The 121,896-nt window shown below is 41.3% G+C and overlaps 1 protein-coding gene across 1 annotated transcript; it reads left to right on the top strand.

Annotated features, from left to right (window-relative positions):
- Positions 1-8,232: 8,232 nt before the first annotated feature.
- LOC141000663 (uncharacterized) lies at positions 8,233-56,194 on the top strand. Its single transcript, XM_073471434.1, has 7 exons — positions 8,233-8,249; positions 9,302-9,509; positions 9,781-9,873; positions 19,111-19,201; positions 19,300-19,404; positions 36,589-36,712; positions 56,152-56,194. The coding sequence occupies exons 1-7, from the start codon at positions 8,240-8,242 to the stop codon at positions 56,154-56,156; spliced, it is 636 nt and encodes a 211-aa protein (XP_073327535.1). The 5' UTR covers positions 8,233-8,239; the 3' UTR covers positions 56,157-56,194.
- Positions 56,195-121,896: the final 65,702 nt, after the last annotated feature.

Genomic DNA, 121,896 nt, shown 5'->3' with positions numbered 1-121,896 from the left:
ATTGAGCTGCACAGTGCTGGAGTGTGACCACAGGTCCTACTAGAGCACATCGGGCCCTCATGCCACCTTCACGAAGTCTGTTTCTGACAGTGTGGTCAGAAACATGCACACCAGTAGCTTGCTGGAGGTCGTTTTGTAGGGCTCTGGCAGTGCTCCCCCTGTTCCTCCTCACACAAATGAGCAGATACCAGTCTTGCTGCTGGGTTGATGCTGTTCTACAGCCCTGTCCAGCGCTCCTTGTGTAATGGCTAGTCTCCTGGTAGCTCCTCCATGCTCTTGAGACTGTGCTGGGAGACACAGCAAACCTTGTGACTGCACATATGGATGTGCCATCCTGGAGGAGCTGGACTACTTGTGCAACCTGATTGGGCTGCAGGTACTGCCTCATGCTACCAGTAGTGAAAGGAGACTAGCAGGACACAAAACAAGAGAAGAATCAGTCGGGAAGGATAAGGAGAGAGCAATTGTCTGTGGCCACCACATGCAAAACCGTTCCCTTTTGGGGGGTTGTCTTGCTTTTGTCTCTCCATTGCACCTGTTGTCACTTTCATTTGCACCAAAACAGCTAAAACTGATTCACAATAACTTGTACTTCCTAAATGGACAGATTGATATCCCTTAAGTTTAACTGACTTGGTGTTATACTGTGACGATTAAGTGTTCCCTTAATTTTGTATTATAGTAGAGCCACAATTCATACGTTTGACACCAGCTCCTCAGACAGATGTTTAAAATTTGGTGCTAAGAGGCACTCTCTCATGCATGCCTTTTGGTATTGTGAGAAAGTTAGAACAGGTTGGGAGAACATTAAAAGATGGATTTGAAGAACTTGTAATAATACAGTTTAATTTTCACCAATGATTTGTCCCTTGAGTGAGTCATGCAGAGAAAATAAGATATCCAACTTCATGGCAATTTTTTGTCATTAGATTATAAAGAAGCTCATATTGTGAAATTGAAAAAATAAAGAAGCACCTACACTTCAAAAATAGGAATTAAATATTACTTGAGCATTGAAAGGACAATGATGAGGACAGCATCAGAGATGCCATAGACTTAGAGCTCAATTTACAAAGCTTAGTTGATTGAAGCTGCAAAATCACCCAGCATCGATACATTTATGGAACCCTTCGTTTTGTCTTTATCTTGACCTGTTAAGGTGTGTGTGTGTGTGTGTGTGTGTGTGTGTGAGTGAGAGAGTGTTTGTATGTGTGTGTGTGTGGTGTGTGATAAGTATGTAAATGTTTGTGTGGTTGGGGATGCAGTATTACCTATGTTGACAACCATATGTGACTGTATGGTATTTGTTGAGAATTTCATTCAATAAAAAATAACAAGGGAAAGGAAGAAGACAAACACATTTTGATGTAATGCTGAGAGGTGTTCTATGCTGTGTTTCGCTTTTTTATAACATGTTGTGACACAGCCTGGCTCAGGACTATGACAACTAAAATGGGAGACAGAAGAGGGATTGAAGAAATAACAATAATTTATTACAAAAATAATGAATAAGAAAAACGTGACAACAAAAGCCAAAAACGCAGCCGTCTGCACCAGAGGAGGGGGACCTCGGGAACTGAACAAGGAGTGCTTATTAAGGCCACAGAGCCACACCGGGCCCAGGTGTAGCTCATCAGGTCTGATGACCCACCACTCCAACAGGAAACCTGCAAAAGAGAACAGAGCCAGCAAGAGGGAAAGACTCCTAGTGGAGTGGAGGGGTCGTCACAATGTGTTATCTTCACCTTAGGTGTGCTTGTAAATAATTTGATGAGCCCTCTTTGCTTCGAAAGATATGACTTGTAGGTCTATGTTACCAAAAGTGCAAACAATAAACTTCATGTTTTCTGTAGAGATAAGTGTGCAGATGCTTTGACTTCTTTTGCAACCTGAGACATTGCATCGCTTTCCTCAGAGGACCTGTTTTCTTTATTGTGTGGATGCACCGTTACAAACAAAAATAATAACACTGATAACACTGATACTGATACTGATAACAGCCACTGTTGTTGGTTCAGACAAACAACTCAAGTGATACAACACTGCCATCTGGTGTCAATTGTCTTGCCCATGAAAGTTTCCTCTTGTTTCATCAATAACTGAGCTTACAACTGAGCAAAAAGAGGTTATTGTTTTATTTGAAGGGTAGCCCACAGGCTCAAATAATCTGCAAATAATGCACACTTGATTCTAACAACTAAATTCTGATTATTTCACAGGCCTCTGCATTTTCTCAATGGAACTTGCTGCTCTCATGTTGTTGTACTCTAGGATGCACATTTCCCAACCTGCATACTTCCTTTGACAAATGCACTCTCACTAGCTGAAGGTTTTGTGAATGTGAGACACACTGAGCAGAAAAAGGAGTGAGTTACTTCATTGTATGTCAGTCATTTTCTGTTTGTGCCATCTTTGGAGTTGATGAAAAAGGATTCCAGAACAGTGCTGTAGGATCACGGTCACATCATTGCACCAGCCACTGTCGGGATCAGCTCTGAAGAGTTGGAAGCCTGCCAGCACAACCACGCCTCTGTGAAACACAGAATGGAAGATGAAGAAAAGTCTCTGTTTTTCCCAACCAGTAGCTGCAGTTTGTCCAGACCACTAAAAAAAAAATTACATTTAAAAAATAATTTCGCAGGCTGGATTACATTACATTACATACATCAGGTCACGGGCTGAATGGAGGGGGAGGCTGGGCCGGAAATGGCCCGGGGGCCAGGAGTTTGAGACCCTGATCTAAACTATGGTGTTTCATTAACTCACTGTCATTTAGCATCTGGAGAATATTTGTCTTACCTCTATGTCTGTCCACATTTTTTTCCTCTGCTTAAGAAACCTCTAAGGCTCTTAAAAGTCAACCTACTCCTGAAAATAATTTTTACCTTTTTTAACCCTCTTTTAAGAGCAAAGATGCTTTGTGAATTATTATTATTATTATTTTTTTTCAGGATCTAGTATTAACTTTCAGGGCTAACTCTAAGAAAACGTCATAATTGCAATAATTTTCTTAGAAATTCTTCACTAGGCCCAAGCGTTATAAAAACAGGCCCAGGTCCCTATCTAAATCAATGACGAGAAAGCGATAACTTCAATGGTCACCAGAAAATAATAATGCTGTGCATAAAATCACCAGTCGACTGGTTTAAAACGCCTTTTTCCCCTCAGGTTATACTTCACTGTACATGTGCATGGTTTCACTACACCAACTTCTTTTACGGCTCAATACAGAGTGCCACAACGTGACTCCATCAGCTCATCACACCAGAGTACTTGAACAAGTGTGAGTAATCTCATATTTCTTGCTAGTCCTGTGTATTAGTTTGATATCCCCCTCTTCCATGCCTATCGGAAGTACATCTGCAGCTGCATCATATTGGTTGAAACCATTGTGAATCTCAACTGTGTGCTTCCATCAATGCAACAATGTGATTTGTTTATATCTTTCCTGGTTCCTGATTGGCTTTTGGGGGGCAAGGGGCAGGATATGTGTCATACAATCGCCACCCATGGCGTTAGTTTTCTATTCAAAATATTCTAAGTGGTTTGTTTCCTCTTTATATTATCTCTGGTATTATTCACATCTTCAACCTTGTGCTAACTTACACCACTGGGAATCCCTTTTCTCCCAACTGAATGACATTGCAGTGTTTTTCGAGATTCCTACAAACCAGTGAGGAAAGTAGACACAGACGGCTTGGTGTAATTGGCCAACCCTACAAGTGGGCCAAAGACGAGACCTTGGGGAAAGTTTTTGGAAGCTTTGCAAAGCCTGCCCGTGCACTATACATGGATGTGGTCATCACCATGGAAAAAATGAAAAGGATGGGATCATGAAACCTGCCATCCAAAGATTGGCCCAAGGCTACAGGGGCATTCTCATAATGTATAGGTTAGGTTTTTCAGGCTCTTTAAGTACTTGCAAACAAGTGGCACGGATATTGTAACAGCATAGTGCCTGGTGACAGAATGGAGGATAACCTGAGAAAGTGTGTCCGAAACTTTGAGAATGTGACGAGGGCAGTAGATGACTTCTTTGCGTTGGCTAATGGCATTCTGGAGGAGAAGCAGGACTGTGAGGCTGAAGTTCAGACTTCTCTCCCCTAGAAAGAGAACAAAAAAAAGAAGAGAAAGCTGGGTGAGTTGTCAGAAGATAACCCGTTGCTAATCCAGTAATGGATTACAAATCAGGATCCATAAAATTATACTGTTATTGAAAGTATGCAACACTTCTATGCAGCAAATGCAGTGCTGTGTGCAGACGTCTCCTGCATGGATGCACAGCACATTCCTGACATCAGAGAAAAGGGCCTTCCAAAGAGAGCCATGAAGGAGCTCAGCAAATACTAACTGGAAATTGATGAATGTGTCACTGTTGAGGCATTACAGGGTGGACTGATCAGCTTTGCACAACAGTGGGCAAGATTGAAACAGTCACAACTGGAAGAGTACAACACGAGGGCTGCCGCTGCCAGAGATGAGTCAGGAGAAGGTTTTGAGGATACTGATGAAAGTGTGGAGTTGTTGAGCAGAAGCTGTTCCAAATGTAAAAACTGCCAACTGTGCTGCTACAGTTGTGGTCAAAAGTTTACATCCACTTGTAAAGAACATTTATATCATGGCAGTCTTGAGGTCCAATCATTTCTACAGCTCTCATTTTTCTGTGATGTAATGAGAGGAACACAAACTACTTTGTCACAAAAAACATTCATGAAGTTTGTTTCAATAATGAATTTATTATAGGTCTTCTGAAAATGTGACTCAACAATGCTGGCTCAAAAATATACATACAATAATTCTAATATTTTTGGTGAAATGTCCCTTTACCATTTTCTCTCAATTAGGGGCTTTTGATAGCCATCCAAAAGCTTCTGGTCATCCTCTGGCTGAATTTTTAACCACTCCTCTTGACAGAATCAGTGAATTCAACCAAATTTGTTGGCTTCCCGGCACAGACTTGTTTCTCCAGCACTGGGTGATGATTTTGAGGCTTACCTCAGCAAGTAAACATTTTAAAAAATAATCTTGAAGAATCTACCATGTCTGCAACATGCAGGATGTTCAGAGTAGTTGTTCATAGGGGAAGTTACCACCACAGATACTTCACAGAAGCAGCAAAAAAGAGACATGGATCGGTTGGTTTCACACCAAACCCGGTGGTGCGACGAAAATGTAGGTCTTCCCATTCATTTTAAAAAGGGTAGTCCGTTTTGGCTGCGGCGGTGCTGGCTGCCTACGGTTTCGCAAAAAAATGCAGATGGTTGGCAGTTACATAAGCTAACGATCAGACTGGCAGCATGAATGACTGAAAACAATGGAGTGTAACATAATCTGTCATGTATATTCATTCAGTTTGGCTTAGTAGACCACGCAGCAAGACGGCAGTTCAGAGGCAGAGCAGAACGGGTGAGTAGCTGGGCATGTTATTAAGCATGGCTAAATGCTCCAGAGGGAACAGAACAGACATTTCTCAGTGTAGTGTTATGTTTCACTTGCAGTGTTGGGGGTAACTTGTTACAAAGTAATCCGTTATACGAGTACTATTAGTACTTTTTTGTTTTAACAAGTAACTAACACGTTAGTTCTTCAATTCAAGTTATCCGTTACTTAATTAGTTTATTATTTTCCTTTCCTATTGTCACCACAAAAATAAAATACAGTCCCGGAAGCATTTGCACTGTTTCAGTTTCTCTCCTGCTCCGTAGCAGGTGGCTGCGTGCCAGCTGAAGTTAAACCTACAGTTGCGTCAGTGTGCAGGCATATCTAACTAGTTCAATGTTGCTAGATGGCAGAGAGGACAGCATTAACTTCATGGCAATATTCCCATTATTTTGAATTTTTGGGAGAAAATGACAAGAACAACATCACGATGAAATGCAAGTTTAATGTATGCAGGTATATGTTTTGAAAAACAGAAGCCCATGTATTTTCATCAAATTTGTGTTTTTATAATTTCTATCAGAATCAGAATCAGAATTCCTTTATAAGTCCAGCAAACGGGGAAATTTGTGGGTCACAGCAGCCAAAGGACAGTTCAATATAACAATAAACAATATAATAAAAAGGTAAGAAGAGCTAGAGCAGAAATGTAAGCACTCATAGTTTACAGGCTCATTAGTTGCATTTTTAAACATCATATACTAGGCTATAAGAGCCTGTGCTGTATTGTTTTCATTGAAACAGCTGTACCTAATACTGTATGCCTCTGCCTAACTCTCTGTCAGATTGTGAGCAAAATAAGGAGCTATAAATGTTATATTGCGTCTCTCATTTCTATTATCAGGCTTCGGAGTTACCGATTGTGGGCCCCAAAGAAGGCTACAAAATGACGGTAGAGTCAATACATTCAAAGGTACAAGTAAAGTTGGCTACACGCCGTCTGGACAATATAACCGACATGCGCAACGAGTCGCGAAGAGGTTTTGCCCTCATGTTTGGTAACTCTAAAGAACTCTAATGCGTTACTTTCCTCAGTAGATAACACAGTAACGTAACAAGTTACTTTTTAATAGCAGTAATCTTGTAACGAAACGAGTTACCTTTTAAAGTAACGTTATCCAACACTGTTCACTGATCACTCAGTTTGGTTTTGTGCCCCAGTTTAAAAAACACAGTAAAGATCTGCCTCGCATCCTGGTTGTTATTTTTAATCCATCGATGAGGACAAACGATCACCAGTAGGACCAGCATATTATAATTATATTATATATTATTAGCATAACAACATAGTAACTTCGCCCTTCGGCAAACTGATCAGCAGGGGTTCCCAACATGTCACACAAACAGACCATGGAGTGACATTCCCACATTGCAGCACAAGGCTGCGGCATTTGGTCTGAATGTACCCTTAATGCTTTCGCTGTTTTGTTCTGTTCAAATATAGTGAATGGGCTTCCACTGTTGTCCTGCAATTTGTATTGTCGACATTGCCTAACACTCATATCACATAATTATCAGTAAAGGGGCAGGCAAGTTCTAATTCAGGCAATTTTTTTTTGTGTGATCCAGTGATTCTGGCCTTTGTTTGCCTAGTTCTGTCTGATCTTCAGTATCACCTACGCAGAATGTCACCCTACCTTTGAGATAAAGAGCGCCGCAACACTGTTGACCTGGTAGGTGTCATCATGGCCTCTAGGGTAACAGACTATTATGTCAATGGAGAATTTCCAACAATGGAGTGGACCTCCTCCAGGGCTGCGCTACTACTCCGATGGCTGTCCACATCTGGGAAAATGACAGGAAATTGAAATGGGGACAACCTTTATTGTGTTGAAACATTTTTATATATAAATATGAATTAGTGGTGTTAGTGTATCAATCACTGGCACAGTCTTGAGAAAAGGTGCAATTCCATGTATGAGTAAAACAGATACTTAACTTTTAGCCCAGACAGCCTAGAAAAATGAATTAGAGCTATAATATTGGTCGAATTTACTTGTGCAGCAGCAGCAGGCCCATTCAGGCAACACTGAACCAAATAATTGGGATGAGCATTAATAGCAGCAGAGTAACTCACTATTGACCAGTCAACGATTAATTAAGTTGCAATACAGTACACAAAGCTAAGGGGCTGAAACTTGTACAGACAATAGGCTACATGTTCTTAATGTGAGAAAAACTCAAATACAGGTGGCAATGGCTAAAACTGTATCAAGCTGTAGGCCTATGTAATATTTTAACCATAAAACTGCACTGCCGACTCACCTAATGTTCTTTGAACACCTGGGTAGGTTTTGGAGACCTTAAATTAAGAAAATTTAGTGAATAGAAATGATCAATAGAAAAATTGTCAAGGGCAATGCGCATCAAGCACAATCACTCTTTTCACATTCAAACTTAAGGAGCGCTTGTTCTGTTTGTGAATGGGCTTTGTGAAAATACATGTAACTTGTCGCCCCTTTCAGTCAGAGGAGTTATTCAACAAGTGATTTTACAAATGCGACAAAATCAAATACAGCTATAACCTACGATGCAAAACAACACGGGACATTAAAACGGGAAACAACAAAGCAAGAAGTACTATAGTTTTCTTTTATTAGCTAAACATGTGTATGGTTGTTCTCATAAAGCCCACACGTCAGCGAATTAATCGAAATATAATTTAACTGTTACCTGCTCCACCCTTTCTCGCTTTACAAGGTAGTTTTCGTAATATCGACACTTCTTGGAGTACTTGAAGGCACCAGTCTGTCGGCGGTTGCAACGGTGCGCGTCTAAAGCCGTCCGCAAGCCAAGCGACATGCATACAAGTAGGTGACCAGTTAAATGTAGCGTAACATATTTTAATTTTAGACCTCTTACAGGAGGTCATTGACACTGGCGACCCTGTTGTTTGACATACGCACGACAACGAGTTGCACCTGAAATAGCTGAAATTTCAGTTGCGTTAATCACTCGTATTATCAAATTAATCTTACATTAACGTCGGTTTAACTTACAGACTAAACAAGCACCATAACTGGTAATTGTGGCCGTCCAGTAGTTTGAGTTAATAGTTCTAATTAATTCGGTAACTATCAAGAAGACAGCTTTGACGTTTAGCTCAAACCTGTAACAGTCGTTCGCTAGCTAGCTAACTTTAAATGCGAACCAGTTAGCTAGCTAGCTAATGTAACGTAACGCTGCGGAAGCTATGAAGAAGAAGTCAAAGTATTTGAAGAAGAAAATGAGTGTCAACGAAGTGTGGGTTTAACTATCAGGAGTTAAAGGGAGCAGTCTGACAGTTAATGTGTCACAATGAGGAATGTGGAAGATATGACGTTAAAGGATAAAATTAAGTTACATTAGAAAGATCTCTCCATTAAAGCAACATTATGTAAATTTTTTTAATTTTTTTTAAAATAACAGCCTCAAAGTCAGTTGATGGTACAGTGTTTTGTAATAGGATGAATAGTGTCTCTGTCACAGCTACTTCGCCCCCCCCATCACTTGTTTCTGCACTCATGTAGCATCAGTAAGAGGGTATTATCACAGTACATACATGTTTACTTTAACATACAAGTTTTCAACACATAACATTGTTATAATGTAATGAGTTTTGTTTGTAGTTAGCACCTACATTTTATCTGATGAATTTTTGCAGACCTGGGATTTGTATTTGCGTACCGTGGGGTACTTTCACAAAATACCAATTTCTATATGTTGGATATAGTCAATATGAATCAATTAAAAATCAAGATGGTGCAGGGATGAGGAAATGCAGGTCAATCCCAGTGAAAAGTAACTTTGCATTACCTTCATAGACACACTTTTGTCAAAATCCCTGACTAACATCTTTATATTTAATCTATGATTACAACAGGTGACTTTCATGCTGGTGGGAAGAATAGCCCTATGAAAGAGCTGAACACAACACTCTCTGGCTCTGAGAGGGACAGTAATGTACACCATGGCCCTGCAGGGACTTATGTATGGGCAGGCCCCCCTTCTCATGTCAGTCTGCCTGGAGTAATTCCCGATCCTTACCAGAATACTATCCAGCAAGGAATGGTGGACTCTCTCAACTTAAGGTATAGTATTCAGTCATTCGCTAAACAATTTTGAAATTTTCATACCTAGATCACTTGTAAGCTACGACAACCCTTTCTCTATTCTTGTTTCTCTGTCAGCCATTATCAACATGATTTGCAGGCCATATATTTTTTATCTTATTTGGAATAAGCTGTTTTACAAATCTCCTGACCTCATATAAAAAAATACTCAAGAAAATACACATACTGTATCTATTATTTCACATGCTTTACACAAACTTAAGCAGTCGATCAAAATTTTGGATTTCAGGTTCCCCTGTTCATGTCAGTCCACTCAGTGTCAACTAACCTATCCAGACTACCACCTGGAGCCCCAGTCGAGTCAGTATCACATCCTCACTGGGTAAGTCTATTTCACTTTACAGTGTAACATTTTGTTCCACTGTAGCATGTTGGAGTCATTTAACTAAATATTTACCTAAAGTGTAAAGCCCCAATAAACATGTTTTTAAACAAATGCTGAGATCTTCATGCCAGTCAGCAACAATTGAACAGCAGCTTCAGTATTTTTTACTTCTCAGGGCTCTACGCTGATTTTTTTTTTTCCAGCATGTGCTCCTTAATGAAAACATTTAAAAGATCACAAAGAAATTTAGTAGCACAGTGAAAAATGTTCAAGTAAGACCGAGTTTATTCAGAAAAGATTTATTCATACGTTTTTATATTGCATGTGTGTGTTGTGACAACCAGGATTTCGACACTGGATTGCACCACCTGTACACACCCCAGAAACACCCATTTTCACAGCCTACTGTTTTTTTTTTGTTTTTTAAACTTTGGGGACTGTGGGATTTAGGGTGTTGTGTGGTGTGTCTGAAGTGTGAATTTAAATATATTTGATATTGCACTAAGATTTTGTGTTTGCATTGTTCTTGTTGGGTTGAGTGGTCATTCAATGTGTCAGGTGTACATTTTTTGGTGTGCATCCTTGTGAGGTTTGACAAACAAAACAAGACTTGACTGACTGATCTTATATGCCAGCAGAGAAACCTGGCTGGCACCCCTAACAAAATAAGAGAAACTCAAATAATACAAAGAGAGACCACAAAGTCAAACTGTCACCTAAAAAGTAGGCCTGGGCCAAAAAAATCGATTTTTATATTAATCGCGATTTTTTTCTGGCGATTTTTAAATATCGATTCTCATACGAGAATCAATATTTATTTATTTATTTATTTATTTTCTTTTCTTTTCTTTTCTTTTTTTTTTTTGGACGACCAATCTTTATTGTACAACCATGTTTTCTGTGCCATTACACTCGACATCAAGTCAAACCGGCCTGTTGAGTTCGTTTCTTCACACTGGTCTGTCTCTTTATTTTCGTCATCTGCATTCCGCTTCCGGAAATACAAGCACATGGGTCACCATAGTAACCTGAATGCGAGCAAATGCACACAACAAAATGGCAGAGTGCAGCGAGCCGAGTACCTCCACAGAGCCACCTGAACTCTTTCCCCCACCGCCCCACTTCAAATCCAACACATGGAGTCTATTTGGTTTTTATAAAAAGCAGGGAACAGGAGAGCTCGACATGAAGAAAGCCGTATGTAAACTTTGTCGCGATCAAGTCGCTTACTGCGGTAACATCACGAACATGACAGCACACATCGCTCGCCACCACCCTGAGAAAAAAAACGATCTGGGGAAAGCTAAACAGCGGCCCTTGGCAGTGCAGCAGACAATAGATTCAACTCTCCACAAACTCCCAGCTGGATCAGACAAGGCGTCGAGGGTAACTACAGCAATTGCGCATTTCAGCAATAGACTATAATTGTTCATTTTGGGCAAGCACTTTTCTTTCAACACTCACTCAGTGAGTAGGAACTGAATGTTTTTATGTATGTTTTGTTGACTCAATTGGAACTTGTATTTATTTAAAGGCCCATATTTGTGCTCTGAAGATTTCAGTAACTATTTCAGTTACTTTTTGACTTATTTTTTTATTTAATTTATTTTCTAAAGACCAGCTAAATGTAGCAGTTTAGTTTATTGTAAGATGTTGGCGGATGAGAATGTTTTTTGGGAGGGCAGGTGCACAGTTGTCAAAATAAATCTCACAAACTGATGTGATGTGTGTATTGTTTTTTGTAAATATGACTTATGATGTATTATCAAGTGTTTGGTTCAACCTGTTCTTGTTTAAGGAAAGAAAATCACAATAATTGGAATATAAAATGGCAATACTTGGTAAAATCGAATCGCAATACTTGTTTAATCAGAATCGCAATTTAAATCAAATCGGGACCCAAAAATCATTAGAGAATCGAATCGGCACAAAGGCATATTGGCCCAGCCCTAATAAAAAGTGGCACCCCAGGTGGGACTTAAATGAAATACAATATCATTGAATGACAAGTAAATAAATAAATAAATAAATAAACCCACACCAGTTGTTAAGATAAAACTTTTATTTCTGGAATAAAGGAACAAAGGAAAACAAAATGGCTGCTAACTCAGAGTCCTTGTGTGAAATGTATGGATGATCAGTGGAGTCTCCACCAACAAAACCAGTGCCTGCCCAGGAGTTATCTCCCACAACATACTCTCTGTTGGACATGGACCTGACTATGTTCTCTGAGCTTGCTAGTCCCTTAACTCCTCAAAATGCTGTTAACACAGACCACAGCAATGAAAATGGAGGACCCCAGCCTGATATTTCTGCCTTGAAGGAAAATGCTTCTGGCTCTGGGATTCAACAGCAGCTTCAGAAAATTGTTGAGGACAAACATGACTACGGGCAGGAGCTAAAGGAAAACATGAAACAAATGACAAAAGAAATCACAACTCGTACTGAACAAGTAACCAGCACACTGATCGAACTATTTCGTGAGAGGCAAAAAGAAATTGTCAAACATATGGATAAGCAGCTTGAATATCTGCGAACACAATTCATGCATCCCTTGGTTGGAGGTTAAAACACCATCATACTGACCTACTTAAGGATCTTTACTCTGTTCTTATCCCAATGTCTGATGCTGCAGACCTGCCAACACGTACACATTTTTCGTACTAGGCACGCATTTTGACCCTTAAGTACGCTTGTACGAATTGCTGCTCTCCAGGTACGCATTTTGTTGCATCTCACAGTTCGCCAGTTTCAGTTTCTATGCAAGTTGAATCTATGAAGTTGATTCTGCCGCTGAGCCACAACAATCTGTGTGTAAGTGGAGTGAAAAGCTCTTGGCCAATCAGAGCGCTACATTTTAACACCCTTGCCCACCTGCCCCTCCTAGCCAAATGCTTTGCACGTTCAATTCAATTCAGTGCCTAGAGCAAGCCAGGGTGGCCGGATAACCGATCCCTCTTCGCCCGCTTGCTGTCACTGCTAATCGCCTGCATCCCTATAGTTCTCAGCCAATGCACACAGCATTGAAAAGGTAAAATTAAGACGTTGAGTTTACCCGACGGTGTTGTTAACCACTCGTCAAAGTTACTGTGTGTGTGTGTTGCAAATAGTAGTGTAGCGCCAGTTAAAATTAATGAAGCTTTTACTGGTGGTGGTCTGAAGTATTTTATTCCTCGAAGCAATTCTTTATGACCAACAACAACAACAACGTAAGAGCTAAAATAAAAACAAATAAAAAGCCATTAGTCCATACATCTATAATTAGCTTGTGGCATTTAGCTTTACTTCACATAAAATGAACTTAAATTTCAACACAAACATACATGTACCATAAGCCTTTACCTTGTTGCCACTTTCAACCGGGCTAATAAATAGTAGTTTTTTTCCTTTATCCGTGAATTTCCTTATATCCATGTGATGCTTGTTTACCTTCCTCAATCAATTTACAGTCATTTGCTCCCTTTCCGTTTACTCATAAAATTTCTTCAAGGTTGGCAGGTCTGATGCTGTAAGTCAGCTGCAAGAGGATCTTTCCCACTGCGAAAAAAAACACAATGCATACACCGTCAGAGGAGAGAACGACAACTAAAGTCCCCACCACCTTTGGCCATGCAAGTGTTCAAACCCACACTGCGGCTTTACAGGGAGAAAAGCCCCTACTCCGATATGGGCCGATATGCTTTTGTGCCCCTACTACACCCCAGACTACAATCCACTAAGGGTGTCATGATTTCGATTTTACACTTTATTGCTGTCGCTACTACTGCTACTCCTTTCGCTTCTCCTTCCTCTCCCATTCATTCACTGTCCGCACTTACGCACGCTCCCTCATTCTCGCTCGCCCACTCACACCTTACGCACCTTGTGTTCAACTGTTCGGAAATAGTTTGTTAAGACACTTAATTGTTCAGAGAAGACTATGGACATGGCTGTCTTTTTTTTGTTTGTTTCGTTGTGAACTTGAATGTCATCTTCTGTGAAGAAGACTGCAGTTACAAAAGAGAAACTAGATGGCATGTTATTTTGTTTAAGTTTCCAATTGACTGAAGATATAAGTTATTGTTACATTATGTTGTTATTAAATGTTTTAAATTTGACTATGTAGTGTGGTACATTGCTAACAAAGGTCAGATATTATATTGCATGAAAGTCTAGTCTAAAAATGGCGTAGCAACCTGTGCTTTAAAAAAAATAAACTCGCGGGGAGGGAGGCTGTTTTCTGGGGGGAAAAGTTCACTGACTCTCGGTCGGGAGGGCTGACTGTCGCATTGATTTTTTTCACCGCGACAAACAGTTGGTGAGTTAAAGTTTTTTGACGGGGACAGGCGCTGTTTTTTGGGCAGAAATGTGACGAAGAGTCGGTCGGACAGAGGCTTTTCCTCATATAAGTTGCCAAAGAGACGACCAGTTACTACGTTACAGTTGTTTGGTCATGTGACGTTGCTTTGTGGGACATTTCTCTATATTTTGTTGAGTGATGGACCTGTTTAGTTATCAGACAGTGAACACCAAAATCATTGTTTTGCAAATACTGCAGGGAAAAGAAGCTGAAAAAAATTGTTTTGTGTTGCCTGAAATGAAAAAAATGAAATCAAACACTGTAAAAACACTGTAAATCAAAATTTTGTTTGTGCTGCCTATTTAAGTGTGAAGTGTTAAGCATCGATAAATACATATTTTTTGTGCTCCCATATATATATATATATATGTATATATGTATATACATATATATATATATATATATATATATATATATACATATATATATATATATATATATATATATATATATATATATATATATATGTATATGTATATATCTTTGTGCTCCCAGATATTTTACTTTAGGAGCACATGTGCCCGTTGCGAAAAATGTCAGCGTAGAGCCCTGCCATAACCGACCCCCCCAAGTGTACTGTTAGCGCTGCAATGGGAGTCATGCACCAGCTTCCTGTCCCCAGTGGCACTTTAACAGAGCTTCTTCTCCTAGACCAGGGGTATTCAACTAAAATTCAAATAGGTCCAGTTAGAGAAAATTTCCTCAAGCAAAGGTCCGGAACATCATAATGTCTAACTTGCATTATGATTTAGTGTGATATATATTGAAGTAGCCTAGTAGTTGTATCAACGTCTGCATGTAATCAACAACTGACTGTCAAATCAAATAAAGAAAGAACAATTCAAAAACATTTCGACAATATTTATTGTCACTTAACATTTAATTATACAGATATATAATGCTGTAGATATGTATTATTTTCTTCTCTCTTTAAGGAAAAGGGCTGCATTTAAAAATAAAATAGTGAAAATAAATAAAATAGCTTTTTAAAAATTGTGCATCTTAAAATAAAGCACTTCATTTTTGAAAAATAAAATAAAGTGTAGCAGCAGCTTGAGTTTCCCTTTTTCTTTGTTAATGTTTCACATTTTAACAGTCTCAACCAATTTTACAACAGATAGATCTCAACACATCTTAACAATTGAACACTTACACTTACAGTTTATCTTTCTTTCCCTCTTATATCCCACTCCCCCACTTTCTGTTGTTCAGTGAGAGAATTGAGCTCTTGCTTGTCCTGCCAGGATTTTAAATCTGGGCTGGAATGGTGTCAGGGCCATTCTCATACACATGTGCAGGTGCGCCTGGAACGATATTTAGTTTTAAATCTGTCCATTCTGGGTTGAAAGCTCTGTTTTCGCTGTCCACTTTTCAATTCTTAGAGAGCGCCATGTGTGGTTATTTTTCTCTGTTGTCTCCGGCTCACTCGTCTCTCTGTCTTCTCTCCCTGTATCGCTCACTCGTCTTTCCGTCTGTCACTTGCTTCTCACCTCTTTCATCTGCTTGTATTCAGAGTCGCAATGTTTATCGCCTGGAATGCACAGATTTGATTGGCTGAGTAGCATCACGTGGGATGTCTTAACTCGCATGCAATTGGTCAGTGGATTTCCTCATCCGCTAAACCAGTACCGTAAAGTATAAAAAAGCTGCACCGGTCAAAATAGAAGGGCCCCGTCAAAATTTAAAATACTTAAATAATTTATTGATATAGGTCCAGGTCCGTATAGGACGGCGTCTGGGTCCGGACTCGGACCACGGTCCGCTTGTTAGTGACCTATGTCCTAGACTCTCACATCAGCAAACTACCAAAACTTCCCATGTTCAGAAGGTCACGCTACACCTGGTTCCCTCACTTACTCAACCTGGGAGCAACCTCCTCTGTAAACTCCTCTTCATTTGAAGGCCAGCTTCCCTGCCAGTTGATGGTACCACAGAACATTGGTCCATGGAAGGGAACCGCCATCCTTGACACTGGTTGATCTTACACTCTGATAAATGAAAATGTGTGGACAGGAGTGAAAGGACAGCAGGATGTGCTGAAGCCTTGGACAAGGGGACCCTTCTACCTAGCAGATGGAGAAGGAAGACAACCTTTAGGTTGGAGTGAAATTAACCTCACATTAGAGTGACATTACCTTATGTCATCTTGCCTGCCTGTTTTTCCCTGCAGTGATGGGACTTGATTTCACCTTCTTTTCCGGCCTGCAGTTTGATGTCTCTGAGAACCGTTACTGGTTTAAGTCCAACAAGAAGCACCAGTATCACTTCCTGAGAGAATCTGCGGCAAGGCAAAAATGATGGGCTTCCACCACAGCTTGCCTCCTTCTCTGCTGTAGCTCCTGTGGACCTGGTTCCTCTGCTGCCCTGCCATGACCTCCTACAGGCTGTCACCAACACCACTCACCTGGATGATTTTGGGAAAAATCAGTTGTTATGTCAACTACAGGAACACTCAGATGTCTGCACAGCAACACTGGGATGCACTGGTGTTCTCATGCACAAAATTTTCCTCACCAATGAAGTGCCACCAAACAGAAGCCCTATCGTGTGTCACCTGCCGAGCTTCAGATAATCAAAGAGCATGTGGAAAAAAATTTGGAAGGACATCATAGAGCCACCTACCTCTCCGTACGCTGCTCCAGTTGTCTGAGTGCCTAAAAAAAAAAAAATACTGACAAAAACAGAACAGAACAAAGACAAAAACAGAACTATGTCAAAGGGAGAAGAGACGGGAATTTTTCAGACAAGGATCGTGTCTGGATTCGTACTCAAAAGCTGATAAATCAAAAAACTTTTCAAACTTGCACCACGGTGGAAAGGTCCATATCATGTCACCAGGAAAGTTGGTCCACTAAACTTTGAGGTGGTCCTGGAAGACACTTCATGGTGCATTCAGTTGCACAAATTAAACTTTGTAAGGATATGTGTGTCGGTAGGGACGTCATTGCATGTTCACATGCATCTCATAAAAAATGTAAATTGCAGGCAGGGCATAAAGGTCTAAGTCTAACAAATGCATAGCCTACATTGGTGAAAAAATGTTTTAATTGAAAATTGAATCATATTGTGCACTTCAAAGTGAAAGTCAAATCAAATCGTGGATTTGGAGAATCGTGACCCCCCTCGTAAATTGGACTTTTTTCAAGTCATACACTGTGGTATTTTTTAGCCCAACAAAGCCTTTGGCCTCGTTTTCTCTCCTGAGAAGTGGTTTGGAAACTGCTACTTGTCCTCAGATGAATGGAGAGGTGAGGGCTCTTTGCAGAGCCAAAAAAGCTGCCTTACGGTCAGGCGACAAGGAAGCATACATCACCAACAGAGCAAGACTGAAAGCTGGCATCAAGGAGGCAAAGAGGAGACATCAGCAGAGACTGGATAGGTGGCAGGCGATTCAAAATGACACAGGCTACAAAAGCAGGAGTGTATCATGTGTGAGGCCACACTGCCTGATGAGCTGCACACATGTTATGCTCGCTTTGATCTGCTCAACAAAGACTCAGCTGTGAAGTCTACTCCTCCTCCAGAGGACTGGCCACTGTGAGTAACCACAGCGGATGTGAGAAAAATCCTGCTGAGAGTGAATATGAATAAGGCTGCTGGTCCAGATAATTTACCTGGCTGTGTACTAACAACATGTGTTAGCTGATATTATTACTGACATTTTTAACATCTCGCTTTCCTCGTTCCCATACCTAAAAGTCTACTGTGTCTAGTCTTAATGACTACTGCCCTGTGGCTCTCACCCCCATCATGATGAAGTGCTTCAAGAAACTGGTTCTCCAAAGACAACATCCTTGCCAGCCTGGACCCTCACCACTATGCATTCAGAACCAACAGATCCACAGAGGATGCCATATCTACTGTCCTTCACTCAGTCTTCACACACCTGGAGAATAACAGGCTAGACACACTGGATGCATGTGTAGTGGTGCTACATGGCGTTATCTCTCGCTTTTCATTTCGGTGTCCATGTTAGAAGGTTAGACCTGGATGCACTGAATCATGCCTCTCGCGCGTGTCAAGCGAGGCTGCTATGTCGATTCATCTAGAGATTCAAAATCTCGTCTATTTCTACTGCTACACGTGTGCAGTTCTCAGCAAAAATACACCTGGAAACAACCCGTAGACAGTCATATCAACATCATACCAGTGTTCCACTACAGTTTTAGTGTCTGTATCTGTAGAATATGTCACAGACATGAAAAGAATAAACACAACAGGTGAAGGGCAGTGTTTTTCCTGTGCACACATTTTTCTTTCTCTCCCTCACTCCCTCTCTTTTTCCCTCCCTCTTTCTCGCTCTTTCAATGGTGGTAGAGGAAAATCATATCAATATATTTATTGCAGAATGAGCAGCAGCATCTCAGCAATGCAGCTGCCACGCACTACACAAACAGCCAATGTCGACCAAGCATGATAGTTAGTTACTAAAACGATGCATGTTGCTTGCTACTACAGAAGAGAAATTAAAAGTCTCTGTTTACACAACGTTTACATAGTGTTATCTTTGCTGCGTTCTTCACAGCTGAGCTGATGTGCTGGCTCATCCTGATTTGGTTTGACTCTGCACTTCAGCCAAGCGGCAGGGAATTTCTTTACCATGACGACAGTGCTAGCTGTTTGAAGGTCTTTAATAAATAGCATGTTAATGTTGAGAAGTCATCAAAGAAGAGATTGTAAAAACTCCTACTCTCTGCAGTATTGTTAAAGAATCGCCACTAACAAAGCTCTGCTAATTTGTTGAATATTTCAATATGTATTATGTTAAATGGGCAGCAACAGTGTCAGATATAATGATATGTTCTGACCGATGGCTTGTTGTACAGACCCACTGAACATGGGAGGAAAATTATGTGTTTGGAATGGTCAAGTGACTTTAGGCAATCTTTTCTCAGCCCTGTGCCTGGTCCACCAGACAGCAGCCATCACAGCTTAGTTTCTGCTCCTTGGTTTACTAATGAACCCATTCTCTGCAGCATAATGCCAGTGAGTATTCAGAATCATTTATCCGTTGTCATGGATTGATGAATTTATACATTTCTCATTTGTTTTAATGTGTGTGAGGGTGTTTTGTTCTTTTTCAGGGGGATTTACATGTTCCTGTAGCCGGCATCTGTGTACCACAGGCCATGCACCCTCAGCAGTTTCATGAGGGGCTGAGTGAACTTACATCCCACCTTACACAGCCTGTAAGTTCTACTGTAAGCACAGGGGATAACAGATGTTTCAGTGCAGGCAGTTTAACATGAAAAAGAATAGCTCTCATTAAGTTTAGTTCTATTCTGTTTTATTTCTATTCTGTATTTATTTCTATGGAAAAAAATAATTTATGACAGTCTCCTAGTATGTTAACTTGAGAGAATGTGTGGGAAATGTGTTTCCTAATTTGACCAAACAAACTAAAAAGGAAGTACTGTTTACCTAGCCTTGGTATGTATGCATTTTGGTATGTAACGCATTTATGCGTTCAAGTATAAAAAAGAATAAGCCTATGTGTTTGAGTAGAGATGAAACGGTTTACACTTGTTTGAACTTGTTTGCATAGTTGTTACATTAGTATTATCACTCACTCACTCACTCACTCACGCCATACCTTTGCTGAAATGTCTTTAAGCATATGTTTGATTAAAATGGAACTATTATAGTTTAATAAACAATAAAAGCGTATTTCAGCATAATATATTATACTACTGGCAGTGGCGGCTGGTGGAATTTTCTCCAGGGGGGGCTATAACTCCAAAATAGACATATACAGTACCAAAAAGCAAGCAAACATGTACTAAGGTATTGAATTGAATTTATTTTCGAACGTGTGTGAAATGAAAAGAATCGATCGATCAATAGACAGATAGATAGATAGAGATAGAGAGATATATATAGATAGAGATATATAGAGATATATATAGATATATATATATATATATAGAGAGATATAGAGATATATATATAGATATATATATATATATATATATATATATATATATATATATATATATATATCTGTATCTCTCTATCTATCCATCTATATATATACACACACATATATACACACATAAATACAACTCTCTAGTGTTCTACTTTTTGTACATAAATTTTGCCCTTCTATCCTTGAGAGAGGCAAATTTCTCAATGACTCTGTGGTTAAAGTCAGGGATGGTTTTGACAAGTTTCTTCTCCATAGAGAGCATGGCCAATGCATTGAGACGATCCTGTGACATTGTGTTCCTGAGGAAGGTCTTGATTCTCTTCAGGGTTGAGAAGCACCTCTCAGATTCAGCTGTGGTCATAGGAGTTGTGATGATGATCTTCAGCAGAGCCACAGTCTCTGAGAAGGTGTCCTGAAGATTGTTCCCCATGAAAAGATGGTAAAGAGCCACAGCACCACTGCAGCTCTTGAACTCATCATTGCTGTAGATGAGAGTCAGTTCAGTTTTCAGCTTGTTCTTGTTCAGCAGTGGGTAAGCCTCCATGGTGGTGTTCAGTGCTGCTTCAGGGAACTGGCTGCGGTACTGCTGGAATCTGTCTGCCTGCAGCAGTGTAGCACTGATCAGATGCTTTGTGAAGGCAAATCTGTGTTCAGCATGGCCCAAGATGGTGTCACAAACCTAAAAAAAATGAATGCATCCATTTAATACAATATGGAGATGACTATAAGTCAGCTTTCTAATATATGATTTAATATATAAAAACAATTTATTTTATGAATATATGTGTTCATTTAATAGCAACAATGCAAATTAACATTGCACCTCTATAAAAGTAGACTATTATATAGGGCCTATTCTAAGGTGTGTTCCCCACTTCCTCACAATATAGCACTACTATGATTAAAAACACTGTAAAAGACCTACACCACACATTTAGCTTCTATCTCACCTCTGTAGCTACCCTCTGAAGATCACCTGGGCCCAGTATGCGGCGTTTCTTGGCCAGCTGAGATACACTGCCACTGGGTTCTCCACAGAGAGTAGGGAGGGAATCTCTGAACAGAACCAGAAGAGAAAAGTTCATCTTTAGTTGCCAGGTAAAATAACAAGAAATGTAAAAGCATAATAGAGATTAACACAATATCAGTAATATTAAACAGCACAAGATACACATTAATTTACCTGATCTTTTGTATGTTGTCTGTGAACTGCTGCATGATCCCCTGAACAAAGACTGAGTCGATGGTCCGCTTCTGGAGCTGGCTGTAGAGAATGTCCACATGAGGCATGATGAGATGAAACAGTTTCAGGAAGAAGCTGAAGTGATCATCCTCCAGCAGCCTCACAAACCCTCCAGCTTCTCTCACAGTGGTAGGATCAAACTCTCCTGAGTCCCTGATGGTTTCAAAACACTGGAGCAGGTCTTCTTTGTGCTCAAAAACAGTGTTCACAGCTCGGCTATGAAAGTTCCACCTCACTGTGCTTGCTCTTGGGAGTCTGTGGGCCACCACTCTATCGAGTACGCTGGTTCTCTTAGGAGATCTTGAAAAAAAGCCAGAGAATCCAGCCAGGTCTGAGAAGAAATTACTCACTTTTGGGATATGGGAAGTCACCTGCTGCATGATAAGGTTAAGTTGGTGAGCATAGCAGTGGACGTAGTGTGCATTCACATAGACGTCTTGGACCTTCTTCTGCACACCACCTGTGGCTCCTCTCATGACACTTGCACCATCGTATGCTTGGGAAATGAGCTTGCTCTTCTGGTCATCAGGGAGAATGGAGCTCAACCTATCCAGAAGTGCTGTGGCGATGGAATCAGCTGTGGCCCTTTGGAGAGGTATGAACTCAAAAAACCTCTCTTGGACATCATGGGCCTTGTCAATGTAGCGGGTCACAAGCACCAGCTGACACTGAGTGGAAATGTCCATTGTTTCATCAGCCTGGATGGAGACAAAGTCTGCACTCCTGATTTCTCCAACGATGCACTCTCTCAAAACTGACAGCATGCAGTCAAGGAGTTCATTCTGTACAGTCTTAGATGTCCCCTTAAACACAGTGGCAGTCTGCAGGTGCTCATGTAGAACTGTATCCAGTGATGCTACAAAATCCACCAATCCTCTAAAAACACCAGGATTTTCTGAGCCTTCACTTTCATCATGGCCACGCAGGGCAAGTTCAAATGCACCACAGAACTTGACACAGTCTATTATTTTAGATAGGATGTGCCTGTTTTTGTCAACCTCCTCATTATGCTTACGGATCCCTATCCTGTAGCCTTCATCAAGCTGAGATGAAATGTTTATTTTGCCAAACATGGCTAGTCGCAGTGCATTTTCCATGTGGATCCCAGTTTGTTCATGCTTCTTTGCCTTTTCTGAAAAGTGCTTTAAATCAGTCATGCCTGTCTTAATCCATGCTGGGTCAGATCCTGACGTTTGAAAAAGGAGGCAGGGAAAGCAGAATAAAGCATTAGCCTCGCCACATGCAGCTAGCCAAGCCTTGTTGCTAAACCAGGTCCTGGAAAAAGACCGGGTGTATTGTCTCCCTCTATCCTTGGACTGCTGATTGATTTTGATGTTCGGCTGATCAGGTCCGCGCTCTTTCACGTCGTGCTTCTCCTGATATGTTCTCCTCTCAAAAGGTGTTGTCTGAAGTGACTTCACTGAATTATCTAGTCTCTCTTTCTCCATTTTGCTCTCTGTCCGATCGTCTCCAACTCCCGCAGCTCGACCTGTCAATCAGCCGCACTTTATGACGGACGGCTGTGACGTCGGCCCCGTGGCGGGAGGGCGTTGGTATGTAAATCCAGCTGCATTCAGCTCTGGGCGCAGGTGAGGTGCGCCCCAACATGGTCCTATCTCTTGCATTGAAGAGGAGCTACTGCGCATGTACAACTTTTAACGAGAGTCTATGGGCAAAGATTTTTGCGCCCCGGGGCGGAAACACGTCACCGATCAGACAGCGCAGATGAACGAAACAACTTTACTCATCATATTAACTATATATTTATCTTTCTCATAAAAAAAAATATAAGCTTCATGTATTTTGAAATATTTTTATTTTATTATTTAATTTTTATTAAAAAAAATTATGTCTTTTCAAGGTAATGTGGGGAGTGGTGAGTGGTGGGGCGGCGCCCTAGCGCCCTCTATCGGCCAGCCGCCACTGACTACTGGACTGTAATTAAGAAAGCAGTACAGTTTTTTCTGTTGCTAACATGCATTGATCAAAACTGAAGTCACATTATCAAAACGCTTCACACAGTCAGACAAACAGAAGTTTACAGATGCAGCGCCCTCGAATTTCCCGTTCTTCCATGGCAGGGCCCTGGCCGATTCGTGGCGGGTCCCTGCCGCGCCTTGGAATGCCATGTTAGGAAACCAGTTAGAATGGTTTATCTATCCACCAGGAGGAGCCATGGCTGTAGCAAGCTATGAGGTGACCGATGTCCAGGACCTGTGTAATTATTTCCTAAAAAATAGGCCCGCAGAGAGCAGCCAGTGTGTCTGTTTAATGTACACACACCATACATGCTTCAAAACTACTATTACTCCTTCTTTCTGCTGTAATGTAGCCAAATACTCACGCTCATTGCTGTAGTCCGATGAAGAGAAAAGCAGAGACCAAATTATGCACACGAAAAAAGACAAACTACTTATGTGATGTTTCAACCATAGAGGGTCTCTAGGTAAAAGTGAAGACATGAAGTCAAATGAGTCATTTGATATAGGACAATTTCAGAAAGATTACAGACTGATGTGGCCACATCTCTAATCTTAATGTCTTCATGTGATTGGACAGAGCTAGATGTGAGGGGGCACACCTGATCTGTGGTAGTCAGAGGTAGGAAGTGGGTCTTTGCTATATCTATACTGGATTCATCAAAGTTTAAGGACACTGCAACATGTTGATACTCTGTATTTACTTTTTGGCATAAAAGACATGGTTTATTATGCACATACACAATTTGCTAATTTATTTTCCCAATCATAATAAAATATGGGAGACCACAAGAGTGTAATAATAATTAATATTTTGTTCACACTTGAGAGATACAAACTGTGAATATTGTTTCGTGTATATGTGCCATTTTATCTAATCAAGAGATGAGGATTTGTCATTTCATCACATTTAAATACAGATGTCTGTTTACCTCTTTACCCGGTCTGGGGAGGCATAACCTGGGAGTGTCGCACAGACCTCCATGTCATAGCCAGCGGCACCTTGGCTGCTGTTAGGTACCGGGACTACATCTTCAGAGCGATTGTCAGACCTTACACTGGTGCAGTGGTCCCTGGGTTCTTCCTGGTGCAGGACAATGTCCAGCCTCATATGGCCAGATTGTGTAAGCACCTCCTGGATGACGAAGGCATTGATGCCATTGACTGGCCCTCTCGTTCCCCTGACCAAAATCCAATTAATCACCTATGGGACATTATGTATCGGTGTATCTGACGACAGCAAGTATGGTCACAGTATGTCCAGGAGCTCACTGATACCCTGATCCAGGTCTGGGAGGAGATCCCCCAGGACACCATCCGCAGAGTCATCAGGAGTTTGCACAGACATTGTCGGGAGTGCATAGAGGCACGCGGGGGCCATACACGCTACTGAGTCACATATGAGTTGCCATGATAAAACAAGCTAGCTGGATCAGCCTGTGCTTTCAATTTTTTACATAGATTTTAAGTGTGATTTTGAATCCAGTCTTCAGTGGGTTGATGATTTTGGTTTCCATTGACCGCTGCTATGTCATTTTGTTCTCAACAAATTATACAATGTCAGTAAAAATGTTCATCTTGAATAATTAATTCATCAAGATCTGATGTGTGTAATTTTTTTGAGCAGTTGTAGTTCGATACAATGTTCGATAGTTTCACATGTATGCATTACTTGCAAACTAATGGAAAGCCTATCAGAATACGCCCCGGCTCATAAACAGCATATTATATTCCTTGATAATGATGGAACTATGAGTTACACGCAAACAGCCAATCATTTAACAGACAAATCCATGTGTGCTCTCCCCCTCACTCATTTAAACAGCGTATCAAATCCCTAGGTGCTATGAGTGACACACAGTCAGTCATTTACAGTGCATCCGGAAAAATTCACAGCGCTTCACTTTTTCCACATTTTGTTATGTTACTGCCTTATTCCAAAATGGATTAAATTCATTTTTTTCCACAAAATTCTACACACAATACCCCATAATGACAACATGAAAGAAGTTTGCTTGAAATTCTTGCAACTTTATTAAAAATATACCATGTACATAAGTATTCACAGCCTTTGCTCAATACTTTGTTGAAGCACCTTTGGCACCAATTACAGCCTCAAGTCTTTTTGAGTATGATGCTACAAGCTTGGCACACCTATCTTTGGGCAGTTTCTCCAATTCTTCTCTGCAGAACCTCTCAAGCTCCATCAGGTTGGATGGGGAGAGTCGGTGCACAGCCATTTTCAGATCTCTCCAGAGATGTTCAATCAGGTTCAAGTCTGGGCTCTGGCTGGGCCACTCAAGGACATTCACAGAGTTGTCCTGTAGCCACTTCTTTGTTATCTTGGCTGTGTGCTTTGGGTCGTTGTCCTGTTGGAAGATGAACCTTCGCCCCAGTCTGAGGTCCAGAGCGCTCTGGAGCAGGTTTTCATCAAGGATGTCTCTGTACATTGCTGCAGTCATCTTTCCCTCGATCCTGACTAGTCTCCCAGTTCCTGCCGCTGAAAAACATCCCCACAGCATGATGCTGCCACCACCATGCTTCACTATAGGGATGGTATTGGCCAGGTGATGAGCAGTGCCTGGTTTCCTCCAGACATGACGCTTGGCATTCAGGCCAAAAAGTTCAAGCTTCGTTTCATCAGACCAGAGAATTTTGTTTCTCATGGTCTGAGAGTCCTTCAGGTGCCTTTTGGCAAACTCCAGGTGGGCTGTCATGTGCCTTTTACTGAGGAGCGGCTTCCGTCTGGCCACTCTGCCGTACAGGCCTGATTTGTGGAGTGCTGCAGAGATGGTTGTCCTTCTGGAAGGTTCTCCTCTCTCCACAGAGAGATGCTGGAGCTCTGTCAGAGTGACCACTGGGTTCTTGGTCACCTCTCTTACTAAGGCCCTTCTCCCCAGATTACTCAAGTTTGGCCAGGCGGCCAGCTCTAGGAAGAGTCCTGGTGCTTCCAAACTTCTTCCATTTACGGATGATGGAGGCCACTGTGCTCATTGGGACCTTCAATGCTGCAGAAATTTTTCTGTACCCTTCTGTGCCTCGATACAATCCTGTCTCGGAGGTCTACAGACAATTCCTTGGACTTCATGGCTTGGTTTGTGCTCTGACATGCACTGTCAACTGTGGGACCTTATATACACAGGTGTGTGCCTCACTAAATCATGTCCAATCAACTGAATTTACCACAGGTGGACTCCAATCAAGTTGTAGAAACATCTCAAGGATGATCAGTGGAAACAGGATGCACCTGAGCTCAATCTCGTTCTTTATTCTTAATAAAGTTGCAAAAATTTCAAGCAACCTTCTTTCATGTTGTCATTATGGGGTATTGTGTGTAGAATTTTGTGGAAAAAAATGAATTTAATCCATTTTGGAATAAGGCTGTAACATAACAAAATGTGGAAAAAGTGAAGCGCTGTGAATACTTTCCGGATGCACTGTAGGAGGTGTGCAGTTCTGTTGCACCATCGCCATATGACTGACAACAACAGAAGAGTGTGGAGTGAGGCGTTATTATGGATCCCACCACAGTGCAGACCAGCTCGACTCCCCCTGTAAACTGTTAGGTCACACAGTGGCTGTGGTAATGTCTGCTTCTCTTGCGGTCTGATACAGTGACCTATGAGCCACAGCCGTTTTGGCAAACGCAAAGACCCCTTTGGCCTCTGTCCCGGTCCTCTGCTGCTCCTCTTGGTGTCAGTCATCCTCCGGAAACCACCACCTGGCCTCTTTGCTCTACCCACGAGCCCTTATTGATATTGTGTATACATCAAAATACATGCCATGCACACAAATTAATCCTCCTGCATGCTCTGCCCCTGCACCACCCCTCGCCAAAACTAAACAGAGTTCATACGAGAAAACATCTCCAAATTCGTTGGCAGACTTTTTTAACTCTGTGTGGGTGTGTCCTTACAGAGTCGTTAAGGACACGTGTGAGCTCCGATTTTCAAAGTTGTTAGGTCCACTTGTGGGTCAGTGACCCAGCCGGCCTTCATGTAGGTTGCTAAGGCTAGGTGAGCCCAGATGTGAATGGTGGTTAAGCTGTCTGGGGAGGGAACTCAGTACTGCATTGTAGGTCCTCCTGTGTTGTGCCAATTCGTTTATGGAGAGGTTGTTTTGACTCCCCAATGTACAAATCTGTGCATTCCTAGCTGTATTGAACAGCATAAACTACATTACTCTGTTTATGCCTGGGTGTTTTGTCCTTAGGATGGATTTAAAGTAAACCGGGATATGTTGTTTATTAAAGATCCTCCTAAGTTTCTCAGATGTTCCTGCGACATAGGGAATGACAATGTTACATTTTCTCGTCTCCTCCTCTTTGTCTGCTCTGGATCTTTTAGCAGTTTTGATAAAGGTCCAGTTTGGGTAGCCACAGGTTTATGTGCTCCCCTGATGTGCTTCTGTTCCTTCTCCTTCCCCTCTGACTTAGTGGCCATGGTCTCAGCCCAATGGTTTAGGGTTCTGATGACCTCCAGCTTGTGCTCCAGTGGGTGATGAGAATTGAACAGCAAGTACTGATCTGTGTGTGGCTTTTGTCTTCTTAAATGTGTACTGCACAGTCCAAGAAGGGCAGACTGTCTCCTCTGACATATTCCCATGTGAACTTGATGTTATTGTCCACAGCATTTATATGTTCTGTGAAGGCTTCCACTTCCCTTGCTCTAATTTTGACCAAGGTGTTATCCACATACCTGAACCAGTGGCTAGGAGCAGTTCCTGGTAAGGTAATCAAGGCTCTGCTCTCAACTTCTTAAATGTAGAGGTTGGCCACCAGTGAGCCCATGGCACAGCCGTGATTCTGTCTGTGGAAACCTTCACTGTACTGGAAGTAGGTGGTCATCAGACAGAGGTCAAGTAAGGCACAAATGTGGTCTGGAGGGAAGTTGGTTCTGCTGGAGAAAGTGCTGTCCTGTAGCAGGCGTTTCTTCACCATCTTAACAGCTTCTTGAGTGGGAGTGCATTTAAATAGTGATGTGACATCATATGAAACCATTGTTTTGTCTGGGTCCAATGTTATTTCTCTCACCTTGTTGGCGAAATCCTGTGAGTTTTTGATGTGTTAACGACCAAAGGAGCTATCATACTGGCTAAGTGCTTGAATTTGTTATAAGTAACTGAGTTAATGCTGCTGATGATGGGTCTGAGTGGTGCTCCTTCCTTGTGTATCTTGGGGAGTCCATAGATACATGGGATGGCTTTCCTGGGGTACAGTCTGTAATATAATGGCCTGTCAATGACTTTGTCGTTTTCCAGTTTTTGCAGATATTCTATAACCTTCGTTTTGTAACTACTGGTAGGCTCTCGCCTCAGGGTCTCATAGGTGTTAGTATCACTAAGGAGATCAGTGACTTTGGTGTGGTAGTCTGCTGTGTTTAGCACTACAGTGCATCTCCATTTGTCTGCCGGCAAGATGGTGATATTCCGGTCTCTTTTGAGTGATTCAAGGGCCTTCCTTTCCTCAGTAGTGAGGTTGGAGGGAGGTGCTTTTGCATTAGCAAATACCTTCAACCGTAGCTGTTCTGCCTCTGTGTCTGCCAGCTTGCTGTTTCTGATGGCTGACTCTGTTGCTGTGATGAAATCTACTACCGGCATCTGTTCTGGAGCTACTGCAAAGTTCAGTCCTTTGGCAAGGACATCCTTCTCTGGTTGGGTGCGCTCTCTGTTGGACACGTTTTTCACCCACTTGTATGTCCGGATGTGCTGTGTTGTTGATGTCCTTATTTCTCCAGGTGAGAGCTTCTGTTCTATGCGAGTTGCTTGCCGTGCCTGTAAAGTTTGGAATTTTCGTGTCTGCCGTTCTTTACCCTTAGTGTGTTGTGATGCTTGTGCCTTCTCAACAAACTTGGAGACATTTTCCAGGACATTGCTTGGTAGTAGTGATATTAGTTCCTCAAATGTCTGGTCAGTCTTAGTAGTGACTGCATCGATGGTGAAATTAATCTGTCGCACTCTTTCATTGAGTAGCTGGTTTTGAGCCCTCTGAAGGATCCTTGTGGCCCTGTGTCCTTTCACGCTGGAATCCAGGCGTAAGTTCTTAGGAATTATCCTGTGTTGCCTGCCTCTCAAGTTGAATCGGGGGTGGTTCCTGTAATCAGCCAGCTTCCTGGATGTTCCTTCATACTCCCATACCAGATGAAGGGCCATAAATGAATGGTACAACACAGGAGGGCCAACTCCTCAGGTCAAGACTCTGCTGTCCACTTACATCTGAAGGAGAAAAATCATTCCTTTGAGGACAACAATGTAAACATCTTGTCCAGAGAAGACAGATGGTTTGAAAGAGGAGTAATGGAATCCATCTATGTCAAACTCGAACGACCGTCTTTGAACAAGAGGAGGCAACCAACTCCCCTCCAGTTAGTTAGAACTGAAGAAGTCTCTTGGATGAGATGTGAAACGTCTTCAAGAAACTGAAACAAGTCCAGTTGCCTATGATACAGCACTTAGGTCTTCTTTGAACTTAAAATTTGATGACTTTTCCTTGAATGACCCAAACATTGGAAAAGTGAAACATTGACTTTGTTTATATTTACAGGAAAGTTGTACACCACCAGCATATTATTGGCTTGGCTTTTGATTGGTTATAAAATCATTTACACACCACAAAAATAACGGTTGTTTTCCTCTTCATAGTGCACAATGACTGCATTTAATCAGTGGACAGCTGTCATAATTTCTTTCTCTACTAAGGTAGAGGTTGATTATTATTATTCATATTGCTAAAGTAGCGCATAGGTGTAAACATTAACACTTGTGTAGACTGTGTGTGTGTGTGTGTCTATATGTTCATCACTTTCATGTTACATTTTTAGGTTTGACAAAGTACGAATTAAATGTTTCAATGTACTGTACTCTCCTATGAAAAGACAGAGGGAGAGAGAGAGGGTGAGAGAGAGAGAGAGAGAGAAGACTAATTAACTAATTTGCTTAAACCAAAGAAGATTAAGAGACAATCTTTAAATCTTTACTGATGTACATTGTATAATTTGTTGAGAAAAAATGACATAAGAACGGTCAATGGAAACCAAAATCATCATAAAACACAGGCTCATCCAACTTACAAAAACCTCAGGAAAAATAACAAAATTCTCGTTAGATTTTCCAAAAGTTCAAGATGACATTTTCAAATGTCTTGTTTTGTCCTGTTTACACTCCACAACCCAAGGACAGTGAGTTTTATATCATACAAAACAGAAAGCTGCAAATTCCCACTTAAGAGAAACTTAAAGAAAGAAAAGTGGTACTTTTGCTTGAAAATTGACTTCAGCAGTTAATTGATAATGAAAATAGATGCCAGCGGGGTCATGTGATGCTGCAACCCTGAGCAATCGACCGTTGCTGAGCTCCCGCTACTACTGAGCTATATCTGATTATTTACATAATATCAAAGTTACAACCGTACAAAAGTTTGCCTAACAACATCCCGGCGACATGCCTAACCCTAAAGCTGCTAAATCTGTGACGAACAAGCCTCTTGAAGAGCAAGAAGCAAAAAAGAACATGCCAGCTAGCAAGGAAGCTAACGTTATACCGCAAAAGACACCTGCCGTTGACGCTGAGGCCCTCGCCATGGGCATATCTCAGAACGTTATTGAGAAAATATCCACTATGATGGGGGACAAATTTAAAGAGCTCTCAACCACACTGAACAGTATCACAACACGGCTGGAGTCTAACACACAGCGCATCACGGAAGCTGAGAGCTGTGTATCAGCAGCGGAGGATAACGTGACGGCCATGAAGTCCAGGCTGACTGACTTGGAGACCAAAGTGCGGGTCCTGACGGAGAGGAGCATTGATATGGAGGGATGTAGCCGTAGAGACAATATTATAATTTACAACCTAAAAGAAACTGCAGAGGGCCGACAGCCTGTTAAGTTTTTTGAGAGCTGGTTACCCACTCTGCTAGACCTGGAGACCAAGCGGGGCATCATTAAAGTTGACCGTGCTCATAGGACTCTCGGTCCGCCAAAACCTGACCAGCCCCGCGAAGTGGTTATCAAGCTGCACAACTCGAGGGACAAGCTGAGGATTCTCGCTGCGGCCAAGGAGAAAGGACCGCTGACACACGAGGGGCAGACAATTTTCATCCGACAGGATTTAGCAGCCAGGGTCAAAGAAATGCGACGTGCGTTTAATGGTGTGTGTGAACGGCTCATCCAAATGGACATGGCGGTTCTCCATGTGCTTCAAAACTACTCGTTTTGCTCACCTGAGCATGCGCTTGCTTTCCTGGATGGACTGAGCTGAATTGGAGGTGATGTGACATTACAAAGACACGTACACTCTGTTGATTGCAGATAGCGTTTATTTTTGGATAGTTTATGCAAAGTTATGTACTGTAGATAAATACTCTGTGGGTGGAGGAGATGTTTAAATATTGTCTTCATGTCGTTTCAACACGCCACTGCGGTTGACTGTTTGGCTAAAGACATGCTGGTGGTTAAAATATAACCCAGTTTAGTTCAGATGGTTGTAATAGTTTTTAGCTTGTGGTAAGTGGGGGAGTGGAGAGGATTCTAATTTTCTTTCTATCAGTGACGTTTTTGCTCGGTTCAACGTGCCCCGCTACTTTTTCAACGGGCCACGCTGGTGGTCCGTACCGGGAGATGGGGTGGGGAGGGGTGTTCTGGGGTTATTTTTATTTGGAGTCCATCATTTGGGGACAGATGTTTTGCTGTTCATGATGATCTGTCAGTTGGTTTTATTCATGCCATCATATATTTGAAGCCATCCATGTTGTATCTCAGTGTTACCTATTTACCTATCTGCCTGTGATGAACACACTGAGTCTCCCTACTGTGCCACAAAGCTTTCCCTTTTAGATCACAAACTTCCTTTTATCCTGTCATGAGTGATCTCAAAATAGTGTCCCTTAATGTTAAGGGATTTAATAATGCAATAAAAAGGCAAAAGATCCTTGCTTTTTTTGAAAAAAGAGAAAACACAAATAGCTTTATTATCTGAAACCCACTTAAATGACTTGGAGCATTTGAAGTTGAGAAGGAGCTGGGTGGGCCAGGTGTTCTATTCATCTTATAACACAAAAAGCAGAGGAGTAGCCATATTAATTCACCGTAGTCTCCCATTTACCTTAGAGACAACCATCAGGGACAACGATGGCCGTTATATCCTTGTCTCAGGCTATATTTATGGGGAACAGATCCTTATAGGTTGTGTATATGGCCCTAATTCACATGAAGCTGCCTTTTCCCCTAACCTTCTATCGGATGTCTCATCAGTATCCACCCCATATGTTGTTTTAGGGGGCGACTTTAACTGTGTGTTTGACCCAAGTGTGGACCAGTCCCCACCTAAGTCTAGCCCAACCCCTCGAAAGAGTCTCAGGCTGAAAGAGTTCTGCCGTGACTTAGAGCTGTTTGACACTTGGAGAATAACCAACCCCAAGGGAAGAGACTACACCTTCTTCTCCCAACCTCATCAGACATTTTCAAGAATTGATTTCTTCCTGTCATCCAGAATGGTTCTGGATAGAGTCAGGGAGTGTGTAATTGGCATATGCTCTCTCTCTGACCACTCTCATGTAAGTTGGAGCATCCGCCCTCCATACTCTGATCCCTCCTCTCACCACTGGAGGATGAACCCTTCTCTATTGAGTAGTCCCCCGTTCATTGACTATATTACTGAACAATGGAATGTCTTTATGGCTGCTAATAAGACCTCAGGCGTTAGCCCATCATTGCTATGGGAAACAGCTAAAGCTTATCTTAGGGGGAGTATTATATCGTACACCACAGCTCAGAAAATGGCTGCTATTAAAGAACAACTCGAGAGAGGCAGAATCGAGGCAAATACGATACCGCCATTGGTGGAGGACAACCAGGTCAGATACTACAAAACCAAGGGCATCAACAGGATCATGAGGCAGTTTTATGAGAAACTGTACTCATCTGAATGTGACTCCTCTGTTGAGAGGAGCAAGGAGTTTCTCGACAGGGTGCCTCTCCCATTCCTGTCAGATGAACAAAGGGAAAAATTAAATGCACCAGTGACTGAGGAGGAGGTCCACAGAGCCATAGCCTCCCTTAAGGGTGGTAAGGCTCCAGGACCTGATGGTTTCTGCCCAGAATTTTATAAGAAATTGAGCCACCTTGTAGTGCAACCACTCACTGACATGTTTTTAGACTCCTTTGTGAAGGGGGACACCTTCCCCCAATGCTTAACTTAGCAAGCATCACACTCATACTGAAGAAAGATAAACCACCTGATGTTTGTGGCTCATTTAGGCCCATCAGCCTTATTGGAGTGGATAGTAAACTGCTCTCCAAATTGCTCGCAACGAGACTGGAGAAGCTCCTGCCATCTCTCATAAACCCAGACCAAACTGGATTTATACAAAATCGGTTCTCCCTCACAAATGTGAGAAGATAATTGAACATGATACAATATTCAAGTCTAACAAATTACAGAGCACTTGCTATATCTCTAGATGCCGAAAAGGCGTTCGACAGGGTGAAGTGGGAATATTTTTTTGATGTATTGGAGAGGTTTGGGTTGGGGGGGGGTTTCTTAAATGGGTTAGGACACTTTACAACTCCCCAGAGGCTCGTGTCATAACTAATGGCACACAATCATTGCCTTTCCCTTTGCGAAGGGGGACGAGGCTGTTAGGCAACACCAAGATGTGCATGGTATGACAGTTGGGGGAACAGTTCACAAAATTGCGCTTTATGTGGATGACATCTTGCTGTTTTTAACAAAACCTGAAATATCAATACCAGCTGCTCTCTCTGTTATTCATGAGTTCAGTTCCTTCTCAGGCTACAAAATGAACTTTGGCAAATCGGAGGCCATGCCACTAGGTAGTCTAACTGGGTTAACTTTACGTACCAGCTGCCCTTTCAAATGGTCCCCAACAGGCTTCACCTATCTTGGGATAAAAGTTTCACCAGACAGAGCTATGGAAGCTTAACCTTTCTCCAATAGCAACTAAAATAAAGAAGGATTTAGAAAGATGGCATGATCTCCCCTTATCCTTCATGGGGCGCATTAGTTTAATTAAAATGAATGTCTTCCCCCGGCTCTTATATCCCCTACAAATGCTACCTTTATGGATTTCCAAGAAGGTTGCTCTTGATATAGAAAGGGCATTCTCTAGATTCATATGGCATGGCAAGAGACCTAGACAGAAAACGAAAACACTACAGCTGCCCTCTGACAGGGGAGGTCTGGCCCTGCCAAATATAATTTTTTACAACTGGGCATGCCATGCTCACTTCCTGTGTGAATGGTTACATGCTCATCTTGACTCCAAGATCTGTCTAGATTCATGGTCCTCTCTGCCTTTCTCATTATGGAGCTTGGTCATGGGATATCAAGAATAATTCAATTATATACAACACAATCAGAGTGTGGCAGGAAATCTGTAAATATTTGGGTAGAGGAAGTTGCGCCTCATTGCTGACCCCTCTCATAAGGAACCAGGATTTTCCCCCAGGTCTCCTTCCCAATATGTGTGACTCATGGCATGACAATCGGGCACGTGTTATTCGAGACTTATACCATGATAGCGCACTTATGACTTTCCAACAACTACAGTCACAATTCAGTATCCCTAAAGAACACTTTTATGGTTTTCTCCAGAACCGCCATTTTGTTAGATCTAAAAATTTACCTCCTCCAGACCCAGTCATGTACAATGATGTAGAGAGGTTCTTTATTGACCGAAAAGGTTTCACCCATTTTATTTTCATCTTTTATGCATTGCTATACTCTCTCAGCCCAGGTGATATCACAAGCGTCGCACGGAAATGGGAGAGAGACCTTGACACTAACTGGGTTTCCATCCAAATGTATCGAATTTAAGAGCGGATTTTGTGAAAATGCGCAAAAAGCAAATGCGAATTTATGCCCGTTTCCATTCGTTATTGTTTTGCGATTATTGGGAGAGGAGGAGTGCGCAGTGAGATTACGTCATAAGAGAGCGTGAATGTATCCATGACAACAGTTGACACTCAGCTGACAGTTGACACTCAGCTGACACTCAACATCATGGACAATTTACTGGTGAACCTGTCGGCTCTTGGGAGAACATTAGCTACAATTTTGTCAGTGTTCACAGCCTACAAAACCCTCCTGAAGAGGAGAAGGAAAGAAGATTTTTAATGTTACGAGTGCTGTCGGAGTTTGCTGGAGGGAGACCGCGTCCGTTTGTTTGGGAACGTCGCCGGGTGAAGGACTTTTGGGAAGTCGTCGTCCAGCAGCACTTCAGACGTACCATGACTTCACATCCGGGTTAGTCATGATTTATTCGCAAAACCTGTTTCCATAACAAAAAGACGCATTTTCCTCTTATCGATACGCTGACAAATCCACCCCCTCCAAGCGTAAAAACTTTTTTGCGAATTTACTGCCTTTTTTTGAATTTCTGGCGTTTCCATCCAAGTATTTATTCGCAATTTTTGAAAATGCGAATAAGAAAAGGTGGATGGAAACGCAACTACTGAGTATATTGAGGATGATTGGCAGGAAGCCATTAAAGTGTTTAGGTCCACCTTTACATGTAATAGACTGAGAGAGACACAGTATAAAATACTACACCGTCTACATATAACTCCTTATATACTAAATAAGATGGACCGGAAGGCGTCTCCTCTGTGTAATAAGTGTCAAAGAGAGATTGGAACCTACTATCATTACTTTTGGCAATGTAAACTGGTTAAAAGATTTTGGGGTACAATTTCTCAAGAACTGAGTGGCATCTTTCGGGTAAGGGTTAAGAGAGACTCAGGAGAGAGGGGGGCGGTCAGTTGGGAGGTATCTCTGTTGAGAACGGATGGATGGCACTATTTTGTTTTATTTATTTATTTATTTATTTTTATTATTATTATTTTATTTTTATTTTTTTCCTGTCTGTGTGTTATTGATATGCTGGTGAAATGTATAACTTTTGTTTCTGTTCTGTTTAAAAAAAAAAAAGAAAGAAAATAGATGCCAATTAGTATTCTGATTAAAGCAACTTTATACCTTTTTTTTCCCTAAAAAAAACAAACAGTTCAAAATCATTTTGTAGTTAGCGCCTACTTCAGTTCTGACAAAGATTATTACAGACCTGGAAATTGTTGGCACAGTGCTCATGCACTCAGAAACTGTTGGGGTGCCAAATCACCCAAAAAGCCTATTTCTACACAATTTTGCTTTAATCTATCTACTCACTGATTGTCAACCAATTGTTGCCGTCTTCCCGTTGTCTGTGTAGGTGGTGTGTAATGTGAGTGGAGGTGGACAGGTTGTGCTGGTTAACCCCTGTGAGCCAGAACCTATGTTCCTTACCCTGAAATCTGCATCACAGCATAGAGACAACAGCCCAACTCAAGAAAAAGGTGAGGACAACTTTACATTGGTTACATGGTTAGTTAAGGTTTAGTTTTGTGTCCAGTATGAAATGAAATCACATCAATGAACAGGTAACAAAAGAATAACAATCATGGCTTTGAGACACTCCACCAGGGCACCTTAACTGAAACGCCACAGAGAAGGATTTTCTAATTGGTCTCAAATTAAAGAGGCCATATTATGCTTATTGAGGTTTTTCCTCAGTGTTATATCTGTGTGTTATATAGCCTTAAGGCATGTAAAACATCTGCAAAGTTAGAAGCCCAGGGAGTCAACGGCAACTGGAGTTATTTTCTCTCATTTACTATATGTCACTATGACAGACAGTGCGACCTATAGTTAGGGAATCGTCCTCTACCTAGATTACAGATGGACCTACCTCACTGTCTCTCGTTGTTATATGAAGAACTAACAAAAAAGTTTTCATCAACTGTCAAGATCAAATGGATTTACTTTACATTTACAACCCTGGTGTCCGCTAACCACTTAACTTCTGACTGCTTTGAGGGCCAGATCAAAGCTTTAGAACTGCTCTGTTATTGCTTGCAAGAAACAAAAGTCTTCCTCTACTCCCACCGTCTGAGAATGCCAAGACCCTGTGGATTAACTTTTGTTTTTTTTTATGGAAATGTCCCTACAATGACTGGAAAATTATTGAATTGTGTGTGTGTGTATTTTACTCCCGGACTGTTCCGGTAACATTACAAGCTTAACTATTAATTGGCCAAAAATGACTTTTGATCATGTCTTACACATAGGTTTGAATTATTCAAATACCTATTACCAATACCAAGAGAGACATAACTACTTGTATAGGTATACTTCAACATTAACATGAGATCTGCATACCTCCACATTACAAAATGGACAAAACTATGCGCTAAACTAGAGGTCACTAATAGGCAGACTGGGGTCCAGGTCCAGACCCAGACCCAGACGCTGTCCAATCACACCTCGAACTGTAACCGATAAATTATTGAGAATTGTTGGATTTTGACTTTGAATGTTTCTGATTTAACTGGTGCAGCTTTTCTGGTCTTTACTACAGTGGTTTAGTGGCCCAGGACACTCATAGACCAATTGCATGCATTTAAAATCATGTCATGATGAGATGATGAAGTCTTTGGAGTAAGTGTACCCACTAAACTCCGAATTAAGGAATCAGGGGAAAAAAAGGCACCTTACACCACTGTTACATTATTAAAATAAATATATCATTCCAAGCTCACAATGACCACCTACACGTGTGTGAGGATTGCCCTGACATCATTCCAGCCCAGATTTAAAACCCTGGCAGGACAAGATAGAGCACACACTCAGTCTTAGAGTGTATTTAGTGCAGCGAGGCAGTCATGCTGCCTTTTTACCCAATTAAATATTAATTTTCACAATCAAAAGTTTTTGTTTTTTTTAACAATTCTATTATATATCCGAATTTGAAATATTCGTTATCTGCCCTAATGCTCAATAATCTCTGAATTTACTACGGGCTGCGTTATCAATAAGAGATAGCGACAGTACAAGCTTGAATGAATTGATACTGTCCTTGACCTGACGTAAACACGAAAGGGTTAGGTCACAAGAGACCATGGAATGGACCAGAGAAACCTGGATCTTGGTCCAACACTTTACCAAAAAAGTCATCAGAACTTTGGAACCGTGCCAAATCAGAACATTGAGGTTCCTTCTTTTATTCTCTCGAGAGATCTTCTCCCATTATCCACTCGTCTCCTTTGATGTTTGTTTGATGATCTTTATTGCCCCCTCTGCTCATGGTAATAATCATGTCAGCTTTTCTTATCAGGGCCTTTGGCACCCTAGCCCTGATCTAATTGGGCTGCAAGGCCAAACAGCCTCTTTCTTATCAGTGCCATCAGACCACAACTAGTTTGGGCAGCTGATTGAAGACCGGGCAAAGGGGCCCAATGGAGAGAACGAATGGAAACCAAATGCATAATTAGACAGAAGATATGTGGTGGCAGAGCAGCATAGCATACAATCAACAAAAGAATAACCTCAAAGATACTGCATGCTCAAGAAATATGCTGAAAGCATAACATGGCAAACTCAGGCCGAAAAAGATGGGCATACTGACCTGAACGTAACATTCCTTAGTAATATTAACACAATATTGTGTTAACCAGGAAGTTGGTTCTGCTGGACAGAGTGCTGTCCTGTAGCAGGCATGTCTTCACCATTCACCAGAGTCCAGTGTTACTTCTCCCACCTTGTTGGCGAAATCCTGTGAGTTTTTGATGTGGTGTTGAGTGTTAACGACCAAAGGAGGCATACTGGCTAAGTGCTTGGATATGTTATAGGTAACTAAGTAGGTGGGTCTGAGTGGTGCTATTCCATGTGTATCCTGAGGTCCATAGAAGCATGGGGTGGCTTCCCCCAGGTACAGTCGGTAATATGTCAATGACTTTGTCGTTTTCCAGGTTTTGCAGATATTCTATAACCTTCTTTTTGTAGCTACTGGTAGGATCTCACCTCTGTCGAGAGAACAATCTGGCAGGGCTTTTGAAGCTGAACTTGCCATTCAAAAGATCCTTTTCTTTATCCATTTCTGCTCAAGGAGGTTTCTTTCTGCTTGCCATCCAGAACATTACTGCTGCATCGCTTCCTGATTTCCCAAACTATGGAGTGGGTCAAGGGTCATTACGTGTGTGCGTTAATCATGCGTTATTATCATGTTAACTTTGACAGCCCTAGTAACAACACATGGTAGATGACACAGATCCTTTATTGTCACTCAAAGCCAATCTCGAGGGGAAAGGGTCCCAATCCAATACCTTTCAGTCTCTGCTAGCTTTCCAGAATGCCTGTGAGCTTCATCTCCAGCTCCGGCACATGCAGCTGGTGTTGCTCCTTGGTTGCTGCAATTGCTTGTGCTTTTGAGCTCTGGCTCTTACTTGTTGGATGTGATAGCTGCCAAGGCCATGAATGGAAGGCCTGGAATTTCTGCTGATGGTGTGTCATCGAACCAGCTGGGTTTCTCAGGTCGACTAAAGCAAAGCAGGGAAAGGGATTTTCATCTGATGGAGGCTTTGCAAGAAGCTCGGGAGCTATTAGTGGATCCTTGTCAGCTGAATCAAAGATGGAGACTGACCCTGACCCACTGACTCTCGTTGGTAGCCACTTCGGGTGTCATGGGGAAAAAACCTCCTGCATAGCTCGAACTCATAATGGGAAGGTTAGCAGAGCTTGTGAATTGCTGATACGTTTGGTGCTCTGTGTAAGAGACTTGGTACCCAGTGGACTGTACGTGGTGGTAGGGCAGTAATGGGGTTGAGTAGTATGGGTGGTTGCCCCTCCAATTGTTTCTCATATTGTCTGCCACGACTGATTATTGATGTAACATAAAAGCGAGCTTTAGTTTGTGATAGTTAATAGAGGTCAATACAGCTTATTCGTGGCATGCAGTATTATGTACAGGGTTAGTTTTTCGTGGCAAGTTTTCTGGCTGATGGTGACAGCATGGGTACTATTTCAGTTGAATTCACAACATTGGCTCGTAAATATCACACGTCTGAGCACTCTTGGGAGCTCATAGGCTAGATTGTTATACACCAGATCCATTGTCACGTCAACTTTCACTTTTTGTGCTGCCACTAGTCGAAAATGTGTGACGGCCACAAGTACTAGCAAGAGCAATCCAATGATCATTCCTGTTGTTTGCAGGACCTTTTCTTCAAGACAAATTTTGAAACCACACCAGGGGGTTGGTAACATAACAAACACAAAAACAACCTTAACCCAGTCGTTCAGAAATAACTCCTTACCCATGTCCATATTGGAACCAAGGTTATGTGTCACAAATAGCATTCAAGGTCTGATAGGTGATGTAAAGAATGTCAGTCACTTAAAGAACGTCCCATGTGTAGTATTTTCCCACTACATAAACCTTTGTTGATTGTACCATAAATAGATTACCCAACTACTATTGCGCGCCATGTATTGTGCATTCATTATGGTTCCAGCAAATGGCCCAGGGTAAGAAACGTAGCTTTTAAGCTGTTCCCCTGACTTTCCCTTATCACCCTTACCCCCTTATTGACGCTCATCTTCCTCCGGCTGTCTGGGTGCTGGCCCCTCCCCTGGGCATGACAGTAGCCCTTTTCACACAGAGTAGCCACATTATCGCCGCAGCGGCGGTTGGCCAATTCTCCGCCATGCTCCACTTCCAAACAACAATGGCAGAACTCAGTGGTATGGTATTGCTGGCAGTGCAAATTCTGCAAACGCAAGCAAAGTTGCTCTTCATCGTGTACAACATGATGCGAACAATGGCTGATTCGAGTGAGCAACGTGTCTTTGCTATCAGATCTACATTGGATGAGTGATGGGAAGCAGGGAGCGATATGAGGCAAAAAGGTGTGTGGACCTTAGATGCCGCAAACAAAGACGTTTGGTTCTTTTGAGTCAATTCGCACTGGTCTCGGGAAGGAGAATGTGGACGAGAGAGAGACCACACGGACCAATGTTCTAGTCAAATGTCCTCAACAATTTTGATGAAGATGAGTGGCGGAGTCTTTTTTGTATGTCGCAGAACGCATTTGACTTTGTGTTAGAGCTTGTTGAGCCACACTTGAGGCGCAGGACAACAAACTGGCGACAGCCTCTGGAACCTCGGCTTCGACTCGCCGTTGCTTTGTGGTGGTATGCTACGCCAGGTGAATACCGATCAATTAGTTGTATTTTTGGTGTGGGTGTCTCCACCGTGTGTGTATTGGTACGCCAAGTCACAGCAGCGCTGAAAAGGGCCCTTTTTAAACGGTTTGTTGGCCTGCCGTGTGGTGCACGTCTTCAGGAGACAATGGATGGATTTGCTGAACAAGGCTATCCAATGTGTGCTGGTGCCATAGATGGCACACACATTCCCATCATCACTCCCCATGAAGATGAACAAGCCTACGACAATCGGAAGGGGTGGCACTCCATTGTTCTCCAAGCTGTTGTGGACCACAACTACTGGTAAGGATCACGGCCTGTGCCGCATAGATTTTTTTTCACAGTAAGAAATGATGTGCTTTTTATGTCGAGCTATACACTACGTGTTTGTTTGTTTCAGCTTCACAGATGTGTACATGGGTTGGCCTGGTCGCATGCACGATGCTCGAGATTTAGCCAACTCGCCCATCTACAAAAAGGCCAAAAAGATTTTATCGAACTGGAGACTAATGTGAGCGTAACCTTACTGTGTATTGAGATTGAGAATGTAAGTTTATTGGAATGATTTAGATTTTTGATCAGAGATGACCAAGTTGCATTTTTACACCATTCCTTTGATAGATTAATGATTATAATAAGCAATTAATCATTAGGGTACATTGTAATGGACTGAAAATCCTGAATATCATTACAGAGAGGCTGATTTCTCTGAAAGGGTTTGAAAAGGTTCATTCCAGACATACCCAGAATCAGACAGAGGGATTTGTTCATGGTGAGCAGCTTGCTCATTTGTGTCCTCAGTACCTGGATAAATGTGCGTTGTCATTATAGTAGTAGTAACTGATGCATGTATGACTGAAACAAAAGAAACTGAAGGATCAAGTTCAAGTGTTTAATTAAAGTTACATGCAATACAAAAACTGTGCAAAAAAAAAAAAGATAAGGACATCTCCATGTGCAGCATGCAAATAAAAACAAAAGTGCAACAGCAACATAGGCGAGGTGCTAAAGTCCGTCAGCATCTGCATTCAGTCCAGCTGCTGTAGGAAGGACGAGGAAGCGGCCGTGTAGTGGTGGTGGTGGTGGTACTGTGGTGAGGGAGAACTGAACTGTCTCTGGGGGGCAGGAGCAGGGTAGTGTCTTGCTGGGGTCAGGGGACCTGGGTGCTGCGGTGCTGGAGCTGGAATCCGCGTGATCAAGTCACGCAGAGGCGAGGCCTGGCTCTGCATGTCCCACCGGATGTCCTGGAACATCGCATTGAACATCTGCATCTGTTCCGTCCTCTCCTGTCTGGCAGCCTCCCGTGCCTCTCTCTCTGCCTCCCTCATCTCTCCTCTCAGTTCCTCCTCTTGGGCTCTTTGTTTCTCGAGGCACAGCCGCTTGCGCTCCTCATCCTCACGGTCCATCGCCTGTCGGTCTTTTGTTTTTTTACTGACCACCTGGGCCTTTGTTAACTTCACCTTTTGTGTGGCGGCGGACATTATAGAGAACAATAGAAAACACGCGTTATCGAGATGGCCCTTTGTTGGCAAGCACACAGAAAAGCACATGGAGAAAAACACGTAACAAAAGCACGAACGACAACGTTTTACCTGGTTTTTCATGAAAGGGATCCCCTTCTTTGCTTGCGTCAGTGTCGAGGCCGCTAACTTCCACAGTGGCTGTGCTGCTGCTGCTGCTGCTGCCGGTGGGAGACGCCTCGCTAACGTCCTCAGCCGGTACGTCCATGCTGCTTACCAGGCACACTGGGTTTGCAGAGTGGCTTGTCCCCCAGATGGACTGGCAAAGGTCAACATATGGCCACTCCAGCCGTCCTCGACCACCTGCCTTCAACTTGGTCATTACCTGAGATTTGTCTCTTGTATAGCCACATTCATTGAGACATTTCGCCAGCCTTTCAAGCAACGGGCCATCCTTTACCGTCCCCGAGAAGATTTCTGCCTCTGCAGGCAGAGTAAGGAGCTCATGTACCTCGTTGTATTGTTGTGATTGAGATTCTTACCCACCATGTATCGTGGAGTGACAAAGTTAAGTTTTTTGCTCTAGTTACATAATTACATAATTGGCATCAGTAAATAGAGGACCCTGTCTGACTCTCACTAACAGGGAGGGATACTGTTTTCTGGGGGAAAGTTCACTGAAGAAAAGTGCTGAGGGTTTTTTGCTCTAAATCGCGTCACATAATCACTGCTGTTCAACTGCAGGAGCCGCCTGGTTCTGCTGCTGGGGACAGATGCTGCTTTTCGGGCAGAAATGTGACGAAGAGTCGCTCCTCATGTAAGTTGCCAAAGGCACTACCAGTTACCACATTTCTGTTGTTTGGTCCTGTAACGTTGCTTTGTGGGTTGAAGTGTGGGACATTTCTCTTTTATGTGATGAGTGAAGGATCTGATTAGTTGTCAGACTGTGAACACCATCCGACCGTCACACCCCTGTTACGCGCTGCAGGCTTTTCTATTCACACAGACGCTGTCTCGCCTCTGCTGTGGTTCTGATACTACCTCCAGAGGCGTATCAGAGCCAGAGCGAAACTGTCCCCCCTCTCCGCATCTGTAACTTTCACACAGACAGTGAGGCAGAGTATCGGCGCATGATTCCCTTATTGACAGGGCAGTGTGAATGGGGCTTGAGTCTGTGCCTTGTTCTTCCTGTCTTTCTGCTGGGGCAGATTCTCCTGCTTTCTGTTCTTCTTGACCTGCTGGCTCACTGCTTCCTGATGAGCCTATAGGTGCACTTTCTGCTGATGGAAGGTAATGTCATTAATATTTACCTCAATAAAGATGTATTACTCCCCTCTCATCCCACACGTTTTTGATCGTGATGATGCTTTTTTATGTCCTGTCCTGCCTGATCCACCGACTGAGAATTGCTCACACACAGAGGGACATCAGTGTATTTCTTCATATGCAGTCAAACAGAGTTATTGATGGGACAGATGATTGTGAAATGGCGAGGCAGAGGGTCTAGCAGCCAAAGATCACATCCCTTTCCCTCAGCGAAGAGTGCCACTGTTTAATATGTGTCAGGTCCTGTTGCACCTGGCTCTTAAAGGGAATGGGAGATGACACTCGGATTGGTTTGGTTTATGTTCCGCCCAAAACACACCCATGAATCCAGAGTTTAAATATAACCCCTTTGCGCCATGCGCCGCACTTTGTGCCTTGGTCCCCCCTTGGACCCCTCCTCCTTGTGTGGAGTGGTAGATGCTCCCTCCTTGATTGACATGCACATGGATTGGCGGTAATGGTGCAACAAGGTGATTGAGTAGAGCTGTCTGTCTGTCCAGATCCTTGAGGGTTTTGAGTCTGAACTTTGGTTGAAGGTGTGATTTGAGTTTGAGGAGCCGCCAGTACTGGGGCTCGAGTTTTGACTTTGTCCTTTTCCTTCTTCTGCTTAGACAGTTCCCCCAGCTGTAGCTGTTTTAGCTTATTTGCCAGCTGTTTCTTCCTCTCCTCCTCCTGCCACTTTCCATTTCTGTAATTTTCCACGTGATGGACAATGTGCTCCGAGAGTAGAGGCCAGTCTATTTTCATCAGTCCCCCTTTGTTGTCTAATTGCTTACTGCTACTGCTTCTTCTGGCATGGCTTTTTTTTTTCCCCCATTGGTTTGAACAGACATTGAGTGGTGTTATTGGAGTTCTAGCTGCTCCTGGTCTCATCTTTCCATTTTTTTTTTTGTATATCCTTTTTTTTTTTTTATATTTTATTTTCAAATTTTTCAGGTTTTATGTAAACAAAGCACAACGACGGAGAAGAGAGAAAAAAAAAGGACAACAACAACAAAATAACACAAAACAACAGAGCTGCCAGACAAAATGAAAAGTGTGTCTTGGATGAATGTAATATTGCTGTTATCTACATGGCCAGGTGTTACAGAAATACAAGTTGCAGTACAGTCAAGAGCACATCTCTGCAGAAAAGGATTACATGTCTTTAAGATAGTCAATGAATGGACCCCAGATGCTCAGAAAGCAGTTTTGTGTTTTAGAGTTGTGGAAGCGTATCCTTTCCATCTGGATAATCCCAGTCATTTCGTTGAGCCATTTTCGAAAGCAAGGGGGAGTGGGGGATTTCCAGTCCAGGAGAATCATTTTCTTTGCAGCAACCATGCCTAGCATTAATGCTTGTTGTATCTCAGGCGAGTACCTGAGAACATTCTCTGAGCACCCAAAGAGCGCCAGCTCTGGGTCAGGGGCAATGTCCAAGTTATAGACCAGACTAAGCCACTGAAATACATCACGCCAGAACTTACGCAGTTGAGGACACAACCAAAAAAGATGTGATAACGAACCCTCTGCACCTCCGCATTGGTCACACAGTCGAGAAAGTGATGGATAGATTCTATGCAGTTTAAGCTTAGAATAGTACAATCGATGAACAACTTTAAATTGAATCAATTTGTATCTAACATTGATAGAACAAGTATCAATTCTAGTCAAAGCTTCGTTCCAGGTATCGTCAGACACCTCAAGCTCTAGCTCATTAGACCAGGCTTCTCTAAGGTGATGAGTGGATGCGGAGGTGGAGAACAAGGACACAAAGCGAGATATTAGGTGCCTGGAGTCAGGAGGAAGCAGCATGAGATCATAGAATGGGCAACTTGTTGGCATGGTTTCAAAGTTTGGAAATACACCTTTAACATAGTGCCTGACTTGGAGATATCGAAAGTGATGAGAATTTGGCAAATTAAACTTTGTTGTCAGCTGACCAAATGAAGCAAAATGTTTCTGTACATATAGGTCTTCGAGGGCCACAAGTCCACTCTCTCTCCAGTCTGTAAACACCCTATCCGCCTGGGATGGTAAAAATGAATGGTTATGGCATATAGGAGTGTGTACAGAAGTATTCGGCAGCTTGCAAACACTTCTTATTTGGGACCAAACCTCCCTCCTCTGTAGGCTTTTGCAGGTGTGCTTTAGATATGCGATGCGCCTTGTACCCCCAAATAAAAGGAAAGACAATTGAGTCTAGTTTCTTAAAAAATGCTGAGGTGAGAAAGATTGGCAGATTCTGAAATAAATATAAAAACCTAGGGAGGGTCACCATCTTGATTGCATTGATACGCCCCACCATGGACAGTGGCAGAGTTCTCCATTTCTCTATGTTGCATTTTAGCTTCAGGATCATATCAGCATAGTTAAGTTTAAATAAATGCTTAGGGTCACGGGATATTTTAAGCCCTAGATCTTTCACTAGCGTAAATGGCAGTGCATCAAGAAAACGTGGGTCTAGACTGTCTGATTGGGGCATGAATTCACTCTTTCCCCAGTTGATTGTATAGCCAAAGAGTTCGCCAAATTAGTTAATGAAGTCAAGCAAAGGGGGAACAGACGCCTCTGGGTCCGAGAGATATAATAATGTATCATCCACATAAAGGCCCACCCGGCTTTCTTTCTCCCCTATCTTAATGCCCTTAATGCTTGGATGACTCCTGATTCCTATCGCAAGGGGCTCCAGGGCCACATTGAATAGCAGGGGCGACAGCGGGTCACCCTGCCTGACTCCGCGGTGCAACCCAAAAGGCCCAGATTTATCACTATTGGTGAGGATGGAAGATTTTGGGCAGAGGTATAACATCTTGACCCAAGTAATGAAGGAGTCCCCAGTTCCAAAACTCCTAAGAGCTTCGAACATAAGAGGCCACTCTATTTGGTCAAATGCCTTGGCCGCATCGAGGGCCAAGACAGCTGCTCTGGAGTCGCCTGATTGGTTGGCATATATATTGTTCAGAAGCCGCCGCACATTACAGAATGAGAATCTACCTGGGATAAACCCTGTTTGGTCAGAATGTATAATTGAAGAGATGTGCCTTCCTAACCTGTTGGCTAGCACCTTCGTGATGGAGTTCTGGTCAAAATTAAAGAGAGCAATGGGCCTGTAATTCCCAGGCTCGGTGTCTTCCTTGCCTTTTTTAACAATAGGCATATATTCGCTTCATACAGTGACCCTGGAAATGTTTTATTCTCAGTGGAGTCCTTGATCATCCTAAGCAAGAGTGGGGCGAGTGTTTTATGAAATGCCTTATAAAACTTGCAGCCAAACCCGTCTGGGCCAGCTGCTTTGCCAGAGGGAAATGATTTAATTGCCTCAACTAACTCATCTTCCGTGAAGTCTGAATCAAGTTCAAACCTGGATGACTCATTTAGTGTTGGCAGGCTGAGGGAGTCAAAAAAATTTGTGAGATCTATACTAGTTGCTCTAGACTTAGCAGTATATAATTCTGAGTAAAAATCTTTGAAGCAAGTGTTTATTTCCTGTTTTGGATTTTATTTTATAAATTGCACGGCTCACCTGAGCACCCTTCAACTGTCTGGCCAGCAGCCTCTCTGGTCTATCACCTAACTCGAAGTGTTTCTGTTTAATTTTAAGTAAAAGTTTGCCTATGGTTTCACTAAGAATGTGATTGTCTTCATATTTCAACTTCAAAATCTTGTTGTAATCTTCCTGTGACAGGGAGTCCCTATAGGACTGTTCGAGAGTTGGAAGTGCATTTTCAATTTTGACCAGACGACGGCGCTGTTCTCTTTTCTTTGACGCTTCAAACGAAATTATATGGCCTCTCATAACTACTTTGAGGGTTTCCCAGAGCGTCGAGTCTGACACGTCACCTGTGTCGTTGGTCTCAAGGAACTCCCCAAGCGCGCAGACATGTAATCCATGAATACTTGATCGGTCAGCAACCATGGATTAAAGCGCCAGCAGTAAGTTTGTTTTGGCAGGGCAAGCATCAGTTTTAAAGATACTGGACTGTGATCTGATATCAATATATTATATTTAGACTGTACAATGTTAGGTATTAATTTCGCATCCACTAAAAAAATAATCAATCCTTTTGTATGATTTATGGACATGGGAAAATTAGGAATAATCCTTGTCTGTTGGATGCTGCAGCCTCCATATATCAATCATGTTTCTGGATTTGAGTAGATTATTCAATGTTTGAACAGACGCTATGGTGATTGGAGCACGAGAGGAAAGTCTGTCAAGATATGGATCAAGATAACAATTAAAATCACCGCCCATAATTAAATTAGTAGTGCTGAGGTCTGGGATTAGATCAAATACTTTGCGAAAATAATTTGGGTCGTCTATATTTGGACCGTATATATTCAGAAAGGTGATAGGGAACGAATTAATACTTCCAATAATCATAATATACCTGCCATTTGGATCCGTGGTTGCTGAAGCAAGTTGGAATGGGATGCTCTTACGAAAGAGAATGGCGACACCCCTAGCTTTGGAAGTAAACGGTGACTGATAAACTTGGGAAATCCAGTTAGCTCTCAGCCGCCTCTGCTCTGTAGCTTTTATATGAGTTTCTTGCAGAAACACTATGTCTGCTTTAAGTGACTTTAAGTGCGCAAAGACCTTACCCCGTTTAACTGTATGCCCAAGACCACGCACATTCCATGAGACCAGTGAGATGGTACTCATGTCTGTCTGATTTTCACCGTTAGGCCTTAACATATGGGCTATACAAATGGAAAAATAAAAGCAATCTGAGACACCCAAAAACAAATGTCAACAAGCAAAAGCAGTTATTCTGGCAGCTCTGGACAACATAAAACAACACAAATAAACCCCACCTCCCTCCCCACAGAAAATTCCCCAAATGAAGCATCCATCCCCCCCCCCCCCCCTCAATATACTGACTGAGGGCCACCGGGTGCATGGCTTGTAAATACAACTCTAACAAACCGAACATTTTCAACTAAACAAGCCGGGTGCCCTTCTACCATTCTAAATAGCCAAAGTAGGCGTATAGAATTAAAATGTTACCGTCAATTATTGTGAAAGTGTTCCTTATGCTCTGTGCAAAAGTCTGTGAACATAACATGACTGTCAGTTCACAATCCGGTCAGATCGTGTCTAGTCATTTCCATTATCCTGCTGCAAGTTGCCGACGAAAGTCATCGCTTCCTCGGGAGAGGTGAATATCTTCTGAAGCCCATTGTGTTGGAAGTGGAGCTTGGCCGGGAAACGCAGGCTGTGCTTGATTTTCAGCTCACGCAGGGCTGTCATAGCCTCACAGAACCCCCGTCGTTGCTCCATCACCTCGGCCGTATAGTCTGGAAATATGAAGACCTTGTGTTCGCCATACTTGAGAGACTGTTGTCGAGCGAGCCGTATTATCGTCTCTTTCTCCTGATAGTGATGGACCCGGGCGATGATCGTGCGGGGTCTGGCCGCCGGACCGGAGGCTCCTTCTGCTGGTTTGGGCTGTAGAGAGCGATGAGCGCGGTCAACGATTACCGGCTTTGGGAAGTGGGTCTCGCCTAACAGTTTAGGAATAAGAGCGCTTACAAATTCAGTCGGATTTCCCTTCACTTCTCCTTCGGGGATCCCCACAAACTTGACATTGTTGCGCCTCAAGCGGCCCTCTAAGTCATTCGTCTTGGCTCGGAGGGAAGCGTTCTCCTTCCGTAACTTGTTGATAGCTGTCTCCATAGACTGCAGACGAATGTCGTGGTCTGAGACCGTCTCATCTATTTCATCCATTCGGGTCACCAGGCTGTTGTGTGACGACTGGAGAGACGCAAACTTCTCATCTAGTAGGTCGAACCGAGTGTTGATGGTCTGCAGGATCGTGTCCTGCATGTTTTTCAAGTCCTCCATAGAAGAGGCATGTTGATCACCGGGGACGTTTTCGTTAGCCATTACAACGCTGCTGCTAGTTAGCCTAGGTCTCAGCGACTTGTCTTTCTTTTCTTTGGCTTTAGAGTTAGCGGTAGTCGACATTTCTTGGTCTTAAACGTTCACTCGGGGATATAGAAACAGAGTTGGGATGATATTTTCGAGCAAACTTGGTTAAAGACGGCAAATTTAAACAAATATAAACTGAACGGATAGGAGCTCTCGCAGAGACGTCTTACTCCATACGCAGCACACTAGCGCCTCATATTCTTTTTTTATTTAGTTACCACATGGTCCAAACAACCAATATTGTTATTTATACATAACTTAATTTCTTAAACATAAATGCCTTCTGTAAGTCACAATTGTAGCAAAAGGTAATACAAGTGGTAAACCAGACTTTACCAGACAGACCAGATAGAACTCAAGTGAACCGAAAAGGATAAGAAAATAAATCAACAATAAATACCAAAAATCAATTAACAGAGCATAGTTCACATTAAACAAACAATGGTCGTATTGGTGTAATGTACACAATCCAACTTTCCCACCTTTTCCAAAACCTGTCCTGTTGAAGTCTAATTGAAAAGGTAATTCTTTCCATCCTGAAGATATCATAAATAAAGTCAATCCAATCATCCACAGTAGGGATATCAGGTCTTAACAGCCATTTTCTCGTTATGGCCTTCCTCCCAGCTGCACTTAGGATCCGTGATAAATATCTAACATGTGAGGTAACATTTTCTGATGACAGACCGCCCAAATACATGGTATCTAGTTTGAATGGGATGTCTACCTGGAAAACCTTTTGTAGAACCTTATGAACCTCCTGCCAGAAATGAATCAACAATGGGCAAGACCAAAATATGTGATAATGATTAGCATCACAGAACCCACACTGTCTCCAACAGCTGGAGGATTTGGTATAATGTATTAACAACCTAATAAGATTTATCCAACAAAACTCTCTCCATAAAGTTGAGCTTGAGGTTTCCCTTTATAGCTCACATACATTCTCCCATTCCAGTTCCCTTATATTAATGTTTCCTTCGTTTTTCCCATTTTTGTTTTACATGCAATGAGTTACCTTGTGTTTGCTGTATACCCCTATAAAACATATGCCTCTATGAAGACTTTCAATACACCATTCTCCAAGTACTTTTGTTTAATTTTCTTCATTAATTGCTCCGAATAGTGCCGAACTTGGAGAAATCTGTAAAAAAAAAAAAAAAAGCGCTATTATCCAAACCATGCTCCATCTTCGGGTTGTAAAAACTCTTCAAGGACCCTTGGTTTAAAAAGGTACAATATGCTGTTAAAACTTGCATCTGATCTAATCCAGGTCATATGCACACCTTCTCAGGACTTTGATAACCTCTATTAAATGATTTTCAGCTAACACATTGCTCCAAGTGGCACACAAATCCATGGATTTCCCAAATCAACTAAATTCTTCATTAAAGTCCTATCCCTCAGTACAGCTTGAATGGGATGCTTCTCTGTTAACACCTCCATAATCTCCTTCCACCTAACACAGTATTCAGGATTACATAAACAAATCAAAGGCCTTAGTTGGACTGTACTGTAATAATCTTTTAAACATGGCAGCACAGCACCCCCCTTGTTTTTCGGCAACTGGAGGCTTTGATACTTAATTCTGGGTCTTTGCCCTTTCCAAATGTACCTAGAAATGAGTTTGTCCCATTCCTAAAATTGTTGATTTGATAGAGCCAGTGGAAGAGATTGAAAGAGATACAACAATCTCTGCAAAATATTCATTTTTATAGATTCTATCTGTGAACCAAAATTAGGGAGTGGTTATATGTCCCATCTCCTTAAATCCTCTCTAATGTTTTGGTTTTGGTGAGCGAGAAAATTGGGACTTCCGGTTGAGAGGCCACGATGTAAGCAGCTTAACTTCGGAGCGCCCCAACCCTAGCTGTAAAGCGCTGTCTTTCAGAGGTTATAACTGATTAAGAGTTATGTGATATTTGTAAGGCGTTGATGATATGCCTAGGGGAAAACAGAAAACACAATGTACATGTGAAAGAACAGACTTCTCCATCTAGAGAGAAATCTGCTGATGCGACAGGTAACGGCAGCCATTTTAAGCTGGAGGAATCAATGTTACAGGAGTTTGATGATATGGCTAACCTTCAAACGATACTCCAGGAATTGAGAGACTTTTGCTGGGAAAATGGTTACGCTCTCCTTTCTTATGAGAAATTAAAGTAGATATTAAGACAACAAATAGCAGAGTAGATGAGGCTGAAAATTGAAGAAAGAGTGCAGGTGGTGGAAGAAGCCATGTTAGAGGTGCTGAAATTACAGGAGAAACTGGAGGCCAGAATCCCGGATCAAGAAGGGCCGTCAAGATGGGAGAACATAAGAATTCATGGTATTGCAGAAAGCGGCGAGGATAATTCGCCAACAATGGCCGCGTTTGTAGAAAATTTGCCAAGAGAGAAGTTGGAAATTCCTGCCTCTACTGAGCTCAGGATTGATATGATAATAGTTCATTTACAAGAAACCCATTTAACAGTGCAACAGCATGTTAAACTTAAAAGACAGGGCTTTAATCACGTTTTTTCATCATCTTATATTTCAGGGTGCAGAAGGGGGGTAGCAACACTAATATCAGCAAAGGTTGTTTTTGAAAGACTTTCAGAATTTAAATATAAAGAGGAAATATATAATATGGTTATTCGAAGATTAGAAGGAGTTGTGGTCACCCTGCTAAATGTTTATGCACCTCCAGGGGCTAAGTGGGCTTTTTTATAAGCATATCTTTGATTTAATGATATCCAAAGCACAAGGAATAATAATATGTGGGGGCGACTTCAACTTAAGGTTAAATCCAATTTGGGATGTCTCGGGAATCAACCATGATCAAAATAATGCACTGAGCGAGAAAGTAAGATGGATATTAAAGGAAATGGGTATTTGCGATGTATGGAGGGGAAAACACGATAAACACGTTTTCATGGAGATTGAACTCAACTATACTTAAAGGACAAACAAAGCAAGAATTGCAGAGAGAAATACAAACATATTTGGAAGAAAATGACATCAGGGAAATTTCTTCCATTATACTGTGTCACATGTAAAGCAGTCATGAGAGGGAAAATTAAAGCTAAATTGGCACTTTAAAAGAAACTTAGACAAGAAAAATTTAACCTAATTTGTTGTAAAAACTAGAGCTGAATAATCTCGAGGGGAAAAATAAAGACAATACCGAATTAGTCACTACCAAAAAAATTAAGGAAGTTAAGAACCATTAAATTAATTACACTCATTAGACATTCAGAAGAAATTGTTTTTTCTGAAACAAAGATATTACGAAATTGGATGGTAAGTCAACTAAATCTGGCCTATAAACTAAAGAAGCATCACATGGAGAGAGTCATATATAAAATAAAAGATCCAGTAACTAAACAAACCATAGAATCCAGGACATAGCAACAGACTCTCTCCTAAACTTACTTAATCTTCCTGAAATTTTCCGATGAACATAACTCAATTCCATTGACTAGTATAACAAGTGGAGAACTGGAGAAGGCAATAATGAGACTCAAAGCAAATAAATCCTCAGGGTCAGATGGATTTACCTCAAAATGGTACAAAACTATTAAAGACTCATTAACACCACTATTACTAAGATTGTTTAACTGGGTACTTGAGACTTGTGAAATTCCCCCATCGTAGCGAGAAGCAGTTATTGCAGTTAGATTGAAGAAAGAGTAGATAGACTAGACTGCTTCAATTATAGGCCAATTAGCATACTAAATCAGGATAACAAACTTCTTGCCTCAATTCTAGTTTAGAGACTAGAAAATATCCTCCCATATACAGTCCTGCTCAGCAGTATTGGCACACCTTAATTTTATTCACAACCTTTGTAGTATCTCCAAAAATAAATGGAAATGGACACAATTTACATCACCAACATTTTTTATTGCAAGACCAAAGTAACTGAAAAGTTGTTTTCCCCCAAAATAGGCATTGCAATTTCAAAGAAAACAATAAACAAGAAAACAGCATGTGCAGGAATATTGGCACCCCTCCTTAGTATTTCGTTGCACACCCTTTGGCAGCAATTACAGCCTCCAAACGTTTCCTATAGCCATCAATAAGCCTCTTACATTTCTCAGGTGGTATTTTCTCCCACTCTTCCTTTGCTATACGTTCCAGCTCTTGGACATTTGGAGGATTTCTTCTCCCAATGGCAGATTTCAACTCCCCCCAAAGATTCTCAATTGGATTGAGATCAGGACTCATTGCTGGCCATTTTAAAACAGTCCATTTTTTCTTCTCTAACCATGCCTGTGTGCTTTTGGATGTGTGTTTGGGGTCTCTGTCTTGCTGGAGTACCCATGACTTTCGCCTCAAACCGAGCTTTCTGACACTGGGCAGGACATTTTGCTCCAAAATCTGCTGGTAATCTTCAGATTTCATGATACCTGTGACACGGGTAAGGCCTCCAGTCCCAGATGCAGCAAAGCAGCCCCACAGCATTATGGATCCTCCACCATGCTTAACTGTTGGTAGGGTGTTCTTTTCCTTGAGTGCTTCATTGCAGCGTCTGTAAACATACTGTTTGCGAGAATTACCAAAAAGCTCTACTTTTGTTTCGTCTGTCCACAACACATTTTGCCAGAAGGACTGTGGCTGGTCCAGGTTCTCTTTTGCAAAATCCAGACGGTCCTTTTTGTGTTTTTTCTTCAACAATGGGGTCTTCCTTGGCCTCCGCCCAAATAGTCCTACTGTGTTGAGTGTGCGCCGTATGGTGCTTTTCGAAACGGTCACCCCAGACTGTTCCAGGTTGGCCTGCAGGTCTGTAGATGTTGAATGAGGTGATTTTTCCACCAATCGCACCAACCTTCGAACACATCTCTTGTTGATTTTTCTCTTACCCCCACGCCCAGGGAGGTTCTTGACAGTTCCGTGCTTGAGATATTTCTTAATCACATTACGCACTGTTGACACAGGGATACCAAGCTCTTTGGATATGGTTTTATATCCTTTGGAGCTCTTGCGTTTGGCAATAATTGCATTTCTTCAGACAGCTCTTTTGTCTTCACCATTATGAAAAAGGGCCAGCGTGAAACAGTTAGCTTTTTAAAACACAAATCTCATCATTCATTGGCCATTTCATGTCACATGGGCACAGACAATTAGTCACAGGTGACTTCCATTTGTAATTTACCAAAGGTGAGTCAAATTGGGTTTCCATACTGACTAACAGTAAAGGGGGGCAATACTAGTGATGCAGCAAGCTTTATCTTTTTTATTTATTTCACTCTCATTGTTTAGTTCCTCATGTTGTTGATACTTTGCTCTTTTGTATTAAACACAAACTATCTGTAGTGAAATTCTGTATCACTAGATCACTTTTGTTCAGGAGATATTTAACATTATGTACTTAAACTTCATGGGTGCCAATACTGCTGGGCAGGACTGTATTATCAATTTAGACCAGACAGGTTATATTAGACAGAGGCAAACCTGGGACAATATCAGACAAGTAATCAATCATATAAAACAGAACAATATGGAAGCTGTCATACTAGGATTAGATGCCAGAAAAAAGTGTCTGACTCTGTAGACTGGTCTTTTCTATATAGAATGGTTCAGGTTCAACTTTCATGAAAAATTTGTCAAGACAGTAGAAGCATTGCCGGCACGGATGTCCCATGTCCCCGCTTCTATTCATGGTTTTTATCAAGCCATTAATCCAGTGGAGACAAAATGAGAAAATATATGGAATTACGATGACTCAGGAGGAGCAAAAAATTGCTTATTTGCAGACAACATTTTAATATACCTTGTGCAAGTGCTAGAGTGCAACGACTAGTCGACAGAGTCGACGGAAAAATTAGTCAATGACTAATTTAGTAGTTGACTAGTCGTTAGTGACGTCATCATGTGTGTATCCCATGGCATGCAATGCCCCGCTAAACAATGTTTCACCGTAGCCAATTGAACTAGCTCAGAGTGAGACATCTTACTTTTCCCAACTCGTTGATGCACTGACAGCACATGCGCACTTGTGAAGGATCATGACAGTTTAAAGAGTAATGTTGTCATTTTGTCTGACAATTTCATAATAAAATTTATGCAGCGTAAAGAAGAGTACAGGAACCATGGATGGCTTTTTGCAGAAAAAGCAGACGTGTACTCCGCAACAAGCAACTGCTCTCACCGAGTCAATCCTAAACATGATGGTCAAAGACATGAGGCCACTTTCCACGGTTGACGGGGAAGGATTTCAACAAATGATTCACCAGTTTAACCCTGAATATACACTGCCATTGTTTTTTTTGTTTAACAAACTTTATGTTATGCATGCTGATTGTTATGCACAAAATGCACTTTTGTTAAAGGAAAGAAAGTTTATTTTATTGCTGCTGACACTTAAATAAATATAATAAATAAGAGCCATTGTTTTTTGTGCAATTCATAATCTGACTAGTCGAATAGTCGTTACAGTAGTCAATGACTAGTCGACTATCAAAATAGTCATTGGTTGCAGCCCTAATACCTTGGGCATCCTAACTCCTCCTTCCCAGATTTAATCACAACCTTAACAGAATATGGATGATTATCTGGTTACTGACTAAATACCCATAAATCTCAAGTACTGTCATTTGATTACTGTTACGGTCCCTCGGCATTCAAAACATATAGGCTGGAGCTCGACTGGTGCACAACCTTTTATTGCATCTTTGGCACTGTGAAACTAAAACACACGAAAAGATTCAATTACAAAATTGCAAATATCCAAAACATACTACACAATAAATTCGATACACACTCCCGCTCCTCGTCCGTATTCATACAGTTTAACAACATTTCATTCTTAAAAAAAAAAAAATTTATTGTAGCCATCAACCCATACAAACACAAACATATACCTCACTTCGCCTACCAAGGGCGTAAACTCTTTGATCCAACACGTATCAGCTCCACACTCACATCTCTTCTGGCAGTGGCTAAACAAAAACCACAGTCAAAGTTTCATTTACATACACAATCGTGTCAGAACGATGTCGCATCAAACGTACTTAAGTTACATACCATGTCCTTCATTCCTTTGATTTCCCCAACCCCGGCAGCTACTCTGGCAAAGCTTGGCGTGTGTGTGTAACAAAGAAAGAGGCGTGTGACGACACTCATGACCCCTATACCGTTTCCGGAGCACCAGGAAAACAGCATAGAATCAAACCAGGTACAAGAACCCCCTGCTGGTCGCTTACAATTACAGTACCAGTAAATCTGTCAGAGATATGTTTAAAATAAAATGGGATTTCCTAAGTGAGTTCTAGGAGTGAATATTCCAAAAAATTTCAACAAAACTAAATCAGTGAATTATGTCCACTTAATTTCCAAGATTAAATCAGATCTGTCTTGGTAGAGTATAATGCCCTTTCTTAGGATGGCACAGAGGGTGGAAGCAATAAATATTGATATACTTTTGTATAGGGACAATTCCAAGATCTGGATAAAATGATCTCAAGATTCATTTGGCAGGCGAAGAAACCTCGGATAAGGTTCGAGACTCTGCAGCTATCCAAGGAGAAAGGAGGTCTCTCCCTTCCAAATATAAAAAATGACTACAGAGCAGCACAGATAAAAGCTCTTGTTGATATATGCAATCTGTCCTACACAGCACAGTGGAAAGAGACAGAATGCCAGATATCAAGTGATATTCCACTACAAGCTGTAATAGGTGACAATGCTTTAAACAAACATGTAAGGGAGTCTAATCCATGGATAACGAAATCACTTAAAATCTGGTTTCAGGTGGTAAAAGAACACCTAAAGAAGAACACCTATCTCTAAATAGATAGAGTATTCAGAAACTTTCAGGAGCTAAAACTTCATTATGGCCTGACAAACCTAGACTTCGACAGGTTTTTACAACTTAAACACTATACTGAGAAAACAATAAGAAAGGAATGAACTACGGTGAGAAAAATTCAGGTATTTTATAGGTCTTTTTAATGGGATAAAAGTCTGACCCGGGTCTTAGGAACATCTCAAAGTTGTATAATGGGCTAAAGAGTTAAGCAGGGAGAACACAATTTATATAAAGGAAAAAGGAAGGAAATTTCACATTACATCTGGAAATATGGGAAGAGTTGATTAACATTTACATTTAGCAGACGCTTTTGTCCAAAGCGACTTACAGTAATTCATACATTCATGGCGGTGGCTGCCATGCAAGGTGCTGACCAGCACATCAGGAGCAGTTTGGGGTTCAGTATCTTGCTCAAGGACACTTCGACATGCAGACCAGGGGAATCAAACCAGCAATCTTCCGACAAAAAGATGCTGACTCTACCCCTGAGCCACAGCCACCCGCCGATTAAACGACAATGAAAAAGTACATCTGCCCTGTCTTGGAGAGAATTTGGGTGAAATAATTTAATAAGATACACTAATACGCAACCCTGCCTCGTTCTTCGTTCTAATCTAAAAGGGTTTGACACAGCCCCATTTATCTTAATTCTTGCCATTGGCTTTTTGTCAGTAGCTTGTATTGTTGTAATAAAGGTGTTATGAATCCAAAACACTACACAGGTACGACCAATTAACACAATCAAAAGCTTTTTCACCATCTAACCCCACTAACTGCTTCTAAATTAAATTCCAATATATGGCTAATTATATTTAGAGTCCATCTAATATTATCTTGAGTTTGTCTCAAGAATCTGATTTAATCTAGGCCAATGATTTGTGTTAAAAATTCCCTCTGTTCGTTTTGTCAATGATATGTAAAGATTTTATAGTCCTGGTTCAACACACTTACAGGTCTAAAGTTGCCACAATCAGTATTTATGTAATTTTATTTGTGAGTTTTTCCCTGTTGTGTTAACATAATTATAACCTGTGTGCCTTGATAAAGTGGTTAAATTCAAAGTAGAGAGGTTAAATTCAACCTTTTATCGCCTGGTCTTTAAAAATGATAAAAATAGTAAAGGTCATTAAAAATGATCAATAATTATCAATATCAGCGGATATGAAACTTCACTATCGTGATAGACTTTTCAGCCATATCTCTCAGGCCTAGTTTCCAACACACTAATTTAATCTAAGGAGCCTGTGCAAATGAGACTATGTCAATATTATAATAAATTAATAAGCCCCCAACATTCTGATCCTTACAGGAACATGGCATAAGGCTTAATAGGCAGATGAAAACATTGACATTGCAGTGGGCACAGAAAAGGTGATGGAGTGGTTTCTTACAGAATACACATTCATTATTAAAATTAGATAGAAGTCGTCTTATTTCTGAAACAAAGCACCTTACCAACTTCATTGACCCATGGTGGTGTGCCTTAAAGGAATAGTTCACTCTAAAACAAAATTCCGTCATTATCGACTCACCCTCATGCTGATGAGAAGTCCAGTGTAGTTTCTTATTCCTCAAAGTGCAGCTGGAGACCCGCGGGGGTACCCTCCGGCAGGAATAATCCATATAACGAGCATAAGTAGCGACCGAGAGGAAAAGGTCCATAAAACTACACAAAAACTTTGTAATATTCCTCCATACTGCTCATCCGCTGCAATCCAAGTGTCCTGAAGTGGCGACATCCAGAGTTTACTCGAAACGACGTCATTTAGTACATTTTTCTAGCCTAAACAGTCATTATGCTATATCTGCCTGGAGGCACGCTCCGCGTTCACGCGAGTCTCCATCACAGCGTTTTCACTACGGAAGCCGCGCCAGACAAGATGAACGAGACTCACGATAGATACACACCGGTATTTACTTCCTGCTTTGAGCGACCGTGCGACACACAAACACAAGAGGGATCTGCCTGCACTAGTTATTTGAAACTTTGACACTCACAGCAGGATGCCTCACTGCATAATGTGTTAATAACACATCAGAGCACATCCCCTTATTTTGTTATCCACACATACATATGCATGCTTTCATATTCATTAACTCATTAATTAATGCTGTTGACTTTTTAAAATAAAAAGGCTGCAAATCGTTTATCTTAATTTCAAGTTATGTTATTATATTGATATTAGCATGGACAAGCAGCATGAATATTAGCAGGGATAATGATAGCTGTCACTCAAACAGAAGTTCTTCTTGTGTATTGAGGAGCTGTGGAGTTTTTTCATGGTCAAACTGTAACCTGTACTGTACAATTTCTACCACGAGACAACTTCTCTGTTAAACTTTCTGTCTGCTCCAGTCGCTAACCCCAGTCTGCTCTGAACACAATCACAGGAGCTATCTCTTCTTCTCTTGCTCGAGTGCTCACACACTATGCTCTGCCCTGTTCCTTCAAGGAGCCACGCTGTTTTTATAACCCCTCTTTGAGGATGACTCCCAGATTCTACTATAATCATACATCATTATTCCATATTGGCAACAGCTTACATTTTGTGACTTTGAACACAAAATTAAGTTATTTGTCAAAAAATATTTGGCCAACAGTATGGCTCCAGGGTTTTCCCTGGATTTTTGTTAGACAAAGGTGGCAAAGGCTTGAGAATGTGCGTGGCATGCACAGCATACAGCAGGCCCACGGGCCACATGCATCCCAGGAGTAACCCCCAAGTGGCTCAGGCCATGGTCCAGCCAGAAAAGCAGAGAAAAGCAGTGAAAAACACATTTTGCGAGCCTTCAGAAATTCCTACAGTACTACAGACCGTGAATGCAACAGTCCAAGTAGTCTAGCAACATTCAGTCCACAATGCAGCGTGTTGTTGAGAAAGTGTGTCGGTAGCAGTAGTAAGCTAGTCCTATGATATGACCTCTAAGAACATGTCTTTCTAATCCCTGAAACGTAAAATTGACAATGAAACCTTTGGTTTAACCCTGCCTGGACTGACAAATATTTGTTTATTTTACCAATAAATCCAACCGTCAAACTGATGTGTTTAATTTGCAATGAGTGTGTTGTGGTACCTAAAGATTACAATGTTCGGAGGCACCACATTGAGAAACACCAGACTTTCCGGACGGACTTTCCTGAGGGATCACAGGAGAAGGCTGCAAAAGTGCAGAGTTTGATTGCGTCTTACAACCGGAGCTGTACCACGATGGTGCGGTCATGCACATCCCAAGAGAGAGCAACAGTAGCTTCCCTCTGTGTGTCCTGGATCTTGGCAAAGAAATAAAGGCCATTCATGACTGCATGCTGGCCATTGTGGATGAGGTGATAAATGATGAAAAAAATTAAAAGCACCCGTCAGACAATTCAAACAGTTGCAGGGTTGAAATTCTTGCTACAGATGTGTTTTGAAACGCTGTTAAAAGAACTAAAGAAAGCTGATGTCATGTCTATAGCAGTAAATGAGACCACAGACAAAACTGATATTGCACAATTGTGCGTATGTTTTGTTTGTTTTTTTTGCTTTTTTGTTTTTATGGACTTTGATATGTGCCTGTGTCAGATGTGAGCAAAATTGTATTTTATTTCAAAAGGGAAACAAATGTTATTGCCACTACTGTGCACTTTTTTGTTTTTATGCACTTTGATATGTGCCTGTCAGATGTGAGCAAAATGTTTTAATTTTTTTTATTTCCAAAAGTGAAACAAAGGTATTGCTTCTACCACAGATTCTGTGCCTGTGTCTCAGGGAAACATTGAAGAGAGGCACAGGGGAGATGTTCGTTTTCTTCCAGGGCCAAGGACTTTACTTGGTCTTGAGAAGCTGCAGCATTTATTAACTGACACACTGTAACCTGTAGATGCCTTGCAGTCACGTGACTTCTGATGATATCAGTTGTTGTCTCCGCCATGTTGGGTACCATACAGTAGCTATATAATGCTAGCGCTCTTCACTAGAAATTGAGTAACTGACAGTTTTTTGGAGCTGCAACCCACTTAACGTTAGCTAGCTATGTATCAGCTCAAGATTATGTAGGTTTAGATATACCAGAGTTGTCCTTTAAGCTAGGGGTATTCAATCAGAGGTCCAGTTATAAAAATTTCCTCAAGTGAAGGTCCAGAACCTCATAATGTCTGACTTGCATCACGATTCAGTGCCATATACAGTAGACTATATTGAAGTAGCCTAGTAGTTGTGTCAACATCCGTATGTGGTCAACAACTGACTGTAAAATTAAATGAAGTACAATTCTATATTTTTTCTATATTTTATATAATTTTCAGCAATATTGTCAGTTTTCACATTGAAGTTGTTACATTCTGTCACTTTCTGTGGCAGATACTGGTGGTTTTGGTGATTCTGTTTTGCTCGCAGAGGTGCATGGAGAAGCTGGGCGGAGCCAGCCATTCACCGGAGCACCTGCAAGCAGGTTGGAGAATCAGCGCCTGCTTATAAGCCCTGCTCTCAGTGTTACCTGCTGCCAGATGATTTTGTCTCCCGACGTGGTATATGGCTCCGGCTAGATCAATATACGTTAAGTCGACTAGTGTGTTTATTTGTTCTCCTGTGGAAATTGAACTGGTCTTTTGTGTTTCTCTCGTGTTCAGTATTTACCAGCATCCCGGCTCTCAGCACCTCTCCAGCCAACTCCACTGCCCTGTGTCTCTCGGAGGACTCAGCCTCGCCACGCTTCACCAGCGCCACCGTGATCGCCCTCGCCTACACAGTTCCCCGACGGGGATTCAGCCCTGGACCCCTCATCACCTGCATCTGCCCTTATCTCGACAATAAAGCACCCTGTACTCTATTCCCTGCCTCCGTCTCCTCTTCTGGGTTCACCCACTTAAAACTCAGTGTAACAGAAGTGGAGAGACTATAAATAAGTACTTCAATAATAAATGTTCTTTTCGCATTGCAAGTAAAATAGGCTACATAACAGAGAGCTTTTGAAAAACATGCCTCTAAAGTGCTTCATTTTAGAAAAAATACAGTTTACCTTGAGTTTCCCCTTTTTTCTTTTTGTTAACTCCATTTCACTTCTCACATTCTCAACCAACTGTATTAAAACAATCTCAACACCTCTTAACAACTGAACAATCTTTCTTTCCCTCTAATGCCTCACTCCCCCACTTACTGTTGTTCATTGAGAGAAGTGAGCTTCAGCTTCTCCTGCCTGGATTTTAAATCTGGGCTGTAATGGTGCCATCTTGTTCATGTGTGTAGGTGCTCAATGTGAGCCTGGAAGGCTGCTTTTAATAATCGCCACAGTATCAGAACATATGAGACGTCCTGGTTTTGAATTGCCTGTGGGAAAATTCAACATTTTAGAGTCCATTCTCGATTAAAAACTCTGTTTTCTCTCTGTACCTCCTCTCTGACTCGCATTTCCTCCAACAGATGTCTGTGTGTGTATTTTTTCACTCACTCGAAACTCTCTTCCGTGGGCCGCTAAACCAGTACCGTAAAGGCTGGAAAAGTGGCACCAGTTAATATAGAAATGCTCCATTAAAATGTAATAATTCTCAATAATGTATTGGTTATAGGTCTGGGTCCCAGGAATTTTAAACAAAGGCGGTGGCCAGTAAGACAAAGGCGGCCCGCCTTTGAGTTAGATAGGCAGGGAAAACCCTGAGGCTTATCAACATTGCCAGGAAAGGACTCGAAATATGAAATATGAAATATAAAACAAAATACACTGGAGGGGGGCTTTAAGTCTGTGTCTTTCCCTTTCTCTATGTCAGTTAATCTGTTCTATTTCCCTGGTCAGTCCTGCATTCTCTCTCATCCATTCCAGTTTCGCTCCTCATGTTTTGAGTGCTTCATTGTTTGTATATATTTGATTTAGTTATTTATTTTTGTACTTCTTTTATTCTCAGATTTGCCCCTGCCTGCCTCTTCTGTTTTTGTTGCCTTTTGTTTCCAGCTTTTTGATCACCTTTTGTAGCTTGCTGTTTGGGTACCTTTTTGCTTAAATGTAACAGGGGTTTCTGTAATAATCCTTTTTCCCTTTGTGTTTCCCAGGTGTGAGTGTGTTAGGGACTCCCAACCAGGTAGGAAAACAGTTTTTCTATACAGTAATTAAATGTCTCTGTGGGACCGCTCAATAGTAACCATAACTGATCGATCGGTTAATTCATTGAATTAATTAATAAATTTGTCACACTGAAGTGAGATGAAAATACCACAGCGACTACATTAAATTTTGATTTTTTGGGACTGGAGATGAGGAGGATCCCAAACCAGTAGTCTGAGTGCCCCATTGTGGTCGGACTAGTAGACTTGGTAAAATATCTATCATAAGAAGAGAATTATTCTTTGATTTGGCTGTTTTGCTGTGGTGCCAGGCTTCACCAATAGCCAACTATTCTGTGACTGTTTTGTGACACTGCCTACGTAATATGCATGATGGTATAATGACAATTTATGTCAAAAATTACCCACGTGGTCAAACTGTCAAGATGGATCAGTGGCTTACGACAGTGTCAATTAACGAAAATGGAATGAAATGTCTGACACAACAGGCAAGGTGCAAAGATTTGATGCAAATGATGCAGCGAGAGCACAGACAATAAGTGATATGGCAGTAATGTTAGCTTCAAGTCCAATGACCATTGCCAGTGTCGAGTCCCAGGATTTGATGTTGAATGAAGATGCTCAAAATTGCCATGAACAAGGAAAATCCAGTACAAAAGTGAGCCGAAACTACCACAGCGACTACATTAAATCTGGATTTTTTTTTTTGGACTGGGATCCCAAACTACATTGTCTTTTGTGCTATGAATCCTTGGCCCTGCTAAGTTCAAGCGGCATTTTGAAACTACACACAAGGACTACATGGGGAAACCTACTGGATTTTTTGAGAGAAAACGCAACAAAATTAAGACACAGAGAGACCCTCACAGTTTTTTGCACCTGGGGAAGATGTGAAGGCCACAGAGGCTTTGTACAGAGTGTCCTTGTTGATTGCAAAAACAGGAAAACCTCATTTAATAGGTGAGAATTTAGTCATCAATTTAGTCAAACATACTCTTTGGGGGAAAATCTCTGACGATGGTGCCGCGTGAGTGGCAGCCTGTTACAGCAGCTCTCGCTTACTTCTGAGCTTTTTCCTCTTTTTATATTTCTTTTGTACTTGTTAACTGTTTTTAATTACTGCTCTTTGGAGCTCTCTCTCCGGGCAGTATGGAGACCAGACTTGCTTTTTTCGCTCTGGTCTTAATACTGCTTTTTTCACTGTTTTCCGCCATGTCCGGGGAGCCTGTACGCAGCCCTATTGTTTACAGTAGGGATCAACTGTTGGCCCTCAGTAGCGCTGCGGTGCCTCCGCACGAGCAGCCCAATGTCCCCCGCGAGCTGAAGAGGAGGAGACGCGGGTGCTGTGCTGGCGCTGCTCGCCGTAGCAGGAGGAGACGCTACAGACCCGTCCTCCCATCTGTCATCATGGGGAATGTGAGATCTCTCCCCAACAAGCTGTGAGTGCAGCATCATGGTGCTCACTGAGACGTGGCTAAGGGCGCTGACCCCGGACACGGGCGCTAACCTGGATGGTTTTCAAATGCAGCAGGCAGACAGGACGGCAGAAAGCGGTAAGAGGAAAGGAGGAGGGCTGGCTGTGTTTGTTAATGACAGATGGTGTAACTCTGGGCACATCACTGTCAAAGAACAGGTCTGCAGTAAGGACATCGAACTTTTAGCGGTTAGCATGAGGCCGTACTACCTCCCGAGGGAGTTTACACAGGTGATCGTACTCGCTGTGTATATCTCCCCCTCTGCTAACGCTGATGCAGCTCAGTCACAAGCTCACTGCAGACACAGCACCCACAGGCCCTCTTCCTGATCTCTGGGGACTTCAATCATGGCTCTCTGTCCTCCACCCTGCCCACATTCACACCAGAGACAATAAAACACTGGACTTATTTTATGCCAACAGCAAGGAGGCATACAACTCATCCCCCCTCCCTCCCCTGGGAAGATCTGACCACAACCTGGTGCATCTCCTGCCTGTTTACAAGCCCCTTGTTAACAGGCAACCAGTGGAAACCCGCACAGTTAAGACATGGACTGAGGAGTCTGAAGAGGCTCTGAGGGAGTGTTTTGACTCAACTATGTGGAAAGAACTGTGTATTTCTCATGGGGAGGACATCGACAGTTTAACAGGCTGCATAACGGACTATATAAATTTCTGTGTTGATAACACTGTACCCACCAGGACTGTACGGTGTTTTTCAAACAGCAAACCCTGGATTAATCCTGACATAAAGGCTCTCCTTAAGGAGAAAAAGGTTAGCCTAAAAGACCTAAAGGTCTTTAGGTTAGGAAACAAGGAGGAGCTGAAGGCTGTGCAGAAGGAGCTGAGGAAGAAGATCAGAGAGGGGAAGAACAGCTACAGGAGGAAGATGGAGGACCAGCTGCAGCAGAGAAATGTCAGTGGAGTCTGGAAAAGCCTTAAAACCATCTCAGGGCAGAGGAAACCAGACTCCCAGGCTGCGGGGGATCAGACGTGGGTGAACGACCTGAACCTATTCTTCAACAACTACAGACCAGTTGCTCTCACTTCACACCTGATGAAGACCCTGGAGCGGCTGGTCCTCGTCCATCTCCGCCCTCTGGTGGGTCCTTTTATGGACCCACTCCAGTTTGCCTACCAGCCTGGCATCGGAGTGGTGATGCCATCATCTTCCTCCTGGACAGATCACTGTCTCACCTGGAAAAGCCTGGAAGCACTGTGAGGATCATGTTCTTTGATTTCTCCAGTGCTTTCAACACCATACAGCCTGCACTTTTGGGGGACAAGGTGGACCTCTCGGGGGTGGACCAACACCTCACGTCCTGGATCCTCGACTACCTCACCAACCTTCCACAGTATGTGAGGACTTGGGACTGTGTTGGACACGGTCATCTGCAGTACGGGGGCCCCACAGGGAACAGTCCTGGCCCCTTTCCTGTTCACCCTGTACACTGCAGACTTCTCCCACCAATCACCCCACCGCCATCTACAAAAGTTCTCTGACGACTCTGCTATTGTCGGCCTCATCAGGGACGGGGACGACAGAGCCTACAGAGAACTTATTCAGGACTTCGTAGACTGGTGCCAGCGGAACCACCTCCAGCTCAATGCCGGGAAGCTGGTGGTGGATTTCCGCAGGCACAGACAACCCTGCACACAGGTGAACATCCAGGGAACAGACATTGAGATGGTGACATCTTACAAGTACCTGGGAGTTTACCTGAACAATAAACTGGACTGGACTGATCACACTGCAGCAACCTATAAGAAAGGTCAAAGAGGAAGCTCAGGTCCTTTGGAGTGCAGGGGGCACTCCTGACAACTTTCTATGACTCTGTGGTGGCATCAGCCATTTTCTATGGAGTAGTCTGCTGGAGCAACAGCATCTCAGCAGCAGGCAGGAAGAGACTTGATAAACTTATCAAGAAGGCCAGCTCCGTCCTGGGATGTCCTCTTGACCCGGTGCAGGTGGTGGGAGAGAGCAGGATGATGGATAAGCTGTCATCACTGCTGGTGAAGGAGTCCCACCCCCTGCAGGTCACTATCACAGCACTGGTCAGCTCCTTCAGCGACAGACTGATACACCCCAAGTGTGTGAAGGAGAGGTATCGCAGGTCCTTCCTTCCTGCTGCTGTTAGACTGTACAACCAGCACTGCTCCCAGTAGACCTCACATGTGCACTCAAACTCTACACATATTCTCATTCTCACTTTGGTTTGCACTAACTGTACAATTTTTAATACCCATATTTATTATTTGTAAAAAAAAATACACTGCCCACACTGTTTATAAGTACACTGTTCATATTGTAAATATTATGTTTATACAAGTCTATTCTATTTCTTATCTTTTTATTTTATTATATTGTTTATTTTATATTTTTACTATTGTCTATTTTAATATTCCTGACCGTTGGCTGCTGTAACAAAGAAATTTCCCCATAAAAATAAAGGAATTCTGATTCTGATTCTGATTCTGAGAAGCAAGCAATGAAATTAACAGGGTACCCCTGTCCAAAAACACAGTCCAGCTGCAAATAACATCTAGGGCTAAAACATTGTTGAAGAGCACCTTAAAATATGTTAAAATAAGCCAATTTTTCTCACTACAACAAGACAAGTCTGCTGACATTGGGAATGAGGCATTGTTTGTCATGTTTTGTAAGGTACATTTCACTGGCTGAGTGAAAGATGAATTTCTTGTTTGTCGTTCCCTGCCGACCAACACCAAAGGAGAAACAATTGTTGAGTTATGTCATTTGTCAATTCATTGTTAAGAATAACATTGACTGGGCAAGATACGTTGGCATTTGCACAGACGGTGCAACTGCAATGACTGGAAAACAGAAGGGACTAGCAGGGCGTTGGTGTGCTGTAGCACCATTTGCAAAGGCAACACACTGTTGCATTCACACAGAACAACTGGCTGTGAAAAAAAAAAAGTTCCTAAAATCTTTACTGGACAAGTCTGTATAAGTCTGTAAATAGTGAATACAACAAAAAGCCAACCACGGAACACACATCTTTATCAAGCTCTATGTGAAGAAATGGGAAGCGAACACACCAAACTTCTTTTCCATACTGAAGTTCACTGGCTGTCGTGCGGGAAAGCTCTCAGCCCTCTATTTGAACTGTGGGATGAGATAAAGTTATTCCTGCATAACAGTGATTATCTGTATGGCAGACTGCATGATTTCCAGTGGCTTGCAAAATTGGTGTACCTGGCTAATGTTTGCAGCACTCTCCAAGCTTTGGATTTAGCGCTGCAAGGAAAAGCCGTCAATGTCGAGGACAAAATTTGTGCTACACGTGTCAAGATGGATTTGTGGTGTTCCTGTCTCGATAACAAACAAGTCCATTTTTCCCGATGTTCGCAGACACAACCCACGGAAAGCGAGAGGCCCGGATAACATCCCAGGACGTGCGCTCAGAACCTGCACTGGTGAGCTAGCAGATGTCCTGACTGACATTTTCAACATCTCCCTCAGTCAGGCCATCGTCCCCAGATGCTTCAAAGCATCCACTATAATACCAGTAGCAAACACTGACACCAATTGTGAACAAGTGTTTTGAGCGGCTTGTCAAACCACACATCACAGCCAGCCTCCCTGCATCACATGACCCACACAAGTTTGCTTATCGTCCCAACTGCTCCACAGAGGATGCAATATCCATCACTTTGCATTCAGTAATCACCCATCTGGACCGGAAAGACACCTACGCCAGAATCCTGTACATTGATTTCAGCTCAGCATTTAATATAATCATCCCCCAGAGACTAATGGAGAAACTCCTCCTACTCGGCCTGAACACCGCCACATGTCTCTGGCTCCTCTCAGCATCAGTGGCCGCACAGTGGACAGAGTGGAGAACATCAAGTTCCTCGGAGTGCAGATCTCGCAGGACCTAAGCTGGAATAAGAACACCTCAGGGATCACGAAACGGGCCCAGCAGAGACTGTACTTCCTAAGGAAGCTGAAACAAGCCTCTCTCCCCATCAGCATCCTCAGGACCTTCTATAGTGGTGTGGTGGAGAGCGTTCTGACATATTGAATCTCGACATGGTACTCCAGCTGCAGTATGTCAGACAAAAAAGCCCTGCAGAGAATAGTTAAAGGAGCTGAGAGGGTCATCAGAGTTTCCCTCCCCTCTGTCCAAGAACTTTTCCTAAGCCGCTGCAGGAGCAGGGCACTGAACATCGTCACCCTCTCCACACATTCTTTGAACTGCTCCCATCAGGAAAACAGTTCCGGAGTCTAAAAGGCCGAACAAACAGACTAATCAACAGCTTCCTTCCACAAGCTGTTAGATTGCTGAACTGCTGATCTGGAGCATTCACACTACTGCACTTCATGAGCCTTAGTCATAGTTTTAGTTTATTATAGTAATATATTGTGTGTATTTATTGTGTTCATGTTATGGGATCCGGGAGAAACGCAATCTCATTTTTGCTGCACTACTTTTGTTGGTACAGCTAAATGACAATAAAGCTTTGATTGATTGATTGATTGATTGATTGAAACACACATTGAACGTGTTGCTTCCAAGCTTCCACCAAGACAGGTTGACAGCCATGTGGACATCAAATCAGACGGGGACCTGAAAACGACTTTCAGAGAGAAAGTTTGACAGACTTTTGGGTCCACACCCAACCTAAGCATCCTGAGCTGGCTGACTTTGAGACTGCTGATACCATTTCCAACCACCTACAATAGTGAAGTTGGATTTTCCACACTTGTGACTTGATGTTTGCTGCACTCCCCCAGACACACAGCTCCACTCGCTCATCAGAGCAGCCCTACTCTCTTTGGCACAGTACTGTGTAGAGAGGCCGTTACTCCTGACATGTAACTAATCAGATAATACTTTGGGAGGGCATTCGAATACTGATTTGGTGGTAGATTACCATGGAAATGGTAAAGCTTTGAAGCTGTAAAGCATTCAGGTCAGCCCTATCAATTAGTAGATTGTTACTCATGTATTAAATCATTCATTCATGTATAGCTTCCTCAGCACCAGCAGGCTACTTGTTCCTTGTATGAGTCCAGAGATCAGACAGCCAACATGCGGCCTCCAGGCCCTCCATCACAGTAAGAACTAAAATTAGATTTTTGCCTTAACTTCATAGGGAGTTAGAAAACTGTTATTGCAAAGTGCCTAGAGCACTGTCAAGCATTTGGTCAACCTTGATACATGACAGTTAAATAGATTCCAATAATTACAAGTTTTAATGGTATCAAAACGTCCCCATAAACATCTCAAAGCACTCCCACAGAATAATTTTCTCTGTTTATATGGCCAGTATATCCCAAATCATATTTTTGCCAAAATATTGTCACACAACTTATGTTTCTGAAACACAGTGAACAGAGGCCATACGTTTGTCAGGCATTTTTCCCTGATTTGTAACTATTCCAGTTGTCTCCCAATTACACTGATTTGTTAAATATTTACTACTGTAAATAACAATATTTGTTACTGTACTGTCTCAGCTGATGATACTCAACCCACATTTATTTACTTCCTGGCTAAACACAGAAGTAATTCGTAGTGTAATTAAACTGGCAATATGGGACTTTATTCAGTAATAACTTGTGTGTGTACATTGACCTACATATAATTACACAATGCATACCTTGTAACATGTGTTTTATATAAGTAGCTGATTACTGTTGTAGTACATTGTCCTTCTTATTTTATGTGGAATTGAAGCACAGTTGAGTATATTCTCTGCTTTCCCTTATAGAACTGTTGGAGCTTTGTGTGAAACAAAGTCCAGGAAACCCTGCCACTGCACCAGATCCCAGTGCCTCAAACTGTGAGTAGACCATGTTAATCCTTTTCTTTTCATTACATTACATACATTTTATTTTTTTTAAAGTTCCAAATGTGTAGTTTATGTGCACCTGAGGGTAAAAAAAAAAGCTAAGATGTAGTGAGTAAAGATAAATGATTTAATATTCTGAAGCTCTAACCATCTAACTGACATCACTGTCCACAAAAACAAAGAACAGTTCTGACTCTTTAAATGTTTAGTTATTTTTTCTAGTAAAATACATCAAACACGTCAAACATACTTTGGCTTTCATAGAGCAACTTTCTCTTTTAAAATAAATGCTCCATCATAATCTGTCAAAGGAGACCTGTCAATTGTATTAACTACTCAATACAAAAATAGCAGTTTGCAGACAATTCCTTGCTGGAAATGTACAATGAAATCCATTCTAGGGAGGGACATTCTGCTGTGCGCTGATTGGTTGTTACGTAAACTTATGAGTTAACAGTTTGAATCAGGCATAGAGACTGTATAACGTGTAACTTATGTGTAGTTTTGCTTGCAGTTGGTTTGTATAACAAATAACCAGCAGCGGCAGTACTAATACGGGGGATTGTGATCTGTAGTTTCCCTCGTAAACAGCTGACTTTTTTCAGCTGTGGCATTCCCTCCTGAACGACCTGCTGCTGCTCTTCTTGGGTACACTCCTCCTCTTTACTGCCGGAGTGTCTCTGGGAACAGACAGGCTGGGTGTCTGAAGGGGTGTGCTGCCCCTCCATGAGCAGGCCGGTGGCAAAACCCGCCTTTCCCAAAAACCAAGTAACATTTCCTGCATCCAAGCTGTGATGTGCATGTGAGGGGCAGTCTGCCATGCATACACCCGGCCTGACCACTCTGCATAGCACAGAGATACAGCTGAGAGCTCACTTGGCTAGCCTAAGAGGACGGTGTGTTTTTCAGGGGAAAGTACGGCTGGCGATCCGCTAAATCACCACCACCGCTGGCGGTTTGTAATACGAACCAGCTGCCAGAGAAACACAGACACAAGCAGAGATTGTTTGATTAGCACAGGTGCAGTCAGATACAGTTGAAATCATCATGCTGAAATCTCTGTCAGAAACTCTTCAACACTGCTTGCTTGTCAATCTAGTCCAAGACATTTCATGAAAACCTGGATACAGCATTGGAGACAGAGCCCCATTCATTCCTATGAAAGCTGCTCAGTGGTGCTTTGAAGCCAATAAAGCTTGACTTCCATGATGTATGAGTACAGGTGTAAAATGTTTGGCACCGTTTTATCAGACACACACAGAGAATAAGAGACTATGACAGACATTTCTAAGAAGACATGTTGAAAGCTACTATGTTGACAAGCAGACAGGCTGGTCACGCCTATTTAAAATGCCATTTACAGGCCATATATATATATATATATATGTATATATACATATATATATATATATATATATATATATATATATATATATATATATATATATATATATATATGTATATATACATATATATATATATCCAAACCATGAAATTATTTATATATATTTTTTATATTATTATATATATATTTAGTCCAGAGACAGACTTATTTGGAACACCCATTGGCTTAAAGGGTATAATAGGTACCCAATATTATCATGCTAGACTTCGATATATTTCGTCAAGTTAAACAATAAAAATATTAGAAAGGTATAAATGAATAATTGCCACTCCAGATGAGAGATTCAACTTTAACTAAAAATGTCTCCTTTAAATAATTAAAAAAGTGTGATTTGGTTGGCTTAATAGGGATGTTTACCCTGAATTCTCGTCTCTTTCTCTCAAATTCACTCACAAGAGAAGCAGAAGACGTGCAAACACACTTTACATCTTTCAAATAAATTGTTTAAGGTTAATATGTATTTTATTCTCTTTCAGCTACTGTGAGTGTTTTGCTAATGGAGTGATGTGCAGCAACTGCGACTGTTCTAACTGCCACAACTGTGCAGAGCATGATATGAAGCGTCAAAAGGCAATTGAGGTTTGCAATGCTTTTGGTAACCATGTATTGGTATAACTTCACAAATAGATAAACCATATGTTTATATGGTTTATCTGGTTTACCAGTTTTATTTTATTTTATGGCAGTTTACTGAAGTGCTTCACAGTAAGCCTTTAAAAGGTCATGTTAATGAAGCCACTGATGAACAGGGGTGGGAGTAACGGATTACTTTTACTCTTGTTACTGTTACAAAGTGTCAACTATTTTTTAAAATCAGTTTCACTTGTACTTTTATAGTCTATATCTAGTCTATATCTAGTTTTTATAAGGGCTATTGTTTCAAATGCTCATTTAAAAACATTTCAAACATTTTAAGTCACATCCCTTAAGAGTAAAGCACTAAAGCTCTAAAATTGAGGATGACATCATTATGGGTTAAGGTTAGCATTATTGTACCCTTAGCATGGTAACAAAAGAAAAAAAGGCTACATCTACCTTTATCAATCACTGATTTAATGCACCACCCGGCAAGCACACTAAGTGACACAAATCAAATGCACCCAGAATGTTTCATGCCCAACAGGTGTACTCCCAAGCAAAGTTAAAACAAGAGCAGACTGTTGAGAACTTCGCTGTGTACAAGGCCCACAGAATGACAATCAGACAGATTAGTACATCCACTGCGATGCAATGTGGCTTTGTGTATGTGCACTGCATGCTGTGTCAGAAACTTTACAGTTCTCTAGATGTGTCCTGGTTAATTGTAGTGAGGCTATAAGAGAGGAAGGCATGTATATCTATAACTGAGTTGCATGCACATGCTGTAAAACTTCATCATCATCTTCCGCTTTGTCCGGGGTCGGGTCGCGGTGGCAGCAGGCTCAGTAGGGAGCTCCAGACCTCCTTCTCCCCGGCGACACTTTCCAGCTCCTCCGGGAGGACCCCGAGGCATTCCCAGGCCAGATGAGATATGTAATCTCTCCAGCGGGTTCTGAGTCTGCCCCGGGGCAGTGTTGTTTTTGGCAGCCATTTTAGATTTAGTCTTAGTCTTAGTCTTTTCGACTAAAATGCTTATTAGTTTAAGTCAAATTTTAGTCATTTCTATATGTGATAGTTTTAGTCCAGTTCAAGTCGACAAAAACTCAAACAGGTTTTAGTCTAGTTTTAGTCAGTTTTAGTTTAAAAAACAAAAGAAGAAGTATAGTCTTTTAACAAATTAATTTAGGTCAATAAGTATTGGGGGGCTCATGGACAGAAACCTTTTATCTCCATATTTCAACTTTTCAACTTTTTTTCCAACATATTTCAACTGTTTTATACAACCCCAGTCTATCTTTAACTTGTGCAAACATTATAAAACAAAGTAATTAAATAAATAAAAATTCCTGAGGTACAGTGAGGTAGGTTGTAAGTTATACTGTACATACTTAAAAGTATGAAACAAACATGACACTTGAAGTTTTTGGAACAAAATAAATAAGACAACCCTAAATACTGTAAACACTGTATTGGGTCTTTAAAGCAAATTCAATAAATAAAAACAACAACAACAACGTTTAACAACATGAATTAGAGGGTGGCCTGTCTCACAACAAGAACAAACAGTATATCACAATCACATATCTGTATCTGTACTAATAATAGTAACAGCTTGCTGTTAGCAAAATTAGCCTACCGACCTCGATTCAGTTTAAGGAAAGCGCTTCTCTCTAAAATGGCTCATGCTCTATTTCGACGGCCACGATTGAGGTCACCTGTAATGCTAAAGACTCTCTCAGCAAATGCTTGAGATGCTGGCATGGCCAGAAGATCTAAGGCGATAGGTTTTAGGCTCGGACAAACAGAATCTCCCTGCGCAGCCCAAAATTCAAGGGCAGTCTCTTCGTTTGTAGGCTGTGACAGCTGCTCCTTGAATTTCTGCATTTCCTCCTTGACACATGGCTTTGAGCAGCTAGACCTGGATGGCCGGCTTGCTTTTGACAATAATTTGAATCTGGGCCGCCTACTCTGTGGTCCCTCTTTGGATTCTTTTTCTCCCTCCTCTGGCTCCTCTGGCTCCTCATCTTCAGGCTCTCCTCCCGTACAACTGGTGGCACCAATTGAGCAATGTAATCTGCTTTTCCCAGAAGCGCTTTAATTTGCTCGTCATCATTTTCAAGGAGTGCTTCAGGTGAAACTGTCGGGTCGAGGAAGCATGCAGCAGCAGTGAGGGGTGAAAACTTAGAGTCAGTGTGATCAAGAAAGCAGCTGAACCACTTGTCCATGTTTGCCTTCATCTTCTTTGCCAGGGAAGCTAGGTCCTTGAAGCCACAACCCTGGGCATGGGGGAAATCAGACAGATGACCCTGCAGGTCCAGAAGGGCAGGCACAACAAGGGATAAAGACTGTGTGTCGCTCTGGAGCATCTGGGTATGCTCAGAGAAGGGGAGGAGTAAATCTCTTAGAGCAGCCAGCCTCTGCCACTCACTTGGCAGTAGATAGTCCCAGCTCATCCCATCCGCAACTTGAACTACTGAGTCCTTGATTTGAAGAAGCCGTGATATCATCAGATATGTGCTGGACCATCTAGTAGGGCAGCCTTTGACCAGAGTTAGTTGACACAGCTGCAGCAGTCGCTCAGTTGCCACCGATGACTTGCGGAAGAGCTTGACAAGTGCTCTAACTTTGCCCAGCAGTCGGCTGACACTTGCATCTCTCTGGATCATGTTCACCACGAGTTGTGTGTGTACAACACAGGGGGTTCTATCTATGGGTCCAAACCTAGATAGATCAGACAAAAACACAGAGAAAAAGAGCCTTTTTAATCTTATATAGGAAATTCAGTAAAATTGCCATGAACAACACCATGCAATACAATAAACAATAGCTATAAGTGACTATAACCTAGCATAACTCAATGTGACTGACATACTGAAATTGTTAATTAACAGCAAACTGAAATAATTTACCTTTGGTCTTCAACCACCTCAGAGTCTTCAGTGTCACTTGTCTCGAAGGATTCATCCTCGGAGCTGGTGGATCCATCCAGTTCATTAGCTTTGAACGCTGCAATCATGTTGCTTCCGTTATTAGTTATGACTGTCAGAATTTTGTGTTGAGGTATTCCCCAGTCCTCTGTGCATCGGTCAACACTGGTTTTTATACACTCTGCAGTGTGTGGGTGGGCGATCTGGTCAAGTCTCAACAATATGTGCTGTGCTTTGTTTTCCACAGTGCAAAAAAAGCATGCACTAATTCCCAGAAATGATGCTGTAAGTCCTTTTTTGGTCCATATGTCCAGCCCAATTGTTATTTTGCGTACTGTGGCAAGCCTCTCTTTGTACTTTTGTTTTTTGTCATCATAAATCTTGTCAACTAAGTTGTTTATTTTTGTTCTTTTGGGTATGGTCAGCCTCTTATCAAAGGTCTCCATCATGAGGATGAAATCTTCATCCTCAACTGTGCAAGCAGGTAGACCAGTACGTCCAATCCAAAGAGCGATCGCTTGTTCTTTGGCACGTTGTTCCAGCGAGTCTGACTTATATTTGGATCCTGCGGTGAAGGCTGCTGGGATAGATGACTGTGCCCTGCCGTTCTTTGGACCACCAGGTTTCTCTTTAGGAGTTCTGGTCTCTGGGATCTGGTTGAGGAAAAAACAAAGAAGGGATACAATTACTCTATCTCTGTATACAACGTACACCTCCTGTAAAGGTTTACAGGTGAATACAAAACAATCAAATGTAGGTATATCATAAAAATACTCAAAATACTACCATGTTAAGAAAATAGAATGGTCTTAACTATCAAACAAGCAAAACAAGTACTTAAGCCTTCTGATCTTTCTTTCTGAGCAGCAGCCAAAATTATAATGCATCTGTGCTGTTGAGTTTGTGTGTGTGTGTGTGTGTGTGTGTGTGTGTGTGTGTGTCCCAACTTTATTGTAAGCGCACTAAACGCACAGGTCGTGGTTGGGGCTGCACAACGTCACTTGTGGCTTTTAGGCTAAAGCTAGCAGACTCTACGTATAACAAAGCACATATAACTTGAGCTGTTTAACATATCGCAACGTGCTGACAGAACATAAACACTCAAAGAGATGACCCCACCGTCACTGAATGTAAACATGCCTAAACATGCTGCTAACGTTACAGAAGCCAAGCGTGCTCTTCATTTAGACACATGAGTCAGCAACCGGTGTGAAATGCTACATTTTCCTTGACATGGGTCAATATGACAACGCATTACACTTGCCAAAAATCCCTGTATGTTCTACACGTACAGTAACACACACATAAGCTAATGAATTGATGTTAGCGTAACAAAGCTAACTTTAGCCTGAAGTTAGCAGCCCATTTGCGCCAGGAGTATGTGGAAAACTTACTATAAGCTTACTATGAAATTTATCACAAGCCGATTGTCGAGTAACATTGTATATGATATGTTAACAGGAATTGGAGCTTACCTTCGAAAAAATATCCGCGTGGTGAGCCTTCAGGTGCCGCTTGAGGTTGGTGGTATTCTTTCCACCTATTTTGTGGCCACATTTGCCACCATCTCCCTTTACAGTGCATTCAGTTTTTTTTTCTGCTGGATTATATGTAAAATACGTCCATATATCTTCTCGTCGTTTCCGACCACCAAGCCCCTTTGTTGGCGCTGCCGCCATGGTCCAATGTCTGTGACGAGTGACCGCAGGTGTGTTGAGCAGAATGCGTGCTGCATGCCAGGTGGTGGGCGCGACCAAACAAGGATAGGATGTAGCAGCATTGCAGATACTTTTTATGTTTTAATTGACAGATTACACAAACATTAAGCAGAAATGTCATGCATTTTGAACGTCTGACAGACCACCCACTAACATTTACGTCCATTCTCGTCTCGTCAACGAAAACTCACACACGTCTCGTCATCAAAGAGCCACCATCTCGTTATCGTCATGAAAAAAAGGGGCTTCGAAAACAACACTGCCCCGGGGTCTCCACCCAGTTGGACATGCCTGGAAAACCTCCATGGGGAGGCGCCCAGGAGGCATCCTGATCAGATGCCCGAACCACCTCAACTGGCTCCTCTCGACGCGAAGGAGCAGCGGCTCTACTCCAAGCTCCCTCCGGATGTCTGAGCCCCTCACCCTATCTCTAAGGCTGAGCCCAGCCACCCTACGGAGGAAACTCCTTTCAGCCGCTTGTATCCGCGATCTTGTTCTTTCAGTCACTACCTACAGCTCGTGGCCATAGGTGAGGGTTGGAACATAGATGGACCGGTAAATCGAGAGCTTCGCCTTGCGGCTCAGCTCCCTCTTCACCACAATGGCCCGGTACAATGCCTGCAATACTGCAGACGCTGCACCAAGCCGTCAGTCCACCTCATGCTCCATTCTCCCATCACTCGTGAACAAGACCCCAAGATACTTAAACTCCTTCGCTTGGGTCAGGAGCTCACTCCCCAACCGGAGGGGGCAATCCACCATTTTCCGGCAGACAACCATGGTCTCAGACTTAGAGGTGCTGACCCTCATCCCGACCGCTTCACACTCAGCTCAAACTGCCCCAATGCCTGCTGGAGGTCACAGGCTGAGGAAGCCAACAGAACCACGTCATCCACAAAAAGCAAAGACGCAATTCTGAGGTCCCCATACCACAGACTCTCCTCACCATGGCTGCGCCTTGAGATCCTGTCCATGAATATCACAAACAGGATCGGAGACAAGGGGCAGCCCTGGCGGAGTCCAACACCCAATGGAAACGTATTCGACTTTGTGCCGAGTATACGGACACAACTCTCACTTTGGTCGTACAAGGACCGGATAGCTCGTACCAACAGCCCCGGTACCCTATACTCCCTCAGTACCCCCCACAGTACTCTCCGGGGGACCCAGTCGTAGGCCTTCTCCAAGTCTACAAAACACATGAAGACTGGATGGGCAAACTCCCATGACCCCCCCAGCAAGCCTGCAAGGGTGAAGAGCTGATCCACTGTTCCGCGGCCAGGGCGGAATCTTCATTGTTCCTCCTGAATCAGAGGTTCGACGATCGGATGGACCCTCCTTTCTAGCACCCTGGAATAAACTTTCCCAGGGAGGCTGAGCAGTGATACCTAGATAATTGGAACACACCCTCTGGTCCCCCTTTTTGAAAATGGGGACCACCACCCCGGTCTGCCACTCCAGAGGTGCCGTCCCTGACCTCCATGCGACACTGAAAAGACGTGTCAGCCATGACAGCGGAACAATGTCCAGAGCCTTCAGCATCTCGGGGCGAATCTCATCTACCCCTGGCGCCTTGCCACTGGGGAGTTTCTTGACTACCTCAGTGACCTCTGCCAGGGATATGGACGAGTCTTCCCCGAGTCTTCAGGCTCTGCCTCAGTTTCAGAGGATGTGTTAGCCAGGTTCAGGAGGTCCTCAAAGTGTTCCGTCCACCGCCCGACGATATCCCCAGTCCGGTTCAGCAGGTCTCCTCCCCGACTGAAAACAGCCTGGGCTGAGGCCCGCTTCCCTTTTCTGAGTCGCCGGGTGGTTTGCCAGAACTTCCGTGAGGCCGACCGAAAGTTGTTCTCCATAGCCTCACCAAACTCCTCCCACACCCGGGTTTTTGCTTCGGTGACCGCCGAAGCTGCAGCCCTCCTGGCCTCCCGGTACCAATCTGCTGTTTCAGGAGACCCCTGGGCCAGCCAAGCCCGAAAGGCCTCCTTCTTCAGCTTGATGGCTTCCTTCACCGCTGGTGTCCACCAGCGGGTCCGGCAGCCTCCCCCGCCACCTGATCCAACTTACCACCAGGTGGTGATCAGTTGACAACTCCGCTCCTCTCTTCACCCGAGTGTCCAAGACATACGGCCGCAGGTCTGATGATACGACCACAAAGTCTATCATCGACCTTTGGCCTAAGGTGGCCTGGTACCAGGTACACTTATGAGCCACCCTATGCTCGAACATGGTGTTCGTTATGGCCAATCCATGACTAGCACAGAAGTCCAATAACAAAACCCCCTTCAGGTTCAGATCGGGCAGGCCGTTCCTCCCAATCACCCCCCTCCAAGTTTCCCCATTGTCACCCACGTGAGCGTTAAAGTCCCCCAGAAGAACTATGGAGTCCCCAGGTGGAGCCCCTTCCAGGACACCACCCAAGGACTCCAAGAAGGCCGGGTATTCTGAGCTGCTGTTCGGTGCATATGCACAAACAACAGTCAGAGCCTTCCCCCCAGCGACCTGCAGTCGCATGGAGGCGACCCTCTCATCCCTCGGGGAGAACTCCAACACAGCGGCGCTCAGCCGGGAGCTTGTGAGTATCCCCACACCCGTCCGGCGCCTCTCAACCTGGGCAACTCTGGAAAAGGAGAGAGTCCAGCCCCTCTCAAGAAGTTTGGTTCCAGAACCGGTGCAGTGCTTGGAGGTGAGCCCAACTATATCTAGTTGGTACCGCTCTACCTCCCGCACCAGCTCCGGTTCCTTCCCCACCAGAGAGGTGATATTCCACGTACCAAGAGCTAGTCTGCGAAGCCGGGGGTCAGGACGCCCAGGTCCCCCCCTTCGCCTGCTGCCCGATGTACATAGCACCCGACCCCATCGCTCTCCCCTGCGGGTGGTGAGTCCACAGGGGCGCGGCCCCACGTTGTTCTTTCGGGCTGAAAAACTTTATTGTCAGTTTGGACATATCATTACATCTTTAATTATTAATTATTATTATTTAATTATTATTTAATTATTCTCACACACGCGCGCGCGCACACACACACACACACACATACGTAGGCTACTCTGTAGGATGCCATAAGTTAAATGGACTACTGACACCATTACTAAAAGTAAAACTACACAACAACTAATAATAGAAAAACAATTATATATATGTCTTATTGAAATAAGACATAAATCAAGTGGTATGTACACAGTCAGTGAATAATCATGATGGTAATTGGATGAATGATTGACTCACCAAGTCTTTGTCTCTCACAAACTGAAACATTCTGTGTGAAAGTTAAATGATTAGTAATATTAATTTGTCAATAACACAATAATTATCATATATGAAGACAAGTACTGAAAAAGACAAGAAAAGGACATTGAACTGCTTGTAGTGTGCGAGCAGGGTGCTGGTAGTGACCAATACTGGTGATCTTTATAATCATCATCCAGCTGTGGGATGGTACTGAATGTTGACTGCTGCGTGAGCTAACCGCTAATCAGTCAGTAACAGCTGAAACACCATCGACTGTTGATGGCTGCTGATGTTTGAGCAGCAGTAGACAGTAAGTCATGGTGAGTAGGGCTGTTGGCATTGATCATGTCTAATTGGTGCTTCAGCCAGGGTGATGGGTGTCACGTTATTAGTGGATCTGATTCATCAGCACTGTTACTGGAACACCAAAGGGGAAACATGTTCTCTCTCTCTTTTTGCTACTTTCAGTTGTGTTTTTTGACTTATGAGTAGATATTGGTATCAGTAAGATCCGAACTGTGTTTAACTGTCCAACACTGTATATCAATCTGGTACTTTAATTGTACTGTTATTAATTCTTCTTGTTATTTTTCACAAGAAAAAGACAAAAAGAATTATAACAGAGTTAGCATTGCTTTATTTTTTTATATGCACTGTATGTAAATTAATATTCTGGAGTAGCAACTGCAACAGAGTTTTTGAACAAATCACACCTACAAACCAAGATAAACATTAGCAGGTATACGTCTGCATTTTTCTTGTATTGCATGTAATTGTCCAGCATATGAAAATATCAACACCCAAAATGTTAGGTGGGAAGTATGCCAAATAAATTGATAAATTCACGGCAAATTAAATAAACTAATATTGTGTGACCTATACAATATTTTGCCAAGACAACTTAAATATAAACTTGTCTTATGCAGTAATTGAGATATTCACTGAGTGTTAAGTCATGTGCAGCGTTTCTTTCTCTCATCGCACAAGCGCTTTTTCCCAGATTTATGCCTGAAAAAATATATATGGACACACGATTCTGCATGTCGTGTTTCTCTAGCAGTTTCTGGACACGCAAGTCATGGAGCTGCACTGCTCAGCATTTTTCTTGGCAATTTGTGCACAGCCCTGCTCCACAGGTGGTGTGGAAAGTGCTGTTCAGAAAGACATTTCCCTGCGCTGGTCAATTCTGCTCCTCCTCTACTCTTTTCTAATCCCACACAGAGATCTGATCTTTGAAATAACCTCATGAATTTATAATGTATAGCTTTTATGTGTTCCTGGATACGCGGGATATTGCTTCTTCTGCAACAATTAAGTTAAAAGGACTATAGACTTCTGTGATGATCTGCAAGGAGGGGTTTCTCTGCTGCCTGCAGCCTGTATGTAGTCCTATGTGTGTCTGGTCAGCTTTCGGTCTTGGCCAGATCAAGCCCACCAGAACAGAATGAATTGTGGCCCACACTTTGGCCTGTTCTGGTTTATTCAGTTTGCTTTTGGCTTGATGAACAAATCTGGTGTGGGATCTGGGCCGCAACAATTTTGCTATCTGGATATTTCCCCAGGATGGGGGGTTAGGTAGCTCTTTCCCCCCCTGCCCCTGCCCTCGTTCCCTATTGAATTTACGCCTATGTGATTTGACGAACAAGCTATTAGTTGTGACCCCTATCACCCACTAGGTGACTGTTTACCCCCACTGGGTGGCTAGATAGCTGTCATTCATTCTTCCAATTATTCATTCTTAACTATCCTTTTTTCTAGAATTAACTTGTTGGATTCTCAAACAGTGTTAATTTACTAAAATGTAATAACTTTGATGATAAAATAACTTAAGATCAGGGTATTTTGTGCAATGGGAATGTGTAAACTCTGCATTTACACCGGGGTTAACACGCTAATTTCATATGTACTTCCTGCTGCGTGATGACGCATTATCAACATCCGGTGGTGGCACATAAATATGGAAGGAATTTTGGGGGTCTATTGTTGTTCTCTCTTTTGTTAGATGCAGCACTGGCAGGATAATGAGATCAGGGAGCTTCTTCTGATCCCAGGGGAGGAAGAAATAAAGCGGCAGGTTACCGGCACAGTTCGTGACATGGTGATTTACAGCAACATTTCAAAAATGCTCAGCTGAAGAGGAATCGATCGGAAAAAGAAATGAAACATCTTGCAATCAATGTCTAGAGGAATCGCAGTGAGATGGGCCATGCACATTGGCCATTCTTCGAGCTCTGCCAAGGCATTTTTGGCAACTTTGGCAACTTTGTCAGCTCTCCAGCTCCCTGGCACAGCCACCTTCAGCGACAATGTCTTCTTTGTGTTCCCTGAGCTCGAATTTTGCAGATGAAACAGAACAGGACAACTAGGGTTGGGTGGTAATACAGTATACCGCCGGGTCTTAAAAATAGCAACGGTATCAGTTTCAATACCGTCATTAAAAAAAAAAATGCAATGCACTTATATAGGAGATAAGAATTAAATATTAAATATCATTTATTTAATGCCTAAAAATGATTTTATATCCAGGAGCACCATGTGTCTTTGTCATCACATGACAGTTTGGAGGAGAGAGAGACAGAGAGAGAGCGAGGGAGAAAGATGGCAAGTCGCGCACCGAGTGACCTGGTCTCAAAGAAGAACACGACTTCTGCAGTTTGGCAGTATTTCGGGTTCCGAGCTAACGAGAAGGGAGAGGCGGTAAATACTGACGAGGCAATTTGTAAATTGTGCAATAAAAAGGTGACCGCGAGAGATGGAAACACCTCTAACCTAAGGACGCATCTCCGAAACAACCACCAACTCACTGCTGCGAGGATGCATTTGGCCCCGAGTTCACTCAGTGCAACAATTTCAACACCTCCCGCTGATACCGATGCAGGACCAACAACAACTAGGTCCACCACCAGTTATATGCAGCTGACGATAATGGGGGCCTTCGGGAAAACAACAAAGTACAAAAGGGACAGTGTCCGTTGGAAAACCTGTACTGATGCAGTGACAAAATACTTGGTGAAGGAAATGGTCTCTTTCCACACGGTGGAAAAAAAGTCCTCTAAGGACATGGTAAAGTTCCTAGATGCCCAGTACGAGCTGCCTGGACGGAAACATTTCTCACAAACAGCCGTCCCACATTTATATAATAAAGTTAGAGACGAGGTTCAAGTGCTGCCATCAGAGGCAGACAATTATTTCTTAACAACTGACATGTGATTGTCAGTTAACATGACACCATATATGTCCCTGACTGTCAACACCATTAGGCCTACACCTTAGTGGAAACTTGAATCCAAATGCCTCCAAACAACGTATTATCCTGAGAGTCATACAGCAGACAATCTTGCTGCTGCATTCAGAGCTGCACTTCAGGACTGGCAACTTGACAAGAAAAAACTTTCAGCCATAACCACTGACAACGCTGCCAACATTTCTGCCGCAATCAGGTCCCTGCATTGGCCGTGACTTAACTGCTTCGGTCACAATCTAAACTTCTAAACAATCAAGCTGCATTGCATGACCAGAGGCAAAAAACCGAGTGCACCCTCAGACTATGCCGTAATATTGTCGGGGCCTTTTCACACAGCTGGCAACGTAAGAGTGAACTCCACAAGAAGCAAGTGGAGTTGGGACTCCCAGAACATAGTCTCATAACGGTAAGCATAAATTTGTATCTGAATATCTGAATCTGTTAAGGTTAGATGACGTAACTAAGAATAGAATGGAATAATATACATTAATGGGCTTATTTATTTATTTATTCATTTATTTATTTATTTATTCATTTATTCGTTTATTTAGGCCTATTTATTCATTCATTCATTCATTCATTCATTTATTTATTTATTCATTCATTTATTCGTTCATTCATTCATTCATTCATTCATTCATCCATCGGCAGACTGCGCAACTCGCTGGGGCTCCAAACTGGCAATGGTGGAGCGCATCCTCGAGCAGGCCCAAGCGATCAGACACGTCCTGTCTGATGACAGAAGGAGCAGCCTGTCCCTGACCTGGCAGGACATGGTTGCTTGAAAGCTGTTTACGACGCACTGAAACCAGTCGGTGACTTCACTGATATTTTGTCAGGAGAAAATTATGTGACCAGTTCCTCTATCCTCCCCATACTCCAGCTCTGCAGGGACAATGTGTTGGCTGTGTCAGAAAACGACCTCCAGCTAACAAAGTCAATAAAAACTGGAATTCTAAAAAAGCTGGAGGCCAAGTATGAATCCGATTCAGTGCACAAATTAATGCGAAAATGCACTTTCCTCTATCCTCGTTACCGTGAAGGCTATGAGACTGATGACAAAGCATTGGCTGAGACCAAGGCTGAATTACAGGCTGAGATCGTGAGCTTAGAGGGGCAAGCACCAGCAGGTCCAGTGGCCATCAGAGTGGAAGAGGGAGAGGCGCAACCCGAACCCCCACGAAAAAAGATGACTCTGGGAAGTCTCCTGCAAAAACAAGCCGATGCAGTGGCAGGTCCCGTCGGCACCATAGAGGACCGAGCCGGAGCTGAAATAACAGCCTACAATTTGGAGCCCGTTATTCAAGGAGACGAGGACCCACTTATCTGGTGGAAATGTGCTGCCGGGCATTTTCCCCAGATGTTGAGAGTGGCCCGAAAGTACCTGTGCGTCTGTGCCACAAGCTCACCATTGGAGCGGGTTTTCAGCACCTCAGGTAAAGTTGTCAGTCCACAACGTGCCCTGTTAAAGCCGGAAAAAGTAAACATGCTGGTTTTTCTGGTGAAAAATCTTGACTAGAGTGTGTGTGTGTGTGTGTGTGTGTGTGTGTGTATTTTTTATTATTTTTTTTATTTAATTGTTTCAGGTATTTTTATATGTTTTTCGTTAAAAAAATATTGGAAAGAAGACTGGACTGTGTTTTAATTTAGGCCTGTTGATTTGCAATAATTGTTATAATATGGATGTTTATGTGTCGGAAAGTGGGGTGTGTGTCTGTTTCAAATATTTAGTCATTCATCGTCATTTGAAATAGTCAGCAAATTATCACATATTATTAATTGTGGAATCGAAAAGAGTCTTATGCACAAAAAGTTCTCTTCCTCTTTAGCATGAGCTTCTACCCTGCCTACACACCTGTGAGATTATTCAGGTGTGCATTAGACTCTTTTTGATTCCACAAATGATAATATGTAAAATTTCTAGCAAATGTTTTAGGCCTTGTGGGTCATCATGAGATCATAAAAGGTTCATTTTTGAGTACCTTACGAAGGCCAAACACAGATGGCAGTTAATGTTTGATTTACACTCTTTATTGAGTAATGTACAGGGGACTAGAAAGTTTTCAGTTTTTGACAGTACTTTTCTTCTCTTCAGAGTCTAGTCCACTGTTCACTCCGATAACATGACTGTTAGGTCGCATGAGATGGTGTTGCGGATGACGTGGGCGGTATTAGCTCTCTCCCCCGTACACAACAGCATATGGTCGGCCAAGAACCTCTTGTTGGTCCACCTCAATGTTCCACGCTGGCAAAAAATTCTCTTTCTGCATATGTTGTGCAGAATGCAACAGGCAGCGTCAACATTTGGCATCAAATGAAGGTCAATGTCAAAGGCATCTCCAATGTCCTTTCAATCAGTCGAAGGCATTCTCAACAGCCTTCCTTTTAAGATTCAAGATTCAAGATTCAAAGATTTATTTTTTACATGCAATTGTAAAAGTACAGCAGCAATGAAATGAAACTACAACCACACCGTTTACTGTGCAAAAAAAAAATAGTGCAACCAGAAAATAAAACTGAAAAAGAGAATAAAATCTCACTCTGGATCTGCACCGCCTGGTGTAAATGTCCTGAAGGCAGGGCAATGCAGTTCTAGTGATGCGCTCAGCACATCGGATCACTCTATGGAGAGATTTTCGGTCCTGGGCGCAGCAGTTGCCGTACCAGGCGACCACCTGTGGTCTGCTGGTCAGAAAGTTCAAGACCCAGGAGCAAAGCGAAGAGCTCAGCCCCAGATCCCTGAGCTTGGCGACCAGTCTGACCCCGAGATTCCACTGGATATGTGTCTGCTGCGTTACGGCTCCGGTATGATTTTGCTCCGTCGTCCTCATCTGGCAACCCCCACCAGCTGTGTTTTGAGTCCGTCACGGCGCAGCTCCGCCGAACAGCTGTAGTTACGAAACCGAGGAATTCCCGCGATAATTACATAATCACGCACGACTGCAGTTATACGTATGTGTTATAAACACAACAACACGAAGTGTTCCCGACCGAAGGATTAGAAGAAGAGCTCGTATTCGTCTCTTTTTTTAGGTTTTTGTGCTTGTATCAACACGGAGTGTTTTATTTTGAAAATTAACCGGATGTCTTGTTGTTGTTTCGTGTCTGACTTCCTGTCTGCTCTGTGCTAAATTCGGCTGAATTGCTGCGTTGTGCTGCGGCGTCCACCAGAATAGAAGTCCTGCGTATCTGCTCCACAGGGCTGCGGACTGCCGGAGCTGGGACGCAGCGGACCTGGTGGAAGTTAACACATAGACTAGAGTGCAACCGATCAGCTCTGCTGCCGTGGCGGAGCTGTAACGCAGCCGTAAGGTATCCGGTGGAATCTGCGGGTGAGGGGAACTATGGTGTTAAACACCGAGCTGAAATCAGTGAACAGCAAACGTGCATCGTTCCCCTTGCCGATGTCCAGGTGGGAGAGGGTGGAATGGAGGACATGTGAGATGGCGTCATCAGTACTCCTATTGGTACGATAGGCGAACTGAAGGGGGTCCAATGATCCGGGTAGTGATGAGCTGATGAAGTCTTTAATGAGTCTCTCAAAGCACTTCATCACCACAGATGTGAGAGCTACAGGGCGATAGTCATTTAAGCAGGCTGGGTTGGTCTTCTTGGGTACGGGGACAATAGTGGACGACTTGAAACATGGGGACAATCGAGTGGGCCAAAGACAGGTTGAAGATGTAGGTGAACATCGGAGCTAGCTGGTCAGCACATGACTTTAGCACCCTCCCAGGGATGCCATCTGGGCCAGCTGCTTTCCTGCAGTTCACTCGTCTCAGAGCTCTTCTGACGTCATGCTCTGAGAGGGAGAGGGGACCGTCCTCCCTGGTAGAGTCGCCCGTGCTAGCCGTGATGCTAGCGGCGCTAACGCTGCTGTTCTCGAAGCAAGCGTAGAAAGAGTTTAAATCCTCCACCAGTGACTGCCGGAGTGTTCTTCCTTGCTGAGCTCAGGGTATGAGTGTAGCGGGCTTGTTCTTGTGAATACTGATGATGCTGGGTGAATCCTTTCATCAGCCAGGGATCAATGGGTAGGGAGCATCTCCAATGATATGTACTGGAAGCTCCACCCCACCCACCAGCTTCCACCTTTCTGTAAGAAATGAACATGGCACAAACAGTTAAATCAGTCTACTGGTCACAGGACACCCACCGTATTCAATCCAATAAATCTATGTACATTTACCTCTCTGGGGAAAAGGTAGCCATTTTGGTGTTCCTCTGCGGTGATGAAAAGGACAGAATTGGCAAGCACTCTCACATCATGGGCACGCCCAGGCCACCCTATGTAGACATCTGTGAAGCTATGTAGAATAGTGTGGATTAACAAAATTGTCAATAGAAATGAGATAAATTAAAACAATTCACAGTTCGACTCCATCTGCTGATGAAGCTCGGGTCCTTTGGAGTGCAGGGGGCACTCCAAAGGGACTTTCTATGACTCTGTGGTGTCGTCAGCCATTTTCTATGGAGTAGTCTGCCGGGAGAGCAGCATCTTGGCAGCAGATAGGAAGAGACTTGAAAAATTTATCAAGAAGGCCAGCTCCATCCTGGGATGCCCTCTTGACCCAGTGCAGGTGGTGGGAGAGAGCAGGATGATGGATAAGCTGTCATCGCTGCTGGTGAAGGATTCCCACCCCCTGCAGGACACTATCACAGCACTGGGCAGCTCCTTCAGCGAAAGAAGGAGAGGTATCGCAGGTCCTTCCTTCCTGCTGCTGCCAGACTCTACAATCAGCACTGCTCCCAGTAGACCTCACTGTGCACTGTGCAATAAAAACTGTATACATAACTAATTTCTCATTTTGGTTTGCACTAACTGGGCAATTTTCATACTCATATTTATTATTTATTAATAATAATACACTGCTCACACTGTTTATAATTACACTGTTTATATTTGTACATATTATGTATATACAATTCTATTACGATTTCTTAAATTTTTATTATGTTGTTTATTTTTTACTATTATTATTGTTTATTGTTATATTAAACTATCCTTTGGCTGCTGTGATGCACAAATTTCCTAATAAAGGAATTCTGATTCTGATAGTTGATAAATTAACTCAAGCACACGTTCTTTAAATCAAGCTATTCTTACCAGAAATTGTGGTCACCACAGCCTGTAGGATAATTGAATACCATCCTTTCCTGTTGTAGTAGTCTGTTGCCTGTGACATGTGAAAGTGAGCCTTCCACTGATTGTAATCAAAATGTTCTATTGTCATCCAAAAACTGTGAGCTCTATCTCTGACCCACATTCGGCGAGTGGTCGGAGCACCACTGTAAACAGTAGCCATGGTGGAGGCAATGAAGTCTTGCTGCCTTCATCAGTAACTCCTGCGACTCTTTGCCATTTCCAACACATATTCCAGCCGTCTCCGTTCCATCAGTGCTCGAAAGTCGTTCAGTGGGCATTGAGTTTGAAAGAAAGACTGCAGTAAAATGTAAAAACCGATGATCAATGTAACATCATCACTGGCTGCCTACTGCTCGCTTATAGGGTTGACCTGCATTTAAAAAACCTGTGTCTACCGGCTAATTTGGGTGGAATAGCAGCAGGAGAAAGTCAACCTTTCCATACCATATATTTCATTTACTATCCCGATCCACTCTGATCTTGTTGGGTGTTCTTTAATCATCCATTTTCTGGTTATGGCTTTTTTACCGGAAGCGAGCAATATTTGAAGAAGGTATTTGTCACGTCAGCTAAGTTTGGATGTAATCTTACCTAAATATATTGTACTGAAGTCAAGATTGATCTCTGAGCCAAATATTGATTTTATCACTGCTACTACTTGAATTACAGCACAGTTGCAAAATATGTGGAAGTGATCAGCCAAGCAGTTCCCGCACCTCGTCCAGCAGTGACCATATCCTGGTTTGCCACTCTGTAACTGTTTTATCTTTGGGGTGATAAAAAAACCTAATAATATTCTTCCACACAAATTCTCTCCATTGACCTGAAGTAGTTACATGTGTATTAAAAGTGATTAAATCTTACTGTGGTAAGATATTCATCTCAATGATATCTATTTGATTAAGAATGTCCAGAGGTAATAAAGTCCATCTTTTAAGATCAGCTATAATTTCCTTTGTAGTAGGGGAATAATTTGTGTGTTTTATGGAGGTTTAATTTTTACCCTGATTAATCACCAAATTGATTAAGGAGAGACATTAATTAAAGGGATAGTTCGGATTTTTTGACATGAAGTTGTATGACATCCTCACCATCAGTGTCGTGCATCAGCAGTGACTTTTCCCCCACTGCGTCCTGTGAGCCGAGGTCTGTCCCGCTGTTGTTGCTGAAGAAAGTAGTTATGGCTAGTTTGCGGGGTCACTAAGATAAAGCGTTTTGCTTCAAAAAACAATATCCGTTCAAAGGAGTAAAACATTTGCATCACAAAATCGTTTACGACAAAAAAGTCAGACCTCACGATCACCTGGCACTATTTCCCCTCCCTTCGTATCACTGCGCGCTTCCGCCTGTTGACACACGGCACCGCTCCGTCAGCTGTTTCACGGTGTTTACATGCTCGGATGGTAAACGTAAATATGTCTGACTACGAAACGAATGATGAAGACATTCCTTTTACCACAGAGCCAAAGGGATATCTTTATGAACCCGAATACACAGACACCGAGCTTCGTCAAATGGAGTTACAACGGGCAGAGAGAGAGGAGAGAGACAGAGAAGCGGTCCAAGTTGCTGACAATAATAATAACAGTCATCATATAAAAAGGCACTGTCTTTAACTTGTAGATAGTTGTTCTTACCTGGGGTCGTGGCACAGCAGCGCTCTTCAAAACATGTTTCTTCCTCTTTCCTGGGCATGTAGGAACATAATCGTCCTTGCTGAAGTGTGCACTACACACACGAAGCTTTTTCACCCTTGGCAGTCTCACTTCAATGTTCAAGCCTATGGCAAGAAGCCAAAGTTGCCTAATAGCAATGTCCGTGACAGGAAAGCGATGAAATATATACGGCGACTCGGTGTGATCTTTGTTGTTGCAACCCGGATAATCGCAAATCCGCACCATTTTTATATATCCTCTTGTCTAATAATCTCGCTAGTACTCACGTTAGATCTCACGTTAGCTCTCTCGCACATCCGAGCATGTAAACACCGTGAAACAGCTGACGGAGCGGTGCCGTGTGTCAACAGGCGGAAGCGCGCAGTGATACGAAGGGAGGGGAAATAGTGCCAGGTGATCGTGAGGTCTGACTTTTTTGTCGTAAACGATTTTGTGATGCAAATGTTTTACTCTTTTGAACGGATATTGTTTTTTGAAGCAAAATGCTTTATCTTCGTGACCCCGCAAACTAGCCGTAACTACTTTCTTCAGCAACAACAGCGGGACAGACCTCGGCTCACAGGACGCAGTGGGGGAAAAGTCACTGCTGATGCACGACACTGATGGTGAGGATGTCATACAACTTCATGTCAAAAAATCCGAACTATCCCTTTAAGGTAGGCTCGAATCTTGGCTGGTAAAAGTTAACAGGATATCATCCACATACAAACATATTTTGTATTCAGTTTCGCCAACCAGGATCCCTGTAATATCTCTGTCTTCTCTAATTGCTTGTGCAAGGGTTAGGGTAAGGGTTGTAAGGGTTGTTCAATAAACAGCGCAAAGAGTGCAGGGCTTAAGGGGCAGCCCTGGCGACAAGCCCTTTCAAGCAGGGCTGATCTGGAAAGACTGCCATTTATTTTGATCCTGATGTAGGGAGAGTGATATAAACTTTTCAGACATCCAATTACTACATTGTTAAATCTAAAAATGTTGCAGTACAAGTATTCCCATCTCACAAGAGTCAAATGCCTTTTCGGCATCAAGGCTAAGAATAATAAACTTTGCGTGATCCTTGCTCATATGCTCAACCAGGCGTAAAGCACATCTCACAATGTCATGTGTCTGCCTATTTAAAATGAATCCTGTTTGATCAGTATCAATTATGTCTGGAATGATGTCCTCTAATTTTTTTGCAATTATTGAAGCATATAATCTATAGTCTATGTTTAGAATTGATTTGAGTCTATATGAGCTGCATTCAGTCTGAAACATTTCAGAAGTAATGGTGTTACTAAGTTTCTATATGTTTTTTGACATTCCGCTGGATATCTCTCCATTCCTGGTACTTTATTTGTTTTAAGTCTTGAAATGGCAATGTCTATCTCCTCTTTCATTGTCTTTTGTGTCATTGTTGTATTTTGTTTGATTCCGTTTTAGGGTAGGTCTAATGATTCTAAAAAGCTAGTTATGGCTAAAGGTTCAGCACCCCTGGGCCTTGTAGTATTTTTCAAAAGAATGTTGTATTTCCTCTAATCTATGACATATCCTGCTAGTATGGGGATCTTTAATTTTGTGAATGGACCTTTCAGCTTGTTGCTTGCATATTCTGCATGCCAGTAACTTTTTGGCTTTCGATCCATTCTCATAATACCGTTGTTTTGTGAATTTTGCCTTCATCTCCATTTGGCTGTCAGAATTTTTTTTTATTTATTGTTTTATTGTACTTATTTGATTTAACAAGTGGGGGTTGTTGCATTCTATATATTTTGTTTGTAAATATTTTAATTTGTCCAGTAAATCCTTTAACTGTTTTTCCTTTTCCTTATTGAAGACCGCATTATAAGCTTCCCTGTAATTACAGCCTTGACAACATCCCATAAAGTACTCGGAGACATTTCCTCATCATTATGCTCAAAGTAGTCTTTAAATTCCTGTACAATATTTTTCATACACTGAGGGTCATTTAGAAGGCTGATATTAATTCTCCATGTGGTGTCTTTAGTTTTGTTATCTAAATGAAGTGACAAATACACACCTGCATGATCAGATATATATTTAACCCCATGTCACAATTTAAACATGAAGACCTGTAATAAATTCATTATTGAACCAAACTTCATCAATGTTTTTGTGACAAAGTAGTGTTCCTCTAATTACATCACAGAAAAATGAGAGCTGTAGAAATCATTGAAACTCAAGACTGCCGTGATATACATGTTCTTTACAAGTGGATGTAAACTTTTGACCACAACTGTAAATGGGTTGTGTTATGGGCTAATAAATCACAAAGTTGTCTAAGATTTGTACATTAACAAGTCTACCTGGAGTGGCCGAGTTGTGGACACAGCTGTGCAGACAATAGTGCTGGAGGCTAATGTCTCTATCAATACATGAGACCATGTCAGTAAATCGTTGTTATATTTCTTACTTGGCATTTGTCAAGATTGTGATGAAAACAATTTTGCTTACGTATTGTAGAGCTGATTAGCCACATACATGTTAATAATTGATTGATGGATGGATTTAATAAATCATTTCCCTGTTTCTCTTCATGTAATAATTGCTGGTGTTGTCACTGTAGTCATGTTTAGGTCGTAACCCAGATGCCTTCAGGTCTAAGGTTGCTGGTGGGAAGTCAGGAGGAGTTAAAGGTTGGCACAACAAAGGCTGCAACTGTAAACGCTCTGGCTGCCTGAAGAACTACTGCGAGTGCTTTGAGGTTCTCACAAAGACACGCACACACACAAACACAAACACACACACACACACGGAAGCATAAATGTAGATTTTCATACTACGTCTTCATTCGGGGTGTCACGATTTCGATTTAAAATAAAAAAATGATCGAAATGAGCCTTCAGTTTCGACAATCGAATTCAAATGCAGTATTGACAATCCTCCAAGCATTACTTCTGGTTCTGCAAGACTTTTCTATTGATAAATAAATTGTTAGTGATGTTGAATAAACAATATAGCTACAGATAATTTGCAGTCATCCTGTCCACTGATGAATGTGGTTGTAATGTGGCTTTTTTCCCTGTCATTGACATTGTGGCAATGTTTTTTTTTTTTTAATTTAGTTTTTATTGACATTCTGCCACAAATATGACATTTATTTCCATTTAAAATATTCGTCACAAAATCAGCATAAATGTCTTTTTTCTAGTAATAAAAGAACACAAAAAACAAAACTAAAACATGAACATTTAGGGAGTTAGGTATGGTTACTATTACATATACAGCCTATTCATCTCAGGTTAAGCAAGTCAAAGTCCGGTCTGCGTGGTGTGATATAGTCTATCCATTTCTTCCAGCGTGAAGTAAACAAGTCCTTCTTGTAATTCAGATCTGCAGTTAATTTCTCCATTCTGCATATATCCATCGTAATGTCCATCCACATGGTCAATGTTGGACTCTCATGTGAAAGCCATTTTCTCGTAAGTGCCTTTTTGCCTGCCACCAGCAAAATACTAAATAAATGTTTGTCTCTCTTTGTCCATCCTTCAGGCATGAGTCCAAAAAAAATAACTTTGCTTTGCAAGGGCAGGTGACTCCCAAAAATGTCTTGTATTGCCTTATGTATTTCCTTCCAATAATTTTTAATAACATGACATTCCCAAAAAACATGATAATGATTTGCATTCATACTTCCACAATTTCGCCAGCAGGCTGGGGAATTACCTTTATAATGAGATTTTTGGTAAGGTGTAATAAAATATCTAATCAGGCTCTTCCAGCCAAACTCCTTCCAACTCTGTGAGCTGCTACACTTCCATTGATATTCCCAGATTATTCCCCATTCATCCTCTGACAAATCTATTCCTCCTTCCATTTCCCATTTTGTTTTAATGTACAGGGTTGAATGTGCTTTCTTGTTTATAAGCCCTTTATATAAACCTGAAATAATACCTCTATCTTTGTTCGCACCATATGCCCTTTTAAATACATCTAACAGCTGTTTGCTCGATTCTGATATAAATATCAACTTGTTACTGATAAAATGTCTCAGCTGCAGGTAGCGGTAAAAGTCCTGTGCCTCTAGAGCATATTTCTCTTTAATTTGTTCAAAACTAAGTAGTGTATTTTCCTTTATTATCTTACATAAAGCTGTTAATCCTTTATTTGTCCATTCCTTGAATCTCATATCTAATTTATTTGGAACAAATTGTGTGTCATATGCACACCATTTAAGGACCACAATATCCTCTTCTAATTTGTATTCTGTTATTACTGTTTTCCATATTTTAAGTGTCAACTTGAACCATGGGTTTTCTGTATTTTTTATAAATTCTTGAAGGCTGCTATCGGCTATAAGTGCTTGTATGGGAATGGAAGTCAGACCCTCTTCAATATTTTTCCACTGAGCATCGTAGGAAGGATTACACCAGCATATCATAGGTCTCAGTTGTGCTGCCCAGTAGTAATCTCTAAGGGAAGGAAGGCCCCATCCTCCTTTTGCTTTTGTCAATTGGAGGGTTTTAAATCGGATTCGAGGTCTCTTACCTTGCCATATGTATCTGGACAACATTTTGTCCCATTCATTAAATTGTTTTTGGCTTATTTCTATTGGTAAGGTTTGAAATAAGTACAGTAATTTGGGTAGAATGTTCATTTTAATTGAGTCTATTCTTGAACTGAAACTTAAGTATGGGATTAGATTCCATCTTCCTATATCCTCTTTAATTTTTTTTTGTATCGGTGAATAATTATATTGCAATAGTTCTGTGAGGTCCTTCGGTATTACTACCCCCAAATACTTAAAATATTCTGTTTCCCACGCTAAATTATACTTACTCCTAATTTCACCTGGTGGCCTGTAGTTGTATTTAAGCAGTTGTGTTTTACTTATGTTAATTTTGTATCCTGATAGTCGGCCAAAGTATTCTAATGACTGCATTAGTTTGGGTAGGGAATTTGTTGGTTGACCCAGAAAAATCAAAATATCATCCGCGTAGCAGGCCAATTTGTGCTCTTTACCCTGAATGTTAATACCTATTATTTCTTTGTTTTGTCTTATATATTGGGTTAATGGTTCTAAATATAATGCAAATAAAAGTGGTGAACATGCACATCCTTGCCTTGTGCCCCTTTCCAAGATAATACTATTTGATAAGCTGCCGTTTACTTTAATTCTAGCACTGGGTTTATTATATAATGCTTGTATTGTTTTAATTATAGTTTCGTGTAGGCCAAATTTATGTAAAACTCGATAAAGGAAACTCCAATTCACTGAGTCGAAGGCCTTTTCCGCATCAATACTGATTACCATAGCTGCTATTTTATTCTTTTGGATATGATCAATGATTTGTAATGTTTGTCGTATATTATCTTGCGTTTGGCGTTCTCGAATAAAACCTGTTTGGTCATTATGTATCAGATTAGGTAAGAATATTTCTAGTCGTCTAGCCATAATAGATGTAAATAGCCTGTAATCTATGTTGAGAACCGATATAGGTCTATATGTTCCACACTCTAATTTATCTTTATTTTCTTTTGGAATAGCAGATATTATTGCTTCCTTCCAACTGGGTGGTGTTTGTGCTTTCTTTAGAGCCCAATTCAAAGTAGGAAGCATCACCGGTATTAACTCTTCTTTCAGCTCCTTATACCATTCGGTATATTCCTGGTGATTTATTTGATTTGAGTTTACTTATTGCTATTTTTAGTTCTTTTTCTGTTATGTCCTCAATCATTATTTTATTCTGTTCTTCATCTAACACTGGTAATTCCAGAGAATCCAAGAATGTATCTATTTCAGCTATGCTGCCTCCTGCCTTTTTAGTGTAGAGAGTCTTATAAAATGTTTCAAACGCTCCCAAAATTTCGTTTAATTTATTTTTTGTTGTTTTAGTCACTGGGTCTTTGATTTTATGTATTGTGTTCTGTGCTATTTTCTTTTTAAGTTTCCAGGCCAAAACTTTCATTGATTTGGATCCGCCTTCGTAGTATCTTTGTTTAAGAAACATCAGATTTTTTTTTATTTCATGCGTTGTCAAATTATTAATTTCGTTTCTTGTTTTCGTAATTTCCTCCAATAGAGCCTGTGTTGTTTTCTCTTTATGTTTTTTCTCTAATTCTTTTAATTTATTTTGTAATTCTCCCAATTTCTCATTTCTCATCTTTTTTTTATAGGAGGATATGGCTATAATTTTACCTCTCAGGACAGCCTTTAGGGCATCCCACAGAATGGGAGGGGATACATCCCCCTTGTCATTCATGTCTAAATAGAAATGGATCTCTCTTTTCATCTGTTCTTTAAAGTGAGGATCATTGAGCAGGCTTGAATTTAGTTTCCAGTTGTTAATTTTTGGTTGTAGGTTTAGATCTACGGACAGGTTTATAGGCGCATGATCACTTAAATCTATTGTCCCAATTTCACATGTGTTTATTTTATCTTTGTCTCTTCCAAATATTAGAAAATAATCTATTCTTGTGTATAATGAATGGGGTGAGGAGTAATGGGTATAATCCCTTTGATTGGGATGCAAGTCTCTCCATATATCAATTAAACCGACCTCCTCAAATAATGTATTAATTTTCTTAACCATTGACTTCGTATTCTGTGATTTCCCATTGGAAGTATCCAGTTTTGGTTGTAGATGTATGTTTAAATCTCCCCCACAGATTAGAAGGCCTACTGTCTCTGATACCATCATATTAACAACTTTCTTGAAGAAATGGATATCACTTCCAGGTGGCGCGTATATATTTAGCAGTGTTATCGGTTCCCCCTCGATGTTTCCTCTTACTAATATAAATCGTCCCTCCCTATCACTTATCTCAGATATTTTTTCAAAGTGTACTTTGCTTGATAGAAGGATAGCGACTCCTCTCCTTCGTCCAAATTTATAAGAAGAGGAAAACACGCTTGTAAAACCCATTCTTTTTAATTTCTCATGTTCCTTAAAGTCCAGGTGGGTTTCTTGTAGATATACTATTTGTGCTTGTTCTTTTCTCATTTTAGTTATTATCTTATTACGTTTTATTGGATTTAACAAGCCGTTTACATTATATGAAGTAATTTTTATCTTGCCACTAGCCATAATCTATTTGTTTGGATGCTTTTGAGATAGCATAACCTGGTGCAATCCATACACTCCCTGAACAAAAATAAACAACCATTATATGAACATTAGAGCTGTAAAGAAAATATGTTGACTTCCAACTGTGGGGTCATCAATATGACCCTTAGCAAGCCCCGATGAAAGGGGGGCTTTGAGGGGGGGCCTCTCTCACCTGTAGGTGAGAAAGGGCCTTCATGTGCTGTCTGACCGCTGTCCATTCTTTTCACAGCACAGATAGAACACCCGACGATTTTAATTGTCTCTGTTGCCACATATAGTTCCTATATTTAAGATAAAGAAATCCCTTATGCGTCTCACCATAACTGTCTCTTCGGAGACATCTTAAAAAAAATAAAAAATAAAAAACATCTCACCGTCGGTCCTCATAATATGTCAGTTTTTCGCGTCCTGTAATCACTCCTGTTCCTGTCGTCTGAATGCTTGAAGTCTCTCCTTGTAGTCTCGGGTCCGATCTTTATTCACCTGGCCCCTGGTCTTTCTGGCTGTGCGCCACGAGAGATGTCGGATCTGTTCCAGGAAAGTCTCCGGGCGTTTGATGACCGTTACCGGGAATCCCCTCTTTGACATGTCGCTGGTCGCCTCCTCCACCGAGCCGTATAACACAGTTCCCTCCGGATAAAATACTCTCATCTTTGCTGGGAACGGGGTTTGGAACCGGATTTTCTTCTCCTTTAACACAGATTTCACCTCTGCATATTCCTTCCGTTGCTTCAAAACTTCAGGTGCATAATCATGATCCAGGTTTACTTTGTTTCCCTGATATTCAAACCCACGTTTCTGCCAGGCTAGTTTTAATATTTCTTCTTTTGTTCTGAAGCTGGCCATCTTGGCAACGATGGATCGTGGCGCCGCACTTGGTGGGGGCTTTGGCACCAAAGCGCGGTGCGCTCTCTCAACTCGTAACTCAGCTGATTCGGGCAACTCCAGTTTATGCCTTAGTAAACGCTCCACAAAAACAACCATTGACGGTGCGTCGTCTTCCGATCCCTCTTTGACTCCGTGTATTCTAATATTTTCTCTTCTGGATCGTCCCTCCAGGTCCGTCAGCTTGGCATCCATTTCAGTTTGCAGTTTAAGCATCTCAGTTACTGCTTCCTCATTAGTTTGTATTCGAGTTTCGGTGTCTTTGATCCTTTCCTCAGCTTCTTCCACTCTTGTGTTTGTCTTATTTATTTCCTCTCGGATTCCCTTCAGTTGCGCATCATTGTCTTTTCTAAATTCCCTCAGTTCTCTGAGTATCAGCTGACCTAGGTCCAGACTTGCGTTGCTAGCTTGTTCTCCTTCGTCTGTTAGCATGTCATTGTCCTCTATGGCGCTGCTAGCAGGCGATGTCTGGTCGTCTCCGTCTCTCTCTTCTAGCTCACTCTCTGTAGTTTTCTTTTTGATTTTGGTTCTTGGCATCTTAAGCCCCTTACTTTATCTTTACTTTGGTAATAGTCTTTACGAATTCGAGTCGCTGTGGGCTATTTTTTTCTCAAACGTCGGGAGCACGTTCTCCTATGCTGCCATCCTCTTTCGTGCCAAAACCATTGTGGCAATGTTAACTGCTAGAGAGAGTAGAGAGAGTGTTCTATGTTGTCAGTGCTGAGTTCATGCACGTTACACCGGAGACTTTGCAGTCAGCTCCTAAGTCACAGATACATAATGTGTCTCATTTTCTCCCGTACACAGCTCCTACAACTACTGTAAATGAAGACTCTTCGCCACACTGAAAGTTTGTATTGAAAGTCATTTAGCTAATAAAAAACTCTGCTGAGTGTCTCTACTGTGTTTTGGTGTCGTTTATCTCTGTAGAAGTATCTATGCTTCTCTCCTCTGCTGTTTGTGCTGGAGTTTGACACACTCAGAGGAACTTCATGGTGCATTCAGGTGCACCTCATAAAAAATGTAAATGACAGTTGTCAGTCATTAGAAGTCTAAGTCAAAGAGTAGCATAGCTGTCAGTGCTGAAAATTGAAATTGAAATTGAAATTGAATCAAATTGGACATTAAAATCGAAAGTCAAATCGAATCCTGGATTTGGAGAATCGTGACACCCCTATTATTCACCATTCATACCTATTTCATTTTTGTTTTATATCTCATGGTCAGGCAACCAGGTGTTCTTAATGTCCAGTTTATATAGGATTTGGTGGAATCTAGCGGAGAGGTTGCAGATTGCTCTCATTCATTTAAAAAGCACAAAATCTACACAGTCCATTACAGTAGGTGGTGTATGTACTGTGTAATAAAAAACACAGCACACTGGTTTCAGGCTCATGACCTCGAATTGCTGCACCTGGGTAAAGCCAGACATGTTGTCACTGGTGTGAGCGTCTTTTACAGTTTCATAGGAAGACAGCATGATTGCACTTTGTGCTAAGTAGCCGATAATATAAATTTCACAACATGGGGCCAGTAATTTATCAGCCCAATAAAAATCGAGCATCCCTAGTTAAAAACACAAAAGGGTTACGAAAACGCAATTCTTCGGTCAGGTGCTTATTGGCCAATGATGACAAATTTTGTTTGAATTATTATTCATAATTATTGATATTATATACAGTATAATGTCTGCTGATGGATCCCCCAAATCCTACACACTTGACCTTTAATTTACAGTCAAAAGTTATTTTATTCCTTTTCAGTCCTACTTACATATGCTTGTATTTATTTTGTTGTCGTCCTTTTGGCAGTGTGGGGTCAAAGGAGAAATTTGGCTAATTTCCCTCCACAAATCACATGCAATTGTTTATACAACATTGACTATTTAAGACACTTTGTACTGTGTTGTGTGTGCAGGCTAACATCAAGTGTACCTCCAGCTGTAAATGTGTTGGATGTAGCAACTTTCTCAACGGCTCAGAAATGGGCCTCAAAGAGAAGATTGTCAATGGCAACAAGTGAGTAAGTTAATTTTGTTCACCAAACTATGTTGTTGCGGCTGCTATAGTAACGCAGTCAACATGGCAGCTGTCATAGTAAAACTTGTCTATGCACATAAACTTAATATAACTGTCCTGAATTATTATATTCGAAGCTTGGTGTTGCAGCGTTCTCTAAATCTCAATGCAGAGTTGCAGGAAATAGACAAGACAGATGCCTGCTGAGTTATACTCTGAGGCACAACGATGGTATTACTTGAGGTGTAGCCAAGCAAATAGTGCTTTGGATGGGCATTTGAATACTTATTTGGATGTCGATGAGTTTGGTAACAGTCAAAGCTTCAATGTTTTTGGGTTGGTCCCAAAATGTACTGCCATGTCTGAGGTAAAAAAGATGGGCTTCATGCAAGCATCATATGAACAAATTTGTTCTCAAGTTTTCATTTGTTGCATGTAGTTGTTTTTCTTATATTGATGTTCAGCTAAACTTGAAAAATCAGCTGTAGGCTGTCTTTTTCCTCTAGCTGTTTTCTAGTCAAGCAGGGCTTTATGATCTCACTGTCACATCAAACTGCAGTCAAACTTGTTTTTGTGGAATTAACCCAGATTTTCTTTATTGTTTTCTAATGCATCTAGCTGATGGTGTCAGAAATTAGTTCATAAAAGTTTGAAATACTTGTGTTGTTTATTGAGCTAAGCAATTCAGATTCATATTTTGTCTAGACATAGAGGGAAAAAAGTCAAAACTCCTGATCCTAAACAGCCACAAGCTTTGTGTAAGTTTTTAGCTTTAACACTGGGGAATATTTTTTGTGAATGAAAATTTACCAGATTGTCAAGTTGAGAGCGTTTATTAAATCTGATTTGAACTTCAAAGAAAAGAAGAGGTTTAGGATGAAAGTGACTTTATTGTGATTTTGATGTGCCACTTCTTCTGCTTCCCTGATGTACAGTATGGCCAGTGTAACATTGGCACTAGAGGGATGGGCTTACCCCTCATGTAATTGTGTGTCTTTGTATGTGTTCAGATCGCCTGGATCAGTGATGAGTCCTGCTGTGCTGGAGGCTGTGTGCGGCTGTCAGCTGGCCAGGGCCAAGGAGGCTGAGAGGGAGGCCCAGAGCCCCAGCCAGGCTGAGCACATGGTCCTGGATGAGTTTGGACACTGCCTCACACAGATTGTCGAGGCCATGTTTAAGAACAAGACCTACTAAACTTACACTGTGGAGATACTTCATACTTCAAAACATGAACTGGTTAGGATCCAAGGAAATAGCTGTGTTTGAGATGGCCTAACATGGATATTTGAATTCATACAGTGGGGTTTGGAAAGGTATAGACATAGTTATTTTTTTTCAAGTTCAACGTCCCACATGTTCTTCGAAAGCTTACTGGTGAATATGAAACTCAGGTCCAAATTGTAGTTCTACTGAGTGGAAGTGAATGTCTGATATTATTGTTTTATTGTTAATACCAGATACACATTAAGTTGAGTTCGGAGGTATATTATTTTAAGTGGTAATTGTCTGTGGTTTATCAACAGCAATGTTGCTGTTCTAATGGCTTTGATTTAAAACTGTTGAGAGTCCAACATTCAGAGGAAATGTGCATCGACAGTTCCAGCAGTATATAGTATAAATATTCTAAAAGCTTGTGAGAAGTAATTTCTGTTCTTTAGAAATATCAATGGAATTTATTGAACAAACTGTATATTTAAATCAGTGTAAGAAATGTTAAAACTTTAAGTTATTTAATTTATTTATTCTTCTGTATTCAGTTTTTTTGTCGTTATAATTGTTATGTATTGACTGATTTGGGATTATTAAGATACATTTATTTACTATTAGATTCAGCTTTGAAAATATAATTGAAAGGCTGAACAGGTTCATTTCATTTATTTATTTATAAGGACAATGCGCCTTAAATTATACTCATTTTTCATAATCCGTATACACATTTCTGTAGATGTACCAGTATTAGCCAGCTGGCAAATTTTCAACTGCAGTCCTTTGGCAACATGTTTTCAAAGCAAAATAAAAGTATTATTGATGACACCTGGTGTTTAACCATCCACTGTCTTTAGGGTACTGGAGGTAAAGAATTTAACATGTCAGTACATCTGTATACGTCAACGACTGGATAGGTTGGATGTCAGCATCCCCTGAAAACAACATGACCGTTGCAGCATAACAGTGACACACAAACAAGGTCTTCGTTGCACTGTCGCAATTTAGTTACTGTAGGTTTTAGAAGATTTGTTCTGTTTAAACTTGTAGACTTTCTCCCTCTTCTCTGAACCCCTGCAGAACAAAGTATTGCATGCTGTTCTTGTTCATTTATCTTCTTCTTGTCTGTGTTCATTGGTGGATTGCAAACCAACTGTAAAGGTGCATACCGCTACCTACTATATCAGTGTGTAGATACTGTGCTTGTTCAGTCCCTGAAAGCAATTTGTCTTTGTATTATGATCAATATTTACAGGCTAAAATGTCTCTGATACGATAAATATCTGATAATATACATTTTCTAATACTGGGCCTATAATTTGAGGGCGGTTCACTGTAAACCAGAAACTGTTATTCTATGGAGCCAGAACAGAGACATTGAATTCTCCCATCAAAAATAAAATTTGTCATTGAAAACAAAACCTGAACTGACAAAGGAAATATTGGTATTGAAACATTTTAATTTGAAAATAAATGTATTGGCACTGAAACAAATATTTGGTCCTAAAAAAAGTTACATTGAAAAATAAAACACAGATATCAAAAGTGTTTTTATTGGGTCCAATTACAAAGCTGCTGAGGACCCTATTGAAACTGAAGAAGTTATTATTAGGGCCCGAGCACTGAATGGTACGAGACCCTCTTGTAAGGAATTGTTATCCTGTCTTTATATGCCAAAGTAAATTGCTTTTTTATACAAAATTCAAACATGGTGGAAATTGAAGAACTTTATGGGTTTCGGCGATGGAAAATGGCTCCCTAGCGCCCCCTAAAACGCATCCCCTGGGACTACTTTCACCTACATGTATGAAATTCTGTACACGTGTATCGCATGTAGACCTACAAAAAAGTCTCTTGTGGCCATGACCTGAACCATTTTAAACTTAGCGCTCATTTTTGGACGTGTTTTACTTTTAGAACTCCTCCTACAGCTGTAACCCGATGTCACATTTTGTAAGGGCAGTCTTCATTATAAGTTATTAAAAACTTGAGTTTTTGTTGAAGGCCGTGGCGGTGCTGCGAATATCAGTGATTCACCATTAAACAGGAAGTTGCTGTAACTCGACTGCACATGATCAAATTTGCACCAAACTTCACACATTTGGTGAGAGTCCCACCCTGAACACATTTACATGCCAATATTTGCTTACAGTCACAGCGTGACTGCCCCTAGGCAGCAGTGAATGTCATTTTAACAACCTCCTCCTAGCCGGATGACCACAGCCACCTCAAATAGAAAACACTTAAGACCTTCAGGAGGCTGTATTGTGAACATTGTGCGTTTTCATTTTAGAGCGTGGCTGGCAAGGCAAAGGTCAATGAATCACCTTTAAACATTAAGTTGATGTAAGTCCACTATACATGGTCAAATCTGCACCAAACTTTACAAGTTTGATAATGGTCCCGGCCTGAACACATTAACATGCCAAATTCAAATTACAGTCGTAGTGCCACTGACTGAAAACCTACAGGAAATAACGTGTTTTTCTTACTTTTATGTATTCCTGCTAGCAGGTTGACCAAAACCACCTCAAATTTGGTCCAAAAATCCTTACGGTACTGTTAAAGGAATAGTTCACTCTAGAAATTCAGTCATTATCGACTCACCCTCATGCTGATGAGAAATCTGGTGTAGTTTCTTATTCCTCAAAGTGCAGCTGGAGACCCGTCCTGCCGCAAAAATCCATATAACGGGCGTCAATGGTGCCCAAGACGAAAAGGTCCATAAAACTACACAAAAACTGTAATATTCCTCCATACTGCTCGTCCGCTGCAATCCAAGTGTCCTGAAGTGGCGACATCCAGAGTTTACTTGAAACAACGTCATTTAGTACATTTTTCTAGCCTAAACAGTCACTATACTATATCTGCCTGGAGGCACACTCCGCGTTCACGCGAGTCTCCCTCACAGCCGCTTGCACTACGGAAGCCGCGCCAGACAAGATCAACAGAACTCGCAATAGATACACACTGGTATTTACATCCAGCTGTGAGCGACCGAGCGACACGCAAACACAAGAGGGATCTGCCCTCTGATTTGAAACTTTGAAAGAAAAAAGAAAAATGTCTGAGGACTTCGGCTTCGGACTACGGCTTCCGTATTGCAATTCAATGCAATGCAATGCAATTCACACTTTCTTGCCCCTCACCTCAGATCCGTCCTCTCCAAGCCAAAACAGTGACTGTTTGAAGTTGAAACTGAAAACCAGTGACACTGAAAAAGTACCGACATCTTAAAAAATGCAACATGCGACAAAAAACGCAACATATTTTATCACTGACAATGCTACACTGTGAGCAAAGGCAAAGGAATCTCATAAAGACAGAGACAAATATAAAAAATGATGGTCTGCACACTGTAAATACTGCGTATCTCAATCAATTTTTCTTTGTGCTGCAACAAGACCAATCCTTGACACACAGATTTCAACATTGATTCTGTATTCTGTGGTGACGATGATGACGGATGATGCTTTGCTGTTCAGGAGGCTGTGTTGAAACCGTAGAAATAAACCACTATTTAGTTTATTTGAATTTTGTAGACAAGTGTATCAGGATGATGTGATAGGGCTGTACCCAACTTTTGCTCTTCATTTAAAAGATTCAAGTATTCTTTTTTTCAGTTCAGCGCTACACTAAACGTTATCAGCCTACATCAGTACATTTTAACTGCAGCCCCAGACTCATGTTTCTATGCCTTTCATCGTCATATGCGATGTGAAAACTTAACATTTCCACACAGTCAGTGAAAGTTAAAGTGTGCGTTCTGCTTATAGTTCAGTCATAAATTCCCAGTGGACACGGAGCATATCTCCTGTCAGGCTGCTACTCAGTGCTGTCAGAGTGCTACACATTTTGGTGCCTAAGGTAAGTGCTCCGCTTTTTTTGATCCGCCGCTCTCTCAACTTTTCAGAAAGGTGCTGGTAACGTCACTGTCGTCCTTTTTCTTTTTCCTGGCCAAGGTGATAATATAATATAAAGGTGATAATAATTTTGTCTACTACAGATCATTTCATGCACCCACATCCTCCTTGCTCTGATGTCCTGATGTCAAATAAAAAACAAATGTAGATAGTAAATCAGAAAGTATCAGTGTTGATGATACAGCGGCGGTTGTCATAGAGAAGAGACGCACGCCCAGTGTTTTTTCTCTCAGAGCACAAATGCTTCATCTCAGCTCTCCTGAGCACACATCCAGCTTTTTTCTGCCCGAAAAAAAAAATTAGATGTGGACACAGCCCCTTAGGCCAGATTAGGATTTGGTGCTCCTAAATTGCAGTTTCTTGGGTTTGGCCTTAGTTTAACCCTAACCCTACAGGAGGGAAATACAAACCATAATACAATAGGCTATAGCTTTACTTACTTACTTGAAGAATATGTGGAATTGGACAGATAGAAAAATAACAGAGATCCTCTGAGACCATTAACTTGCCATTTTCTGAAACTGCACCAACTCTGATGGTTAATTTCTGGGAAATTTCAACTGATTTATATAACAATTTCGCCAGAATTGTGAATAGTAGAATTACAGGAAAAAAGCAGAGAGGAATGATTTCTATGGACATAAACTGCTGCTTGTATGTGTCTCAATCTACCCAAATTCTCCTATGTGACCCCCCTCCTCCATGACCTCCACTGGCTTCCTGTTGCGGCCTGCATCCAAGACCATGGTGCTGGCCTTCAAGGCCGTCAACGGAACTGCACCCATCTACCTCCAAACACTGGTCAGACCACACGCCCCAGCGCGAGCACTTCGCTCTACTACATCAGCCGACTGGTACCACCATTGCTAAGAGCAAACAAAGGCCGCTCAGCGAAGTCACGACTCTTCTCTGCTCTGGCGCCCCAGTGGTGGAACGATCTTCCGACCAATGTCAGGACAGCAGAGTCACTCGCCATCTTCCGCAAAAGACTCAAGACTCACTTGTTCAGACTTCACCTCGACCCCGCATAGCATGACCCCCCCCACCCCCCAAAAAAATAAAAAAATAAAGATTATGCACTTGCATGTTCTTACCCTTAGCACTTAAACCATAGCACTTATGTACTTAATGTATCCTTGATAAATAGCAGCTACCATGGTCAGATGAGGACTTGAAAACTGTTTCTATTTTTTCTTTTTTACGATGGTGATATGTTGTGGTTTCTTTCTTGTGACAAATGTACTTATTGTAAGTCGCTTTGGACAAAAGCGTCTGCTAAATGCCCTAAATGTAAATGTCTCATGTGTGAAAGGGGCTATACTAAATTTAGACTAAACAGCTCTACATATTAATAGTTGGGAACAACCTATAACGAACTTTGGAAACGTACTGATCCGAACCTTACCTGACCACAATGCCAAATACTGGCCAAAAGCAAGACACTATGAGAGGAGGCCGCAAAGCCTCCCACCCTCCTGAATCGGCTACATTGATAACAGAGGACACTAATGGGGCTAGCAATCTCGATGTTAGCGGCTGCAGGCTTTAATGAACTCCCTTAAGAGTTACATAGTTGGGGAAATTGATGGCTTGTGCTCTGAAAGTATCGTTGGTGAGACAAGAATTGAAAAACTCAATTGAACCACTTCAGCATACGCTGGATGCCCATGGGATGATGGTACAGGAACTCGAGCGTGCCACTACAGATCAAAGTTCCTGAATAAGCAAGTTGGAAACCACAGTAAACATGCTAACCACACAAGTGAAACATCTGGATGTCCGATGCGAGGATCTGGAGGCTAGGTCCAGGAGGAATAATATACGTGTGTTGGGAGTTCCAGAGGGGTCAGAGGGTCCCCATGCCGCTGATCTTGTCGCCCAGCTACTCCAGGACCTGATCAGACTGAAGGAGAAACTACTGGTTCGTGCCCACCTTGACCCCTCATTGTGAGAATACACTTCTTCCACGTCCAGACCCTGATCCTACAGCAAACTAGGGTAAACTCTGTTCTCTGTTCTTTATAACAGCAGGAGGGTCTTTGTATTCCCTGACTACACGTCCTCTGTGGCCAATAAAGTGAGCTGCGTTCGGCACAGTCAAGTGCAGCCTCTGCTCCTTCCGAAATGTGACGTTTGGTCTCCTCTACCCAGCAACTCTCAAAATCCCCATGCCAGATGGGACATTTCACAGGTTTCAGGACCCCACTGTGGCCACTGACTTTGTGAACAAGAACTGTAAGTAGACTGTCTCTCCTGCAGTGTGAGATGAGTGTACAAGAATGACTATGCTGTGGACTTTAATATTTCTGCTTCACTGGTAACATTAAGGAGGACTACATTCCCAGGTGCCTTGCCCGATCCATGTGATTGGGATTTTTCTTTACTTCACTTTCTGAATCTTGGTTTAATTAAACTGTATTTTTGTTGTTGTTGGCCCCTCTTTTGATTGTTGATTCTTTAATGCCATTTTTAAAATTAGTTAACATCCTTATCTACTATTATTATTATTGTTATTTTTCTTTATGTCTCTGTTTCTCCTTATTTAAATTTATAATAGCTATTGTTCCAGCTATGGGTATCCAGTTTACTGTACTATGTACATTTGCTAATTTTCTACAAGTCCCACTTCATCTCAGGTTATTTGTGTTACAGCTACCAGTGTTCAAGGAGGTTTTGCACACATATCAGTTTTGGAGTTGCTTGTGCTGGGGTGGGATAGGGCTGAGGGTTTTGTGTATTTTTTGTGTTTGTCTTGTGTGCCTTTTAAGTTTTTCTTTATCAATGGCAATGTCGGTCAGTGTAACTTCTACATTTTTTTGTAGGGTCAGTATGCCTGCTAATGTCACTGATATCTCCGTACCGTGCCCAAGCACATTTGACCCCAAAATTCCAGTTTGTTTGGAGGAGGTGTGCTTCGGCATGGTACAGTTGCACATGGACGAGCACAAGCAGGGGTGTGCAATGTGGACATGAAGTATAATCATGCCTATTTTGCCGCCTTGCCTAATCAAGAAATCCAGGAATGTGAGAGGGCTGTCTATGACCAAAAAGACACAAAATACAACACAAAAAAGTCAGTAAAGTTACAGTCATGTTCTCTGTGTGGTTCTCCATTGTGCCGTGACCGCACTATGATGTGATGACGTATGAACAAGAGGTAACCGTGCTCAGGCCCGGTTGCACTATCTATTAGATAGTCGACTTCTCCTTTCTGTGAGGTCATGTTCTAATGAGGCTACAGTCATCTCTGACCATTCCACAGTCGTCTTAAGTATCCGGATTGGAGGCTCTGTTCATTCATGAACCCCATGACGTTTTCACACACGTTTACTCTGCTATGTTAAATTTGTAGAAATTATTTCCAGCCAAATTGATATGTTTCTAAGTATAAATAAGACCCCCTGATATCTCTGTATCTGTACTGTGGGAAACACTAATAACTTATATTAGAGGTCAGATATGGCTCATATCAACAACACTAAGAACATGCATCAGAAATGCACTGTATTCTCCAGAAAATCTTGGAGATATCCACTTGTAATATTTCTGGATTCTGGCCTTTTTTGCACAGTGAGCTGGTCTTCCTTTAAGTTGCTGTGTAATTTAGACAACATGTCAGTGGATTAAATAACGAAGGAGGTTTGTAATATTGTGATTAATAGTGCAATTGATACATTTTCTAAAAAATAATATAGCAGTGAAAAATCCTGACATCCTGTAAAAAAGCAGTGATTTTCATAGGGAATGCAGACAAAAAAGAGAAGAATACTGAAAAGTTAAGTTAATGCATAATATGCATGGAAGTGTGGCTAGTGCTAAATGTATAAGAACTAAAAGTAAAGAGTAAGAAAGTATTATATGGCCTATAGGAAGAAATTCAGTGGAGAGTTGATGAGCATAAAGTCCAAAAACCCAAAGCTCTGTTGGAAGAAGTTGAATAGCCGTGGCTAAGGTAGCAAACAGTGTCCGATTTTGACAAAAGACCTGAAAAGATTGTCTGACTAGGATGCACCAAAAAATGTGTTTTTTGAAGATGACTGTGATGGACATATTTTTGACAGTAGTATCTCAAATGCTAGTTTCACTGAACAAATTATTAAGGAGGTTATTCTCAAACTAAAAACTAAACTAAACTAAAAGCACTGCATTTATTTATCTTTATCTTTGTTTAAGAAGATTCTGGACTGTTATTCCTGAAGACTGGGTGCTTGGTTTAATTGTGCCACTATACAAGAGGAAAGGTGACACCGAAGACTGTAATAATTACAGAGACATCACACTTTTGATTTGTCTGAGTAAACTGTTTGCAATTTCATTCAATGCAAGGTAATTTAAGTTCTGTTAGAATAATTCTATCCTGAGAGAAACTCAGAAAGAAAAGTCTGTTTTGTTCCTTCATTGACTTTAATAAAGCGTTAGATGCAGTTTGGAAGGATGCACTCTGGTGTAAGCTGTTAAAACAGCTATTAATAGTTAAATACTACAGTAACATAACTACCGAATGAGTGTCATTTTGACAATTCTGCAATATACTGTGCCTATGCCTATATCCAGCTCATACTACTGATGTATGCAGATGCTACAATTATCATGTCCACAACAAAGGAAGGGTTACAGAAAGCTATAGCTCATATGTAGGATTTCTGTGAGAAATGGAAACTAAAGGTTAATAGTGATAAAAACCAAACTTACAGTTTTTTGTTGTAGAAAAGCAGATACTAGCAAACTAAAGTTTGCATGCAATGGTGAAAATGTAGAGATCGTCCTCTGCTTCAATTATCTCAGTGTCATCATGAATTATAACGGTTCAGTTAAAGATTGACATTGACATTTTTTCAATCTTTTTGACAAGTTGGTCACACCAGTTATGTTGTATGCATGTTTGAAAAAAATAGATGTGTTAGAAAAACTAAATGTCAAATTTCTTAAGTACATTTTTAAAGCTAAAATGACAATCCGCAGTAATATGGTATATGGGGAGCTGAGAAGATACCCACTCTGTGTTGCAGTTAAAAGGAGAAATATTGTATACTGAGGGAAGCTGTTTGAAGGTCAAAAAAGTAAAATCAGTCGAATAATACTGGATGACTGTGGTTTGTCTTAGCTCTGGCTCACACAAAAGTGTAACAACATCAACTAGCTGAAACTCACTGATGAACAGAGGTTGAAATATCAATTCATACAGAAGTGGGAAAGTGAGCTCAGAAATATGACTTCATGTGATATGTAGAAAATCGCACAAAAGGCCAATCTTGATGACTTGCTCTGTTATGTTAAAACATTTGAGGAACACATTGAGGCCCTCTGGAAAGTTCTCCAGGCTCTCCAGTGCCATGGAGTAAAACTGAGACCTGAGAAATGTTGAAATAGTGATGTTTGAGGTCCTGCTCTGACTTCAGGCCTGGCAAATGTACTGAGGTGCCGGCAGCTGACAACTGATGATGTGCTGTGCTGTCTTTAGGACCCTTTGCAGAGCCATTCAGTCCTTCCTGGTGTAGTTGCATCACACTATGATGCGGTATGTAAGGATGTTCTCCACTGTGCACCAGTAAACTTTCACGGGTAGGCTCTGGGGCAGCATGCCTCTTCTCAGTTTTCTGAGGAAGTAGAGGAGTCATTGTGCCTTCCCAACAACAGTGGATGTGTGTATCGTTCTGGGGAAGTCCTCAGTTGTGTGCCCAGGAATTAAAAACTGGAAAACTGGAGTTCTGCACATTGAAATGGACTGTGTGTGAGAAATACCAGGACTACCTTTAAAACTCTCCACATTCACTGTTTACACAGACAACAACCCAATGACTTATGTCATCATTACAATAAAGCACAATGCTGTCAGCCATCGGTGGGTTTGGGAACTCTCAGATTTCCAGTTCGACATCTGATACAGGCTAATACAGTCCAATGTGGATGCAGACACACTGTCTCACCTCCCCTTGGATATGAATATATACGAAATGGCTTGCACAGAGGAGCTTTAGATGCATCAGTGTGTGTGACATGGGACAGCAGTCAGGCAGTGGAACATAAAGATGTGGCCTGGGATGCAGCACATAACATCTATTCCCCAGACCTTCACCAACAGCCTTGCCTGCCAATCATCAGCCATGATGATCTTGTGAGAACACTGAGAGAGGATCAAGCCATAAGCCAGATAATTGAGTTAAAGAAGTCAGACACCAAATTAACAGACAAAATATGCAAAACTGTGTTTTGTTTTGTTTTATTTTTGTTCAAAAGGTGGAGCCACCAGAAAGCTGCTTCAGGAGTGGAGCAGGTTATACCTTGAAAATGACCACCTTTACCACCAAACAAATGAGCAAAGGCAGTAAGTCCTCCCTTTTCGCTACAGGGCACTAGTTCTGAAACCACTACACAATGAGATGGGCCATGCTGGCACAAAAAAGAGTGCTCCACCTGCCGAGGGAGAGATTCTACTGGTCCATTATTTCAAAAGAAATAGAGGATTGTGTCACACTTAAGTGTCCATACATCAAATCCAAAGAGCCTGCAACACATGTCTGCAGAAAGCCCAAGGGATAGTAAAAGACAACACCTACCCCAGCCACAGTCTGTTCACCCTGCTGCCATCTGGCAAAAGATACAGAAGTATCCACTGCCATACCACCAGACTACAGAGCAGGTTCTTTCTTCAGGCTGTGAGACTCCTGAACTCATCCTCTACACTCCATTGTCTATAATAGGTCTCAAGGACTTAATTGTTATTTTGGTTTTTAAACCCTTGTTTTATTTATCTCTGGATAAATATCTGGATGCCCGGAGTTATGAACATATTCTAGTGGCCGTCGATCATTTCACCAGATTTGCTCAGCCATACCCCACAAAGATCAAGAGTGGAAAAACAGCTGCTGAGCTCCTGTTCAGTCACTTCATACCCCGGTTTGGATATCTGTCCAAACTACATTATGACTAGGGTGGTGAATTTGAGAACAATCTATAAACATAGCAATTGTCCGGAGTAGGTCACTCTAGAATACCACCATACTAACCACAAGGCAATCCAGCTGAGTGGTTGAACTGCACCATACTCCAGATGTTGAGAACACTGGCTGAGCAAGACACCACGATGGAAGGATAATCTCCTGCATGTTGTACAAGCATACAACTGTACCATACTTGAATCTACTGACTCTCACCCTTTTTCCTCCTCTATGGCTGTCATCCATATCTCCCAGTTGACTTGCTTTTTGTGTTAGTTGGAGAGAAGGAATCATACTCACCTAGAGAGTATGCTGAAAAATGAGCTGAAAGAATGTCAGAAGCCTGCGGCATTGACAGTGAAAATAGTTAAAAGTCCAGTGCAAGGTGGAAAGAAAAATTAAAAGAAAGCAAAAGGTGTTTCACTGCAGCCAGGAGACAGGGTTCTGGTCAGAAACCTTGGTGAACGTGGAGGACCAGGCAAATAAAGGTCATACTGGGAGAGGACTACTTACATTGTCTTTCATTTTACATTTTCTTTCTTCTTTTCTGTTGTTTTTTTAAAGATCATACAAAATAGTGCATTTGCTAAAGCAAGTTGTGTCAGTAGGGGGTAAGTAGCAAACGTTTCCCCTAGGGCCCACTTACAGCTAAATCCATCCTTGTGGACTTATTCAAATCTATTTATTTTGCTTCATATCTATATATATAGTCAGTGCATATATCAAATCCAGTTCATTAAAATGCATGGTAGTTGATGATTAAGGCAGTGGAGTCTTATAAAGGTAATCAGTGATGCTCAGGGCTTTCAGAAATGAGGTCATTTCCCTGATATTGGCAAACCACTAATGGACATTTTAAAAAAAAACAGCAGCAACATAAAATACCTCAGTGTCTTACTCACTGGGACAACGTCACACACACAAACACAAAGCACACCACTTGTAAGAACCACACAACAGGTCCATACTATTGATGTTCCTTACTGCAGATCACGGTTGTGACGTCTGCCTGTGTCTTTGTGCTGTTTTTTAGCCTCTAGTAAACAGGAGTCCTGCCAGGCCTCACGGGATGCAGGATCGAACCCGTTACTGCTGCTGATGGGATATAAGCAGCCTGGAACATTGGTCTGAATCATACACACACATGCTGACTGGACCGACTGCTCTCACTGCAGTAGATATGGTGAGTGGAACCAAGTGCATGTTTTCAGTGTTGTTTTTACATTAAATCTAATCTGAGCTTTTTCATTCAAAACTGGTTATTTTGATACGTCTGCTTTTTCTAGCTTTTATTGTAGTTTTGTAAGTTATTTTCAGGAATAATTCCACAATCTACATTTGAAATGTATTTTTTGAATTTGTTTGATTTAGTTTGTGTAAAATTGTCCAATTTACTGAAGAAAACTTGACTCATGCATTTATTTGTTCATATAAATTCAGTTTTTTTCAAATACTCATGGCACAATAATTACATTTAAAATAATTTAATTTACTTTATACTTATACTCTTATACTTGAATTTTACTTTTTAAACTAAATCTTATAAAGGTTTTGATATTACGCCCAAAAATGTATTTATCATTTACATATAATAGATGACTAATAGCAATCTTTAAAAATAACTTTTTTCACACAGAATGTAGCTATTAGCTAGCTATTATATACAAGGAGGGCTGGAAAATAATGATGTTGATGCAAACTTCAACAACTACCATCATTATGATAGCACCAACACCATCATTATTTTACATTGTAAATTTCTAAACTTGAACAGACATTAACATTATATAATAGATAGATAGATACAAAATCAAATCAAGGCTAAAAAGTTGAATTTTTAACAGGCATTTTAAAGCCTCTATTAATGTTGTCCTCAGATTCAGAGTCATTTGCACTTTTTAAATACCAGAAATATAGAAACACAAGAGGTATGTCTGAGATCCCCCCCAGTCGCTAATCCAGTAGTACTCATATAACAGATATGTATGTAGTGAATATGTGTAGTGAAAATATTATGACATTATGTAGTGAATATATTTGGGCACGTAATTTGGACCCTTGAATAAAATGGCCAACAGCAAGTCCTGTAATGATTCCTTTATGTGTGTTCAGTTTCGTTGAAACTGTTTTAGAGAGATCTAAAAAACAGAAGATAACCTGTGATCAGCAACGCTTTTCTCCTGGGTGCAACTGGTGCAGGGTAAACCACAGTGGACCAAATAAAAAATCAATATTCCAGCACACACAAGGATAAAAAGATTATGTGTGTGTGTGTACATATATATATATATATATATATATATATATATATATATATATATATATATATATATATATATATATATATATATATATATATATATATATAAAATTTATTTTTATTTTTTTCCCCCTGTGGTTTAGAGATAGAGATATGTTGACTTTATTCATGCTCTCACTTTGGAGGCTGTGGTTTGTGCGGCTACTGAACAACATTGTGTTATACTGAGAAGTGGGGTAACACTTTACAATAACCATCGTTACTAAATGGTAAATTTATAGTTGATTAAACTTCACTTAACAGTTATTTCACTGTTAACAATGAAATCTTTATAAACCATTTATTAATTTTTTCAAGGTTAAGTCAGTCATTAGTTGCAGCTTTATAATGGCCATCCCAATAATGTTTATAGATGAACTACAGATAGATATACATTTACAAAGTATTAAAAATATCAGTTACAACTTTACGATAAACAGTTGCTTAATGAATCGTTTATAAAGTAAGGTTTGTTAACAGTAAAGTTACCTAAGACTGTATCTTAGCATGTTGACACATTACGTTTGCCTGTGTGTATGAACTGGATGTCTGACACTAAAATGCAGCTACTCTATATAATATTTAATACATTTTGCCAACACATTTGTCCAAAGTGAACTCCAATATATCCACTCAAACCATGTGGGAGCTAGATATCATCCAGAATTGGTAATATACCCATTTTAAACCAATACCTTTAAGCATTTTCACTGCTACACTACAGTGCTTAGAGATTTTTCTTTTTTTGTTGATATGAAACATAAGTAAAGTGCGAACAAAGAGTGTTGAGATGTAGACTGGAAAGGAAGGAATGCAGTGACTCTGTCTTTATTCCACCACCGTGGAGCCAGGACAGAGAGTGAATGAAATGAGCGACCATAGAGTAAATGATTTATGTTGTTTGCATTTTCTTGTTCCAGAGGATAAAAGTCACAGTTTTCTGGACATGTACTTTAGTCATCTCCCTGTTTGCAGACTCCTGTCATGCACAGAAGGTAAATTTCAACTACTTCTCACATTTTCCATTGATTCCCTGTATGACAACCACTTACCAAGGCAAACTGTCGTTGTCTCTTTCCCTTCAGCTAAACATCCACTGGGGTCCTCAGTCCATGATGTACTTGAAGGGCAAATGTGAGTTTGGCAGTAAAAGGGACTTTCTGCTGTCACTTTCATTAAAAACAGAAGAACTGAACTTAATTCATGCGAATCAATCAATCATGTATACATGTATCATCCTCCATACAGTCAAATTTCAAAATCTTATCCAAATGTATCAGTTTGTATAATTATGATAGAGGGCAAATATGTTGCCGGTTGCACAGCTGAACATGACACTACTGTTAAACCACTGAGAACTGTTACATTAAGCTATAGTTAGTTTGGATTTAACTTCTTGACCTTACATTTTTTCCCTTAATGCATTTTCAAAATGTAAATAATCTAACGGTCCCCTCATTAGCTTTACCTGAGCTCTCATGTCCATCTTACAGCCTTCTTCAGGGAATGGCATCAGGTGACCTAATCACATAACCCGATATGTAGCTTTTAAGTTCAAATTGTTTTCCAAACTGAATGTACTGAAGATTCATTAATGCTCATTGATGCATAAACTGAGTTAAATATATGTCAGTCATTTCATCCACATTTTCCCAAACTTCAGCCTGAAGTAAATTTGTAAGCTTTGTGATCTCCACAAGATGTTCTGTGAACTTAAACTAGGTTTAACAAGTATTAAAGTAATTAATTCTATACTGAGCAGCAGCCTCTGTACATCAGGTCAACACAGTGTAACAGCATAAATGTATGTAGTTAGTCATAATGTCTTTCCCCAAGTCACTAGTATAGTTTAGTTTATTGTTAGCTGGCTGAAACTGTACTTTGGTTGTTCCATTATGTTCTTCTTCAGTAAATTGTTTTTTTTTTTTTATTTCCACAGTGTAGTCTGCACTGTTTCATATGTTTCCATCACATGTTCTCATCTGCCTGATCAATGCCCTATATGAAGAGGTGATTTAAAGAATGATTACAGGCTCTCTGCCACATTGTTGTATGAGGCTGTTAAACATGTCTTATGTATGGCAGAAAATCTACCCAAACACACACACACACACACACACACACACACGTTATTGTACCATGTCTCATGACTGAGTGGAAGGTACAGAGGTGTAAACTGTAAATATTTGGACATTACAGTAATTACAGTTCCTCTATGTGGCTAGTTAGGACTATGTTTCTTCTTGGTCAAATTATGTAACAGTACAATCCGATATGGGTTTGTCCTCTGTGGACCCATTAAAGGAGCACTCTGTAGTTTTGGGGAAGAAATGTTAATCAGAAGAGAAAGATCTTCATTGGCTGATTTTTTTCTGCCCAAACAAACAAAATAAACAAACAATTCATGACTGAATAAAGTAAATAAACACAACACAATTTCATACTGTTTACTTTGTTTATATTTGGCAGACCCTGTCACCCTTCTAGCTTCAAACAGTGTTCTGGGACCTTATTTTCCTCTGAGAGCAGCTTGTTTATTCAGTTATGGAAAAAATAAATATTTCTGAGCTTGTACTATTACCTCATTAATATTGTAAATGTTAAAATTCTGAGTTCTCTAAAACTACATGGTGCCCCTTTAAACCCATAGTAAATGTGCATATATGTAAACATGAAATCTAATGTGTCATTGTAATAGTTATAAGTTTGATGAACACCAGAAGAATTTATCAGTTGATAATAAATCTTTTATGTTAGAATTTGAGCAGATTAACAGAATTGTCTTTCAGAATCATGCATGCAAGAAAAAGGCCTATATCTGCACCGCACCCTATCAGTTTAACCCTGTTTTCTGCTGTTGTTGTCTTTAGATGGCAGGAGATTTGTGTCAGAGGATGACAGTAATGTGTTGAAGCAGAGTCTGCAGGGCTGGTATGCAGTGCTCAGAGGTACAGTAGGACTTACTCTCAGTCTGTTACGAGTCATGCTTGTAGTGACAAACCCACAGAGAGTTAGTATCAAACACTGCAGCTCTACTGAACTTTTTTGTCTCTTAAAGCTACAGCACTGACAGCTGTTGAGTCTCAGTGCTCTCACCAGCAGCAGGCAGCTGTTTTCAGTGAAAAATCTCCGATAAACCTACTGTACTCCATGTGTTCAGGAGTAAACACCACACAGATTCAGTTGGAGACTAGTTGGCAAACATAGTGGAGCATATAGCAACTTCAGAGACAGTCATTTTTCTCTGCAGTTGGTGGAGACCAATCCAGAGCTATATAATAGTGAATTTTGGACTAACAATATTGTTCTGTGTCAGTCGGTTGTTTAAACAGACAGCTGTTTGCTAAATACTTGTTAGATTGTTTGTTTGTCTACTTGCTTTGAAGTAATTCTGTGATTAATCAACACTTTAATATATACTGCCACTATATAAACATAGCACAAAAAGTAAGGAAATTTGTGTTTAGTAGAATATTTGTTTGTTGTAACAATGCTTCTTGGCAATAAATCTTATACTGTTGGAAAGCCCGTTTATTTCCCTTTTAATGGTGCCACATTTGTAACATGCATTTGTGGGATGAGCAGCAGAGCTGAGTATGTGGGTTGCACCCATGAAAAATTTGCCAAATCTTCTCTGCCAAACAGCTTATTCTGTTATTGACTCTTGTTTGGTGTTTGGTGGATTGGATGATTGAAGTCTGAAGAAACAAGACATATTGGCAATTTAACAATTTATTAATTTAACAAACAGGAGCCTCAGTAGCGTGTTTCTTCAACTGCATAATGTGTCTATTGTGTAAAAAGAAAAGTAAAAGTTACTGGACAATGCATTTACCACAACACAAGACAGGTCATAAATATATTTAATGTGGACCTTTCATAGATGATCAAAAACAATGAAGTATATGCAATATGTAAAAGAAGATTGTCCACACACATAACTTTGCGAGAAAAGATTTTATTGATGCAATGTTTCAACCACGAGATCTTTGTCAGGAAAACATGTTGGACCCTGTAGGTCAGAACACTCAATAAACACCTTTAGGAGCTTGCAAAGTTCAGTGTATGGACAACCTGTCCCTCTCCTTTGTTTACTATATTTAGCGCTGCACAATATCCACCTTTTTTGCTTTTTATATACGTGTCACCAGTTTTCTAATGTAACACTGTGCATCCAGATCCACCAGAAGCCATTATAAAAAGTCAATATGTATTGTAGGGAATAGTAAGTGCATTTGACTTATGCATAAAAGGTATGTTACAATGAATTGAACACTGTAAAACATGCACTGAAACTAATGGGTATAATACTGTGATGTTAGGTTTGTGCTATATTTTAAACGTGTGTGTGTGTGTGTGTGTGTGTGTGTGTATGTGTGTGTGTGCGTGCGTGCGTGCGTGCGTGTGTGCGCAGGCATTCAGAGACTACAGTTGCAGGAGCTCAGTAAGACTGGTCACGTCATGAGCTCAGAGAAAGTCCTCATCCACTACCTCCAGGAGAGATGAGGCATGCAGAGTCAGACTGTGTTCATGTGGTAACTAAATTAACCTTTCAGTGAGAACATATCCAAAATAACAGACTTCAGTTTAGATCACAGCAGTCAGGCTCCAGTCTCTATTGAAAGTGACACAAGTGGTGCTACATCCCAACCGGACCATCAGCAAGTTATCATGAAAGATCTGCTTGAGTTGTTATAGTATATAAATATTATAATATGAAATATAAATATATTTCCTAAGTGAATTATGTTTGCCTATTTGTATTTTTCATGCATGAATTATCATTGTTATATGTACAAATTTCAGCTTGCTGTATATAAAGCAATTGAAAAGGACAAAATGCTCTGAATAAATGATGAAAGATGGTCTTTACATCTTTTTGTCTAACTCTTTCTGGCTGCAGTGTGTCTTTTTAACCACCAGAGGACAGCAGTCAATAGAACATCTGATTGTTGGATTTCATTGGAGAAGGTCATCTCATAAAAAGCATTTGTGAGGTAGGTGTTGTGAGATAAAATAGGGGTATCAAAACTTTTATCAGCTGGATCAAATATCATTGACTATCAACCTGCCTTTATTCATCTAAATACTACTTGTATGTCACTGCTGACTGAGAAGATTTCGATCTTATGAGATGAAGGAGCAAATATTATTTGGTCAGAGTACTAAATGATTAAAGTTATTAACCAGATAAAAATATGTGGTCAATGTTAGACTATACTACAGTGGATATATCTAAAGGTGCCTATATAAGGTTGTGGTTAAATCTATGCAAAGTATTTTAATTGAGAACAGAAACTAACATTAAAATGATACAAGATGATAGATGATTGAGAAAATTCCAGGATTTTTATTTTCTGTGATGTAGAGCCACTTATTCACACTTTTTTTGATAAGTGTGTTGTGAAGTGATTACGTTTTCACCATTAGAGCTCATTAAAGCCACTATTTAAGCAAAATAATATTATTAAAATAACAAAATATAAAGGCAAATTGATCAAAAATACAGTAGGGTCAAAAAGTCTAAGTCTACGAGTCAAAGTACTTCTATTTTGCATTGTTTTAAATGTAATACTATTGCTTTCTTTACAAATGATAACATCAGCTCAACAATTTAGGTGAAAAGTTCAATCCTTGAAAAAAGTCCTTGAATTTAAAGAGGTCATATTATGCTTTTTGGGGTTTTGCCTTTCCTTTATTGTGTTATGTAACATTTTTGTGCATGTGAAAGGTCTGTAAAGCGAAAAAGCAAAAGAGAGTTGCTCTCTCCCACAGAAAACACTGCTCCTGCACTGCCTGAAATGCCTAGTTTGGAGTTGAGCCTTAACTTCAATAACTTATGTGCGTCACTATGTAACATGTGCGTCAGTATGTAATACATATATATATACATACATATATATATATATACATACATATATATATATACATACATATATATATATATATATATATATATATATATATATATATATATATATACTATATACATATATACATAAATACATATATATATACATACATATATATATATATACATACATATATATATATATATACATATATATATGTATATATATATATACTATATACATATATACATAAATATTTATATATATACATATATATATATATACATATATATACTATATACATATATACATAAATATTTATATATATATATATATATATATATATATATATATATATATATATATATATATATATATTCTAAAATATATACAGCTGTACTTCAGCCATGCTTACCAGCTGTAGCGGCGTTAGTACCCTGATAGTACACATCATGGCAGCCGTGTGGTTTTTTTTTCAACGTGGATCCCCTGGTTTCCACCAGTTAATCTAAACATGTATCTGCCGACTGTTTTATAATCATATGGATGCTGTTATGATGTGTTGTGACTGAGATCCTGACC

The sequence above is a fragment of the Pagrus major genome, chromosome 8 (assembly GCF_040436345.1).
Source record: "Pagrus major chromosome 8, Pma_NU_1.0".
NCBI classification, from domain to species: domain Eukaryota; kingdom Metazoa; phylum Chordata; class Actinopteri; order Spariformes; family Sparidae; genus Pagrus; species Pagrus major.
Note: the sequence above shows the minus strand (reverse complement) of the source record. Positions and strands in the feature narration are given on the sequence as shown.

Excerpts from the sequence above, each read along its gene's own strand:
- LOC141000663 (XM_073471434.1), top strand. Across the intron at positions 9,874-19,110 it reads CAGTATCACATCCTCACTGG|CCCTGTGCCTGGTCCACCAG; the intron begins GTAAGTCTATTT and ends ATCTTTTCTCAG. Across the intron at positions 19,202-19,299 it reads TTCTCTGCAGCATAATGCCA|GGGGATTTACATGTTCCTGT; the intron begins GTGAGTATTCAG and ends GTTCTTTTTCAG.